Here is a 123,438-nt window from a genome sequence, read left to right as displayed (position 1 = left end):
GGGGAACGGAGGAGGGAGAGAGAGTTGGGGAGAGAGAGGGATGCAGAACTTGAGAGACTATTGAATGCTGAGAATGAACTGAGGGTTGAGGGGGAAGGGGGAGGGGGGAAAAGAGGTGGTGGTGATGGTGGAGGGCACTTAAGGGGAAGAGCACTGGGTGTTGTATGGAAAACAATTTGACAATAAAATATTATGGAGAGAAAAAAAAAAAGAACATGGTCTGGGAGACAAGTCACAGGACTCATTTCTAAGTGAGCCTGTCTTATGATGGAATCCCAGCTCTAACACTAAATGCAGAGCATTCCTGTCACATAAAAATCCCAGTGCTTTTGCTCTAAGTTTAACATTAGGTTCTCTGGTATTTTTCTAAATGTCAATGGATGAAAAAACAAACATTCATAAGCATCCAAAGGCTTGAAATGGATAATTTTTTAAAGGTTTGCAAATCTGGTTAAAAAAAAAAAACCCAAACCAATCATTCTTCAGTTGAAAAGAATGCTTCAGTGCTTTACTGAAGGAAATGGGGGGTGGGGGGGTGTCCACACATCTCGCCAATGTGAGATGAGCAGTACATCTCTACACGAGATCTCTATTTTGATCTTCCAAGATAAGGTGGGAATAAAACATGAATAAAACCAACGCACTGTGAAAATGCTGTGCAAAACCTCCTACTCTCATCAGTAAGTAGTAAGTTTTCTCCATAATTATTTTAAAGGAAATAACATCTTAAAGGGACAAGAGCTGTGAACATTTTTTTTTTTCTCTCCATGAAAACCACTTTATACACATTCGAGGACTTTGACTCTAGGATTGCTTTCTGGGTCTAGGCCAGAGAAATGCCTCAGAAGAAACAAAAGTTCTTTTTGGTTCCTCAGTCTTTAACTCCCTTCATATAAAGGCCAACATGTGTCTTATACAGAAATACACTCTACAGAACACTGTAGACTGGGTCCAACATATCTACCTTCAGTCAAGCCTCCAACAGTCCTGCTGACAATTCACAATGGCTCCTTTCATATAAATGCATCCTTCAGGACTCCAATACAATACAGCAAAATCAGCACCTAGAACTACATACATGTTTTTAAAAGTCTACTGCCATTAACAAAGTCTCTGTCCCGAAATCCCTCTCAAAACATGTGACGCTAGTGAAATGCCAGCCCGGGTCGCTTTTCTGCCTATCTACCTTCTGCCTTATTTGGAGAGCACATTTGACTGCGGAGCATAAAAAGAGAAACTTAAATGGTGCCCATTACAAAGATTTAAGATCAGCATCCCTATTATTGAATCCTCATTTTTTGATTCTCAATAGGAAAGTCATGTTGAATTACATGAATCAAGCAATCGTTCAAACAAAAAGACTAAAAATAATCTGAAATATTATCAAGTTACAAAGTATTGCTTTTCATAAACAAAGCTGCACATGAAATTCAAACTATTATAAATTCACAATTATGAAGAGCTATTTAAAAAGCATGGAAATTTTTACTTCAAAACCTTACAAAGTGTAAGAGTGTGTGGTCTTTTAAAAATATGCCATGGTAAATGTATCACGCTGTGGTAAACACATTAAATGTATCTCCGTGGTTATGTTATCTTTTCAGATGTTGAACATCTTTAAAATGTGAAAATTTTCAGTGCATTTCCATCGGATTCTTTCCAATTTCTGTCCTACAGCTATCATGATAAACTTCTTTTTTAGAGTGTTGCACTACTTATACAAGCTGATCTGCAAGAAGCTCTGTCTTTTCAAGCAGAGGACTATTCAGTGCACTTACAGAAGATTTCAAAGCAGACTCAATACAGCTCACAGTAGATCTCTGTCAACCCAGTGTTCTTCCAACTCAGAGTGACCCCTAGGTTTATTGGCCACTACAAGGATGTAAATGGGTGGACAGGAGGGAAAGGTGGTTTAAAAGTAAAACCCAGGCATCTCCAGAAGGCCTTCTCTTCAATGCATCAGGAGCACTGCACAACTAAAACTCATGTTCACCACCAACTACTGGAATGACTGGAAAGGCAGTAACTTGCCAACTGTGCCTCCATTTTTTCACACCACTGAGCCAATACACTTTGCGTCTAATGAAATCCAATTGGGAAATTGCGTGTTTAAAATTTTGTTTTCCAAAACAGTAAGAACCGATCTTCAACTGTATTTTTCTTTCTGTTGAGTCACCTGTTTATAAACAAAATACAGTGTATTAAAACATGATGACTTATTCAGTACAGTGTGTGTGTGTGTGTGTGTGTGTGTGTGTGTGTGTGTGTATATAAATAATGTTCCCACACAACTTCCACAATATCCGGATGACCACTGATGGTTTCTTCTTATAAACACCCATTTGTAGAGATAGTATACAGGAAACACTTAAAAAAAAAAAACACATTTGTTTGTAAAGCAAAAATGAAAAAATAATTTGAACATGGATTTTATCGCATATAAGGTTGTATGGTAGATTCACTTGTATTTAACATTTTATGTTAAAACTCAATAGTAAAAAGGAAAATACAATCTAAAATATTGGCCTCAACTGCCAGTGGACTAAGAATCATTAAATGGTTTTTAAAAAATTCACTAGAAAGTACATTTTGTTATATTGGCATTTAGAGGACAGGATTAGTACTGGTCTTTAAAAGGATGCTGTGGCAGGACTTTATAGGTTCAGAATAGTCGTGTTTGAGATCCAGGGCGTATACATGACAGGAGTGCTTATATGAAAGGCCTGCTTGTCAGATAAAGCAGACATGCGTTATTAGTTCTATGTTATTTAATACTGTAGCTACATGTGGCTTTTGAGAGCTTGAAATGTGGCTAGTCTGACAAAATGAATGTGATTTAAATTAAAATCTGAAGCAGCATAAAATATTTGTTCATTAAATATAATTTTATTGTTTTGGTAGGACATTTCAACTCTCACCACTGAATACGTAGCATCCAAATTGAGATGTGCTACTAATAAGTGTAAAATACACACTGGATTTTGAAAATTCAGTACAAAACAATGTGACCTACACCTGGTGAATTTTTTATAGTATAACACTGAAACATGATTTTGGATACATCATATAAAACAAGTATTGGTGAAATCAACCTCACGTGTTTCTTTTTATCTTTTTAATGTGACTTTGAGAACTATCTGAATTCCATCCGTCCCTCGTACTGTATTTGTATCAGATAGTATCCTCATAGTTACTTACTTCATAGCTTTATGAAGGAACCCACAGAAAACAAATTAGAAAATAAAAAGCCTAGATATGTATTTCCTTATGTTCAGAAATTTCCTTCAAAGACGCTATTACCTCTGGCTATGCCAAGAAGTTTTATTTTTTTAATCTTTTAATGTTTTATTTATTTTTGAGAGAGAGAGAGGGAGACACAAAATCCGAACAAGCTCCAGGTGGCTGCATCTGGGTGGCTTGACCAGTTAAGCGTCCGACTCTTGGTTTCAGCTCAAGTCATAATCTTAGTTTGTGAGTTCGAGCCCTGCCATTGGGCACTGCATTGACAGTGTGGAGCCTGTTCAGGATTGATTCTCCATCTCCCTGTCTCTCTACCTCTCCCCTGCTCTCTCTCTCTGAAAAATGAACTTTCAAAAAATATTTAAAATCTACAAGAAACTGATTAGTAATGGGAAATACAAAGTATAGCCTTTTTAGCCATCTGTAGAGAAACCATCTAAAAGTTGTCTTTAAAAATGATTTCCTAAGACCAAAACACAAGGCAGTGAGAATAGCTCCTTTATTGTGACCTGATCAAACTGGTGGGGATTACAACTAGTCTATGGCTCGCTTCTGGTCTAGGATATGTCAGAGCTCAGATATCTGAGCTCATATGTTTTCTGGGGTCATTTCATGGTTTCTCTTAACATGCTAACACATGCAACAGTCATAAACAATCAACCAAAAAAAAGAATTTTTAGGCAATTTTCAAAGTGCTATTCATCCTCGGCATATTCTTAACATCTGCTATAAGGGTAAATTAGCAGCCCAAAGCTATAAATCACCATGCAGGCACTGGAATATATGAAATGCTGCTGTGATGTCTATGCCTTGGGTAGGACGTGGTGAGATGGGAGAAAACAGAGATGATGGGCTGACCTGAACAACAGCTGGTGGGTCACATACCCCGACTGGGCCACTGTAGGCAGCTGCAGGACTAAACACTCATTATGTGAAGGCCCAACTGTGGGGTTAACCAGTCAGTGCTAAGATAGCAGTTCTAGGCATAGGCTCAGCAGCTCACTGCGAAGCCCTAAGTAGGAGACAAAGCAATAGGTAACAAGCACTGCCAACTGGGAGAGAATCTACAACTATCCAGTGTGAAAAAGACTGGTCAGGCACCCTGAGTCTCTAGACATGTTCACACACTGAGTCTACACAATAATGTATCTGTGATCTTCTAAAAGCACAGTGTACATATGTTGAGCATAAATGGTTTGGAATTATTTTGGGATCCCAAAATACTGAATCATACAAAATGATAATTAGGGCCTTTATAAATAACAGGGAAAAAGGATACCAACAGTCCAATACCCATGGCAGAACATTGGTGCTATCAGTTGTTGTCTGAAGCACACCCACTTATTGAGAGGAACGGGATTCTTCACCCCTGTGTTGTTAGAGCTGCTGACAGAGCAGTTGCTGGAGGGGAGAGGTGCGGACGGGAGTATACAACAGGAGCATCTAAATTTTCCTGAGGGACCCATGCCCAAACGGAACAAGACTGCTTTTAGTAGTATTTTATTTGATATATCCAAAACAGTGTCATTCAGCATGTAATGAATAAAAAAAAGAAATGACACAGTTTACCTTTTCTGTATGAAGTCTTCAAAATCCACATATATGCTTGCATATACCTCGGATCTACTCAGAATGCATCAGAGTGAAAGCCAGGACTCTGCATTTTTAGTAAGCTCCCAGGTAATTCTTACCATCAGGCATGTTTTAGAATCACTGTGCTAACTACTAAGTTTATTATTATTACCTGTTCCCTCTCCAGGACTAGGAGTCTTTCCTGGCTTGATGAATGTGTGAAGCCCACAGAAACACAGTCCATCAAGAAAGCAATTAAGATGCTTAACAGAATATATCTGCATAGTTGCATTACAATTTGCAATTATAATTTCAGTTATGACTACTATCAATTCTCTAGATACTATTTATAGCATATGTTATCTTACTATTTTCACCAGAATTTATGCCACAGTACTATGAAATTAGCTTACTAAAATGTGGTAGAGTAACAACTATAACTTTAGGAGAATGTCCAACATGTGACCAATACCACAGATGTGCTCAGTAAGATATGCATATACTTATTACAGTGAGCTGCAATTTTATCTGGAAAATGCAGTAGCTATGATAAGCCTTAAAATGATAAACCTTAATTTTAAAGGCTTAGAAAGCTAAGTAACCAGACAATGAAATAATTTTCCCAGAAAGATCTCAGATAATTCCTTTCTGGGCCGCTAAGAAGATTATCAAAATTCAAGGGGGCACCTGGGTGGATCAGTACGTCGGGTGTTTGACTTTGGCTCAGGTCATGATCTTATGGTTTGGGAGTCTGAGCCCGTGTTGGGCTCTGTGCTGACATCTCAGAGACTGGAGCCTCCTTGGGATTCTGTGTCTCCCTCTCACTCAGCCCCTCCCTTGCTCATATTCTGTGTCTCTCAAAAATGAACATTTTTTAAAAATTAAAAGAAGAAATCAAAATTCAATATACATAACAGATTGTAGCCGGAATACTTAAGTTAGGAAAGAAAGACCTTTTGTTTTTTGTTTTTTAAATAAGAATAAGACTGTCACTTTACTGGAATCAGACTATTTTGAGCTGTACTGTAGAAATTTTAATGACCAGGATATGAACCTGGAATTTACATACCAGTATCTCTGAAAAGTGCTTTACTGTTTGTTAGGTTTCTAGAAACTACACAAAACTGGAAGTTTATAGATCTATGGTTGATGCTATAGGTGAACTATATATGATAAATAAACCTCATCAATAAAAAATAACAGACTCATCATCCACTTTTAGTGAATGCTACTAAAGAAATGAAGACCATTTACTTGCTAGTTTTCCCAGTCTGTGCAGGGTAAAACTTCCTCTTCATCCTCTGACTCAGGGGACGCTTCTTTGATTCTTCTAAGAGCTTCATGGATGCTCCGTGTTAGAGGGTCTGTATCAGGCAGAAGTGTGAAGGATTCTCTCAAAACTTCCTTCTGTACCTTCTTCAATTTCACCCCCTTCCTTATTTGTGCCAAGATATTATTACTATCATCTTCATCAGGAAAAGGAGGCAGAGTTCGCTGTTCAACCTTTTTCAGATGAAAACTACCACGCTTCAAGGAAGCTAGCACCTCATCCATGGGTGAGCTCACTTTACAAAAGGAAAGAGAAGAATTACAGTGAGGATCACAATAAGAGTCAAAGTGGTAACCTCTAGACTTTAGGGCTATCACAATAGCCAAGGACACTGAAAACAAAATGGACCATGAACCATGGACAGGCTTGCCAATAACTCATGGGACACCAATAATGCTTGTTTTAAAACACACAAGCTGGGCGTGCCTAGATGGCTTAGTTGGTTAAGCGTCCAACTTCGACTCAGGTCATGATCTCACAGTTCATGAGTCCAGGACCCGAGTCAGGCTCTTTGCTGACAGCTCAGAACCTGGAACCTGCTTTGGATTCTACATCTCCCTCTCTCTCTGCCCCTCCCCACTGTCTCCCACACACACAAGCCAGACTCAACTTCCAAATTATTATTTCTAGCATTTCCCATGTGAAAGAAGTAAATAGATTGCGAGCTGAAAGGTGGTCTTTAGGAATTCCATGGGTAAGACTCCCAAAGGAGTCAGTACAATCTAAATTCAGAGAGCAATTTGAGTGACAAATGCAATTTTAAAGAACTATGTTTTGATACACTTTTTTTTTTTAATTTAAAGATTCTTTTTTTTTTTTTGGTAAGTAAACTCTACCTCCAATGTGGGGCTCAAATGCATGACATTGAGATCAAGAGTCACATGCTCTACCGACTAAGCCATCCAGGTGCTCCCACTATGGTCATCATTCTCTTTTACCATTTAGTTGTTTTACATATGAAATTCTACTCCAGTTATGGTAAGAAATATTTTACTGACCTCTCAAAGTAAAATGTAATAGGCAAATTGTTTAATATAATGTTCTCCCAATGAAAGCTGAGGACTGGGATTATTCTCTATTCTTTAAAAAAAAAAAAAAAGCTTCAGGTATATTGGACATGCAATAAATTGTGCAGGTTACTCTTTATCCTACCTTGCTTTTTTATACAAAGAGTATATCATGGCCCTGAATAAATACATGACCAAACATTGCACGGTCCTGCGAATCCCATCGTAGTGTGACAGCCCTGTCCAACTGTTTGTCTTTTTCTGGTTTGAATACTGTTCTTTTATTTCCTAGGTTTAAAATTAGATTTTTGGGGCATGTGGGTGGCTCAGTTGGTTAAGCATCTTGATTTTGACTCAAGTTGTGATCTCATGGTTGGTGAGATCGAGCCCCCATCAGGCTCCATGTTGACAGCACAGAGGCTGCTTGGGATTTTTCTCTCTCTGCCCCTCCCCTGCTTGTGTACATGCACAGTTTCTCTCAAAAATAAACATTTAACAAATTATAATAAAAAAATAAACTCAGATTTTCTTTTTAACACAAAAGGAGCCACTTACTATGTATTACCAGATAGATCAAGTATCACTTCAGATTATAATTTTTAAAACATCCTGAAGAGCTCAAGAAGGTACACATTTGTGTCTGCACATTTGTTGATGTGGTTGGTAGAATTCCGCCTGGCTGTGGCCTAGAAAACCTATTTGCTATCAAATAATGTCCAAAATAATGCTTTAGGCTTTGTTGGGTCCTATGAAATAAAAGGTCCTTTGATAATGCCTTACTTTACTCAACAGATCAAAAATATCTTTTTAACTTACCTCTCCTCCTCTGCAAGCCTTCAGCAATCTTTTTGAGCTTTTTCCTGGCACTGACCAGCTGGCTGCTGTCAAAGAGATGCGCTGAGGGGGCACTTGCAGACTTGGGGATCCTCTTCTCGTTTACCTCTGTTCTAGGCAGACCTTCCTCCAGTGTCTCTGGGGAGCTGTCTTTAGCAACAGGCAGAGGTGGTGGCGGTGGGGGAGGGGGAGGAGGTGGTGGGGGAGGCGGTGTTGGAGGAAGAGGTGGGGGGACTGGGTCTATGGTAACAGAACCTGGTTCAAGGTCAATGTTATTCAAAAGTGGAAGAGAAACAGGGGGAGGCAATTCAGAGGTAACACCACTGAGAGGTAATGAAGTGGCTTCAAGTTGTGCTAATGAAGTATCTTCAAGTTGTGCGAGACTTTGGGCTTCTGTGTTCTGTGATGACCCAAGCTTGCCTATTCCTTCTTCTACCTTTCCCTTTTTCTCTTCTACCTGTAGCGGTCCTGGCGGAGAGTCACACTGGTCATCACAGGGCACAGGACTGGCTGTGCTTCTCCTTCTTGCATGAGCCAGTCGCAATCTGGTTGATTTAAGTATAACTTGGCCAGGGTACCTCTACAAAATGAGAAGTAATTATAACTAGTCAAATTCCTTTATCAAGGCCCTGTTCCTTCTTATCTGTTTAAGAAGTCAACTATTCAAAAAAAGATCTTTAATGACTGAAATTACTAACTTAAGAGGAAAAATAATAGCAATATAAAATATCAATCTTAAAAGCTATTGATGCACTTGGGTGGCCCAGTAGGTTAAGCATCTGACTTTGGCTCAGATCTTGAGGCCACCATGATCTCGTGGTCTGTGAGTTCGAGCCCTGCTCCTGGCTCTGTTCTGACACCTAGGAGCCTTAAGCCTACTTAAATTCTGTGTCTCCCTCTCTCTCTGTCCCTCCCCTGTTTGCACTGTTTCTCTCTCAACATTAAACATTAAAAAAAATTTTTTTACATAAATGCTATTAGTATATACAAAGCTATGGAACTATTAGTTTCTTATGTATATTTTCAAATGCTTACAAATTAAAAAATTAATCTTTTTAAAAAGTTTCTGGGCATATAAAAAACTAAAAACAATATGTACACTTTATGATGGAAGGAGAGGGAACAAAATTTTTCAAGTACAAATATACACAATTCTCATCCTTTTACTATAATAAAACCTAGCATTAATGGATTTGGTGAACAACATTTACTTAACACAAGGTTTATACTATCCACAACCCCCATACACTCTTCACTATAATACTAGGAAGATTTCATCAAAAGCTTCCTTCACCTATAAGGTGATACCTCAGCACAGAAAATGGAAGTAAGACTCCTGAGCACTCAGAACAACTGCCAAACCATTTCTGATGTAAGGTGATCCATCCTCAATTCTGCCACGGGTCACTGCCATAGATTACCGCCATGTTACTGAATGTGGTACTGTTAACAAGTTCATGCCGGAATGGATAGTCAGTTGTGAACTAATGTTATAAAACTCAAGGAGAATTCCGGTTCACCAGAGGCCCTGACCACTCCTCCTACACTACTAAAGTGCCAGGCCAATGGCACAAGAATACTAATTCTGGATACAACTGGAAGAAAGCCCTATCATCAAGCATTAGTTTAAAATACTTTTATTTTCTAAATAATAAAAGGGAAAACCAAGTTTTTCTCATAATCTTCTAATAGGGGTGTTTATGAAGTTCTGTTTAAAAAGCAATGAAAAACAACAGATTGGCCATACTTCTATTACCTGTTTAAAAGTTCGTAGTCTATCCAGTGTTCTTTGTCTCTCTTGGCTAACCCAGGCACTTTTTCTTTCTTCTTCATCATGTAATTTTTCTCTCTTCTGATAAAAAATTAATAGTAATTCCATCATTATGTGTCCCATTCATTTTTATTATTATTAATAGGGGGAAAGGGGGAGCTCTCCCAGTAAATAAAATGGCTAACTCAATGTATATGACATGAAACTACCAGTTTTAAATGGAAATCGTAATTTTAAACTCCAGAATGATATGCTGACAAAAACAATACTGTTTCATTTTTGTATTTACCCACAATTAAAGATGTTTACTCAAATGAAATCAAATCTTCTCTGAATTAAAAAATGTTCCTTTGGGGTTGTGTCTTAAATAATGTAAGTGTAAGATACTTGTAAGCTGCTATATTCTGCTAAACTAAATAACTGACCTTAAGAGAAAATCAGCAACCAGGAATTTAGATACTCCACATCCAGCATAACCAGCAGTTAGAAAAAGTATCTCTCGCATTATATATGAATCAATTGGTTCAATTATTACCCCTTAAAGTTGGAAGTTATCTGCACAAAAATTTAAAAATTTTCCCATGTTAATGCTAACTAGGGCAGCATCTGTGGAAAACACTATGGAGGCACCTCAAAAACTTAAAAGCAGGGACTCCTGGATGCTCAGTCCAATGAGCATCCGACTCTTAGTTTCAGCTCCTCTGCCTGCTTCCACATTTTCCCTAATATAAAAAAAAATTTAATTAAAAATAGAACTAGTGTATTGTCCAATAATTAATTCTACTACTAGGAATTTTGCCAGGAAGAATACAAAAACATTAATTCAAAAAGATGTATCCACCCTTTTGTTTATTGCAGTATTATTTATAATAACCACATTATAAAAGCGGCCCAAGTGTCCATTAATGGATAAGGAAGATGTGTTATATATACATGCAAAGGAGTATTATTCAGGCATAAAAATAATGAAAACTTATCATCTGCAACAACATGGGTGAAGCTACAGAGTATAATGCAAAGTGAAAAACTCAGAGAAAGACAAATACCATATGATACCATTCATCTTTGGAATTGAAGAAATTTAAAAAATGGGCAAAGGGAAAAAAATCAAGAAAGACTCTTAACTACAGAGAACAGATGGTTATTAGAGTGGAGGTGGGGGTGGTAGATGAAATAGGTGACGGGGATTAAGAGTATATTTATCACGATGAGCACTGAGTAAACTAAAAAACTGGTGAATCACTATACGGTACACCAAACAGAACAGTGATCTTAACTATATGAGAAAAAAATTATACTGCTGCATTAACTAAACTAAATCTAATGAAATCTCATTTTGCAGAATATTAAATAAAAGGCTATCGAGCTAATGCAAACAGGTTATAGTTTTAATTCCTGCTTTGTTTTAAAAACTTGAAGATACATCCTACAAGGCCAGTTAATTTTGTGTGCAGAGGACAGTGGTCTATAGTGTGTCATTAACTTGTCTCTCTTCCCATTCATCCTATTCAAATTCAGTCTTCCATTATTCTCTTACTCTGTTTTCTCTTCATTCCCACCAGCTTTCCTCTGGATGACTTCTAGTAAGATTTACTGCTTCATCTGTCGTGGATGATTATATTGAAATCTAAAGAATGACTTGAATCTTCAGGCAGGAAGTGAACATCGTGTTTCAGCAAACTCTGTTGCACACTGATCACCTGGTAAAGTCACTAGCCTTCCACAATAAAGAAAAGACTGAATATTCAGGCAGAAGGTGGGTAGAGGGAGGGGAGACCTCCGGCATCTCCACAGAAACATTCAATGCTACAAAAAGTGTATAATGTCTCCAAAAGTTTGAGAGAAAGAAAATATGACACTGTGACCTACACAAACCGTTTCTTACTTAGAAAGGACATAGACAGGCATTCCCCAAAGATGCCAGAAGATGGTATAGTAACCATGAAGCGTTCCTGAAATAGTACCTTCATGAAAGTTAACTCCAAAATAAATCAAAATAAACTCAGGAATAGAAAAGTTATGATAATCTATTTTGGTACTGATATTCTTCTTCTGACTTTTTCCTGACTTGATTTAATCCTCCATAATGATGATGTAGGTCTCTTTATAAACACAATAAGGTTTCTTTTAAAAAAACAAAGGAATGGTTGAGAAGCATTTTCGCAAGCCACTCATTAGAACTGCTCATAGGAACAGCTGGGTGGCTCAGTCAGTTGAGCGTTCGACTTCAGCTCAGGTCATGATCTCGCGGTTCATGAGTTCGAGCCACGCATCAGGCTCTGTGCTAACAGCTTGGAGCCTGGAGCCTGCTTTGAATTCTGTGTCTCCTCCTCTCTCTGCCCCTGTCTCTCAAAAATAAATAAACGTTTAAAAAAATTAAAAAAAAAAAAACCTCATAATACAAGGATTTTTAAAGTAGCAGTAAGGAGATGTAGAATTTTTTTTTAAAACAGCAAGATAATTATGAAAAAATTCACCTTGTTTAGCTAATAGGACAACATTATAAAATAAAGTAAAAAGCAAGAAAACTTTAAAATCACAGAGTAAAAAAGATAGCATGTTAAAATACCATCTAAGAGAGAAGCACCTGGTTCCCTCAGTCAGTTAGGTGTCTGACTCCTGATTTCGGCTCATCTCATGAACTCGCAAGTTCATGGGATCGAGTCCTGCACCAGACTCTGCTGACAGTGCAAATCTGCTTGGCATTCTCTTTCCCTCTCTGCTCCTCCCCTACTTGGACTCTCTCTCTCAAAATCTTTAAAAATATACCATTTAAGAGAGTAATATAGTGGGAAGGAAATTCCAATCTTCTATGAAATGCTTACTATTTATCTGTCAGTCAGGCCCTATATTAACCCTACAAGAGCAACAGGGATGTGTAAGTGGTGGTGAGGTTTGCCTGCCAAGCATCAAGGAAGAAACTGATGCTACTGGAGGAGGGGGAGGGAAAAGGAGGATAGTTTTCAGGAGACAGCACAGGCAGTAATCTCTTGGACACTGGTCTTAGCAACACTTTTCTACATTGGTCTCCTAAGGCAAAGGAAACAAAAGCAAAAATAAATGATTGGGGCTATGCCAATACAAAAACTTCTGGCACAACCATCAAAAGAAGAGGCATCCTACTGAATGGAAGAATGTACTTGCAAATGGTATTTCCAATAAGGAGTTAATATCCAAAATATATAAAGAACTTCTACAACTTAACACCAAAGAATAGAATAATAATCTGCTTTAAAAATGGGCAGAGTACGTGCAAATGGCCAACAGACACATGAAAACATGCTCAATGTCACTAATCATCAGGGAAATACAAACCAAAACCACAATGACATATTGCCTCACACCTGTCAGAACGGCTAGAATAAAAAAGACAAGAAATAACAAGTGGTGACAAGGATGTGGAGAAAAGGAACCCTTCTATACTATTGGTGGGACTGTAAAATGGTGCAGTCATTGTGGAAAATAATATGGAGGTTCCCCAAAAAACTAAAAATAGAAATATCCCAGGGTGCCTGGCGACTCAGTCGATTGAACATCCAATTTTGGCTCAGGTCATGATCTCATGGTTCGAGAGTTCAAGCCCACACAGGGTTCTATGCTGTAGTGCAGAGCCTGCTTGGGTTTCTCTGACCCTGTCTTTCCCCCCGCCTGCTTCATATTCTGTTCTCCCACTCTCTCTGCCCCTCACCCATTCATGCTCTGTCTCTGTCTCTCAAAAATGAATAAATGCTATAAAAAATACTTAAAAAAAGATTAAGATTTTACCATCTGTAGTAACATGGACCTAGAGGTTATGATTTCAATTATAGTGTGGAATTTAAAAAACAAACAAAAAAGGCATAAAAAGACCCATTAATACAAATAACAAACTAGAAACTGGTGGTTTCCAGAGGGGAGGGAGGTGAGTGGGTGGGCAAAAGGGGTGAAGGGCAATGGGAGGTACAGGCATCTGTTACGACATGAATAACTCATGGGGATAAAAGGTACAGCACAGGGAATACTGTCCACAGTACTGTAATAGTGTTGTGTGGTGACAAATGGTAGCTACAGGTTGCAGGATACAACGTTGACAATATACAAGTCAACTGCTTTCTAATATACCAGCCAGGACAGCTAGAGTTTGATATTAAAAATTATTTCTGTTACCATCAAAAAGGATTTAGGCTTAAATCTAATAATTTAGGTATAAATCTAATAAAATATATGTAAGACCTAAATAAGGCAAACTACAAAACTTAAAGAAATCAAAGATCTAGGGGCACCTTGGTAGCTCAGTAGGTTAAGGATTCGACTTCAGCTCAGGTCATGATCTCACTGTCTGTGGGTTCGAGCCTCACGTCGGGCTCTGTGCTGACAGCTCAGAGCCTTGAGCTTGCTTCAGATTCAGGGTCTCCCTCTTTGTCCCTCCCCTGCTCACTCTCTCTCTCTCAAAATAAAATAAAGACATTTAAAAAAACCCCAAGAAATCAAAGATCTAAAATATTTGGGGAGCTATTCCTTTTCTACAGATAGGAAGTCTCAATACTGTGAAAAGTATCAATTATTCCCAAACCTGACCTATAGATTTGACATAATCCTAATCAAAATTTCAGTTGCTTATTTTCTGGATATTGACAAGCTGATTCTAAGATAACAGAACACAGAGCAAAAGAGACTCAAACAAATTCAATCAACTGATCTTTTAAAAAGGAGCAAAGGCAATCCAACGAACAGAGATGACAGCTTTTTAAACAAAGTGTGTTGGAACTACTAGACATTCACATTAAAAAAATTTAGCTACAGACTTTATACCCTTTCATGTACATTAATTCAAAACAGATCACAGACCTAAATGTAACATGTAAAACTGTAAAGCTCTGGTGACATAACACAGGAGGAAATACAGAAGACCTTGGGTTTGGTGAGGACTTTTTAGATACAGGACCAAAAGTATAACTCATGAAAGAAAAAACTGACAAGTTGGACTACATTAACATTAAAATTAAAATCCTCTGTCCTATACGAGATGTTAAAAGAATGAAAACACAAGCCAGAAATTGGAAGAAAATACTTGCAAAGTCCCAAATATACAAAGAGTCCTTAAAACTCAACAATGAGAAAACAGCCTAATTAAAAACTGAGCAAAAGATCTGTACATAACCTCAGCAAAGAAGACAGATGACAAAGAAGCATTATGAAAAGACGCTCAGTATCATATGCCACTAGGAAACTGCAAACTAAAATAACCATCACATACCACACGCCTATTAATGGCTAAAATAGAAAGCAGTGACAATACCAAATGCTGGTAGGGATGTGGAGCAATAGGAACTCTCTCATTCATTGCTGGAAGCAATGCAAAATGGCACAGCCACTGTGGAAGACAGTTTGGCAGTTTCCTACAAAATTAAATAAACTGATAACGCTATGATTCAGCAATAGTGCTCCTCAGTATTTACCCAAAAGATGAAAACTTATGTGCACACAAAAGCCTGTATCGATGTTTAAATCACCTTTATTCATAACTGTCAAAACTTGGGAACCACCAACATGTCTCAGTGGGCGAATTGATAAATTGTGGTACTGGAGTCACCTGGCTGGCTCAGTTAATTCAGCTGTGCCTCTTCATTTCCAGCCCTGAGTTCAAGGCCTACACTGGGTTTGGAGCCTACATAAAACAAATTTTAAATAAGGTAAACCCATCTAAAAAGGCTACATCCTGTAGGGTTCCAATTAAACATTCTGGAGAAGGCAAAACTGGAGACAGTAAAAAAGATCAGTGGTTGCCAGTGGTGTGAAGAGAAAGGGAGATGACAAGATGGAACACAGGACATTTTGAGAGCAGTAAAAATATTTTGTATCATATTACAATGGAAAATTCTTATCATTACACAGTTGTCAAAAACAATAGAACATACAGCAGGAAGAATGACCTCTAACGTAAACTATGGACTTTTTGGTGGTAACAATGTATCCATGTTGGTTCACTGACTGTAACAAATGTACTACTCTGTGGTTGGTAGGGAAAGCTGTGAGTGTGTGGAGGTATATGGGAACTGTTATCTTCTACTCAGCATGTCTAAAACGCTCTTAATAATGTGTGTGTGTGGGTGTATGCATATGTACTGAACTGCCTATGTACATACATATATATGGAATTAATGCGAATATCTAGTTATTTGTATTTTCTTATTCTCTATATTTTATCCACTGTGAGACATGTAAAAAATCAGTTTTGTTCTAAGTATCCCTGAGTCCAAACTTACTAGTTGTACTGTGTGATGAGTCTTGTATTCATCTTCACTCCGAAGGCGTTGTTGGAACTTTTCATTGTGTTTTGCAATACAAATTTCCTATAAATACATAAGATGTACTTTAAGTGAAACCTGAAAGACTCAAAACACCATACCAGGGCTTATTTCATTGGGTTTAATTTTTTTAATCTTAACATATATCTACAGAGGAAAACACCAAGTAATAAGCCACCTCTGATTGCTCATCTGGCATACTGAAGCAACATGAGCCAAATCATCAGGATCTTTAAAACAAACAAACAAACAAACAAACAAACAAAAAAACCTCTCCCTCTCTCTTTAGGGGGAGAGATGGGGCAAGACAGATTGGAAGACGGTGTCCTTAGATAGTCCCAGGTCTTTTTTAGTTCTGAAGTCTGTGACCAAAAGATTCTAAGTCTTATTGTAGATTTTATTGTTTTTAGGTAATCTCTACACAAGTGTGGCTCAAACTCAACCCCAAGATCAAGAGTCGCATGCTTTAATCCCCTGAGCCAGCAAGGCACCTTTTATTGCAGTTTTTAAACTATGCTGGGCAAAATAAGGATTTACAACTTTTGGCTTAAAGTCTGTATTCTCTTAAACTCTGCTGTTTAAGAATCAGAATTTGCATGGAGTGCTTTAAATAGTATCATGAAATCTCTATCTTATGATTAGAGAATTAAGAACGAAAAGAGACTGTCCAGTTAAGCATCCAAATTGTCACATTGGCTCAAGTCATGATCTCATGGTAGGTGGGATCAATCCCCACATCAGTCTCTGTGCTGAAGAGCAGAGCCTGCTTGGGATTCTCCCCACCCCTCCCCTGCACATGGTCTCTCTCAAAGTAAATAAAGATTTAAAAAAGAAAGAGGGGAGCCTGGTAGCTCATTCAGTTAAGCATCCAACTCTTGATTTTGGCTCTGGTCATGACCTCGCATGGTTCTTGAGATTGAGCCCCACATCTTCAGATTCTCTCTCCGTTCCTCACCTGCTAGCACGCTCTCTCTTTCTCTCTCTCAAAATAAATAAAACCATAACAATAAACTAGGAAACAATGCACCATTATCTGGAAACTTTTTAGTAGCACCATGTTAAGTCTTCATTTTCCCTGGGTCTTCCTGAAGAAGTCCTATAGGTAAAAAGGTGGTCATTGGTTTCCAACACTCTCAAAGTGATATAATGAATGATTTTTTAAGCCGGCGAACTACAGTTTAAAGCAACTGTTTTTTTTTAAATTTTTTTTATGTTTTAATTTATTATTGAGACAGAGAGAAACAGAGTATGAGTGTGGGAGGGGTAGACAGAGAGGGAGACACAGAATCTGAAGCAGGCTCCAGGCTCTGAGCTGTCAGCACAGAGCCTGACGTGGGGCTCCAACCCATGAACCGTGAGATCATGACCTGAACCAAAGTTGGACGCTTAACCAACTGAGCCACCCAGGTGCCCTGAAAGCAACTGTATTGTATTTTTCACCCACACTGGGTTGATTCTGTCATCTAACCAGTAAGAATGGTGAAATTAACCTGTTTGGGGGCAGACTCCAGGGGATAACAAAGGTAATATTATATATAAGTAACAAGATACAGGGATACAATGACTCAGGCTTTATGTCACTCAGACCTAAGATAGCATCCTACCTTTGCCCCATATTAGCTGCTTTTCCTCAGATGATTTAACTACCAGTAGCATTGATTCCCTTGATTATAAAATGAGGATAGAGGTCCATAGTCTTATTTTCAGATTTTTAAAAAGATGGTACGTTGCATATACATTACCCAGTAATTCCAGCAAGGTGTGAAGGTGCACCCCATAAGACTAAGACTAACAGGGGTGCCTGGGTGGCTCAGTTGGTTGAGCCGGTCCGGCTTCAGCTCAGGTCATGATCTCACGGTTTGTGTGTCCAAGCCCCGCATCGAGCTTTGTGCTGACAGCCCAAAGCCTGGAGCCTGCTTCACATTCTGTGTCTCCTTCTCTCTCTGACCCTCCCCTACTCATGCTGTCTCTGTCTCTCAAAAATAAATAAAAAACATTAAAAAAAAAAAAGACTAAGACTAACATTGTTGCAGTGAAACATATGACAAGTCAAAGTAAGAGAGACTATCAAATAGCTTCCTCTCAGCTCTGGGGTTTGTCACCAAATCCAGTATGAGAATGTTCCAGTATGAGTTTGATTTTTGGAGCTTTCTCAACTTAAGGCAAAAGGATATTAAATCATTTGACTACTGATATCATTAAAGAAGATAAAAATGCATAAAGAATATTCTTCTTTAAAAGTGTATTCACAGTGGTGCCTGGGTGGCTCAGTCAGTTAAATATCCAACTTGATTTTGGCTCAGGTCATGATCTCACAGCTTTGAGACTGAGACTCAAGTCTGGCTCTGCAATAGGCATGTAGCCTTCTTAAGATTCTTTCTCTCCCTCTGCTCCTCCCCTAATCACTCTTTAAAAAAATTTTAAAAAGTAAGAAAAATCTAATCAAAGTGTAGACTTCAAGTCCTCATGATAGCCAGAGACCATAATTCTTCAAGAGGAAGGGCAGAGCATGACTTACAGTCACAAGTACTCCCCTTGGTATGAAATCCTACGCTGGGTAAACCAAACACCCTGAGACTGTGAATATGCTGACATGCAGACAAGGAATTTAGACCGATGTTACATGGAAAGGCATATTTTCATTTTTTTATATCATATAGTTATCTTCCCGTTATCCTTCTTTTTAGGACTTAGTGTTTCTACTTTCCTGTTTCCAGACATCTTTTATCACTCCTTTTACCCCCTGTAGTTCTCCCACCTCAGGTGGTGGGGGAGGGCTGGGGGTGAGTACAAGGGAAGGGCAAAGCCCGTTTAGGGCCCCTGACCCTGTGTGATGTGATGGTTGCAGGAAGTCTGAGGCTGCTGGTGGAAACAGGCAGATTCTCCAGGAGTGAACTTTCCTACCTCAGATTTAGATAATATAAGAGTAAAGAGTGTAGAATGTGGATTAAATTTTTTATATATAAAATTCATTCAAGACTGAAGTCAGAACCAAGACATAACTATAAGTACAGCACTGGCCTCCTTAAATGATCAGGAGCCAGGAACTGCGTTACATGGGATCCTGCAACCCTGTCCGTTAGCAGAGTCACTTTCAGGGTGCATGGCATAAAAAGTACATCATCACTGGCTGTTCTAATGTGTTTAACAGGGCAGTTCTCAGAAAACTCAGTAATGAATGGCCTGACATTGAGAAGAGGTAACTCTCACTTAGGTCTAAAACAGGCAAGTGCTAGTGACAAACCAGGTTACAATTATTAGATATGGGTCAAGGATCAAGTGATAACTAATGACAAGTCTTAAAATTAAGGCTACACAACTGATAAATAACCTAAGCTAGTATACCTTCTTATTTCTGAGGTAGGCTTTCTTGGCTGAAACTCGGCCCCGTCTGGCTTCCAGCTGGCGTGCTTTCTGCTGAAGTTTCTGCAGCTCTTCTCTCTGTAAGTGCACAGATGCCGCCAGCTCTTCCTTCTCCAGCATGGCCTCCATGCTTTCATAAGTGTCATAATATACCACCTCATCTCTCTTTTCTGTAACAAAACAGCAGTGAGGGGAAGTGGTTAAGAGCAGGAACTCATGGAGCCAGAAGAGAGCTCTAAGCCACTTATTAGCTCTGTGACCTCAGGCAAAGCCATTACCTCTTGAGCTTCTTTGTGAAATAGCGATCATCAGGAAACACACCTCTCGGGTAAGTATATATACAAGGTGCTCAGCAGTGTGTGGCACAGTTATGTGCTCCACACCTGTTAAGTATCATCCCCCAAAATGAAAATTTTTTCTGGCTAAAACAACCTGAAGAAATGAGTATATTACAAAGGTAATAACATGGTTGTGCTACTGAGTCTACTAAGTAACTTGAGTTTAGAGCTCCATTAAAAAGTTTTACATGAAGACTGTCTTAGTCTCAACCAGAGAACCAGCCCACGACCATGTGTATTTCCCCTATGTATTCGTCGTTTTCTGGGTTTATGTGGTTGAATGCAAACCATACCCGATATAAGTCTTTTGATGCTTTCCAGTTGTGCGGTCAAGAGTAACTCTTCACACTTCAGGATTTCAAACTGTACTTCATACAACTGAAGTTGCAGGTCATAATAATCAGCTTCTAACTGATCCAATCGGGCTATTGCTTCTGTGCCACCTTGCAAACTCTGCATCTGTATTGAAAATAAGAACATTTCTAATTGCTTGGGACAAGAAAGATAAATGAAGTTAGGATTAGAAATGAATACTAATCATAAAGCAAAAATCCATGAAGCAACTGTTCCAAGAAAGAAACCTATAAGAAGTGAAGTTTTTTTTAAAGACAGAAAAAAGCAGCAATCAAAACATACAGTGTTGGAAATAACCAGGCAAACATGGTAGAAATAACATTTTAATTAAAATTTATTCTATCACAGCTCCTATCTAGGATAATTTATTATTCTAATTATTCTGACATAGTGTTTTTTCCTCACAAAGGTGGATGCACTAACCTATGCAGTTATCCCTTCCACATACAAGATTATATATGAAAGAATAGGATATGTAAGTAAGATTCAGCCATACTCAGTTACAAGTAGAAGTCTAGTTACCCTACACATCCAGAGCTGTGTTTTGGTCCATTGACACAGCCTTGCTGGCTTCTATAGAGGATCTGGTCAGTGGGGAAAAGGTGAGTGGGTATGAACAGAACAGCAGGACAGAAATGATTGTGTGAAAATCCCTGCAAACTACTGACAATGACAACTATTAGTATCTTCATGTAAATGCAGTTAGGATCCTACATCCAACTTATGAGGACATTCAAAGGTTTCTAGGAATGTGTCATGAAGTGGTCAGTGTTCTCGCATGAAGTTTGCTTGGTTCATTGATTAGTTTTTGGTCCAGAAGAGAGGGAGATTTTGCCAAGCATCAGAAGGAAATAACTATGAGCAAAGTATGCTTCAGATACTAGTCCCCAACCCCAGTATTTCCATGGATTCCTACTTGGGTCTGTCAAGAAAGATGGCTGTGAGGAGGAGCTGACAGAATGGCTTTTCTGGAGTCTGTGAAGGACAGGCATGTGAGTGAGTAAAGCATTCTCGTCAGAACATTTCTTCTAAGAATACGGCGCTACCACTTTAGCAGTTTAAATGTTCATGCTTAGAAACCCCAGGCGAATATGGTCACAGGTATCAGTGTGCTCTGCAGCACTGGGGAGGAGGCCCTGGCCTTAAGTGGCATCGCAGTGAATGACTACCAAAGGGGGTGGAGGAAGAACAGAGAACAGGGAGGGAAACGTTTGTGAACTCCTTTGAGAGGTGACCTAGGGCTCCCGGAGTACCAAGGAGATACCTGGCTGGTACTCCTGGGATAGGTTTGGCAGCAAAGACAGTAAATTCTTATTATTGCAAAATGCTCCTTTCTGTCTGGTGAGGTTGGTGAATTATTTTAGCACAGAAAGAGTATGTTTAGACAGGAGTCCAGCCAGGAGCACCTGGATGGCTCAGTTAAGTGTCTGCCTTTGGCTCAAGTCATGATCTCACGGTTTGCGATGTCAAGTCCTGAGCTGGCTGGCTCTCTGCTGTCAGTGCAGAACCCGCTTCAAATCCGCTGTTCCCTCTGTCTCTGCACCTCCCCCACTCACTCTCTTCAAAAAATAAACCATAAAAGAGAGAGAGAGATTATACAAGAGTCCAGCCTTTCCTTTAAATTTTAGATATGCAACAAAGTCTTATCTGAAGACTAGAATATTTAAAGGTTTATTTATTTTGAGAAAGGGGGAGAGAGAGAGAGAGAGAGAGAGAGAGAGGGAGAGAATGAGAATAAATGAATGAAACCCAAACAGGCTCCATGCTGTCAGCGCAGAGCCCGGTGCAGGGTTCAATCCCACAAACTGATCCTATAAACTGTGAGATCATAACCAGAGTTGAAATCAAGAGTTGGATGCTTAACCAACTTAGCCACCCAGGTGCCCCTCAAGTTCCTTGTAAACTGCAAAGTAACACTTAGCCTGTGATCCAAATGTGCAATGGTATGCACTTAAAAATAATCAGGTTAATTACGTACAGTGTTCTTTAATAACTGTTATAACAGGAGTGCCTGGGTGGCTCAGTTGGTTAAGCGTCCGGCTTCGGCTCAGGTCATGATCTCACGGTTCGAGGGTTCGAGCCCCACGTTGGGCTCTGTGCTGACAGCTAGCTCAGAGCCTGGAGCCTGCTTCAGATTCTGTGTCTCCCTCTCTCTCTGACCCTCCCCTGCTTGCGCTGTCTCTCTCTGTCTCTCAAAAATAAAAAAAAAATAAATTTTTTTAAATTAAAAAAAACTTATAACAAACAGTATAAACAAACTATATAACACAAACTGTTATATACTGTTTGTTTTATATACAAACTGTATAAACCAAGTTTACATTAAATATTTAATGAATTGTAGGCCAATGATCCTGCTGCATTAGGTAATATTTTGAGTGACCAACAGTAAATATGGAATAAACCACAAAGGGTTCCATTACAGTGGTTCATGGAGGAGAATACTGACAAAATGAAGAAAACCTAATCTCGTAATCCATTTTGTAGGAAGCTATCAGAAATTATGTGAATTCTGACATTCCATTTAATTTAAGTATGTTTCATTAATGGAATAGCAACTTGTCTGGAAGTTCTATGTCCTAATCTAAAATCTGAAAAACTCAGAATTCTAATAAAACATATCTGGCCTTAGAGGTTTCAGAGCTGGCTTATAGGCTTGTAGCACAAAGGATTTGTTTGAGATTTAAGAGATTATACATAAAACACTAAAGATAGGGCCGGAAACATTTAAAACTTTACTATTTATTTTTTGTAATCAATATCAAAATATAATTAAGATGACCAAAACAGAATATCATAAGTAATATAAATTAAAACTTTAGAGTAGAACCTAGCTACTTGTACTTGAAGACTTTGACATTTCTACCATGCAGATACAGAACAGACTATCTACGTGTTTGTTATTAAGTTAAAAACAAACAAGCAAACAAACACCCCAGCTTCCCTGCCTGGACCAGCACTCTAGTTGCCCTGGTTCTGTTCAGACGGTGTCCAACACACGAAAGCTTCTTGCTGTTGAAACTTTTTGATAAGATCTATTTGAAATGCAACTGTCTGAAGCATGGCAATTAGATTTTTTCCATCTTTGTATTCCCTTCCTTGATACTTGCATAATACCTTTCACAGATTAATCATGTCTAAAATTTACCAAGTTCTTACTCTATGCGCCAGTCATTATGCTAAATACCTTATATACATTAACCAATGTAACTTTCCTAAAAGGTATCCACTAATCATATTTTATAGAGCGGTTAAGTACTTCACCCAAGTTTGTGTAAGTAATAATTTTACAGAATCAGTACCTACATGATTATTCTATCCAAATATGGTAGCCAGAAGCTGCATGTGGCTATTTAAATATAGATTAATTAAAATTCTGTTCCTGTCACATAAATCACTTTTCAAGAGCTCAATAGATATCTGGGTAGTAGGTATACTACTAGAAAGTGCAAATATAAAACCTATCCATTGCTGTAGGTGGTTCTACTAGATAGCAGTGTCTAGACCATAAGCTTATGTCTCCTAAGGTATACTGTAAATGGTCAATAAATACCTGAGGGTTTTTTTTTTTTAATGTTTTATTTACTTTTGAGAGAGAAAGAGAGACAGCATGAGCAGGGGAGGATCAGAGACAGAGGGAGACACAAAATCTGAAGACAGGCTCCAGGCTCTGAGCTGTCAGCACAGAGCCTGTTGTGGGGTTCAAACCCATGAACTGTGAGATCATGACCTGAGCCAAAGTCAGATGCTCAACTGACTGAGTCACCCAGGCACCCCGAAATACTTGGGATTTTAAAGAAAAGGGATATGGGGCAATATAACCTTAAAAACATTTTAGCTGTATGATTTTAGGAGAAAACCAAAATCATGGGTTGTGAGGATGTAGCCTCGGTATTGGTATATATTCAGGTCAATATTCTGGCAGTTTATGTAGATTCATAGAGAGGGCCTCAAGAAGTCAGTTTCTAAAAAAAAAAAAAAAAATGTATGGGGAATGGTTAGAATTTTCTGCCAAGACAAGAAAGCACACTGATACCTTTTTAGAACATTCAACATGGATCATTTCCAAAGAGTTTTCTGGTTAATTCCATTAAGCAGAGAATATAGTTAACCAGAAGATAATAGGAAACATACTAAACGAGATGTGATTGTATTTTCTGATGTTTCATCCCAGCATCTTGATTTTGATATCTCATATTTCAATTAATAATTACAGAATCCTCTTATTTCATTAAAATCCTTATTTTAATAATGCTCTACATATACATTACTCTTACCCTGTGTGGTTATATGTATTTTTGTCTTGTTCTGTGGCTATGACTAATTAAACTCACCCTGGGTTCTTTCAAATATTGAGCCAAAGAGACATCAATGTTTTTAGGAGTTTTTGATGGGAAAATTTGAACACCAGGTGCAATCTGGTTTCAAAGGTTCAAATACAGATGATTTGCCAACCTGTTAAAATTGTCTGCAGAACTGTGTATATATGCATATTTCTCTCAGTACAGAGTTCCTAGCTTTCAAATTCTATTTTTTTATTTTAGAGAGAGAGAGCAGGTGGGCACACATGTATGCAAGTGGGAGAGCAGGGCAAAGGGAAAGAGAGAGAGAATTGCAAGCTGGCTCCATGTTCAGAGCAGAGCCCGACAGGGGCTCAATCCCATTACCCTGTGATCATGACCTCAACAGAAATCAACAGTCAGACGTTCAACCAACTGAGCCACCCAGGCACACAGCCACCCCCCCAACTTTCAAATTCTTAATAGGGCGGGAATCTGGGACCTAAAAAGGGTAAGAATGACTAAAATCAAGATCCAGAAACATTTATAAAAGAGAGAGATTAAAAGGAATAGTATGTACTCCTAAAGCATATTTAAAGGAGTTAAAGAATTTAAATGTCAAATATAATTTTGCTTATGTAGGTATAATATTTAAGAATTAATTTATGGGCACCTGGGTGGCTCAGTGGGTTAAGCATCCAACTTTGGCTCAGGTCATGATTTCACAATCTGTGCGTTTGAGCCCCATGTCAGGCTCTGTACTGACAGTTCAGAGCCTGGAGCCTGCTTCAGATTCTGTGTCTCCCTCTCTCTCTGCTCCTCCCCAACTCACACCTTGTTTTTCAAAAATATTAAAAAAATAAAAAAAATTAACTTACAAGTTCAGCACTATACTCATGTCAAGCATTACTACATAGTTTTTAAACTGGATAAATTGGATAAATAATTAGCCAATAAGCAAATGATTTAAATTTTTAAAGTACTTTATATTATCATATCAGGGAGAAGTTTTCTCCTAAAAAAAATCCAAGACACAATATACTGTATTTTTTTAAACAACAAAAGTCTCCCTATAGTTTAAATAACAGAGTGGTGCTGTATTATAAAATCTTCAATGGCAAACCATTTGTTTGAGATGGGCTTAATGATTCATATTTGCTGTTTCTCAAGAGTAATGTGGTCACCTTAAATTAATGCTAATAAAACTGGTGTAGTGCATCATAGATATACATAAAAACACGATGTGTACATTATATATCCTCAAGAATAAACTTGGCAAGAATGACTGGTAGGTTTGCCAAACCCTTTGAAGAATTCAAACACAATCCAGAACATTAAGGAGACCATTAACATAATGGAGTGGCCCCAGGGAAAATGACCCCACAGATAATTATCTTAGACTCTAGGGACCCATTTTAGCCCAGCCCTTCCTGTACAACCCTAGACCAACTCAATGAGAACAATGTTCTTACAAGAGCAAATGGTCAGAAATCTTACCCTAAGCAGCTCTTTTAGGCACTCTATAATTCACTGTCAGCCTGGTTAGAACAAAAAAGCTAGAACATGTGATAAAGACAGACTGGTATTCAACTTCCCAGGCAATAAAATGCTAGGATTTAAAAACAAACAAACAAACAAACAAACAAAATACTAGGACTTTAAGTTTTTAAAGTTCTGGAACTTAATATTTCAGACAGCTTGTGACATAAATGAGAAAGCTTACTAGGAAAAGGAGACTGCAGTAGAAATGCTTCGGGGGAACACGAGTAGGCTTGAAATTGTTGCAAAGAATTTCACTATATGGTGAAATAGTTCCAGGACAAGACAAGTTACAACTTTACCTTTAACACTAGCAGTAAATAAAATATAAGGGGGGGTGGGAGGGACCATAATTTAACATCACTAACAAAAAGATTTCCATTATACATTATAAGCTATCCATACTACTTTTTAAACAAGAGTAGATAAGCATATGCACTTTTAAAATGTCAATAGAAACTGTTACAGGTTAGTAAAACAGTAAAAAATTGAAAATCATTAACTTGCTGTTTTGGCTTCTGTAAATTGCTTTGCAAATTTATCTCTCTGTTCACTGTTCTGACTGACTACATGGTGACCGCTATGTGGTTCTCTGTTGGAATGATCAGAAAGTGCTAACCTTGCCTGTAAATTCGCCTATTTTCTAAACAGACAACTTAGATCATAAAATTGCACTCCCACCCCTGTTTGAAGCTGACCAGATAGGTGAATACGTGTGGGAAGTCACATATTCACAATCTCACAGAACCTGGAATGCCTAACTATAATTGGTCATTTCAAGACCCTCTTAAGACACAGAACTTTAAAACCTGTAGGGTCCCACCAGAACTACTGTCTGTAAAAATGTGACTGGGTGTCCTAAAACACTGAAAACTTTAACTGGTTAACTGAATGATGATGTTTTATACGTTGCTAAAGTCCGCATAAACTCACTGCTACCTTTGTTCGGGGCCATTCTCTGCTCCTTAACACCAGGGAGGTCAGGTTTGGCTGGGCCCTAAATAATACCTTGCCTCGCTTCTATTCGGGGTTTGGTGGTCTTTATCATCACCCTGTTCCAGAATCTATCTAAGCCAAAAAAATTCATACACCTGTGCTGATAAAAGCAGAAATGTTTTGTATTTCCTTAGAGACTAAAATATATTACTTTCACATATAGCCAATGTTCTAAAAACCAATATAGTCAATCCTTTGAATGGTAGCAAAATATTTTCAAATGACATATCTCATAAGACTTGCATATAGAATATATAAAGAACTCTTTCAACTTAGCAATAAAGAAAACCCCAACTTTAAAATTTAAGAGATATGAACAGACATTTCTCCCAAAGGAGATAAATAATTAGCCAATAAGCAAATGAAGAGATACTCAATATTAATACCATGAAAGAAATCAATCTTAAAACACAATGAGATACCACTTCACACTCAACCAAGATGCTATAATAAAGAAGACAAATTTTAAGTATTAATGATTATGTAGAGAAAGATGCACAGAAATTCTAACCATTGTATACTGCTCATGGGAACAGCTGCTTAGAAAAACAGTCTGACAGTTCCTCAAAAAGTTAAACAGCAGTTTTCTCCTAGGCATATAGCAAGATAAATGAAAATCCTGTACATGACTGTTCACAGCAACACAGCAACACGGTTCATAATAGCTCCAAATGCAGAAATAGCCGAAATATTCAACTGAGGAATGCACAAAATGTAGTATTAACAATATAAAGATCATTCTATCAAAAAACTAAATTAAGCATGCATGGTTTCCCAAACAAAAACTAAAGGAGTTTGTGACCACTGAATCAGCCCTACAAAAAAATTTAAGGGGGACCATTTGAGTGAAGAAAAGACAAAAAAAAAAAAAAAAAAACAAAAACAAAAAACAAAAAACAAAAGCAACAAAGACTAGAAATGAACAGAGAACATCACCAGAGACCCCAACTTTACACATAACAAAGACTCTAAATTCATATCTATCATATCAGTATCACTCCAAATGTAAATGGACTAAATGCTCCAATCAAAAGACACAGGGTATCAGAATGGATAAATAAAAACAACATCTGTTTATATGTTGCCTGTAAAAGACTCATTTTAGACCTAAATACACCAGTAGATTGTAAGTGAAGGGACAGAGAACCATCTAGCTTGTAAATGCACATTAAAAGAAAGCTAGAATAGCCATACTTATATCAGACAAACTACACTTTAAACAAAACACTGTAAAAAGAGATGAAAAGAGGCACTATATCATAATTTAGAAGTTTATCCATGAAAAAGATCTAACAACTGTAATTATTTATTCCTGCATTGTGGATACACCCAAATATATGAATCAATTAATAACAAAGAAATTGATAATAATAATACAATAGCAGCAGGGGACTTTGACATTCCAGTGTACAGCACACTGGACACATCACCTAAGCAGAAAATCAACAAGAAAGCAATTGCTTTTTTTTTTTTTTTAATAAAGTTTATTTATTTATTTTGAGAAAGAGAATGAATAGGGGAGGGACAGAACAGGACAGAGCATCCAAAACAGGCTAGGTGCTGCTAGCAAAGAGACCGAAGGGGAAGCTTAAACTCACAAACCAGGAGATCATGATCTGAGCCAAAGTCAGATGCTTAACTTAATGAGTCAGCCAGGTACCCGGAAACCATGGCTTTGAATAACACATTGGGCCAGATGGACTTAACAGGTACATCCAGAACATTCCATCCTAAAACAGCCAACTACACGTTCTTTTTGAGGGTACAAAGAACATCCTCCTTAAAGATCTCCTACTGGGTCACAAATAAGCCCTCAACAAATACAAAAAGATTGAGGCCATACAATGCATATTTTTAGATCATAATGGTATAAACTTGAAGTCAACCAGAAGAAAAAATTAATTGGAAAGACCACAGTTAACATGGAAGTTGAAGAATATATTAGTAGGGAATGAATGCAGGGCACCTGTGTGGCTCAGTCAGTTGAGTGTTGGACTTCGACTCAGGTCATGATCTCATAGTTCGTAAGTTTGAGCTCTGCACTGGGCTCTCTGCTATGAACAAAGAGCCTGCTTCGGATTCCCTGTCCTCCTCGCTCTCTGCTGCTCACCCACTTGCGTACTCTCTCTCTCAAAAAGTAAATAAAAAATGTTAAAGAATATATATATATATATTTCATGTATGGCCTTATGGCAAAAAGAAAGCGACTTCATGTTTTTCCAAAAATGGTTTAATGAAATAATATATGATACAATGCATTGCTGAAAGCCTGCTTTCTCTCTCTCTCTGCCCTTTCCCTGCTTGTGCTCTCTCAAAATAAACAAACATTTAAACAAAAGTGGGGGTGGGGGGTGGGGGCACAAACTGAACAGTTATGCCTAAACCATGAAGTCTCACTATATACCATTTAGAACACCCTCTTAGATTTATCCCTAACATGAGCTTTAATCATCATTCACTTTTTAAAACAAAACCCTTGAACAAAATGGGAATCCCTAACATGAGCTTTAATCATCATTCACTTTTTAAAACAAAACCCTTGAACAAAATGGAAATTTGCTTCTTCTAATAGTTAGGAAAACTATCAGCAAATAACTAATGTAGATACTTGAATACCCTTTTATAAGAAGCCATCTGTCCCTGATGAACATGGATACAAAAATCCTCAACAAGATATTAGTCAACGAAAATCAACAATACATTAAAAGAATTATTCACCACAAGCAAGTGGGAGTTATACCTGGAATGCAGGACTGGTTCAATATCTGTAAAACAGTCACCATGATTCATCACACATCAATAAAAGAAAGGACAAGAACCACATGATAGTCTCAATATACGTAGAGAAAGCATTTGACAAAATATAGCATACTTTCTTAATAAAAACACTCATGAAAGTAGGATAGAAGAATCAAAGGATCATACACTTCAAGATCATAAAAGCCATATATGAAAGACCCATCACTAATATCCTCACTGGGGAAAAACTGAGAGGTTTCCCCATAAGGTCAGGAACAAGACAGGGATGTCTACTCTCACCACTGTTATTCAACATAGTATATTGGAAGTCTTAGCCTTAGCAGTCAGACAACACAAAGAAATAAAGGGCATCCAGATCATCCAAGAGGAGGTCAAACTTTCACTCTTCGCAGATGACATGATACTCTATATGGAAAACCAAAAAGATTACACCAAAAAAAAAAAAAAAAAAAAAAAAAAAAACAACTGCTGGAACTAATCCATGAATTCAGCAAAGTCACAGGATACAAAATCAATGCACAGAAATGAGTTGCATTCTCACACACCAACAATGAAGCAACAGAAAGAGAAATCAAGGAATTGATCTCCATTTACAACTGCATCAAAAACTATAAAATAACGGAATAAATCTAACCAGAGGTGAACAATTAATACACTGAAAACTACAGAAAGCTTACAGAAGAAAGTGAAGAAGACACAAAAAAATGGGAAAAAGTATTCCATGCTCCTGGATACGAAGAACAAATATTATTAAAATGTTAATACTACCCAAAGCAATCTACATATTCAATGAAAAATCTATCAAAATAATATCAACATTCTTCAAAGAGCTAGAACAAACAACCTTAATATTAGTATGGAACCAGAAAAGAGAGTGAATAGCCAAAGCAATCTTGAAAAAGAAAACTAAGGCTGGAGGCATCCAGCTTTAATCCCAGACATCAAGCTGTATTACAAAGCTGTAATCATCAAGACAGTATGAGACTGGGACAAAAACAGACTCTCAGATCACTGAAACAGAATAGAGAACCCAGAAATAGACCCACAAACGCATGACCAACTAATCTTTGACAAAGCAAGAAAAGAATATTCAATGGAATAAAGACAGTCTCTTCAGTAAGTGGTGCTGGGACAACTGGACAGCAACATGCAGAAAAATTAAACTGGAACACTTTATTATACCATAAACAAAATAAAACCCAAAATGGATGAAAGATCTAAACGAAAGACAGGAAGCCATCCAAACCTTCCAGTAAAAGCAAGCAAAAACCTCTGACCTCAGCAGCAGCAACTTCTTACTCAACATGTCTCTGGAGGCAATGGAAACAAAAACAAAATGAACTATTGGTACCTCATCAAAATAAAAAGCTTCTGTATAGCAAAAGAAACAATCAGCAAAAGTAAAAGAACCAACAGAATGGGAGAAGATATTAGCAAACGACATATCAGATAAAGGGTTAGGTTAGTATCCAAAATCGATAAAGAACTTATCAAACCTAACACCCTCCCCACAAAAAATAATCCAGTGAAGAAATGGGCAGAAGACATGAAGAGATACTTCTCCAAGGAAGACATCCAGATGGCCAACCAACACATGAGAAAACACTCAACATCGATCATCATCAGGGAAATAAAACCACAATGAGCTACCACCTCACACCTATCAGAATGGCTAACATTAACAACTCAAGCAACAGCAGACATTGGTGAGGATGCAGAGAAAGAGGATCTGTTTTGCACCGCTGGTGGGAATGCAAACTGGTGCAATCACTGAGGAAAACAGTATGGAGCTTCCTCAAAAAATTAAACATAGAACGACCCTACAACCTAGCAATTGCACTACTACATATTTATCCAAGGGATACAGGTGTGCTGTTTCAAAGGGGCACATGCACCACAATGTTTATAGCAGTACTATTGACAAGAGCTGAAGTATAGATAGAGTCCAAACATCCATTGATGGATGACTGGATAAAGAAGATGTGGTCTGTATATACCATGGAGTATTATTCAGGAATCAAAAAGAATGAAATCTTGCCAGTTGCAACTATGCGGATGGAACTAGAGGGTGTTATGCTAAGCAAAATTCGTCAGTCAGAGAAAGACAAATATCCTATGACTTCACTCATATGAGGACTTTAAAGATACAAAACAGATGAACATGAAGTAAAGCAAAAATCATATAAAAACAGGGAGAGGGACAAAAACATAAGAGACTCTTAAATATAGAAAACAAACAGAGGGTTGCTGGAGGAGTTGTGGGAGGGGGGATGGGCTAAATAGGTAAGGGGAATTAAGGAACCTACTTCTGAAATCATTATTGCACCATATGCTAACTGGATGTAAATTAAGAAATAAAAACATTAATAAAGAAGAAGCCAATTGTTCTGGTCCAATTTAATAATAAAACAAAGTATTTAATACTGTTTAAAAATAATGGTCTTGGAGGTGATAAAAAAAACAGTATAATTAATGGTTTCAATATTTTCAAGCAACACTTGGGTGTTATTCCACACTGCACTGGACAGTATGAGGATATGAAAATCACTCATGAACGGGATGATGATGAAAAAGAGTAGTTAATTTTGAAAAGATCAGTTAGACAAATTTAAAATTTATCTATCAGCAAACTTTTCAAGGATATGTAAAACTATTCTTTGGGGGAGGGGGGTGGAGGAGATTCATGAAGACGCCTTCACAGTCAAGAAAACTGGACCTCTGTTGACCCTGTTTTGTGTTCCAGTAAGAATAAAATGGGAAGCTCCAAGAGGTAATGGTTTAAATATAATATATTCAAATAAAATTCTCCTGCCTTAGGATTTTTCTAGATTTCTCTGGGCAGTGAAACTTTTTAAATATTTGTCAGAGCTTTAAGGGGCACCTGGAGAGCTCAGTCAGTAAAGTATCCAGCTCTTGGTTTCGGGTCAGGTCATGATTTCATGGTTTCATGAGTTCAAGCCCCCGTGTTGGGCTGTGTGCCAGCAGCACTGAGCCTCCTCAGGATTCTCAGTCTCCTATCTCTGCCCCTCCCTCCATCGCAAGGTCTCTGTCTCTCTAAACAAACAAACAAAACTTTTTTAAAAAATTAAAGAAGTAACCTTCAGAGCTCTGAACCTTATAGTACAAAACATTTAAAAGGCAACAATGAAATTCTAATGTCAACTCTTTAAATAGTGTGCTATTGCCAACAATCACACCATGACGCTTATGAGAATGAATACCTTACATGTCTAACTCTTCTACTACTGGCAAGTCAAATCAGAGGACCATTGTTCAGTATTATCTCATGGAAACACGCAAAATTAACTGCTTACAGAGTCAGGAAATGCCAGTCCTGTACAAATTTAAAAATCAAATAGCAAATCTTATTTTAAGTCTTATGTATTTTCTGATAGTTTTTGTTACCTCTTCTTTTAGCGCATGTTTCCTCTGTTCCAAACAGATCTCTTTTGCTCTCATCATCTGCAAAGTCTCCTTAGAAACTGCATACTGGAGTTTTTCCATTCGTTCTGCAGCTGCTGCCCATGATGCTTTACCAAATTTCTTCTGATCTGCTCGCATTCGATCGTACACAGCTATTAATAATAATTTTTAAAAGAGACATTGAGACATTCTTAAGACAACTTGATACTAAAGAATTTGAAACTTTTAGATCTTACTAACCATACACTTTAAAGATAAAGACACAAATCCTACTCCCTTAGGTTTCCTTATAGCAGCTCTAAAAACAAACTCAACAGTATCTAACATCCTAATATCTTCATTAATAATTCTTTTTTTTTTAATGTTTATTTATTTATTTTTGAGAGACAGAGAGAGACAGCGTGAGCAAGGGAGGGTCAGAGAGAGAAAGGGAGACACAGAATCCGAAGCAGGCTCCAGGCTCTGAGCTAGCTGTCAGCACAGAGCCCGACATGGGGCTTGAACCCATGAACTGTGAGATCATGACCTGAGCCGAAGCCAGACACTTAACCGACTGAGCCACCCAGGCGCCCCTTCACTAATAATTCTAAAGAATCATCCTCAGAAATTTGTGAAGATAAAACTAATGTCAGAATTTAAAACCTTTTTTAAAAAATAATTTGTTTTGAGAGAGAGTAAGCACACAAAAGGAGGGGAGAGGTAGAAAAGTGCAGAGAGAGAGGTAGAGAGGTAGGGAGAGAGAATCCCAAGCAGGCACTGCACTGTCAGCAGGGAGCTAGACATGGGACTCGATCCCATGAACTATTGAGATCATGACACGAGTGGAAATCAAAATCAAGAGTCAGAGTTGGATGCTTAACCGAATGAGCCACTCAGGGATACTGATTTTCAAGTTTTTAAAAATATTCTTCTACAGGTTCTGTGTTATTAAATTCTAACTCTTTATATTACAAAGGTTTATACTTTTTCCTGGGTATGCTAATTGAAATCAGTCATAACTATTTGAGATTATTTGAAATTATTTAAGTTCATGTGTTAAATTATCATTGAGTCCTCCAAAAAATACTATAATGATCTGATAGAGCAAAAAATAAATCCTAGATGGAATTATTCAGAGGTTAGAGTTGGAACGGCACAACCAAACCCCAAGGAAAATCTCTAGTTTCATCTTCCACCCTCCTCTAAAATAAAAAAGAACTTATTTGCCGCAAGAGAGTCCTACTTTAAGAGATACTTCTTGACAATCAAACAGCTAGTATCTTCTAATTAAAGAAGTTTATTACTGACAGTATAGTACAGTAATGGCTTATCCTGGGCCCTTACATAATAAAACCAACCATTCTTATGAGAGACAAACTCATCATAAAAGAGGTAAGCAATCTGATCAGTACTGAACATCTTTAAGTCAGTACACATTCACTAATAATATCTTTTACGTGTCCAGAGAGAAGTGAAAATTTTGTGCTGCCACTGTGTCCTAACCATCTTGTGCAAGGAAGTACATCTCAGTAATCTTTGCCTCAGAGTTTTATGAAATCTTAAAATTTTTTTTACAGTAACCCAAGTATATAGTAAAATTTAAAACCGTAGAGGCGGGCTTGTAACTAAAAAGAGCAGTTTCTCAGGCTCAGCTCTTCCCCATCCCTTAGTCTCAATGCCAATGCCCAACTGCTTTTAATTGTTTCTGGTGGTTACTTCAATACAAAAATACTGCTGTTTCTCAATTTACAATTTTAAAAACTATCTTTTGAGTTCCTATTGTAACACAGGAAATTTTGCTGACTTACAATCTTCTCTTTTGTGCCTTCAAGTACTTCAATTCTATTACCTTCCAGCACTAACACGAAAGGGTTAATTTTTTAATGCATAACCTTGCTCTGAATCTCAATTTTAGGCTAACTAGTAAAATCTATTCATTTTGGTTGAACAAAGGATTCTGCAATTTTAAATTTCTTCCTATCTTTTAAAACTGTATTTTAATATTTCTGCAACTGTAAGATCAATATAGCAATACAATATAGGGGGAAAAAACAAAAGACTGAAGTAAAATAATTTTGAGTTGAATTTCCAATTCTACCTATAATTGACATGTAACTTTTGGCAAGAAACTTAAAATTCCCTTGAGTGAAAAAGGAAATATAGTTCCTAGTCTAAAAGGCTTCGTGGGAATTAAGTGAGAATGACAGTTACTAAAATGTCTCCTCCACTTCAAAGGCACATTTACTTCCTGGCTCTCTACTTCAGTCTGAGGGGATAGCTCCCATCCTGATTGTCTCATGTTGTTATCTACCACAAGAGCTAGTCAATATTTAGTCTTCCAATACCTTGGATAGAACATATTCTTACATTTTACTGTTAACTCACTTTACTTGGAATTATTTTCCAACAGCTCAAAATAGGACAATAAAGAAAATTGTGAGTGTGTAATGTTTGGAATACCCCTAGACCAGTATAAGGATATTTCTACAATAGATTCTTTTCTCCCTCTGACGGCAAGAATAAAGATTCTTGCTAAGCATTTACATTATCAGGATAACAACTCCATAATAAAAGTCTATGATGATCAATGTTTTTTTTTTTTTAAAAAAAAAAAAAAAGCTCTGAAGGCAGTGCAGTTCTGGTGTTCACAAAGTATCATGTTAAAAAAAAAAGTTTAATGTGTTAACATGTACACTTGTCAGAAATGAGCCAATTTAAGGTGTTTTTAAAAGCTAAGCAATAATTAGGGTGCCTGGTAGCTCAGTCAGTCAAGCATCCAACTTTGGCTCAAGTCATGATCTCACAGTCTGTGGATTCATGCCCCGTATCGGGTTCTGTGCAGACAGCTCAGAGCCTGAAGACCTGCTTCGGATCCTATGTCTCCCTCTCTCTCTGGCCCTCCTCCACTTGGGCTCTGTCTCTCACTCAAAAAAAAAAAAAAAAAAAAGTAATCAATAGTATATCAAAATTAGGATACATCTGGCTCTGTAAAAGAAAGAAATAAGAAGGGGCTGTTTAACTCTTCCTCTAAAAAAGAGAAATTAGAAGGTTACTATTCTGATGGAAACCTAAAGGAGGGTTTTTGCTCTCAGCAGCATAAAGCAAAAGAGAGATCTTTATTCCGTTTCTCTAACACGGGGGGAAGGAAACATACTCAACAAAGGAAAATTAAAAGGCCAAGCAAATATCTGTTTGAGTTCAAGGGCTTCCTGCTAGGATAAAGTCACCAGAAGTGAGGTATATACAAGTAAGTCTATAGTGACTCTGATGAATTATTTGGAACCCTAGAATGATGTTAATCATATATAGAAAATGTTTCGATTAAAACCTGAGAAACAAATTATAAAATAAAAACAATCATCAAAACTGTAAAGAACCAGAACCAACAAACTATAGGGCATATGAGAACACATAACCATTGCAATTATGTAACAAGCCAAATTTTAAAAAACTGATAGGCACACAAAGTGGCTGCATAGACAGTAGAATTACAGATGTGTTTGTGTGTGTGTGGGTCCCTCTAATACCCTAAGTTTTCCGTAATGGTTATATATTTTTAATCATAATGCAAACTTTTTAAAATATTATAAACTGCATCTAGAAAGCAAACTCTAAACCAAATAGTTTACGTTACGTTTACAGTAGGAAATGACATATTTAAACATTCAAAGGAACCACTGTCAACATTTTAATGTCTTGTCTCTTAATTTTGTAAAATTAAAATTTAATTTTAGTTTTTAAATTATCCTAATGCTTTAAGGTAAACACTCAGGAGCGGGATAACTGGGTCACTTGATAAGCATATCTTAAACTTACCTAAGAAACTGCATTCATTTTGCAGATTGCCTGTACAATTTTGCGTTATCACCAGCAGTAAGGTAAGGGTTCTTGTTACTCTGCATCCTTGTCTGGCCTTGGTATTGTTACTACTTTTTATTTTAGCCATTCTAATAAGCATGTCTTGGTATCTCACTGTGGTTTAAAATTGCATTATACTAATGACTAAAAAGTCTCAACATCTTTTTAAGTGTTCATTTGCCATCTTTATCCTCAGTTCAAGTCTGTTTTCTTATTGTTTCATTTTTTAAGAGTTCTTTATTTAGTCTGGATACAAGTCCTTATTCAGATTTTATTTGCAAATATTTTCTCTCAAATACTCTGTAGTACCTGCCAGAGTAAGGGTTCCTAACTTTGGTGAAATTCATTTCATCAATTTTTCTTTTACGGTTCAAACTCTTCATCACTTTTAAACTTGTAGTGTCACTGCTACAAACTCTGCCTAACTCTCTAGGTTAAGGATTTTTCTCTTACTATTCTTCTGGAAATTTCATAGTTTCCATTCAGATCTATTTTGAGTTCTTTTTTACACAAGGTGTGAGGTCTTAGTCAAGGTTCATTTTTCTACAAACGGATGGCCAAGTGTTCCAATAGCACTTATTATTCTCCCCTGATTTGCTTTACAAAGAGCAAATGGCCATGTATTGTGAATTTATTTCTTATTCTTCATTCTACTCCATTGATTTGCATGTCTGTCTCTTCCACTAATGCCATGCCACGGTTGCTCTATAATTTGTCAAGTCAGGTAATCTGATTCTGCTTGTGGGTTTTGTTTTTCCTAAACTGCTTTAGGTATTTTAGTTCCTCTGCACTGCCATGTACATCAGAATCAACCCGTTTTTGTTTATAAAAGAAAGTCCTGCTGGTATTTCCATAGGTACTATAGGTGTCTATAGATTACTCTAGGGAGAACGGAGATCATTACTATGTTGGATATTCCAATGTGTGAACACACAAGTCTAACCATTTACTTATGATAAAGAAATCACAGACCTGTTATGTAATTGCACCCTGGAATGCCATTGAAAATAAGGTTTTCTTTTCTTTTAAAGTTTTTTACTTATTTTTGAGAGACAGAGATTTAGCACAAGCAGGGGAGGGTTGTGTTTTCAACACATGCAAGATGTATTTTGTCAAATGCTCAAATGCTTTTTCAGCATCTATTGTTATGACTGACCATGCAATTTTTTTGAAAAGACTAAAGCTTTGCAACCTCAACACTTTGACATTGTGTGCCAAAATATTCTGTATAAGATAGATGTTTAACAAAATCCATGGCCTCTGCTAGATACTAGTTAATACCCTCTGTTGCTGTGACAACCAAAAAGGTCTCCAGAGACTGCTAAATATCCTTTTGTGACACAATGATTGCTAGTTAAAAACCACTGCTTTAGCCTTCAATTTGGTGGATTACATTGATTGATGTTCAAATACTGAATTAAAAAAAAAAATCCTATTTGGTCAGTTGTTAATTTTTTAAAAACTTTTTACAAATACTTAAAATTTGCCAATATGTATGTATGCAGAATAGTGATCTGTAGGGTTTTTTAAATACTGTCTTTATGTAGTATAGGATTTAGGATATTGCTGATTTCAGTAATATAAATTTGAAGTATTCCTTCCTCTTCTGTATTTTTGGAAGAGCTAGTGTAAAGCTGGTGCTACTATTCCAATGTTTGGTAAAATTTGCCAGTGAACTTCTTTAGGCCTAGAAAATTCTTTTTTATAAAAGTTTTAACTACATATCCAATTTCTTTAGTTCAGGTTATTGATTTCATCTTGAGTGGGTCTTATTTTTCTTCAAAAAACTGCTGCACTGGCGTGGGGTGGGGGCCGGGCCTAGTGGCTCAGTCCATTAAGCACCTGACTTTGGCTCAGGTCATGATCTCTTGGTTTGTGGGCTCAAGCCCTGTGTCAGGTTCTGTGCTGACAGCTCAGAGCCTGGAGCCTGCTTCTGATTCTGTGTCTCCCTCTCTCTCTGCCCTCCCCTGCTGTGCTCTGTGTCTCGCAAAAATAAATGAACATTAAAAAAAATTGTTGCATTGAATCAAGATTGCTGGATTTGCATGCAGAGTTGTCTAAAGTATTCCCTTTTTATCTTTTTGGGTAAGGAGCGCCTGGGTGGCTCAGTCAGTTGAGCATCCAGCTTCAGCTCAGGTCTTGATCTTGCTGTTTATGAGTTTGAGCCCAGTGTTGGGCTCTGTGCTGACAGCTCAGAGCCTGGATTCTGTTTCAAAGTCTGTGTCTCCCTCTCTATGCCATTTTCCTGTTAGCGCGCATGCTCTCTCTCTCAAAAATAAACATTAAAAAAAATTTTTTTAAACAAAACCCCCAGAAGTGAGCCGAGAATTGTGTAGAATCTACATTTAAAAAAAAAAATCTACAAAACTTTCTTGAAGAAAACAAACGATGTAAATAAAGTGGCAAGATATACAAACTATACAATTTTTTCCCATTATATTAGCATAGAAATAAACAAAGCATTAACTCTTCTCATTAATATTAAAATCCTCTGGTCAAAATCTACAATATTGCTGTTCTTATCACAATTACATCAATGGAGGGGGGGGTGCGCCTGGGTGGTTCAGTCGGTTTATTACCCAAGCCTTGATTTCAGTTGTCATGATCTCACAATTTGTGAGATGGAGTCCTGCCAACTTAGAATTCTCTCTCTCTATGCTCCTCCCCCACTCGTGTGCTCTCTCTCTCTCTCAAATTAAGTTTTAAAACATTAAAAAAATAAAATAGGGGTACCTATGTTGCTCAGTCCATTAAACCTCCGACTTTGGCTCAGGTCATGATCTCAAAGTTTGTGGTTTCAAGCCATGCGTTGGGCTCTGTGCTGACAGCTCAGAGCCTGGAACCTGCTTCAGATTCTGTGTCTCCCTCTCTCTCTGACCCTCCCCTGCTCGTGCTCGGTCTCTCTCAAAAATAAATAAATGTTAAAAAAATTATAAATTAGTAAATAAAAGCTGGTGGTTTTTACAAATAAAATGTGCATAATAAAGTTAAAATTTAGGAATAGATACTTAACAGATGTCTTAAAAGTTAACATATAGTAAAAACATCATCAAATATAAGTTCTTATTCAGTAGGAAAAAAACACCACACAAATATAGGCAAAAAGTATTATTAATTAGTAATAATAAATATGAAAATGCCATTTATTACATGAAAACAAAAAAGGTCAACTCAGTAATTACCAAGGAAATGCAAAGTTTAAAAACACGATACTATTTTTCACCTATCAAACTGTTGTGTGTGTACACGCGTGTGTGTGTGTCTATCTATGTTTTAATGACAATGTCAAATGATGCTGATCAAAGAAAGAATTCTCCTTTGGCACACTAGTATTCTCAAGGAATAAACTGCTTCAAATAAACCTTTTAAGGAAATGCACATTTGTGGAAGGAATAACCTAGAAGCTAAACTATGTTGATGCCAAGTAAAAAAGTAAAACAACAAATAGTAGTGATTTTAAATTGCTGTGGAAGGATTTCTGTGGCCCATGGAAGCACAGAAAGAAATGGACCTACTTCACAGATCTTGCCCTATTTATCTCTTCATTTGGCTTGTTTTCATTTGTATCCTTTAAAAAACTGTAATCGTTTATGCTTTCTTGAGTTCTGTGAGTCACTGTCATTGTAGTAAATTACCAAACCTAAAAAGGCTATATGAACCCCCAAATTTGTAGCAGTTGATAAGAAGTGCAGATGACCTGGAGAATCCTCTGAAATTCCAAGTTGTGACTTAAACGTGGGTAGTCTTATTGGGAACTCTGCCTTTAAGCTGTGGGGTCTGAAACTGGTTAGTCAGAATTGAATTATGCTATACCAACACCCCATTACTATTTTTTCATGTGGAGTATATGTAAACACATGCCCAGAAAAGAATGAAAAGATATACCTAAACTTGCTGGTAGTGATCTTTTTCAACTGCTAGGACTATGAGTGGTCTTGATACGTTTTTCTATAAACCTGCTACAAACATAAAATATTTAAACCGCTCTTTTTCAAAAATATCTAACAAGGATAACTTTACTAGGAAACTCACCTTTTTGTGCTTTAGCTGTTATTTCAAAATATTTGACAGTAAGATCCTGAATAGACAGCACAGCCATGTGAGCTTTCCGCTGCCAATCAGCATCTTCTTTTTGTAGACTTTCAATTCGTCGGGGACCCAGATAGTCATTCTCCATGGAAATCTTCAGAGAAATAAAAAAAAGAAACATTAAGAAGTCTCTTTCTTTATTCACTCCTTAATCATTTACTGAAATTTAGGTATCAGGCACTGTGCCTGGTGCTAAAACAAGAATACTTATTTTCTTGCTCTAGAGTACAAGTTATTAATTTACAAAACAAATTAACCATGTTAAAGATATTTTTTTTAATGTTTATTTTATTTATTTTGAGAGAGAGACAGAGAGAGAGCAGGGGAGAGGCTGAGAAAGAATCTGAAGCAGGGTGTGCACTGTTACCACAGAGCCTTGATGTGGGGCTTGAATCCATGGACCATCAGATCATGACCTGAGCTGAAACTAAGAGTTGGATGCTTAACAGACCAAGCCACCCAGGACCCCTAAAGATATTTAACACAAACATTTGTTTCCCATTCTTCGTCTTCTTTTTCATCCTTCTGCTCCTCCAAATATAGGCAAAGGACATACAGCAAAATGTTAAGATGTTATTTTGGGGTGTTGAGATAACAAGAAATGCATTTCCTCCTTTAGGATAGTTACATTTTCAGGTTAAGAATTATTTGCGCCACTAGAGGCGCCTGAGTGGCTCAGCTGCTTAAGCATCTACTTCAGCTCAGGTCATGACCTCATGGTTCATAGGTTCAAGCCCCTGTGTCAGTTCTGTGCTGACAGCTCAGAACCTGGAGCCTGTTTCCCTTTCTGTCCCTACCCCATTCATGCTCACTCGCTCCCTCGGTCTCTCTCTGTCTCTCAAAGGTGAATAAATGTTTAAAAAAATGTGTTTTAATAAGAATTATCTGTGCCACTAAAATACTTGTAACTGACATATATAAATAAAATAATTGAAAACTCCAAGTTGTTAAGACTGATAATAAACAAATCAATCCATCTATCTATTAACAGTCTCTGGTCAGAAGCAACAGACAAAAATTAATTACTGCTTGCAAGAGTTAAACCTAAAACAAAAGGACAAAGGAGAGTTGAAAACTGAATTATGGACATGGAGATAACTGGTGAACGCTAAAAAGTAAAACCACAGAAGTGACGGTATTAATATTAAAATACTATAAAGGTGTGTTTAACATGGAAGAAAGGTGAAATCCAGCAAGAATACCAATGGAGTCTTTGTGCTCTTCATCCTGCTTTATCAGATAGTGAGAAAAGAGTCCTTTAAAAAAATGGGAGGCAGGTAGTAAGGGTGACCACATTGGCTCAGTTGGTTAAGCATTGGACTTCAGCTCAAGTCATATCTCACAGTTTGTGGGTTCAGGCCCCACACTGGGCTGTGCACTGACCGAGTGGTACCTGCTTAAGATTCTCTTTCTCTCTCTGCAGCCCCTCCCCGCCAAATAAACTTTAAAAAATTAATTACGAAACTAATGAACACCTTATTAGATGAAGAAAAACAAGAGAAAGCTATAAACCCATCCTTGGCACAAGTCTGAAAAACTAACCAATTATTGTGAGCCACCAAAAACATTTGTAAAAAAAATTCAGAAGTAGAATAACACAAGCAGTATTCTCTAAATGGTGCAATAAACAAATTAAAAGAATAGCCTAAAGCCAAAATAAAAGTTTAAACAGCAGGAAATTTAACCTAGAGGAAGGTTAACATTTGGTTTTACTCTTGAATAGAGGGGGAAATACGTGAAAGAACACGTAGTATAGAGTCCAGCACATACTAAGTAATTTATTAGCAGTGTTGTAAATGGACAATGGCAAGACATAAGGAGGGCTCAAGAATGACTAGGAAAAAAATCTCTCTGTGGAACTGCCACTTCCTCAAAAAGTGAACAATGGAGGACTGGCTGGTTTCAAAGGGGAGCAGATGAAGGGTTTCATTTTATGTATATTAAGTTTGATTTTACAAAGGTCATGGCTAGAGATATAAATTTGACAGATGATATTTATATCCATAAGAGTGGATGAGGTTATCCAAGCTAGTTTGAAGAAAAATACTCATGGTTGAGCCCTGAGGATTTCCAACACCGTGAAGCTGGGTGAACAGCCTATAGAAACCAAACCAGAGGAACACCAGGCAAGTGTGGAAACAAGGAGCAAGCAAGATTCAAAGTAAGAGAAATTAACCCCATCCAACACGGCTTAGGGGTCAAGTAGGATGACAACTTAGAGGTCAAGTAGTATCCCAGATCTAACAGCATTAAGATCATTGAACTGAGCAACACAGATATGGAGCATAGACAAACTTCCTTTGCCTATTAACTCCCATCACATCCTCAGATCTCAATTCAATTACTAAGTTCATGGAAGTTTTCCCTGACTCCCTGTTATAACCTCTTCAGTGCAACACATTTAACTTTCCTTCTTAGCACTTCCATAATCCCACTTTATATAATTTTGGGAACTTTAAATATTTTATTTATTATTTTTAAATGTTTATTTATTTTTCAAAAAGAGAGAGTGCAAGGCAGGGAGGGTCAAAAAGAGAGGGAGACGCAGAATCTGAAGCAGGCTCCAGGCTCTAAGCTGTCAGCATAGAGTTCGATGAGGGGCTCGAACTCATAAACTGCGAGATCATGACCTGAGCCTAACTCGGATGCTGAGCCACAGTCACCCCTTGTGAATCTTAAATATTAACTGCCTTCTCCTTTAAAAGTTCCATGAGGGCAGAGAATATATAGTTTTTTGTATAGGTGTATGGTTTACGACGATTTTTTTGTGTGTTTGTATTTTTTGCTTTTCACTAGCACACAGCCTGGCACAAACCAGGCAATCAAATGAATGAGTAGATTAAAAATTCACTCTACACTTGTGTTTTTTTTTTGATGACAAAGATGTAGACTTGTGTATAAATAAATACTCTTTTGACAGATTTGTCTGAGTAAACAGAAAAAAGGGTGGTGCTAGAAGAGGACAAAACTTACAAGGTAGACCCTTTGCTTTTTGTTTTTTTCTAATGAGAGATCATGGAGCAGGATGGGTAGTGATATGAAGTATCCAGCAGGGGGAAAACATAAGGATGTTTTGGGGCTATTATAGACAATGGGAAGAAATAGGATTCAGAGTGCTGGTGAAGTGATTTGCTCTTGGTAAATGTAGGAATAATTCCTCAATGGACGTAAAGTAAGGCGGGTTTTGAATTTGGTAGAAGGATGAATTTTCCCCTGTGAAGAAAGAATCTAGATAAGAATAGGTTCGTACAGGAGAGGAGAGGAGAGAAGACACAACAGGTGGCTTTTAGACATTAGGATGACAAACCATTTAGAAAGACTAAATATTTTTTACAAAGCGGCATGGGTTAGCGTGGTCATGGTGAAACAGTCACAAACTCACATACTGCTGGAAGAACCATAAATTCATGAAAAACTTTTCTGGAAAGTATTTTATGATACCATACTCTTAGACTGTATTTTTTAAAATACCTTTTTCTTACCTATTTAAGAAAATATCTTAAAAGAATAATAACCAAAAATGTTAACTGCAATGCTGTTCAAAATAAAGAAAATGTAGTCCAAAGATCTAAGAATAGAGAGTGTTACTTATTATACATCTATAAAATACATGTCTATACAAATATAATGCTTATGAAGTTTTTAATAAAGGAAAATGAATTATTATAATATTGGGACATCAAATCATGGACATAATTTCAGCCAAATAAAATAATGTCAAGGAAAAAAAGTAAAATATGTAGAATGTATTACTGATGTTATCTTTTGTCTGATTATGGGTGACTATTTTTCTTCCTGTTTAAAATTTGTACTTTCCAAATCTTTATTGTGTATGTGTGTTGCTTTTATAATCGTAAACTTTAAAAATGCTGTATCTCTTCTCAGGTTCAAAAACCATACCAACTAGACAAGCTGAAGACACATTATCCCAGAGGTTTCCTGTTTCTAGTCAAGCAAACAATGAGCTCTTGTTTTCACATATGAGGACCAGCAAGAGGCAAATTATTAGACTTACCTCTTTTTTCCAGTGTGTGTGGGAGGGAGGGGAAGTGGAGATATGACCAGAACCTAAATGTCTTCCTTAATAGTAGGAAAACAGAATTAATTATGTGAGCTCCATTTCTGGAACTATAAAAGTAGTACCAAGTAAAGACAATTAACTCAGGAGCAGAAATTTAGATTCTTGATATTGGATTCCCTACTCACCTGGAGTAAAAAAATTTTTTTTTTAATTCTCAGAAGACAATTATTCTATCTAATCACATACTGTAAGAATTAAACTTATATGATACTGCTGGATATGGTTGCTTTTTTCTCCTTTTTAGACTTTACCATGGATAATATTTGGATTCATTTAATTATATAATTTGAATAAAAAACCCAGTGTACTGGGTACGTCAGGGGATATACTGTAAGGCAGACAATATAATTGGACGGTGGGGCAAGCAAAGATATCTGTGATTTAGAAATCTGTCTTCAAATTAGGAGACCTGGCTCTGCTACTTATTAAGTAGGAGACCTTTAACAAAATCACTTAACATTCAATTATTCATTCAAGATGAAGACGTACTATTTTCTCAGTGACAGCATAGTACTAGGCACGTAGGATAGCAATGTATTCAGCCTAGCAGAAGGGACAGGTACCACAATAAAGAATGACAACAAAGTATGAACACATATCATGATAAAATATACCTAAGATACCATGGGTAGTTCCAGCTGTGGATATTACAGTACTGACTCTGGGAAGCAATTTTCTAAAGGAAACGATGAGTAAGTAAATTCTTAAAAGGTAAGTAGCTTTGTATCCAAGTATGTAAAATGGTGAAGGGTGTATCTGTGTAAAAAGAATAAAGGTATTTTTAAGACCTTTAAGAAAAATCAAAGCTTTGGAAGGAAGGAGAGGACTCATTTAGCTGCTGCCAACAGGATATGCATTACTGAGGTTCGAAACCACAGAGGGCTTTTTGAAAGAGTGGTATGATTTTGACAGATACATATGGAATATACATAGGGAAGGAGAACCACCCAAAAGGACTGCTGGAGGCAAGAATTAACCTCAGCCAAAGCCTACGGGTAGCTGAAGTTCAGTGTGTGGTAAGAGACAGTCCAGCATGGCTGGAGTTTAGGTAAAATAAAGGTAATAGGAAATAAGACTAATGAAGAAGGTTGTGATCACTATCAGGAGGCCTTTAAATATCAGGCAAAGGAGGGGTATAGGTAGTTTGACAGGTAACAGGAAACCACTGTGAGATTGTTAGCAGTAAGTAGCATACTGACACATTAGCTCACATAATCAGCCCCTGAAAGGGGCACCTGGGGAGCTTGGTAGGTTTAAGTGTCCAACTCTTGGTTTTGGCTCAGGTCACGATTCCATAGTTCATGGGATCAAGCCCTGCATCAGGCTCTCAGCTAATGGCACAGCCTGTTGGGATTCTCTCTGTCCCTCCCCCACTGGCATGGGGGCATGCACACACTCCTCAAAAAGAATTAAAAAAAATTTTTTTTAATATTTTATTTATTTTTGAGAGACAGAGAGAGACAGCACAAGCAGGGGAGGGGCAGAGAGAGGGAGACACAGAATCCGAAGCAGGCTCCAGGCTCTGAGCTAGCTGTCAGCACAGAGCCCGACGGGGGGCTCAAACCCACGAACCATGAGATCATGACCTGAGCCGAAGCCAGAAGCCAGATGCTTAACTGGCTGAGCCACCCAGGCACTCCTCCCTCAAAAATAATTTAAATAAATTAATTTTAAAATGGGGTGGGGGGAGAACCCAGAAGACTTATTTGGTATCTAACAAAACCATCAAGGTTTGTGCTTTATGATTACCTGATTTTAAAACAGATTAACATTCACAAGATTGGAATAGAGATTTAATATATTGAATACAGCATGCAGCCAAATTTTTAACTTACTCAGCACATTACATTGGAAGTCATTTTCTTTCTTTTTAGAAAAAATGTTTTTGATGTTTATTTTTGAGAGAGTGAGAAAAGGAGGGAGGGAGGGTGACCAGGGAAGGGTAGAGAGAGGGGGAGACATAGAATCTGAAAGGCTCCAGGCTCTGAGCTGTCAGCACAGAGCCTGACATTGGGCTCGAACTCAGAAACCTGTGAGATCATGAGCCAAGCCGAAGTTGGATGCTTAACCAACTGAGCCACTAGAAATTCTCTTCAATGACATAATTAAGTTTTGTATCCTTTAAAGGACTTGGTTTATTGTTCCTAAGGCCATAAGCTAGATTGTTAGATTGGTTTTTTTTCCCCTAACTTTGAAAGTTTGAAGATATATTAAATTCTTGTCTATCAGTTCCAAGTTCATCCTTACTGCCTTTATCATGCTGAGGTTAGGGCTCTGCAAACCACATTTAGGCCTTGTCAATATAAAGGGTTGAAGGAGGGAGAAGACATATGCTTCTTCCTATGTGTATCACCTAACTTTCTTGTATGCTATTCTCCTGAGCATCACCACTGACTCACTTCTTCATTCCAACATCTGCAATTAGTTCCTGAAGCAGTTAAAAGAATCCAGTTTATAGTTTTTCAACCTTAGTAGAACTAGCCTCACTGTTTGGCCCATAAGGCCATCTAGCACCAGCCTGCCCTATTCTTAGAAATCTGGGTCTCGCCACTGAGCTCTGATACCTGAGCACTTGACAAGTAACGCTGCCTCCCTCAGACTACAACTCCACACAGCCCATCCTCCACGCTAACTTTTAAAAACTACCATCTCTTTCCTGTGTGCCACCAAAGCCACGAGTAGTGGTGGTTTTTGCAACTGTTAGCTCTCATATCTTAAGAGTTGCCTTAACTATCTGGTTAACAGCTTCATACCAAGTTAACAATTATTTCTATTAAGTTCCCTCTGGTGAAATAACTGGTATACTCTTCCAATCAAACCCCTCAAGACATTTAAATAAACAGAACAGTGTTCAAAATTTTACAATCTAGGATTAAATAGAAACCCTTTTTACTTTCATAACTAAATACTGTAAAGAAGTGAGGAAACTTATATTATGGCTTCTTAAAGAGAAAAAATTTAAAATCCTGGTGGTAATTATTTAAACACAGCTCATACTTTGATGTTAAATTATCTTTACCTTTACTATTCCGGTATACTCAAATACACACAACACAAACATGCTTACTATGCTTCTTTAATGCTGTTTAAATGACTTCTGAAACTCAGTAGTTAACACTGCAGCCAACTTCATATAATTATAGTTTATCGTACTGAAGACATTATGCCAGGATACTAAGTTCTTTTCCTAACTTGCCAAGTTTGAAAATGTACAGCATTTGGTCAGCTGGATCATGTGCTAAAAACAATGACATCTCTGTTTTCAATTTCAGGGCTAGAAAGAAAACAGTGCCTGTTTTTAAAATGGAAAACAAAAAAGGTATGTGTCTGTTTAGGTAGCTATAGTGAGATACTTATAAATACAAATTTCTTGGTATCAATTACTCATTATGAAGTACATCACTTCCTTGGATACTGGATTTTACATGATAAATTTAAGTGTTATTCCTGTCTACTGTTGAGTTAGTGACTGAAGAGGTCAAAAAGAAAACAAAACCTCCAATTCTCAGATGCCAAGATCAATCTGTGTAAATACTGATGTAATAGTACCTTAAACAAATTTTCCAGGCCCAGGAATCATGTGAAAGTGACTAAGATTAACAAAATGAGGGAACCTGGGTGGCTTAGTCAGTTAAGTGTCCAACTTTAGCTCAGGTCATGGGTCTGAGCTCCACATCAGGCTCTGTAATAGCAGCTCAGAAGCTGGAGCCTGCTTTGGATTCTAGATCTCCCTCTTTCTCTGTCCCTCTCCTGTTCATGCTCTGTCTCTTCCTCTCTCAAAAATAAACAAACACAAAAGGTCTTTTAATTTAAAAAAAAAAATTAACAAAATGAGACGATCAGATTTGGAAGTAACTGCTCATGCATTTTTATATTCATAGTAAATGTAAATGTAATATTCTCAAGGAAAAGTATGAAATGATACTTTTTTTTAATGTTTGTTTATTTTTGAGAGACAGAGAGAGAGCGCGCGCAAGCAGGGGAGGGTCAGAGAGAGAGAGAGAGAGAGAGAGAGAGAGAGAGTGAGTTAGGGAGATACAGAATCCAAAGCAGGCTCCAGGCTCTGAGCTACCTGTCAGCACACAGCCCGACAGGGGGCTCGAACCCACGAAACGTGAGATCATGACCTGAGTCGAAGCTGGACGCTTAACCAACTGAGCCACCCAGGCGCCCCTGAAATAATTTTAAAATGAGAGAAATTTAAAGGGAAAAGAACCCAAAGGAAAAAAGTTCAGGTAAGAGATAAGTACCCTAATGTATACTGATGCCACTATATAGTTTAGAGTTGGCATGCTTACAGTATACAATTGTCCAATAGTATAAAAAACTGCACCCTGCACAAAAAGCACCCAGTCAAGGGGGCAGAGAGTGGAGACTCAATAAACAGCCCATCTTTTTGCAAAGCCATGTATACTGCTGCATATAACCATAAAAGGGCACTTTTCTAATTTGTCTGCTAGAATAGGGGCTGGGGAATGTGTGTCTATTTTACATGAAAACACCTACAGAAGATCTGGTTCCTCGGGGGGGCGGGCACAGTTAAATTCCAAGTAGGAGTTAACTGGCCAAACAAGGTGCCTGGCTACAAAGTAGAGAGAAACACGGAGGATGCTTTCAAGATCCTAGTTTATTTACTTTCAGCAAGTATTAAAAGTAAGTTGGCCAAGGGGCACCTGAGTAGCTCAATTGGTTGAGCGTCTGAATCAAGTCATGAATCAAATCATGATCTTACTTCTTTTAAGTTAGAGCCCTATCAGGCTCTGTGCTGACAGCTCATAGCTAGGAGCCTGGAGCTTGCTTCAGATTCTGTGTCTGTCTCTCTGCCCTCCCCCGCTAGCTCCTGCATGCTGGCATGCTTACTCTTGCTCTCTCAAATATAAACATCAAAAAAAATTTTAAATAAAAAAATATAAAAATAAAAGTTGGCCAATGTGTTTAAAGTGCTTTTAGCCAACTCAGTAACTGACCGTGACTCATTATTATGCGTGGTTTAAAAATCTATATAAGTCATCTAGTTTGAATTTCACTCTGCAGGTGTGGAAAAACTAAGGTCCAGAGAGATTTTAACTTTGAGTTCAATGTGTTCCTTCCCTTAGCTGTTTAAAATTCCTTTAAACTTACATGTTTCTCAAACTTCAGTATGTATTTTAATCACCTGGAAGGCTTGTTGAAGACTGTTGAGCCCTTTGGTAGAGTTTCAGTAGAGATCTTACCTGAGAACAGGCATCTGTATTTGTAACAAGGTTCCAGGTTGATGCAACTAGTCTAGGGGTTACATTTTTGAAAACCAATGCTTTTAAGTTTATTCATTTTGTGAGAGAAAGACAGGGAGAGAACTAGAGAAGGGCAGAGAGAGGGGGAGAGAGACAGAATGACAATTCCAAGCATGTTCTGCACTTACAGGACAGAGCCAAATGTAGGGCTCAAACTCTGGAACTATGAGATCAAAATCTGCTTAACCAACTGAGCCACCCTGGTGCTCCAAATCCTATTTATAGAGTATGTTTCATGCATATGTTCTAGACGCTTTGTGGAGTAAGAGGATTAGTGAAACATCGCTATTAACTGCCATTTATGTAAATACAATTAAAACTATACCGTTAAAGTATATTTAACATAAAATACATAACTACTGTTAGAAGATACTAAACAAAAATATATAAATGCATTATACATTCAGGGTGCCAAGTTAATTTCTTTTCTATCATATTTTAATATCTAAGTTAATAGAAGCACTGGAAATTACATTCTTTCTAAAGAATCTGGGGGTGGGGGGCCTGGGTGGCTCAGTCAGTTAAGCAATTCAGCTCAAGTGGTGATCTCACAGGGAGTCCAAGCCCCACATCAGGCTCTCTGCTGCCAGCACAGAACCCACTTTGGATCCTCTCTCTTCTTCTCTGCCCCTCTCCTGCTTGTGTGCTCTCTCTGTCTCAGAGATAAACATTAAGAAATATGTTTTTTCAATGTGGAGGTTCCTCAAAAAAATATCAGTAGCACTCCCCTATGACCCAGCAATAGCACTGCTAGGGATTTACCCAAGGGATACAGAAGTGCTGAGGCATAGGGGCACATGTACCCCAATGTTCATAGTGGCACTGTCAACAATAGCCAAATCATGGAAAGAGCCTAAATGTCCATCAACTGATGAATGGATCAAGAAGATGTGGTGTATATATATATATATATAATGGACTACTACGTGGCAATGAGAAAGAATGAAATCTGGCCATTTGTAGCAAAATGGATGGACCTGGAGAGAGTCATGCTAAGTGAAATAAGTCAGGCAGAGAAGGACAGATACCATATGTTGTCACTCATAGGTCTAACAGGAGAAATCTAATAGGAGACCATGGGAAGGGAAAAGGGGTGGGGGGAAGAGTTGGGGAGAGGGAGTGAAGCAAATCCTGAGAGACTTTTGAATCCTGAGCACAAACTGAGGGCTGAAGAGGGAGGGAGGAACGGGAAGGGAGGCGATGGTCATGGAGAGGGGCACTTGTGGGGAAGAGCACTGGGTGTTATATGGAAACCAACTTGGTAATAAACTATAAAAAAATAAACAAATAAAACTGATTATGGGGATGGCTGCACAACTCTGAATGTTACTGAATTGGACACTTCAACTGTATGGAATATTAATTATATCTCAATAAAGCTTTTATTTAAAAAATGTGTTTTTAATAATCTAGAGGGCAAAGGTCAAACTCCACAGGATCCTTTAGTGTTCTAGCCCCTGACCACCTGTCCTCTAATTTCCTGCAAATCTTTAGACCCAAGACAGCAAACAATTTACACCCTGTGGTGTAACTACAACAGCATGCTTTGCAGTCAAACAGACATGTGTCTCGATCTCAGCTGTACTATTTACTGGCATCCACCAATGATGCCAGGTGGTAGTGAAGCTTTGGTAATTTGTTCAATAATTCATTTCGACTAAAAGTATAAACATGCCTATTCACACTGTACCACTCCTGTTTTTATCTGGAATAGTCTCTATTCCAATCTCCAACGCATAAATATGTACCTCCTTCTTATTGAATTCCTATTTATTCCTCAATGGTGAAGTTCTCAATAATCTTTTTCATTATATATTTAGGTAGTGTTGATCACTCCAAGTTTGTATGCCTCTACAACTTTTACACAGTGCTCATTCATTTTCCTATTTAAAAAATCACCTTTATTAAGTTATAATTTATATACAACAAAATGTTCCTGACTTAAGTGTAAATTTTGATGAATTTTGACAAGTCTATATATCCATGGAACCACTATGGATGGTTTAGAGCCTATCAATCACCCAAAGGATGCTATTCTACCGTTTCCTCTCAATCTCCATTGCCCCAACCCAGGCAACAAATGTTAAGCTTTCTGTTGATAAAGATCAAAACCATCATCTCCCAAATGGAATGTAAATGGATTTATACAATTTACACTGTGTCTTCTGTTCAGCATAATTCTGTCAACTATTTTATTAAGGTTTAATTTACATACAAATGACTCCATTTAAAAAAGGGTTCAATTTGATGAGTTTTCTATACACCCAACAACCACCATAATTGAGATAAAAAACATTTCTATCACCTCTCAAAGATTGCCCATACCCCTTTGCCATGCATCCCTTCACACAAGTATATACTCCTTTGAATTTGGCTTCTGTGACTTAGCAAGATCTTCGATTTATCCATGTTGTTGTGCCTATCAATAGTTAATTCATTTGCGTTGCTAAGTATTATTCTTTAATATGGAAAAAAATCACATGTTGTTTATCCATTCACGTTGATGATTCTCTGGACTTGTTCCTTAGAGGCTGTGACAAAAGGTGGCATGAGTATTAATGTATAACCCTTCTTTGTAAACAGAGGTTTTCCTTTCTCTTGTATAAATAATTAGTATTTGAACAGTGAGTAGTAAGGTATGTATATATTTAACTTTTAAGCAAACAGCCAAACTGTTTACCAAAGTAGTTATAACAACATAAAATGTGCTAGCAATTTAAGAATTCCAGTTACTCTACATCCTCTACAGCCCTTTTCAAAATGTTTGAGAGAGAGGCAGCCCCCACCACCCTGTGGGGTGGGGGTTGGGGGCAGGGAGTCACACAGAGCCAGGAGAAAATTCCAACCTGACTCAGCGCTGATAGCAGTGCTCTACACAGGGCTCGATCTCATGAACTGTGAGATTATGACCTGAGCCAAAATCAAGAGTCAGACACTTGACTGAGTCAACCCAGACACCCCAGAATTTTTAATTGTTATTTATTCTAAAGGATGTCTAACTCATTATGGCTTTCACTTGAATTTCCATGATGATAATTTTAAGCTTCCCTGGGTGTACTTATCAGCTACTCTTTGAGTGTCTTTTTTTTAATAAGTAACTTGATAAGTAAATCAAGTTTTTAAAAAAATATATATATATATTTATTTTGAGAGACAAATACAGCACAAGTGAAGGAGGGGTGGAAGGGTAGGGAGAGAGAGAATCACAAGCACAGAGCCCAATAACAGGCTCAACATCAGGAACCTAGAGATAATGACCCTGAGCCAAAATCAAAAAGTCGGATACTTAACCGACTGAGCCATTCAGGTGCCCATCTTTAAGTGTCCTTTAATTATTTATCCCAGTCTGTGGCTTGTCTTTTCATTTTCTTAACAATCTTCCAAAAAGTAGATATCTTTAATTTTGGTGAAGTCCAATTTATCAATTTTTAGTTTATGGTTCAAGTTTTCTGCATCCCATCTAAATAAACTTTTACCTTTCCTTCCTCCAAATTGTGAAATTCTCTTCTGTTTTCTATATAAGTTTAAGAACATGAGATTTTATGTTAAGGTCTACAATGGCTTTCAAGTTAATTTTTGTATATGGTATAAGAATTGAGACTGATTTATATATATGGGTATGCAGTTGTTCTAGTCACCATTTGTTGGAAAGAGGATTCTTTCCCTGCCCTCCCAAACTGCTCTCTCACCTTGAGAGAAAATGTATTATGTAACTATGCCTCTATTTCTGGATTCTATTCTATTCTGTTGGTTTACATTTCTATCCTAAGCCAATACTACAAGGTCTGGAATTCTCTAGCTTTTTATTTTAATTTAATTGTTTAGAGTTTGCAATTCCCTAGCTTTCCGCTAAGTGTTGAAATCAGGTAATAGAGGTTCCTGGATGGCTCAGTGGGCTAAGCATCCAATTCTTAGTTTCCGCTCAGGTCATGATCTTGCATTTCATAAGCTAAAGCCCCGCCACACGGGCTCCATGCTAGAAGTGCAGAACCTGCTTGGATTCTCTCCCCCTCTTCTCTGCTCATTCTGTCTCTCTCAAAACAAATACTTTTTTTTTTTTAATTTTTTTTAAAAAGAAAATTAGGAGTGCCTGGGTAGCTGAGCTGGTTAGGCATCTGACTTCAGCTCAGGTCAGGATCTCATGGCTGGTGAGTTCAAGCCCCAGGTTGGGCTCTGTACTAACTCTCTTTGCCCCACCCCCACTCAGTTCTGCCTGCCTCTCTCTCTCTCTCTCTCAAAAACAAACAAACATTAAAAAGAAATAAAAAGAGGGCATCTGCATGGCTTAATTGTTTAAGTGACTTCGGGCCAGGTCATGACCTCAGTGCTGAGTTCAAGCCCCATGTCAGGCTGTGTGCTGACAGCTCAGAGCCTGGGGCCTGCTTTGGATTCTGTGTCTCCCTTTCTCTCTCTGCTCCTCCCTTGCTCATGCTCTTTCTCAAAAATAAATGTTGAAAAATAATAGAAAAAATAAAAAAAACTTTCTAAACAAAATCATGCAACATACGGTCCTCCAATTTTATCTTTTTCAAAATTGTTAGTGCTATTCTAGTTCCTTTGCCTTTCCATAAAAATTTTATAATTAGCTAGTGAGTTTCTGTAAAAAACCAAAAACCTACTATATTTTAGCTTGAATGTATACATTAACTAAAAACTGACATCTAAACATTACAATCTTTCAAACCATTATCTGGATCTCCCCATTTCTTTAAGTATACTTCATGTTTCTCAGCAAAGTTTTTAATTCTTAGTATAAAGAACTGTCACATATTTTGTAAAATTTCTCCTAAATATTTCATGTTCAAAGAAGCTAATAATGGTATTTTAAATTTTTCAGATTCATTTCAAGAACATAGAAAATGTGGTTGAACTTTTAATACTGACCTTGTAACCAAATTTACAAATTATTTGCAACAGCTTTGGGTTTTTTTAGGCACGGGGTGTTTATATACATAAATATGTAACTTATAAGTATAGAATGCTTTATTTTGCCCACCCAACTTATATATGCCTTTTATTTTTTTCTGGCTACAAACTTCAGAAAAATACCGAATAAAAGTGGTGAGAGTAAACAATCTTACCTTGTTCCCAATCACAGGGTAATAAAACTTAGTCACTCACCAGCATGTATGATGTCAGGTATGCTTTTGGAACATACCATTAGGTTGAGAAAATTCATTTCCTCCTATAGTGCTGAGTTTTTATCATGAATAGGCACTAACTTTTATTAAAGGCTTTTCTAAAACTTTTTTTTTAATGTTTTATTTATTTTTGATACAGAGAGAGACAGAGCATGAGAGGGGGAGGGGCAGAGAGAGAAGGAGACACAGAATCTGAAGCAGGCTCCAGGCTCTGAGCTGGCTGTCAGCACAGAGCCTGACGCGGGGCTCGAACCCACAAACGTGAGATCTGACCTGAGCCGAAGCCGGAGGCTTAACCGACTGAGCCACCCAGGCGCCCCTAAAGGCTTTTCTGTATCCATAGATATATATTGATTTTCCCCCTTTACTCTAATGTGGTAACTTACACTGATTAATTTAAAAAAATTTTTAAGCTGTTTATTTATTTATTAAGATAGAGTGAGAGACACAGAATCCAAAGCAGTCTCCTGGCTTTGAGCCATCAGCACAGATCCCAACGTGGGGCTCGGACTCACAAACTCTGATATCATGACCTGAGCCAAATTTAGACACTTAACCAACTGAGCCACCCAGGTGCCCCTGGTTTACTTATGTTTTAAAATATGTATTTATGGAAGATAAATGGAAGGAGAGGGAAAGGAAGACAGAGAGGGAGAGAGAGACAAGAGAGAGGCACAAGCAAGCAAGCATGGAAGGGGCAGAGAGAGGATCCCAAGCAGGCTCTACAGTGCCAGCTCAGGGCCCAAAACCTATGAGCCATGAGATCATTACCAGAGCAAAAACCAACAGTCAGATGCTCAACCTATTAAGTCACCCAGGTGCCTCCACACTGGTTTATTTTTTATGTTAAGCCAACCTTGCATTTAAGATAAGCCCTACACATACATACTGTATCATCTTTATAGATTTTAAAGTTTACTTTGAGAATGAGAGAGTGCATGCACTCATGCACACACAAGGCATATGGGGTGGGGTGGGAGAGAGATTCCCAACCAAGCTCCTTGTTGGCATGGAACTCAATCTTGAAGTCACGACCTGATGCTTAACCCACTGAGCCGCCCACAAACATTCCTTTTTGTAATGTCATTTGCATTTAATATCAGGATAATGCTGTCCTAAAAAATAAGATGGGATGTATTCCTTCCTTTGTTTTCTTAGTTTGTGAAGAACTGGCATCATTTCTTCCTTAAATAATGTTTGATAAATCTCAAATGATGTCATCTGGACCTTTAGATTTCTTTGCAAGGTTTAAAGAAAATTTTTTTAATGTTTTTATTTATTTTTGAGAGAGAGAGAGAGAGAGAGAGAGAGAAAGAGAGAGAGAGACAGCATGAGGGTCAGAGAGAGAAGGAGTCACAGGATCTGAAGACAGGCTCCAGGCTCTGAGCTAGTGGTCAGCACAGAGCCTGACGCGGGGCTCGAACCCAGGAACCGTGAGATCATGACCTGAGCTGAAGTCAGACAGTTAACCAACTGAGCTACCCAGGCGCCTCTGCAAGAAGGTTTTAAATTATGACTTCAACTGTTAATATAGGACTATCAATAGTTTTCTGTTTCTCCTTGAATTCATTTTGATGATTTGTATTTTGTTCTAAGAAATGTAACGTCAGTTCTGTAACTTATTGGTAACAATTTGTTCCTATTTCTGTACCAACTTTAATATCTATAGAACTGGAGCAATGACTTAACAGATGTGTGTGCGTGTTTTTAAATGTTTATTTAGAGAGAGACAGAGGGCTCACATATGCCTAAGAGCAGTGAGCAGCAAACAGGGTAAGAAAGAATCCCTAGCAGGCTCCCAGGTGTGGTCAGCACAGAGCCTGATGATGCAGGACTCGAATCCAGGAACCATGAGATCACAACCCGAGTTGAAACCAACAGATGCTTAACTAACTGAGCCACCCAGGTGTCTCGATATGTGGTTCTTCTTTTAAAAAATCAATTCACCTAGATTTATAAAATATATGGGAATTCTTTTTCCCCAAATGATCAGGTTTTGGTTTCACTGATTTTTTTCTCATCTATTATTTGCTTCTTTTTTCACTGACCCCCATTCAATTTAATTTTTGGGGTTTAACTTCTTTTCTTTTGCTAGCTTCTTTTCTAAAAAAAACTTTTAATGTTTATTTTTGAGAGAGAGAGAGAGAGAAACAGAGAGACACAGCATGAGCACAGGAGTTAGTAGAGAGAAAGGGAGACACAGAATTCAAAACAAGCTCCAAGATCTGAGCTGTCAGCACAGAAACTGATGCAGGGCTCAAACTCATGAACTGTGAGATCATGACTTGAACCTAAGTTGGACACTTAATCAGCTGAGCTAGCCAGGTGCCTGGGTTTTGCTAGCTTTTTAAGGTAAAAGTTTAGATGACTGATTTTAGATCTACCTACTTCTCCAACAACCATAAATTTCTCTATAAATATAGCTTTAGCTTCACTAGTTGATATCTTGCCAAGGGATCAGGATGAAATTTTATGTACCTAAGTTAAGTTGTTCATTTCCCAGAAAGACATAGAAAGGGAGTAGCCAAAAGAACATCATAAAAAGAAAATATTCATGGGGTGCCTTAGTGGCCCCATTGGTTAAGTGTTCAACTTTGGCTCAGGTCATGATCTCTCAGTTGGAGAGTTCAAGCCCTGCATTGGGCTCTGTACTGACAGCTCAGAGCCTGGAGCCTGCTTCAGATTCTGTGTCTCCCTCTCTCTGCCCCTCCCCTGCTCATGCTGTCTCTCTCTCAAAAATAAACATTAAAAAAATGAGAGAGAAGAACTTTAGCAACACTTCCCTCAAAAAATGTAATGCATACATCACCTACAAAAATTAAATGTCATTAATTTTAAAGTTCTAACATTAAATCCTTTTCATTTTCAAAATAAGGTCTTCCCAAAGGTGCCTGGGTGGCTCAGTTGCTTGAGTATCCAACTTTCTGTTTGTCATTTTTTTAAATGTTTATTTATTTTTGAGACAGAGACAGAGTGCGAACAGAGAAAGAGGGAGACACAGAATCTGAAAAAGGCTTCAGGCTCTGAGCTGTCAGCAGAGCCTGACGTGGGGCTCAAACCCACAAAGTGCGAGATCATGACCTGAGCCAAAGTCAGATGCCCAGCCAATTGAGCCACCCAGGTGCCCCTATAATTTTTTTAATGTTTATTAATTATTATTTTGTTTATTTAATTATTGAGAGAGAGAGAGAAAGAGACAGTCAGTCAGTCACTCAGACAGACAGCATGAGCAGGGGAAGGGCAGAAAGATAGGGAGATCTAGGATCTGAAGCAGGCTCCAGGCTCTGAGCTGTCAGTACAGAACCCGACATAGGGCTCCAACTCACGAGATCCTGACCTGAGCCAAAGTCGGACAATCAACCAACTTAGCAACCCAGATACCCCTTGAGTGTCCAAGTCCTGATTTCAGCTCAGATCATGATCTCACAGATCATGTGTTCCAGCCCTGCACTGGGGTCTGTGCTGACATTGGGGAGCATGCTTAGAATTCTTTCTCTCCCTCTGCCTCAGCTTCTTCCTCTCTCTCTCAAAATAAATAAATAAAAACTAACTAGCTACCTAACATCTTCCCAGAAAAATTTTTTCCAAAACTTCTGGTAAGGAAGCCTAGGGCTACACAATCCCGAAAATATCAAACAGGAGGAATAGAAGAAGAAAAGTACAAGAAAATGGGGCAAAGACCTTATCTACAACATTACTTTCTAGACTCTTCTCATCCCTGGCTATTCACCAGAATCGCCTTTGAGATACTTTAAAATGAGGTGCTCGGGCTGTATATAACCTAAATCTAGCAAAATAGAATCTTTGGGGGAAAAGTACCGCCTGTCAGCATTTTTGAAAAGCTCTTCTTGTAATTAAGACATATGGCCAGTGAAGCTGAGACTATAAAACAGGCAGGCTACTATATAGGTTAAAAATAAAAATACCTTGATCTGCTGTCTCCGTAGCATGGCAAGTTCTCTCATGTCTCGGAACGGCTGTAGTAAATACTGATATAGTTCAGTTGTGGCTTCTGCAAGGCTGCTATATGCTTCGTCCTCCATTTGATACAAGTCCAGAAGCTCAACCATGCTTTCTGTATTCTTGTGCTTATCCAACAGCTGTGTAACAAGAAGAGTTGTTTATATATTTATTTATTTACAAAGAAATCTGATTATAATAACCCAAAAATATTTGCTTTTAACTCCCTCTCTTATCTCATGACCTTGGAATACTGAAACACAGATGGAAAGTAAGGGACTAAATGCTTTTCATAACTCATCACCATGCCTCAGATGTCTTACTACTCAAGACCATGGACTCATTCAGCCTTTCAAACTGCTCTCATTGTATTATTCCTGTTGGGTGGATTTTCTGGTACTCTATATACCTATTTGCCTAGCCTTAGGTCCTTAAAATCCACCCCCCACCCCACCAAAACATCTCACAGGTTTCTCTGTATTTATATAAAACTCAGTCAAGTGTCCAACTTTGGCTCAGGTCATGATCTTATAGTTGGTGAGTTTGAGCCCTGCATCATACTCTCTGCTGTCAGCACAGCGCCTGCTTGAGATCCTCTGTCTTCTGCTCTCTGCCCATCCCCCACTTGCACGCAGGCCTGCGCGCGCTCTCTCTCTCTCTCTCAAAACTAAATTAAAATTTTTTTTCCCACTGCTAATATACACAGTAGTTATCAACTCCTGGCAATATTATTTACTAATTTCCCCAAATCTTCTTGCCACTCCTCCCAATTTGGAACACTCCCAAATTAACTTTCAACTAGTGTCTACCACTTCCTTCACAAATCTAGTTTAATAAAAACTTCAACTGTACTGAAGAGGTTAAAACTATGATAGATTCTTTAACTCTTACTTAGCATTCCTTCATACATATGTGTGTACCTCAACAAATACAGACTGAGCATCTAACACATTAGACACTAGGCTTAAGAGCTGGGCATACATAAACATGGTCACTCTCTTTATGCAGCTTACAGTATAATAAACAATCAGATACTAAAGTTTTTTTTTTTTAAGTACCAATTGTGATGTAATGAAATTAATTTTTTTTAAGTTTTAAGAAGTAAAAGTAATACAGTGAAACAATGAATCCCATGAGAATGAATAAGAGGTAGGGAGACAGTGTTAAGCTGTGTGACTATGAATAGAAAAGGTAGCGAAGATAGGCAAATCTTTTTCCAAAGACCCAAGGAAGCTTGCGCTAAAATTTAAAGAACCTATGAAATGAGCACCTGGGTGGCTTTTGGCTTGGATCATGATCTCATGGTTCCTGAGTTGGAGCTCTGCATTGGGTGGAGACAGGAAAACACTAAGTGAGTTTTTATTCATGGCATTTGGCCTGAGGGTAGGCCCCAATGGCTACCATAGGAGAAGTTTGGCTAAAACAGAAAACTAGAGCCTTGGTGCTTGAAGAGCCAGAGGACAGACTTCTAAAATACCACAGTGCCTAGAAAAGAGGGAGAAATGTGAAAAGGAGAAGGCCAAAGGAGGACATCTCAAATTGGTATATAAATTCTACTCAAATTTCAGGCTCATCACTGGAACCATGTATGACATGGTTTGACACTATCAAAATAGTAGCTAACAACAAAAACTTTTTTAGCTGCTCTCTCTGCAAGAAAGACAGCTTGTAGTTGAACCAATCAAGTTTATGGTTTCTGCTAAAACAAAATTGTAAAAAAAAAAAACTAATAAGAAAAAAGACATTCTCTGGGGGAATATAACACAATAGAGACTCTGCAAGGTATCGTTTATAATGTCCAGTATACAGTCCAAACTTAGAAGACCTATAAGGAAACAGGAAAACAAAACTCAATACTCAAATAGAAACCCATTATAAGATGAAATACATTTCAATTTAGCAAGGATTTGAAAGTTATTATTATAACAATGCTGACAGACACAAAGGAAATATGCTCATGAAGAGTAAGCATATAAAATCTAAAAGGAGGGAGGAGAAAACATGGTGGAGCAGCATGGAGACCCTTAGGTCGCCTTGTCCCTGAAATGAAGCTAGATCAGCACCAAACCATTTCGCACACCTAGGAAACTTGAGCCACAAAACTTGGCAGGTATGCAGTACAGAGAGGTGAACTGGTGGATAAAAAGCCACAAAGGGTAGGGAGCTCATTTTGTGGAGAAGTCAAAGAAAGGAGGAGAGTGCAAGAAAAATACTCACCCGAAAGTAGCTGGAGAGAAAGAGAGGCAAAAAGTGAAAACATCTGCAGGGGACTGAACAAGAAATATGTTTCCCCAACCCATTGGTGGGAAGAAAGGAGAGTTTTTAAATAAGACCAGGATTCAATAAACAGTGAAGCACAGAGTCTGAAGTTCCAGGGCTTTGTGTCTGACAGTGCCCTAGTGAGGAAACAGAGTGAATCCCGGGAAGCAGGCTGTGGGGTCTGTGGGATCCATGTACCACTCATAAAGAAGCGGTTCTCCTGCTTGGAAAGCATTTGGAGGAGGGCATACAGCCTCCCTACAGGTAAAGGTCCCAGCAGAACCGGGAGAGTAGCCAAGTTTGCTGTATTGGGACAAAAATGACAGAGTATGATTTAAAAAAAAAAAAAAGGTGCTGGCTGTGTTGTTACTTGCCACAATCTCTGAACCTCTGACACCACACAAATGTTTTTTGGGGCAAGCTAGCACCAAGCCTTTGCTCAGCAAGACCCTCCCCCAGAGAGTCAGTCCAAGCAGCAAGGGTCTCTGAAGTACTGGGGTTTTGAAACACAATCCAACCTGAGATATAATGCTGGAAGGAGATGCCACGTAGCAGGTGGAAGGCTAGGACATGTACAAGGTACAGGCGGGGAGCGGGCAGAGACGTGAAAAAGGAGGGGTGCTTGAATGAGGGTGGGTAAGAACCCTAAGTTCCTGAACCAGAGACTAGGAAGCTGGGTGAAGCCATTTCCACCTCTCCACCCAGGCACATGCTTACCACACTGATCCACCCCAGTAAGCTAAGCTGTGCCACCTGGTGGAGAACCAAGCACTGCCCAACTGTGCTCTCCAAGCACATTCCCTAGGAGACCAGCACAAGTCCCTTCACCTGCTTTGTGAAAAGATTATAGAGTGTTTCATAGTTTGAGTTCAAGGGGAAACTGGATATAACTTCATTCAGGTTGCATTTTGTTTGTTGGTTCATTTATTAGTTTGGTCTTTTTTTTTTTTTTTTGCTTCTGTTTTTGTTTAAATTGTGTTTGTTGGGTTTTTCCCCCCTTTCTTTTACTTTTTTCCTTTAAAAAAAATTTTACTGAAGCTCTTCAAAATGGCATACAAAAAGATGGCATCTGAGCGTGAAGGCTCTGGAAGCTCTGGCACTGGGGAACAAAAGGAAGATCAGGAGGAGAAACAGTAATACCAATAAACTTTGGAGTCAAAATATGACTCTTGGAAGTGAAGAAACTTCGTGAGCAGAAATGGGAAAATTTCAGTCTTTTACTGTGTTTTTGCATTATTCTATATATAATTTCCTTAATATATAAATTCAGTAACCATTAGCTAATTATCATTTAATGAGAATTCCAACCAAAGTTCACAGTACCCTGTCCCTAGTTATTTTTCATCTGCATGTAAAGGGAGGGGAAGATGATCTATTGATCATTATAAAAACAATATTGTTTTGTGCTTTGGTAGCCATATTTTCAAGAGGTGAAACCATTTCAAAAAAGAAGGTATTCAGCCTTAAGTCTGAAATGTCCCCTCAGATCATATGGGGATGAGATTCTTCCAATCGACTGAAACTGCTAAACCAGCCCATGTGTACATGGGATTCTTCAACTGAGGCCTTTGCAAGGCAAGCCAATGTTGGAAAGGAAGGCAGGAGAAGCTAGATCAATGGGAAATTAGCTGTTAGGTACAGCTTTTAAAAAGGTAGTAATAGGGCTCCGTAACTTAATTAAGGCATACTTTTCTAGCTGCCTTCTGGTCTGTGTCTGGCACCTGTATCCTTAATTGCTTTTTTTGATCCAGTCTGGAGTTTTAAAACAATAATAAATGAAAAGCATCTTGGAAAAAAATTTTTTTTTAATTTTTTATTAAATTTAAAAATATTTTAACATTTATTTATTTTTGAGAGAGAGGGACAAAGTGTGGGAAAGGGGGGTGCAGAGAGACCAACATGCAGAATGCAAAGTAGGCTGCAGGCTCTGAACTGTCACCAGAGAGCCTGACACAGGGCTTGAACTCATGGACTGTGAATCATGACCTAAGCTGAAGTCAAACACTTAACCGAATGAGCCACCCAGGCACTCCTATTTTAAAAAATTTTTTGTATTCTATTTTGTTTTCTTTATTTCATTTTATTTTAATTTTTAAATATTTTCAAAGAGAAAAAATTTTTTCCCTTTTTTTTTTTTTTAATTTTTTCTATATGGGGCACCTGGGTGGCTCAGTCGGTTGAGCGCCTGGCTTCAGCTCAGGTCATGATTTCACGGTTGGTGGGTTCGGGCCCTGTATCAGGCTCTGTGCTAACAGCTAGCTCAGAGCCTGGAGCCTGTCTTCGGATTCTGTGTCTCCCTCTCTCTCTCACCCTCCCCTGCTCACAACTTATCTCCCTCTCTCAAAAATAAAAATAAAACATTTAAAAAATTTAAAAATTTTTTTTCTATTTTATTTCCTTTTATTTTGTTTTAAATTTTTTCTTACTTTTTTTTTCTTCTTTCCCTTATTACTGTATTCCATTCAGCTTCTTTCAACAAGCAGACTAAAGCACACCTAGAATTTAGCTTCCTTTATTTGATCTTGTGGGTTTTTAAAAAATTTGTTTAATGTTTATTTATATTTGAGAGAGAGAGAGAGAGAGAGAGAGAGAGAATGGACATACAAGCAGGGGAGGGGCAAAGACATGCAAAAACAGAATCTGAAGCAGGCTCCAGGCTCTGAACTGTCAGTGCAAGGCCTGACATAGGGTTGAACTCATGAACCATGAGATCATGGCCTGAGCCGAAGTTGGATGCATAACCAACTAAGCCATCAAGGCGCCCGTGCTTTTTTATTTTTTATGTTTTCTTTTTCCCCTCCAAAATAACAAAACGAAGGAATTCACTCCAAGAGAAAGAAGAAATGACAGCCAGAAACTTAATCAACACAGATATAAGCAAGATCTCTGAACTAGAATTTAGAACCACAATATTAAGAATACTTGCTGGGGTTGAAAAAAACATAGAATACCTTTCTGCAGAGATAAAAGAAGTAAAATCTAGTTAGGACTAAATTAAAAATGCTATAACCGAGATACAATCTTGAATGGATGCCACGATGACAAGGATATACAGAGCAGAGCTGCCAGTCAGCAATATCAAAGACAAAAGTATGGAGAATGATGAAGCTGAAAAAAGAAGGCAAGAAAGGCAAAAGAATACAAGACTTAGAGAACTCCATGACTTATTAAAAAGGAATAACATCTGAATCATAGGAGTCCCAGAAGATGAAGAAAGAGAAAAGAGGACAGAAGGCTTATGTGAGGAAATTATACTAGAAAACTTTCCCAATCTGGGGAAGGACACAGACATTAAAATCCAAGAAGTACAGACAACTCCCATTAGATTCAACAAAAACAGACTATAAATAAGGCATATCATAGTCAAATTCACAAAATCACAGACTAGGAAAAAATTATGAAAGCAGCAAGGGAAAAAAAGTCCTTAACCTGTAAGGAAAGATAGACCAGGTTTGCAGCAAACCTATCCACAGAAACTTGGCAGGCCAAAAAGAAGTGGCAGGATGTATCAGAAAAATATGCAGCCAAGAATTCTTAATCCAGCAAGACTTCTTGTCACTGAAAACAGATAAAAGTTTCCCAAACAAGAACCAAAAGAGTTTGCAACCACTAAGCCAGCCCTACAAGAAATTTTAAAGGAGACCCTTTGAGTGGAGAAAAGACAAAAAAAAACCCAAAAAAGACCAAAAGCAACAAAGACTAGAAAGGACCAGAGAACATCACAATGGCGCTAAATTCCTATCTTTTAGTACTCACCCTAAATGTCAATGGACTAAATAAATGCTCCAATGAAAAGACACACAGTATCAAAATGGATAAGCAAATAAGACCCATCTATATGCTGCTTATAAGAGACTCATTTTAAACCTAAAGACACTTGTAGATTAAAAGTAAGTGGAGAGAGAACCAGCTATCATGCTAATGGTGTCAAAAGAAGGCTGGTACAGCCATACTTAGACAAACTAGATTTTAAAATAAAGATGGTAACATGAGATTAAGAAGATCTAAAAATTATAAATATTTATGCTCCCAATGCAGAAGCACCCAAATACATAAATCGATTCATCACAAACAAAAGAAACTCATTGATAATAACACCGTAATAATAGGAGACTTCAACACTCCACTTAACAGCAATGGACAGATCATCTAAGCAAAAAATCAACAATGAAACAATGGCTTTGAAAGACACATTGGACCAGATAGACTTAACAGATACATTCAGAACATTTCATCCTAAAGCCGAATACACATTGAGTGCACATGAAACATTCTCCAGAATAGATCACTTACTGGGACGCAAATCAGCCCTTGACAAGCACAAAAAAAATCATGATCATACGTTGCATATTTTCAGACCACAACACCATGAAACATGAAATCAATCACAAGAAAAAATTTGGAAAAACCACAAATACTTGGGTATTAAAGAACATCCTACTAAAGAATAAATGGGTTAACCAAGAAATTAAAGTGCAAATTAAAAAGTACATGGAAGCCAATGAAAATGAAAACATCACAGCCCAGAATCTCCTGGATGCAGCAAAGGTTGGCATTAATAGGGAAGTATATGGCAGTCCAGGCCTTCTTGAAGAAAGACGGAAGAAAGGTCTCAAATATACAACATAACCTTACACTGAAAAGAACTGGAAAAAAGGAACAGTAAACAAAGCCAAAAACCAGCAGAAAAGGGGAAACAGTAAAGCTTAGAGCAGAAATCAACAGTATCCAAAACAAACAACAAAACAAAACAGTAGAGCAGATCAATGAAAACAAGAGCTGGTTCTATGAAGTTAATGAAATTGATAAACCCCTACCCAGTTTTATCAAACAGAAAAAGTAAAGGACCCAAATACATAAAATCACCATTGAAAGAGAAGAGATTACAAACAACACAGTAGAAATACAAATGATAATAAGAGAAGATTATGAGTAATTATATGCCAGCAAATTGGGCAATCTAAAAGAAATGGGCAAATATCTAGAAACATATAAACTACCAAAACTTAAACAGGAAGAAATAGAAAATTTGAACAGACCCATAACCAGTAAAGAAATTGAATCAGTAAATCTCCAAATAGTCCAGGCCCAGATGGCTTTCCAGGAGAATTCTACCAAAAATTTAGAGGAATTAACACCTATTCTTTCAAAGCTTTTCCAAAAATATTGAAATGGAAAGAAAGCTTCCAAACTTATTCTATGAGGCCAGCATTACCTTAATTGCAAAAGCAGACAAAGTCCCTACTAAAAAGGAGAACTACAGACCAACTTTCCTGATGACCATGGATGCAAAAATTCTCAACAAGATACTAGCAAACCTGACCCAACAATATATTAAAAGAATTATTCAGGTGTGGCTGGGTGGCTCATTCAGTTAAGCGTCTGACTTTGGCTCAGTCATGATCTCACAGTTCGTGAGCTCCAGCCCCATGTCAGGCTCTGTGCTGACAGCTCAGAGCCTGGAGCCTGCTTCAAATTCTGAGTCTCCCTCTCTCTCTGCCCCTCTCCTGCTCACACTCTGTCTCTTGCTGTCTCTCAAAAATAAATAAACATTAGAAAAAAATTTTTAAAGATTTATTCACCACGATCAAGTGGGATCTATTTCTGGAAGGCTGGGCTGGTTCATTATCTGCAAATCAATGTGATACATCACACTATTAAAGAAAGGATAAGAACCATATGATCCTCTCAACAGTTAGAGAGCGAGCATTTGACAAAACACAGCAAGTTTTCTTGACAATTTAGATAGGAAGATCATATCTCAAGATCGTAAAAGCTATATACGAAAGACCCATCGCTAAAATGATCCTGAATGGGGAAAAACAGAACCTTTCCCATAAAGTCAGCCACAGGACAGGGAAGTACACTCTTGCCACTGTTATATTCAACACAGTGTTGGAAGTCCTAGCCTCAACAATCAAACACAAAGAACTAAAAGGCATCCAAATCAGCAACTCTTGCATCCAAATCAGCAACTCTTGCAGGAGACATGATACTCTGTGAAAAACTCAAAAGTCCACCAAAAAGCTGCAAGAACTGACACATGAATTCAGCAAAGTAACAGGATGTAGTGTTGATTTTACCTCAACCTAGAGAAACTGGTTGCATTTCTAAACACCAATAATGAAGCAAGACAAAGAGAAATCAAAGAATTAATCCCATTTACCACTGCAGAGCCTCAGGCTACAAACACAGCCACCCAGACTATTCACTCCACAAAGACTCACCTCGGTGCAGAGTAAGTCAGATCACAAGGTAGTGGACTGTAGCAGAGAATCCTAACTTCAATTTCCAGGACTGGCACAGGCCCCTCTCTCACTCTCAATCATGCCTTTTTTACCCTTCCTCCTCTTCACTCCCTTTTATCTGCCTCAGCCTTCTTGGCATCACTCAGCACAGAAACTAAAGTTATTATAAGGACTAAAATTAGGCTTTGGAGGCATCTAGCTGACTGGGAGGAGCATGTGACTCCTGATCTCAGGGTCGTGGATTTGAGCACCATGTTGGGTGTAGAGATTACTTAAAAAAAATTTTTTTTTTATTTTTGAGAGAAACAGAGCATGAGCGGGAGAGGTACTGAGAGAGGTACAGAGAGAGAGAGAGACAGAGACAGAGACAGAGACAGAAACTGAAGCAGGCTCCAGGCTCTGTGCTGTCAGCACAGAGCCCGATGGGGGTGTTGAACTTGGGAATGGGGATATCATGACCTGAGCTGAAGTCCCATGACCTGAGCTGAAGTCAAATATTTAACAAATATTTAACCAACTGAGCCACCTAGGCGCCCCTACATCTTTTTTTTTTTTTTTTTTTTTTTTTGGTCTTACCTTCCTGAGGTCTAACAGATTCTCAGTGAAAATTGGCCCAAAACCTTGCGTTTCTGGCAGAGAATGAGTGATAAGGCCATTTTGCAATATGCTCGGGGATCATTCCATCTTCTTAATAAGACCTGCCTTCAAGAAAAACTATTTTACCAGAGCCTAACAAAAATACTAGGTTTCACCAGACCCTAAATGACCTAGGGAAAAGAAACACTCAACTTCTGTCTGACCTAAGGAGTGGATGTAGAGAAGTGGGATACTGTGGAGCAGTTGTAAAAGGTAATAGCCCCAGGGTACAGACACACTAAAAGAGTAAAAAGTAATCATGAGTCTGATTCGCACTTCCCCTAATTCCTTACCATTGCAGAGCTCCTGCATAAAAGAATGAAACCAAAAAAAAAATTTATACCTTAGATTTTATTTAAGAACTAACTAAAGGAGGAGCACCCGAGTAGCTCAGATCATCATCTCACGGTTTGTGGGTTTGAGCCCCTATTCAAGCTGTGTGCAGACAGCTCAGAGCCTGGAGCCTGCTTCAGATTCTGTGTCTCCCCATCTCTCGGCCCCTCACCTGCTCCTGCTCTGTGTCTCTCAAAAATAAACAAACATTAAAAAAAATTAGAAAAACAAAATTACAGGGCATATTAAGTACGGTTTGAATAGATAAAGCAAGCATTAGAACCACACTCAGGTACAGAGCAGAGATATGGGAATTATCAGACTGGGAATTTAAACTATGATTAATATGCTAAGAAATCTAATGGAAAAAGTAGACAATAGGCAAGAATGAACATATGTAATGTCAGCAGAGTTGGAAATACTATGAAAGAATCAGAAGGAAGTACTATAAATCAAAAACACTAAAATGAAAAAATGCGTTTGGGGTACCTAGGTAGCTCATTCAGTTAAGCATCCAACATTTTTTTTAAATGTTTATTTATTTATTTTGTGAGAGAGACATAGAGTGTGAGCAGGGGAGGGACAGAAAGAGAAAGTGAGAGAGAAAGACACACACACACACACACACACACACACACAGAATCCAAAACAGACTCCAGGCAAGTAATAGATTAATAGTTTGCTCAAGATAATAGCCATAATATATCCAGAAATTATACCTTATGCATTAAGGTATAATGACAATGACAGAAGTGTTAAAAGGGATAGGAGGGAAGAACTGGAAGCACCTTGTTATCAGGAACCTGCATTAGAATATGAAGTGGAACAGCATATGTGAAAGAAACTTGGTTAGTATCGCAAATATGTATCCCCAAAATGAATGCAAACACTTAACAAGTTTTAAAAAGTACCACAGATATACTAAATTGAGGATATATTATTTGAGAAAAAACAGAATCTAAAATGCTTAATACCAGAAGGCTGAAAGAGTGGAAGATGGATAAAAGAAAAAAAAAAAAGGCAATAAACAGAAAAGAGTAACAGATATGATAGGTATTACTGCAACTGTATCAATAATCAATTTAAACATCAATGGTTAAAATACACCAATTAAAAGACACTGTCAGGTGACTATAAAAACAAGATCCAACTACATGTTTGTGTAGAAGAAACTCACTTTAAACACACAGATGGGTTCAAGTGATAAAGACATACCGTGCTAACACTAATCAAAAGAAAGCTGCAGTAGCTGTATATTACTTTCAGTCAAAGCAGACCTTGGGGCAAAGAAAATTATCAGGAAAAAAGAGAGAGATGATGTAATAAAAGAGTTAATTCTCCAAGACAAAATAATCCTGAAAGAGTATATACTCAACAGAACACCAAAATACCAAGGAAAAAATGGATAGGTCTACAAGGAGAAAAATATCAGTTGGCTCTGATAGTTTGAGACTTCAAGACCCCGTTTATCAATAACGGACAATCCAACAGTCAGAAAATCCGTAAGGATATAGCTGAACTCAACAACACCATCAACCAGCTGGACATAATTGACACCTATCAACTACTTCATTCAAGAACATCAACAAACATTCTTTTTGAGCTCACACGAACACTTACCAAGATACATCACATTCTGAGCCTAAAACACACCATAACAAATTTGAAAGAAGTCACACAAAGTATGCTCTCAGACTAAAATGGAATTAAACTAGAAATCACTAACAGAAATATTGCTGGAAATCTCTAAAATACTTGGAAATTAAAGGACACAATTTTAAATAGCACATGGATACCAGAAAGTCAAGAGAGATTTTAAAATATTTTCAACTAAATGAAAATGGAGCAATTTATCAAAAATTCTGGGGAAAAAAAAATTCTGGGATGCAGTAAAAGTGCTTAGAGGAAAATTTATAGCACTAAATGCATATTACAAAAGTCTAAATGCAATTATCCAAATCTTCACCTTAGAAAATTAGAGAAGTAAATTAAAAATTTAAGAACGCATAAAAGAAAATTTAGAGTATAAATCAAATGAAATTTAAAAAGGGAAATCAACAGAGAACAATGAACAAAAAAACTCTGGTTCCTTGAAAACATCAATAAAGTTGATAACCTTGATCAAGGTTAACAAAGAAAGAGAGAAAAAACAATTGCTAGTATCTGAAATGAAAAAGGGACATCAATCCTGATATCATGAACATTAAAATGAATATTAAGAACATCTCTATCACCACAAATTCAACAACCTCGGTGAAACAGATGAATTCCTTAAAAGACACTCTAATAAAACTCACACCCAACAACAGATAATCAGAACAGGCCTATTACCTACTCAAGAAGTTGAAGTAACAATTAGTAAACTTCCAAATTAGAAAACACCAAGCCCAGATGGGTTCACGAGTGAATTCTACCAACAATTTAAGGAAGAATCTATACCGATTTTGTACAATCTCTCAAAAAAACAAACAGAGGGAATACTTCATAAATCATTAAGAAACCAGAATTTGCACACCACCAAAAATGAAAACATTACAAGAAAACTATAGATCAACGTCACTTGTGAATGTAAATGCAAAACCCCCCAACAAAATATTAGGGAAGTACATCTAACACTCTATAAAAAGAATATATAATACAACCAAGTGTGATTTATTCCAGATATGCAAGGCTGGTTCAACATTAAAAAACAAAACAAAACAAAAAACAAAAAACCAATGTAATCCATCCCATATACAGTCTAAAGAAAAAAAATTATGATGTCAATAGATGCAGGAAAAGTAGCGGGAAAAACCCAACACCATTCTTGAAAAACACTATCAGCATACTAGGAATATAGGAAAACTTCCTTAACTTGATAAAGAACAAAAAACCTAGAGCTATCATCATTTTTTAATTGGAAGAACCTAGACGCTTCCCCATAAGAAACAAGGCAAGGATGTCCCTGCTTATCATTCTTATTTAACACTGGTCTGAAGTCCTAGCTAACGCAATTAAGAAATAAAAGGCATATAGATTGGGCAGAAACAACTGTCTTTATGTGACACTGCTTGTAGAAAATCCAAAGGAAGAGACCAAAAAACAAAAATAAGAACAAAACAAACAAACAAACAAAAAACCTCCCAGAAAACACAAAACCCTCTACTTATATACGTTGGCACTCAAAAAAATGAAATACATATAAAACAATGCACAATATCTACATGCATAAAGTTACACAACTCTGATTAAAGAAATTAAAGATCAAAACAAATGGAGAAACATTCCACACATATAAATTAGAAGATTATTACTGTCAAGATGTCAGTTCTTTCCATCCTGATCTATAGACTAAACGCAATGCCAATCAAAACATCACCAACTTATTTTGTGGATATCAACACACCAATTCTATAGTTTATATGGAAAGGCAGAAGACGGAGAACAGCCAACACAATATTGAAAAACAAAGTCAGAGGACTGACACTGTACAACTTCATTAGTCACTAGAAAACTACAGTAATCAAGACAGGGTGGTACTGAAAACAGATCAACAGAATAGAGTGCAAAACAAACCCACACAAATGCAGTCCAGTAACCTTTCGACAAAGGAGCAAAGGCAGTTCAATGAATAGTTTTTTCAACAAATATTGCTGAAACTAATGGGCATGAATATGCAAAAGGGGAGGGGGTGAGACCATATACCTTGCATGAAAGTTAACTCAATATGGATCATGCAAAACTATAAAATTCCTGGACAATAACAAAGGAGAAAACCTTGTGGACCTTGGGTTTGACAGATGTTTAAGACATAACACTAAAAGCACAATCCATGAGGAAAAAAATTGTTAAGTTGGACTTCGTTACAATTAGTAACTTCTATAAAAGACATACAAAAGAATGAAAAGATGGGGCGCCTGGGTAGCTCAGTCAGTTAAGTGTCCAACATCAGGCTCAGGTCATGATCTCGCAGTTTATGAGTTCAAGCCCTTGCATTGGGCTCTGTGCTGACAGTTCAGAGCCCAGAGCCTCCTTCAGATTCTGTGTCTTTCCTTCTCTCATGCTCATGCTCTGTCTCTCAAAAATAAAAACATTAAAAAAAAAAAATGAAAAGGCACACTACAGACTGAAGAAAATGCTTGCAGAATACCCTTCTGATAAAACACTGTCATGTAAAATACACAAAAAATTTCCCAAACTCAACATTAAGAAAGCAACCCAATTTAAAAATGAGCAAAAGATCTGAAGACATCTCAGGGTGCCTGGTGGCTCAGTTGTTTAAGTGTCTGACACTTGGTTTTGGCTTAGGTCATGATCACACAGTTTCTGGGTACAAGTCCCATGTTGGCTCTGTGCTGACACTGCGGAGCTTGCTTGGGATTCTGTCTCCCCCCTCTGCCCCTCCCCTCCTCACACTGTCTCTGTCTCTCTCAAAATAAATAAACTAAAAAAAAAATTCCCAATTTTACTAAAAGAGTACTAAAAAAAAAAAAACCAATCCAAAGACATCTCATCAAGTAAGATATACAGATGTCAAGTAAGAATATGTGATGTTCAACATCATACTATCATTTGGGATGTGCAAATTAAAACAGTAAGATGCCACTACACACTTGGCAACATCAAGTGCTGGCAAGGGGGTGGAACAATCAGAATTCCCACTCATTGCTGGTGGTAATTATTCTTCCTATGTGTTTTTAGACACGTGCACAAGGATTTTTAGATCCTAGAGAATTAACTCTATTATTATAATTCTCTTTATCCTTGCTAATTTTCCTTGCTCCAAAGACTGATTTGTCTCAAAATAGCTACTTCAAATTAATATAGCTACTCTAGCTTTCCTTTGGTGTTAGCATGGTATTTCTTTCTTACAAAACTAAATATACTCTGACCATATAAACCAACAATCTTGTCCCTTGGTATTTACCCAAATGAGGTGAAAACCTAAATCCAAACAAAACCTGCACATAAATGTTATAGGAGCTTTATTAATAAATGGAAACTTGGAAGCAAGAGAGGTCTTCCAATAAGTAAGTGGATAAACTGTGATACATCCATACAATGGAATATTCATTTAGCAATTAAAAAAAGTGAGCTGTCAAATCACAAAAAGATAGGGAGAAACCTTAGATGCATATTGGTAAGTGAAAAGAAGCCAATTGAAAAGGTACATATTGTATGACTCCAATTACATGACATTCTGGAAAAAGCAAAACATGGAGACAGTAAAAAATAACATTAATAATAATAATCACTAGTTGCCAGGAGTTGGAGCTGTGGTGCACCCCCAATGAACAAGGGAAATATGGAATTTTTAGAGCAGCAAAACTGTTCTGTATAATACTATAATGGTGGGTACATTCTGCATTTGTCAGAACTGCACAACATACAGAATGAACCCTAATGTAAACTGTGCACTTTAATAATAAGGGAGACTGTGGGCAGGAGGGGAATGAGAACTCTACAAATTTTCTGCTCAATTTTTCTGTAAACCTAAAATTGATTTAAAACAAAGTCTATTAATTTTTAACTGATGATACAAACCCTTTTTTAAGAGGGAGCCAAAATCAAGTCAGATGCTCAACCAACCAAGCCATGAAGATACCCAAAAGACAATTTTATATTTCATCGTATGTGTGCTTATTTTTAAAGTACAACCAAAAAAAGATTAAAAATAAATTCATAATAACCAATTAACACTGATTTTCATCTCTGCTAAGTCCTATTATTTTATAAGGTGATCAGATCAATGTCTTTTTCTGCTTTGTTAACAAGTGGTTTTTGTTTGTTTGGTTTTGTTGGTTTAATAGAAATCAAATAGAACAAAAAGAAATCAACTCAAGTATCGGTGACTTTAAACTGGTAATGTAATATATATGGGGCGCCTGGGTGTTTGAATAAGTTAAGTGTCAGATTTTGGGTCAGGTCATGATCTCCTGGTTCATGAGTTCGAGCCCCACATCAGGCTTTGTGCTGACAGCTTCAGGGCCTGGAGCCTGCTTCGGATTCTGTGTCTCCATCTCTCTCTGTCCCATCCTGCCTCAAAAATAAACAAACATTTAAAAAATTAAACATTTGGTTAAAAGAAAACATTAGGAAATACTTTCCCAAGTAAAAGAATCTTATCTGTGCTCTGAATGATGAAAAAACATAAACTAGGCAAAGTGGGAAGGGAAGACTGGGTGAAAAAGATAGAGAAGCACGTCCATGGAAACTATAAAATACAGCAACAAACTGGAGAATAGAAGGTGGGGACCAAACCTGGCTGGCCTTAAGTTATACAACAGCGATGAGAAAATATTGAAAGGGGACACCAGTGTGCGTGCACAGATCAGTTCACAGGCTCCTGGGTGAGTCCATGAAAGGCGGTGGAAGCTTACATTTTGGGGTAGAGAAAAACAAGGATTCAAGAGCTTTGGAGATAGAATCAACAGTACTTGGTAAATGACTAGACTTTAGGATAGAATTAGGGATGACGCCTGGGCTTCTGACACTAATTGAGACAAAGAATAAAGGAAGAGAGACAAGTTTTTAGAGGCAATAATTAACGGATTCAGAGACACTATGTCCAAATTGTTTTTTTAGATAACCAAGAGGAGAGGTCATATAGGGGATGCACAATATCCAAGATAAACTAACTTCAAGAAGTCTAAAACCTAGGGATGCCTGAGTGGCTCACGTGGTTAAGCGTCCAACTTGGGTTCAGGTCATGATCTTACAGTTCGTGGGTTCAAACTCCCCAATGGGCTCTGTGCTTACAGTTCAGAGTCTGGAGCCTTCTACGGATTCTGTGTGTGTCTCTCTCCACCTGTCCCCTGCTTGTGCTCTGTTTCTCAAATATAAACGTTTAAAAAAAATTTTTTTTAAGTCAAAAATCTGGGGTGCCTGGGTGGCTCAGTTGGGTAAGTGTCCAACTTCTGCTCCAGTCATGATCTCACAGTTCGTGGGTTCGAGCCCGACATTGGGCTCTGTACTGACAGCTAGCTCAGAGCCTGGAGCCTAGCTTCGGATTCTGTGTCTCCCTAGCTCTCTGACCCTCCCCAGCTCACACACACTCTCTCTCTCTCAAAAATAAATAAAACATTAAATAAAATTAAAAAAAATAAAGTCAAAATTTTAACTAGGGAAGCAAACCAACAGATATCAAAGTAAAATACTGATTATTAAGACAGTAAAATTTTAGAGAAAAGATGGATTAGAGTAGGCTACAGCAGTTGGGAAGGGGGTTCTAAAGCTGGGATTTGAACTGGGTCTTCAAGGATGGGAACTGCTGGGTAGGTGAAGGAGAGCAAGCCAGACTTAAGAAATCACGTGAATAAAAGCATCTCAGATGCGAATTCTGGGTAGGAGGAATGGGGTAGCAGCACAGTTTTATGTTCCCTGAAGTCTCTCTAGAAGGTACATACTAGGGAAAAGAGCATCACATTGAGTCTGTAAATGCAGCACATTCTAATGAGCAGTGAAACCATTTATGGAATAGGAATAAAGAACGGTGTATGTGGTCAATCCGCCCTCTTTAATTTTTATTTGGCAGAGTTCAACTTAGCTAAATAATCCTATTTAATTGATGGTCATTTAGTACGTTGGGACTCAAAATATGGTCTGTGACTAGCAACACCAGCATAATGTGAGAGCTTTTTAGAAAAACAGAACCGCAGGGGCTACTTCAGATGCACAGTATCAGAATCTGCATTTTAGATTGCCATGTGTTGAGTATGCACATCAAAGTTTGAGAAATTGTTTCCATAACACCTTAATATGTCCATATTAACAACATGAGGCAGAAACAGAGTGAGTAGCAGGGCCGGCTGATGGTAACAGGGGTGAGAGGCTGTTCACAGAGGAAGATGAAGGTGAATGCCAGAGAAATTAGATCTCAGCTAAATAAGAGTATTCCAGTGACTCAGCTTTCCACAAGTGGACCTTTTTTTTTTTAATTTTTTTTAAATTTTTTTATGTTTTTATTTATTTTTGATACAGAGAGAGACAGAGCATGAGCGGGGGAGGGGCAGAGAGAGAAGGAGACACAGAACTGGAAGCAGGCTCCAGGCTCCGAGCTAGCTGTCAGCACAGAGCCTGACGCAGGGCTCGAACCCATGAACGTGAGATGTGTGACCTGAGCCGAAGCCGGAGGCTTAACCGACTGAGCCACCCAGGCGCCCCTAAGTGGACCTTTTGAAAGTCAAGATTATCTTCAAAAAGATCTTCCTTGTAAGAAAAACATATCCTCTTGAATTAAGAGAAAAAAATTTCCGGCTCAACCGAGATAAAATTAAGTTTTCCACACTCAAACATCCAGGGCCTATTTGCTCCACCAAAATTACAAATGGAATTCAAGGCAGAGCAGCAGGTTCAGGCTCTTGTATTTCTTCCAAGCTCAAACCTTTCACTGGCTACTTTGAGGGGTAATGATGAGACTACTGGATTTGAAGGTATTAATGATCCATCTCAAAGTGGACTAATGGGAGAATCACACTTAATGGTGGAATATAAACTCAATTAACTGTCATCTGTGGTGCTGTTCATGAAAATAGAGGGGCTGCATCTTGTTTATAGTCATCTTTTTATAATACTTTAATGTACACATTAAAAGTACTTAGACACATGAAAAAATGAGTAACAGCGCAAGGTTAAAAGTCTCTGTAGTTATACAGACTGTGGCAGATAACTTTTTTCTTTTCTTTTCTTTTTTTTTCTTTTTTTTTTTTTTTTGAAAGACAGAACATGAGCAGGAGAGGGGGAGAGAGAGGAGACAGAATCCAAAGCAGGCTGCAGGCTTAGACCTGTCAGCACAGAGCCTGACAGGGGGCTCAAACCCATGAATGCAGTATCATGACCTGAGCCGAAGGCAAGACACCCAATCAACTGATCCACCCACATGTCTGTAAAATTTCTTTACTCAACAATTTTCCAAGTTACTATTAGATCAATTAGCACTACAGGCATACCTCTTCTATTGTGCTTCGCTTACTGTACTTCAGATATTTTTGTTCTTAACAAATTCACGGTTGTGGCACTCCTGTATCATGCAAGTCTATCAGTGCCATTTTTACAACAGCATGTGCTTACTTCATGTCTGTTACATTTTTGGTGATTTTCACTTAGTTCCAGCTTTTTCATTATTATTATCTTTGTTAGGTGATTTGTAATCAGCACTCTCACATGTTGCTCCTGTAACAGTTTTAGGGCACCATGAACCATGCCCACACAAGATGGTGAACTTAACTAATAAATGTTATATATTCTGAGTGCTCTACCAACTAGCCAATCCCCCAACTTTCTGTGTCTCCTCAGGGCTCCCTATCCCCTGAGACATATCAATACAGAAATTAGCCCAATTAACAACCCTACCTTGGTTTCAAAGTGTTCAAGTGAAAGTTAGAGTCACATGTCTCTCACTTTGAATCAAATGCAAGAAATGATTAAGCTTAGTCAAGATGGCATGTTGAACACCAAGAGAGGTGTCTCAAAGTTAGCCAACTTGTGAATGTAAAGAAAGACACTTTTTTTTTTTTTTACATTTATTTATTTTTGAGAGACACAGTGAGACAGATTGTGAGTGGAGAGGGGCAGAGAGAGGAGGAGACAGAATCTGAAGCAGGCTCCAGGCAATGAGCAAGCGTTCAGCACAGAGCCTGATGCGACGCTCAAACCCACAAACCACGAGATCATGACCTGAGCTGAAAACGGATACTTAACCAACTGAGCCACCCAGGTGCCCCCAAGAAAGACTTCATAAAGGAAATTAAAAGTACTATTCCAGTGAACACACAAATGATAAGCAAAGTGGCCTTATTGATATACAGAAAACTTTTTTATTTTTTAAATGTTTATTTATTTTTCAGAGACAGAGAGAGACAGTGCGAGCAGGGGAGGGTCAGAGAGAGAGGGAGATATAGAATCCAAAGCAGGCTCCAGGCTCTGAGCTAGCTGTCAGCACAGAGCCCGACGCCAGGCTTGAATCAGCAAACTGTGAGATCATGACCTAAGCCAAAGCTGGATGCTTAACCAACTGAGCCACCCAGGCGCCCCGATATATAGAAAACTTTTAGTGGCTTAAGCAGATCAAGCCAGTCACAAAATTCCCTTAAGCCAAAGCCTAAATACAGACCAAAGCCCTAACTCTTTTCAAGTCTGTGAAGGCTTAGAGGGGTAAGGAAGCTGCAGAAGATAAAGTCTGAAGCTAGCGGAGGCTGGTTTTCAAGAGGTTTCAGGAGAGAAGCAGTCTCCATCATAATATAAAAGTGCAAGGTAAAGGAGAAAATATGGATATAGAATTAAGTTGTCCAGAAGATCCTGCTAAATAAAGTAATTCATGAAGGTGGCTACACTAAACAGATTCCCAATGCAGACAAAACAGTCTTAGATTGTTACATTCAAAGAAGCTGCCTTCTGGGACTTTCATGACTAGAGAAGACAACTTAGCGCCTGGCTTCAAAGTTTCAAAGGACAGACAGGCTACTCTCTTAAGGTTAATGCAGCTGGTTGAAGCTGATGCTCACTTACCATTCCCAAAATCCTAGGGCCCTTAGGAATTATGGTAAATCTACTCTGTGCAAATTCCAAAGGATAGCCTGGATGACAGCACATGTATTTACAGTATAGTTTACTGAATATTTTAACCTCACTGCTTAAAATATCTTCTGCTCAGAAAAAAATAATTCCTTTCAAACTATTGCACATGGACAATGCACCTGTCACCTATGAGTGGTCTTGGAGATGAACAGTGAGACTAATGTAGTTTTCATGCCTGCTAACACTACATCTATTCTGCAGCCCATGAATTTAGGAGTAATTCTGATTTTCAAGTCACTCCTTAAGAACTACATTTCATAAGACTACTGTGGCCATAGATAGTGATTCCTCAATGAATCTGGGCAAAATCAAGCGAAAAACCTCTGGAAAGGATTAACCATTCTAGATGCCATTAAGAACATTCACGATTCATGCAAAGAGATCAAAATATCAACATGCACAGGAGTTTGAAGAAGTTGATTCCAACCTCATGAATAATTGAGAGGTTCAAGACTTCAGTGGAGGAAGTAACTGCAGATGTGATGGAAATAGTAAGAGAACTAGAATTAGAAGTGCTGCCTAAAGATGTGACTGAATTGCTGCAATTTCATAACACTAACAGATGAGGAGTTGCATCTTATGGAGGAGTAAAGAAAATGGTTTCTTGAGACAGAAGATGCTGTGATGTTTGCTGAAATGACAACACTAGATTTAGTGTATTACTTACACTTAGTAGATGAAGCAGGAGCAGTATTGGAAAGAAGTAACTCCAAATATGCAACAAGTTTTAATGTGGGTAAAATGCTGTCAATCAGTATCACAAGGTATAGAGAAACTGTTCACGAAAGTAAGAGTCAGGTGATGCAGAATACTTCCCTTGTCTCATTTTCAGAAACAGCCACAGCCACCACAACCTTCAGCAACCATCACCCTGAGCAGTCAACAATCATCAATACTAAGGCAAGACCCAAGGTGCTGGGTGGCTCAGACTGTTAAGCATCTGATTCTTGATTTCAGCTCAGGTCAGGATCTCATGGTTCATGAGTTCAAGCCCTGTATTGGGTTCAGTACCTATAGTGTGGAGCCTTCTTGAGATTCTGTCTCTCTCTCTCTTTCTCTGACCCAACTGGGCACACTCATGTGCTCTCTTTCTCTCTCTCTCTTCCTCAAAATAAACTTAAATATATATATATGTATATATATATGTATTAATTAAAGCAAGACCCTCTGTCAGCAAAAAGATTACAACTCACTTCTGAAACCTCAGAAAGTGATTACCATTTTTCACCAATAAAGTACTTTTAAATTAAGGTACCTACATCATTTTTGTTTTTGTTTTAGATGTAATGCTATTACACACTTAACAGACTAAAGTAGAGTGGAAACAATGTTTATATGCACTGGAAAACCAAAATATTCATTTAACTTGCTTTATTGTGGTGGTTTAGAACCGAAACCACAGTGTATCTAAGGTATGCCCATGTTTAAATAAAATTCAGCCAAAATTCCCATTTCTCATGGCTCAGTTCCCTACTGCAACATTTTTAGGGAGACGGGGAAGAAAGAAAAAAACATTTTTAGCTATTCTTAAAATTAAAAAAGTTACTACTGAAGATAATCAAAGAAAGATCATTATTAAGATAGGTACCAAGTAACAAAATCAATCTGGTCTTTTCTGTAGCACTGGCCAGGATCTTATCTCCAGTATGTAAGCCATTCAATGAAGGTGGAAGTTTAAAGACAATGGCCACTGAATTTGAGAACATCAAATTAACTCTCTCCATTCTGATAACATACTTGCTGCTTTATTATTACGATTTAGCTTTTTACCCCTACCAAAAAAACACAATAAAATGATCATAAAGATATTCTGGTTCTGGGACACTTGGGAGGCTCAATCGGTAGATTTCAGCTCAGGTCATGATCTCACAGAAAGTTTGAGCCCCACACCGGGCTCTGTGCTACAGCCTGCTTGGGATTCTCTCCTTCTCTCAAGCTCGTGCTCATGCTCTCTCTCTCTCAAAATAAATAAACCTAAAAAAAAAAAAAAAAAAAAAAGATATTCTGGTTCTGTTGACAGAAATCTGCCCTATCAATTTAAAAACTGCAACTTAGGACCACTTGGGTGACTCAACTGGTTAAGCGTCCGACTTCGGCTCAGGTCACAATCTTGTGGTTCTATCTCAGCATCAGGCTCTGTGGTGACAGCTCAGAGCCTGGAACCTGCTTCAGATTCTGTGTCTCCCTCTCTGCCCCTCCCCCTGTTAGTATTCTCTCTCTCTCTCAATTCAACAAACATTTAAAAAATAAATAAACAAAATAAAAATTAAAACTGGCGATTTAAGGGGCACCTGGCTGGCTCAGTCAGTAGAGCATACAACTCTATACCTCAGGGTAATGTTAGATCCCCATATTGGATGCAGAGATTACAAAAAAATAAATAAAACCTAAAAAATATACAGGTGCTCAGTGGCTCAAAGGTACGATTCTTGGTTCTGGTTCGGGTCATGATCTCACAGTTCGTCAGCTTGTGGGAACCTGCTTGGGATTCTCTCTCCCTCTCTCTCAAAATAAATAAACTTTAAAAAACTTTTTACCTAAAATCAGCATAAATAATTCCAAGAGCACCTGGCTGGCTCAGTCGGTGGAGCGTGTAGTCTTGATCTTGGAGTTTTAAGCTCAGGCCCCACGATGGGTGTAGGGATTACTTAAAAAATATATATATATCTAGGGGCGCCTGGGTGGCCAGTCAGTTAAGTGTCCAGCTTTGGCTCAGGTCATGATCTCACAGTTTGTGGGTTCGAGCCCCACATCGGGCTCTGTGCTGACAGCTAGCTCAGAGCCTGGAGCCTGTCTTTAGATTCTCTGTCTCCCTCTCTCTCTGACCCTCCTCTGCTCGCACTCTCACTGTGTCAAAAAAAAAAAAAAGAAAAAAGTAAGGGATGTCTGTGTGATTCAGTCAGTTAAGCATCCAACTCTTGATTTCAGCTCAGGTCATGATCTCATGGTTTGTGACTTGGAGCTCTACAACAGGCTCTGCTCTGACAGGAGAGAGCCTGCTTAGTGGGTTTCTTGCTCTCTGCCCCTCCCCGACTCTCTTCTCAAATTAATAATCTTTTAAAAATATTAAAAAATGAAAGCTGGCAATTTTAGAATACAATTTAGAATAAACTGATAAATTGCAATAAAAACTATTCAATAAGCTTAGTTCTAATTTATATGCAGAAATCAATAGCCCTGGTATAGTAAAAACAGCTAGCAAGGATTCCATTTACAAGACAGCAACAAAAACAGAAAAATAGTAATAAACTTAAACATCTTAAGAACCATGTATATAAATTTATGACTAATAATAAAAATAACAATTCTTACTAAATTAATCTCTAATTTTCATTTGGTAGTAAAATAGCTTGGCTTTTTTATGGCCTAAGAGAAGGACAATTTTAAAGTTCACAGGTAAAATGAGAGGACAAAACAGCCAAAAAAATAAAATTATGAAGAGTAACTATGGAAAGGGGCAATGGCCTCATCAGGTATTATTTGATAAAAGCATCAAGTACAATGAAGTATTACAGAGTTCAGATATATGAAAGTTTACTACACAATAAATATGGTCATTCAAGAAATTGTGTGCTATCATTTATCAGGAAATAAAATAAGCTGGATACATATCTTATTCCCTACACCAAAACAAATCCCAGCTAGATCAAGAGTGTAAATGCAAATAATAAAATCATAAAACTAGAAGACAAATAGGGTTGTTTGTTCTTGCTTTAAATAATCTCATCATGAGGGACTTTTAAAGCATGACTCAAAATCCAGAAACTATCAAAACAGACTAATAAATTTTGCTGCAAAAATTTTAATCTGGCTACAAAGGCATACAAAATAAAATCAAGAGGCAAATTATAAAAGTAAAAATACTTTCAACACACAATTTCAACAAACAACACAAATATAGATAAAAAATGTAATGGATTCACAGAAATGACTCCTGAATAAAGACCAAAAAGCTTTTGAAAATATACTCTTGGGGTGCCTGGGTGGCTCAGTAGGTTAAGCATTTGACTATTTTTGGCTCAGGTCATGATCTCATAGTTCAGGAGTTTGAGTCCTGCATCATGCTTTGTGCTGATGGAGCTCAGCCTATTTCAATTCTGTCTTCCTCTCCCTCTGACCCTTCCCCCACCCCCGTTTGTGCATGTGTGCTCTCATAAATAAATATTTAAACATGTTTTAAAAAATGAAAATACAATTTTGTGTTGAAAAGGATATAGAAACAAAACCTCCTTTTGTTTGAGAGGGAGTAAACTGGTACACCTCTACAGAAAACAATTTTAATCAAAATGCATTCTCTTTGACCCAGAAATTCCCCCTTATAGAAATATATCTCACACATATACTAGCACATGCAGGAAAAGATACCCTATTTTAACAGCAACAGCAAAAGATCAGGAAAAAAATCCACTACGTATCAAAAAAAAAAAATCAACAATATTATTTAGCCATACAAGAAAATGCAGCCTGTTAAAAGAAAAAAAACCCCAAAATATATAACATAGTATATATAATATGCTACCATTTGAGTTGTTTAAAAGGTGGGAAGTATTTATGTCTTGTGTATCTTTGTGTATATGAGACACAAGAAATTTATGAGTGATTGCCTTTGAGAACGGGAACCACAGACAGGGAATCAGAGGTGACTGGGGAGTTGATTTACATTTACACTTCTTTCAGTCATGATCTATCAAATAAATACATATTGGTTTTTTTTTTGTTGTTGTTGTTGTTTTGAGAGAGAGTGAGCGAGCATGGGCAGGGAGGGGCAGAGAGAGAGGAAGACAGAATTCCAAGCAGGCTCCACACTGACAGTGTGTTGTGATGTGGGGCTGGAACCCATGAATCATTAGATCATGACCTGAGCCAAAAATCAAAAGTCAAACACTTAACTGATGGAGCCACCCAGGCACCCCTATAGTTTTTTGGGTTTTTTTGTTTTTTAAAGGAAGGGTTTATATTCTATTTCTTCTCCTCAATCCTCAACTCTAAGGTATTCTGGCTTATACATCAAAAAGTAGGAAAACCAAATTTTCTCCTTTGTCACAATATCCAAAACTACTTGCATAACTTTTCCTAAAGATGAGGCATGAGAAATATGAAAATGATACATGTTTCTCTTCCTGTTCCCACCCACCTACTATTCAGAAGTAGCTATGTGTTGAATCATCTGTTTTAAGCTACAATTAAAAAGTAGAATTATGAAAGTAACAACAGCTGATCAATTTCTAATCATATCACTCCAAGTCCCAGAAAATCAGTCGTAACTGGTGGCAAAGGTGGTCACCTCCACCATGGCTTACCACCTCCAGGCTGTGGCATATCAGAAATGTAACAATTGGATTAAGGAAGGGTAAGAAAACTAGGGGGAAAAGTGAGTTTGTAACAGCAACAAAAGAATGGATTAAAATGAATTTTTACAATGAATTAGAAACTATCCTTTCTTTTATAGTAAAGGCATTAATTCCCTTGTTGTCAGAAAATGTATATTCACAAGCTGTATCTTTTATGCCACTTGAATATGGATGACTTTCTTTGAGATAATAATTTTCTACCAAGTTTTAGGAAAGTTAAACTATTAAAAGAACGAGAAAACAAAACTATAGAACATCTCTCAATAATAAAGTTCCTGGAGTCATTTACCAGTGATCAAATGCCACCTTCAACAGTAAGACAATCCTCAGACACTAGGTTTCTTTGAGCTCTTCTTACAGAGACACTAAAGTAAATGTAATACACCAAACAGGTACTATTTTCTGCCAACACAAAAACGTTAAGTCATTATATCCTTATTAATTAAATCACAATACCACTCTATGGAGATATGCAATTGACAAGACAAAACTCAGTTAGTTATTGCATCCAAATGTTAATACACTTATATATTACTTGCAACATGCTTTTTATCCTCAAACAGAAAAGTACTTTACAAGGCTATTATACAGCAACTAAACTTAATACTCTTGCAGAAGCCCAAGGCATCTCACCTAACACTGCTAATTTATTAATTTGTTCTCTTTGCTATAAAGTTTCATGTTTTTCCAACATTAGATTACTTTAAAACCAATTATAGCTCCAATTAACAATCTATTTTAATCTAAATATCTGAAAATACTCGAAGTATATGCATTTGAGAACTTCAAAAGATGCAATTTACTAAGCATTAGACTTTAGTCTAAACCATTTCCTATAACCTATGATAAAAGAATTTAACGCATCAAAGAATGTAATCACTAACCTAAAACTATTATTTTGATAACCAAAACTCACCAAACTCTGGAAATAAATAAACTGAGCTGTAGACATTTCCAGGTTATAAACTGAGAAATGTGCAAAATGCTATAAATAATTAAAAAAAAAAAGAGTACCCAAGAAATTGGATAGACAGTTGGATTGTTTAGGATGAAGGATGTTTGCCATGTATAGGAAAGGCCTGAATTTAAAATATAGAAAATGCAGGTTTGCTAAATGAGAAAAGATTCACTGATGGACACAAACTAAGTCAGCAAGTTGACAGATCTGAATCAGAATCACAACATGTCTGACACAAGACTGAATGGTCTCAAGGGCAGCCAACATAGTAGAGATGCTTATAGTGGGATGCAGAGAAAAGAGGAGACAGCCAAATAAAGGGGCCTACAAACAGCAAGTTGAGCTGATTACTGCTTCAAGACCTGACACATCTCATGCAATTCTAAAAAGTTATTTTGTTCTATTGATATGCTAAAAAGAAATGAAGCACAACTGCATAAAGCATTAAATATATTAACCTAATAACACTTTTGTCTTTCCCTTCCTTCTAGCTTCCTGAGTGGATGCTTTATTTTTGCCTCTTTTGATCTAATCCTGATAAGAACTAGGCTCTTAACCCATGAGATCTCAATTATCCAGTATTTGAAATAAAACTCTGCTCTCTGCAAAATTTTTCTAGGGCAAGGGCTGAGAATTTTTATTGGGTTCTTAAAGGAGTCAGTGAAAACAGTTAAAATTTAGAGCCTCCCTATACTCACTGCGAAATAACCCTGCACCACTCCTTTCCCCAGTCCTATTCAACTTAGTTTCTTTGCCAGTGATCAATACCAGTAGAGGAGGAGAGAGGAAGAAGACACCGCCTATGTCTAACTATGGAGTCCCCACTCTGTACCTTACCAATCAGTTGGTTCAAGGGTTTTTTTTTTTCCCCCTGACTTCAGGATTATAGAACTGCTACTATCCTTGAAGACCATGGAATAATTTTTCAAGTTCTAGATATAAAATTTATAAGCTAAACTCCCCTGAATAGCTTCATAACTTTGTTTCCTACTCTCATGTGTCAAACCCAAGACTGTGAGTGCCTCCTTCTATTTTTTTCTTAATTAGAAAGATGTTTAAGAAGCAACATAATAAAATTTACAAATATCTTTGCTGTTAAATTATTGTCGAGACATGCAAATAATTACCAGCTCATGAAAAGGAGCGACTCAAGACTAGCGCTAGGGGGCTAGGACAGGAGAGGCCTAACCCAGTAATGAAACTGGATCTGTAGCCCTTGAAACTCCCCTTAGGTCTATCAAAACTGTTTCTTCAAGTGAAAAGTTCTTATTTTTTAAAAATTTTTATTTATTTATTTATTCATTAAAAATAAGTTCTAAAGCCAAACACTTTCTACATTCACAAAGCACACTGCTCAACTCTGTTGTTAAAACGTCTGAATCATTTTATGTTATACTGTATGTTAATCTATGATTATTAATAAGTGTTAAAGCTGAAACCCAGTGTTATAATGTTTAAGGGCTACTGACAGTAATTGCTCATTCTGGTATTTCCAACAATGATTTATAGACTCTTTACTCCAGAGAAGTGGTCAATTTGATTTTACTTGTGGGGAAACACACACCTTTAATCAAAATGTTAGCTACATACACATATGTCAAGTACAGAAGTCAATTTTTTGAAGATTAAAGAACATTTACTGAGTACCTCCTGTATACAGAGGCAATGAGGAATTTGAGGCATTAGAAAACATTAACAAGAAAATCCATCTTTGTCTCTTGGGAGCTTATAATGAACTTTAAAGGGTAGGAGTGGCTCCAGACAGAAAAACACAGGGCAACAGTTATCCTATGGAACATAAGGCTTCTCTGATCTCTGAATTTCTGATGGAAATTCCTGACAGTGGTCAGAAATGACTTGTTAGGAGGGGGCAGTTGATCTGGCCCTGGAAGGAAGGGTAGAATTTAGGCCAAAAAGGGAAGACATTAGGGGCTGGCAGGCTAACCAAAACATGGATGGATGGCTCTGAATGCCAGGAAGCTGGGCTTTGTCTACAGGGCAGAGGTAAGCAATGGGAAGAGTGCAATTTGTTCTCTGTGTGTAGTTTTGTTTTGTTTTGAGAGAGCGCGCAAGCAGGGGAGGGGCAGAGAAAGAGGGAGAGAATCTCAAGCAGGCTCCTCGCTCAGCTGAGAGACAGACACAAGGCTCAATCCCACCACTATGAAATTAGGACCTGAGCAGAAATCAAGAGTCCAACGCTTAGCCAAGCCACCCTGGTGCCCCCTGTGTGTTTTATTCTTTAATTCTAAAATTCATATTTAATATTTCTGAATCAAATGTATTTACAAATCAATGTGTACATAAAAGTGTTTCTTTTCCCCACACTGAAGAAAATCTGTCATAAAAATGAACATAGGTCATGATCAATGGCTTCTTAAAACCAACACCAGATTTGGAAGAACTAAGTAATGGTTCTGGGAACTGAATGGAATGTGGCATTACCACGGAAATAGCAAAGACTCAGATTAAAGGTGCTGCTCCACAGTGATCCACAGACCAAGTCAGGGATGGCAGGTGGAGGATGTGCCCTGGATAAATGGAAAATGAAAAGCAGCTCAGAAGAGCATCCAAATCAAGGGAAAAGCTGGAAATGTTAGACTTAGAACTCTAGGATGAGAGAGGTACCTGGGTGGCTCAGAATGTTGAACATCAGACTCCTGAATTCAGCTTAGGTCATGATCCCAGGATTGTGGGATCAAGCCCTATACTGGGTTCTGCACTGAGCATGGAGCCTGCTTAAGATTCTCTCTCTCACCCTCTGTCCCTCGCCCCTACTCATGCTCTCTTTCTAAAAAAATAAATAAATAGGAACTACTCTAGGATGAGAGATGACCATAGGGTAGAAAGAGAATAAAATTCCACTTATTTTAAGACTCCAGGGGCACACACACATATATAGACATTAAACACCAGTTTTAAAAATAACCGTTTCATACACTACATGAGAAACTGATAACGTAAAAGAAAATTATGAAAACTCAAAAACTTTATCTCCAAAAACCTTGACCTGTACCACAAGTGGTGTGCTGTAATCCTCCCTCTACCGATTTATTCCACTGCACTTAACAAGATGACTACTTGAGTCTAAAGGTATTATTGCAGTATATCCAGCCCTGCCGTATTTTTCAAGTCATTAAGCTAGAAAAGAGGCTTAGGACTATCTTGGGGTGGGGGAGTGGGGGTTACATATGCAAAATCAGTACTGTTCTTTTGTAATGACTGGGGTAAGGTTGATACATTATTTTCTATAATGGCTTCACATTTCAAAAAGTGAACATTATGAGACCGATATGGCTAACTTATGTATATACAATTCAAGGGCAAGATGAAGCAAAATCTATATTACCATCTAAACTCTGTATCCTAAATGCTTGACCTTGCTGTAATAATTACAAATTCTATTATTTGTAGAATAAAAGCACATATATATTTTATCATAAAGAAAAACACTAAAGGTAGACCCAGTTGTCCTAAACCACATTAATTTTCCACTCCTCAACCAAAAGTGAAAGGAAATTCTCAAATTGACTTGTTTAAAAAAAATAGTCAGGGCACCTGGGTGGTTCTGTCAGTTAAGCATCAAGACTTCAGCTCAGGTCATGATCTCACAGTTCGTGGGTTCTGGCCAAACACTAATCTTTGCACTGACAGGTCAGAGCCCGGAGCCTGCTTCAGATTCTGTGTCTCCTTCTATCTCTCTGTCCCTCCCCCACTTATACTATATAAATATCTTTAAAAATAAAAAATAGGGGGACTTGGGTGACTCAGTTTGTTAAGCATCCAACTTCAACTCAGGTCATAATCTTGCAGTTCGTGGATCGAGCCCTGTGTTGGGCTCTGTGCTGACAAATCAGAGCCTGAAACCTACTTCTGATTCTGTGTCTCCCTCTCTCTCCATTCCTCCCCTGCTCATGCTGTGTGTCACTCTCTCAAATATCAAGATTAAAAAAAAAACACATAAGATAAGTTCAATTAGAATGACAGGATTTGGGAGCATCTGGGTGGCTCAGTCAGTTAAGAGACCAACTATTGATTTTGGCTCAGGTCATAATCTCTAGGTTCATGAGATTGAGCCCACCCAGTATTGGGCTCTGTACTGACAGCACAGGGCCTGCTTGGGATTCTTCTCTACTCCTCTCCAACTCTCTCTCTCTCTCTCAAAATAAATAAAATTAAAAAAAAGAGAGAATGAAAGAATTTGTAGTGAAGCTTAAAGAAAGGGGCTGTGTCTTTGTTTTGTATGGTAAACCTACCACGTGGCACAAAAGGATAATATGCTAAATAGATGACAGTGAGATTTAATGACTGAAATGAAATTAATCTTTACTATCTTCTTTTAAAAATATTACTTATTTATTTTTGAGAGCGAGAGAGAGGGATGGAGGGAGGGAGCACAAATGAGAGAACGGCATAGAGAAGAGGGGAGACAGAATCCCATTCAGGCCCCATACTGTCACCACAGAGCCAGAAGCACGGCTCAAGCTCACCGGAAGTGGGGCTGGAGCTCAAGAACCATAAGATCATGACCTGAACAAAAGTTGGACACTTTATCAAGTGAGCCACACAGGCACTCCAATCCTTACTATTTTTTAAAATAATTATTTCAGTTAGAGTATCTACAAATCGATTGTGATCAGGGTTGTTGTCTTAGATGCTTACAAACAAAAGGGAAGGCAAATATGGAAGGAATAAAAAGGAAGAGCTATAGAAAAAGCTGACTTTTAAAAAGACCATCCTGTCCTGCAAAGTTGACCAAAATATTAATATTCACATGAACCAGCAACAAGGGGTTTGGGAACCATGTATTAGGAGTTTCTACTGGAAACACAATAAGAGGGTTAAAAACAAACTGTCACACTTTTCTTACCATTTTGATGTTGTTTTGGTTTGGAAATATATTTGGGTCTGAGAGGTATCCAGCCATCAATTATCAGTTTGCTTCAGGTGAAAGTCAAGAATTCTGATAAGAGCTGGTATTTAGTGAGGGTTTCTAGTACCAGGCACTGTGCTAGACACCTTATACACATCCTCCATTGTTCTTCCTAACAACCTTAAGATGTAGGTGTAATTATATCAGTAGCTTGCCTTAAGTTAGGTAGATCCTCAGCAACCTAACTCAAACTCTCAACCACTGCCCTTTATGACACTACTCACAGGGGAAAATGAAAAATACTAAGTGGGGAGTCAGGCAGTCAGACAAAATGAAAAGAAAATTGTAATGCAATTTTGGGATACCTTTCAGTTTTCTTTTAGCAACCTATAAACATGCTAAATACTTGAGCTAAGAAGTCTTGTCTTCCCTAATTCTGATTTATTCATGTAATCTCCACCAAGATACATAAAATAGTCTTATTTGAAATTCGAAAGGCACCATATATAAAATAAAACATGTTCAAAAGCCAACTTCAAAACCCTCTAAGGAGCCTAAGACTTTTAACACATGATTTACAAAAGCAAACATCTACAAAGGCTTCAACTGTGGGCTGGCATATAATTTCCTAAAATAAAATAATCCATTCCCACTAGGTTTTCAAGCTTAAATATTGCTAAAGTTAATTCTTGACCCTTTTCTCTGTTAATCCTTCATTTCTTTAATCCTACCATCATAACCTTTTCATTTTCATGTAGCAACCCTAATACCAAGATTCACATCACCTAATATAAAAGAAAAAAAACTTTCCATTACAAAAAAACAAGCACACAGACTTTTAATCATCAGCGAATGGGAGGCCACCTTTTGCTTTCAAATTCCCACTTCTCACAATATTCCACAGTCAATCAAAGGTCAAATAAAGCAGCAATGGAGAACACTGAGAGACTGATTAAAGTTACATGTGAAGATCTGGGGAATGAAGATCGCTAATTCAAACATAACAATTGTGTTTAACAAACCAAACCTCCCACTCACCTTCTCCCTTCTCTCTCTCCCCAAAAAAACACCCGTGGACTCACATTGCTCAAGTGTTTGTCAAAGCTGGCCTTGTTTTTAGCAAGGAAGAAACATGCCTGATTCCATGCCTGTGAAATATGTGGTGGACTGGGCATCATGTGATGTTAACAGCAAGTAGAAAAATGAAGTGAACATCAATCAGTTATCATGAAGGCTCCTGCTATCCTGCCACCAGCCTCCATGTTTCTGCGTTATAGATGCACTAACCTAAAAGCATATATTCATCTCTTTTCTATACTTTTCTCAATGATGTGAAAAATGGCCAAGTTTATTTGGGCACATGATTGAAGAAAATGATTAGTATCTAAGTGATGTTTTCATAGCCTCTACCATTCAAGTCTTTCAACATAACTTTCAAGAACCCCACAAAATTCACTTGGCTTCATTATTCCTCAGCACGGTTTACACTGTTTTTATGGGAATATACAAGCAGAACAGCTCTCCCCACTGCAACTACCTTATGTCCTTCCTGAGGCTACTTCTATTATTTATACCTAATCATGGGTCAAGGCACATTGGCCCAATGAAAGGCCAGTATTCTAAGGCTCTGAAAAGACTGTGATTTATCTACTATATATAGGTGAGATTTCAGTGTGGCTCTAGAGTTTTGTAATCTTAGTTTTTCAGAAAAATTAGGAAAGTCATAATTGGGAGAAGAGGTGGTAAGCATTCTTCCTAGAGCTCCTGTACCTTAACGTTAAAAAAGCTCACAAGTCAGGAGTCATCCATAGCTGAGTCATTTTAAAATAGAAAGGAAATAGCAACTGGGCACTCTTGTCTAACATAAACCCATCCTTACATCCCTAGGGAAACTCTTTCTTCTGTAACACAACATGGAGACTCTGCCCCACACATACCTATCAAAATTAACTTGAAATTAAACAAATCAGTTATTTAATTTAAAAGACATTAGTGAACTGACTAGTATTTTTAAATAGTACCACTCTCTCATTCTCAGGAGTAGAGACTTTTACTGTCTTCAAGGAAACAAGGCTGCAGAAAAAGTACATGTTTGGATTAAGACAAATCTAAGTTTGAATCTGAGTTTGATTACAACTTAGCTGTTTAAGGTTGGCCAAATCCAACATCTTTTTTTTTTTTATGCTTTTTTATTTTTGAGACAGAGAGAGCCAGTGCAAGCAGGGGAGGGTCAGAGAGCTAGCTGTCAGCACAAAGCCTGACACGCGGCTCGAACACATGAAGCACAAACTGTGAGAACATGACCTGAGCTGAAGCCAGCGCTTAACTGACTGAGCCACCCAGGTGCCCCTAAATCCAACATCTTTTAAGTCTCAACTTCAGCCTTGGTAAAATGTGTATAAAACATTTAAAAACACCATTTATCAAAAAAAAAAAAAAAAGTGGGGACAATGAAGAGACAGTAAATATGAAACTACAATACCTAAGTAGTTCCAATAAATACTAGTTACATTCCCTGAGGAAAATGTTGAGGTGAAACCTCTGGAGAATCCTTATTACAGCAAAAACAAACAAACAAACAAACAAACAAACAAAAAAACAAAACCCTGAAAGGACACAGGTCTGAACCAAACTGACTCCATGACAGGCTTCAAGTTTCCCTCTGACCTTGGAGGCCTAAGTGTTGGTTTCTCAGAACCATTAGACAATAAAAGGGCATAGATTGCTCAACCAGGGACCACCCTAGTAACACCCAATCAGAAGCTGGCCAGCTAAAATGCTTAACATTCCTAAGGGCAGGCCTAGAGATAGAAGCTATAGATATTCACTTATTGCTTAAGGCTAGTTACACCCTACTTGGGGGTCCAAGGCCCTCCTTGTAATTGGTTATTTTCAAATACACTCTAAATGTTGTGATTGGGTCCCCCCAAAAGTAACGAGGGCTCTAAACAAAAAGTATGGTTAAAGTTGCTGCCAATGATGTTATGCGATAATGATTGGATCACCGTACCTGTGTCACAATTTCTTGTAACTCCCCCTTCCCAAATCCCATAAAAACCCTGCTCAGCCCTTCTTTGGGGCTCTCAGCACGGATCCACTGCACTGGTGAAGTCTGTGAGACAGAGCTTACAGCTGCGAACTTAAGCCCGCAATAAAACACCCTTTGCTTTTGCATGCGTGACTTGGTCCCCATGGTGGTCTGGTTTTGGGGGACGATATTGCAATCTGGGCACAACAACCCTAACACTTCCTGAAGCCTTCTTTATACATGCCAGACACTTTAAGCATTTTTTCATAGTCATTTACTTAAATCTCAACATATCTTTTAAATACCTTCCCGTTTCCCCTGTTTTGATAAGTAAGCAGGTCACAGAAGTGGTGAGTCCTATTTGGACGCCATGTCCATCTGATTCTAAACACTGGAGGTAGGCTGTCTACAGCATGCCTTACATAGCTACTTATGAAAACACATGTAGCTCTCAGTGTTTTGTTTTTTACTAGAAATAAAATCAACTGGGAAGAAATTAACTGAACAATTTTATGAACATAGTATACTCCAAAGAGAACAATTATTATTAGTTCTTCATCAAGCCTACTATCGTGGTTAAAGTTTACTATCTTAAGGACAACCATTTCAACAATAGTTGTCCTTACATAGAAACCATTATTTACAAAATTCAGGTGATCACAGGTAAGCCATGGTATGGGCTACCCAAGCACATACACTATAATATGATCCTGAGCTCTGACCAACAACCTACACTACTGGTGAAACCATTCCAAGAGACCTTGGTGGCACTTCATTCATTCAAGGATTGCGTGCCTGCTATGTAAATAGCACTACTTCACTAAACCCTTAAAAAGTCCAAGACAAACCTACCATACAATAAATTTCAAATTTCATTTGTATTCAAGATTAAAGCTCTACGCAGTACAAAACCTTACAATTCTTATGTCACCTAAAAATGTTTCATTAGTACTGTGTAAACTGCAGCTCCTCAAGGATTATTTCTAGTCTACCAAACTTGTGAATCCTAACGCACCCCATTAAAGTCCATCTATAGCTCCTCTCAATTTATAGGTAATTTATCAATGCCAGATAAAGACCCCTTATTTACAAAGCTATTTTCCGTTTTAAAGTGTCCATTTCAAGATTTTTTTAATGTTTATTTATTATTGAGAGACAGAGCATGAGCAAGGGAGGGGCTGAAAAGAGGTGGAGACACAGAATGCAAAGCAGGCTCCAGGCTCTGAGCTGTCAGCACAGAGCCCAAGGCGAGGCTAGAACTCACAAACAGTGAGATCATGACCTGGGCGGAACATCGGAGGCTTAACCGACTGAGCCACCCAGGCGCCCCCGTTTTAAAAGATTTTACTCCCAGTTCTTGAATTGCACAGTCCCGTATGGAATTAACATTTGTCAAATCACAACTTTAAATCAAAAAGATCCTTCCTCCAAATCCTTTAAATTCTCATAGTACTAAAAAACTAAAAACAAAACAAAACAAAAAAAAACACCTCTCTTGTTCTTAGTCCACAAATATTAAGAGTGCTCACAAGATGTGTGGCCCTGAACTAAGGATGGCAAGGAGAATTCCAAGATACTGTCAAGGCTAGTGACCTTGCAAAGTTTACAATCTAGCAGTACAGTCTGTTCTACTTTAAACACACACACACACACACACACACACACACAAACTCCTTTCAACAATTTACTGACCACTTTGAACAAAAACAGGTGTGGTCTTTAAGCTGAAGCCTTTAAATGGATAGGAAAAGAAATACTGTAGAGGAAAAAAAAAAAAAGCAGAAAATAGATCTAGAGAAATTAAAAGGAAGAAAACCATAACCAAAGACTCAATTTTCTAACATATATCTAAGAATGGGTTTAATTTACCAGATATACCTGACTTGAACACCTGTAGCCACTTCCACAAATTAAGTCAACTTTGGAATTGGGAATAAAAAAAATCATTCGCTTAGAGGTAATTAATAAGCTTAACAGAATCATTAGTACAGTGACCAAATTTCCATAAATGTTTTACTTTCAAAAAGTCATTGCAAGCCATTAAAATGGCAAAAAAAATTTAAGGAGTTAGGGAACAACAAAAACAAGGCTGGTTTGCTCTTAAATTCTGATGATCAAGCCCACAGCAGACATCACTCATTAATCACATCACTTATTTTCCCCAGTGAGCTTCGTTTCTTTCAATATAAACTTCCAGTAGCTATCAGGGTGAGCATTATAACTGAATCTGTTTGTTGTCCTTGATATTTTTCAAATACTGTTCAAGTCTGCTAAATGAAGCACCAAAAATGTATGTACGTGTTTAACATCCAATAAATGTACAATAAACTTCATCTGAGTTGTTTTCCAGAACACAAAATACTCTTTAAAACTTTAAGTTTCTCTCCAGTAAGGGGAATTTAATATTATGACCAATATAACCTTAATTAGGAAAAAAAATATTCTTTTTGAAAAACGTAACGCTCCACCCCCATGGAAGAGTTCCAGTTAACTGCAATTAATTAATTATATATTTTGGCAACTCTCAATTTTACCCTATTTGAATTAAACCAGACAAAATTAACTTTTCCTGGATATCAACAAAATTAAAACTAGACCTGCCCAATCTTTAGAAATAAAAGAATTACAAAATTTAACAAAAAGTGTAAGAGAAAGAAGCATAAACTTGTCCTTGGAGTTTAATAAAAATACAGGTCAATATTAACAAAAAACTCTAAAGAGAATATGTGTGACTAAAATTTGTCACTTCCTTACAAAAAGAATTTAAGGGAGAACACAGACTCTAGAAGATGATAATGCGGAAAATAAAAAGAGATCCCTGGAACTCCAGGATCACATTACCAGGTAGGTGATGTTTAGCACAAAGTAAACTAACAGGAAGGAGTGAAAACCTGAATTCAGGAAGTTGTAAGAGAGCACTGTGGGATAAGAGAGTGAAAAAAATTATTTCCTAAGTCCCCAAGTCTAGCGATGAAAAATACGTACTACTCTAGGGTACCAGTAACCTGGAGACAGGAGCTTCCTAGCCTTAATAGCAGAATTTAAGTATTACATAAACACGGGCAGGGTTAACAGATGACAACACAATGTCAGGAATATAAACACCATAAAAAGGGGCATTTCCCCAGCCACCTCTAACCTCAATTGGTAATAATACTAAAAATAGTAGCTTTGAAGAATTACCTGTTACTGTCCATTAGTCAAAAGTAAAGTGTATCTTTTTTTTTTTTTTTAAGATGTTTTATTTTCAAGTAATCTCTACATTCAACTTGGGGCTCAAACTCAACCAGGAGATAGGAGTTGCACACTCTACGTACTGAACCAGAAAGGCCACCCGAAACTAAAATGTATTTTAGAATACTTTTTTAGGAAAGTTCCTTCAACAGAAGATCTGTAGGCAGGACCTCAAATTATGCATGTCTTACACACTTGTAGAGCTCCTCATGCATACCTGGGCAGACTTTTCCCATTATTCCTTGTATTTTAAGTGTAAAAAGTTTGAAAAAACTTGGTACTACTTTTACTCTTGGAAAGACAAAAAGTATGAACATTTCTGCCCAGGACCTTTTTTTCCTCCCTAAAACAGGAGTGAAACGTGAGCCAGCTATCAAGACTTGAGAGATTCCTAGAGTGTGTATAAACCTTTAAAGATACATTTGCATCCAATGGAGAGTGGTGCTTTTTCGTTTAGACAGGCCACTTATTTGGAGAAAAATGAATTTAAAATTTGCCCTAATTTGCCAAACTACATATGGAGATAAAAAAAAAAAAGACTGATTGTATTCCCTAAGACAAACTATTATGAGTAAATGAACAGGACCAGAAAAGCAGAGTTAATATCTGGGCAGTTATTGCTGGAAAAAAGGCAAGAGAGAAACACACACTCGATGTCTATTTACGGGACCCCTTTGGTCTTGAGTGGCTTTAATTTTATTTCTAGCACTGAGTAGTGAACCGAACCCCTATTGTATAGAACCTATTTGATAACAGAAGGAGAAAACCTAACGACTTAGATAAAAAAAAGTTCCTTCAGAGGGCCAATTAAAGCCACGGTTTTCCTACCACTGAAAGGAATTAAGGAGAAGATTGGTAAGGAACCCATCTTCTTCCTCTTCTCTTGTCCAGAAGAACAAGTCTCCCAAATGCTCACACTCCAGAGTGAGGCTTCAGCCTCCGGGAGTGAATAACCAAAAGCAAGGACTGGATCCCAGACTAGTTCTTACCTCCTGGATGCGCTTCCGGGCCCGCTGAAGCACTTCTTCGTAGCCCTTCTGCCGCAGCTCGCTAAGGCTTTCGTAATACTCCTCAGGGTCGTCGGTCTCAGTGAAAAGTACCTGGGAGAGGATCTTCCAGCCGCAGGTGTCCAGGCCGTGGCCCAGGTAGACCTGGAGCTGGTAACACAGAGCGTCGATCTCCTGCTCGGTCATCTCCGGGGCGCCCCCGAACAGCACGGTCCACATGCCAGAGGGCTCCTCGGGGAATACAGGCAGGCACTGCTCCAGCTGCGAGTTCACAGAACACAGCTGCTGGTGCACAGCACGCAAATCCTGGAAGGAGAAGAGCCCGGCCCAACTACACTCCTCCGCCGGGGACTCCAGCTCGGCGGTGGGCGGCGGCTGCTCCGCGTCCGAGACAGCCAGGGCCCCCGGGGCCACCTCGTCCTCCCTCACCATTTCCAGCACCTCGATCTCCTCGGAGACGGCCCCGCAGGCGCTCACTACACGCACGGAGGACACCGGGGCCTCTCGGGGCGCAGGAGGGGCGGCCCCTGCCACATCTCTGCCTTCAGACCCCTTTCGAACTGGGCTGGTCTTGGCCCGCCCTGGGCTCCTGAGCGGGCTCTCCGCCGCTTTGCCGGTCGGACTCCGCAGTAGCGGGTCCCCCCGAAGGCTGCGCGCGCTCCGCGGAGAGCCGCCCTCCGCCCAGGCCGGGCTCCTCCGGGGTCCTGGGCTCTTCCCCTGAATCGCAGAGGTAGTGGCCTCGGACCGGCCCTTGCCAGCTGGGCTGCCCGGCCCGCGGGTCCCGTCCGACGCGGATGCTCCGGGCTCCGCGCCCACTCGCGCCCCCGCCTGCTCCCGGGAGCCGCTCCTCTGCCTCTGGGCTGTCCGGTTATGGCAGGTTATGGCAAACTTGCCCTCAATCTCGTTCCAGGCCACAATGAAGACGAACTTGTGCTTCTCACGCTCGTCGAACACATGCGGTCGCACGGCCACCCAGTCCGACTCGAGCGTCTCCTCCAGCGCGAAAGACATGGTGGCTCGGGTGCCAGGCCGCGGGGGAGGCGCCGATGGCCCTGCCCGCCCGAAGACTCACCGGCTGGCTGCACCGCGCCCCCTGCTCACCCTCGCTGGGCGCCTTCGGCCATCTTAGCGCGCCAGCCGGCTCTCCCCGCTTGCTCGCCCGGCCCACAGCACTCGAACCCGCCGCGCTCCTTTGTGGCGAGGCTAGCGGGAAAGACAATACGCGTCCCCGGAGCAGGTAGTTCACATGGTCACGTGCGGCTGGATCTGTTTACAAGCCCAGCGCTGCTGCAGCGTCTAGCGTCCAACCCGGCCGCCCCCAGCGCGAGGCCGCGGTGCTGCGTTTTCGGCTCTCTGAAGGTGAGGCGCGGGTCCTGCGGGGCCAGGCAGGCGGGTAGGCGATCAGGGCCGGCGACTTCTGCGTCTCCGCCGCTCTCTCAGGCCGATCTCCCCGCCCCTCCTTCTTCTACTCCTCTTTCCGACCGCTCGGAGCCGGCCTGGAGGAGAGACGCGTCTCCTAAACTCTGAGCTTCAGAATCGCCACAATGTTGCCATTTGGCTGCTGACGTAGGCTGCTCCACGAGGGACGTAAACACGGGCACGTGCCGCACGCTGGTGACGCGGCGGCGGCGCGCACACCCCGCCCGCGCGCGCCGGCTCCGCCCCTCGGCGTCCCCCACCCTTGCCCGCCAGCGGCTGCGCGCACGATTCTTTCCATCTTTCCGCGCAGCCTCTTTCTCCCACGACTGGAGCAGGCAGTCGGCCGCAGGCTGCTGGCTCTGAAGATGGTGTAAGTGGCAGCTGTGCCTTACGGTACAGGTGGCTTCTGAGTCCTGAAAAAGGAACAAAGGTAGAGGAACTGAGATATTTCGAAGTCCAGTCATTCAAAGGGATCTTGAAATGTAAATGTGCTTCCTTTTGCCCCGGGGCAAGCCGGTAACAAGTCGAACTACGTGCCAAACTTTGCTGGGATACCCCAGATTGTTGGATTCTCCCCAACACTCTTGAGACGCCGTTTAGGATATGAAAAGGAAGTGTCTGAAAACAACCCAGTAGAACTCCAAAACAAAATTAATTAAATGAAAAGTCAGTCATGTCCTATGAGTACGAATGTTTATGTTTCAGTTCAGCCGTGTTTGATTGCTTCGGATTTCATCATTGGGTGCTGTTCTGTGAACCTCATTTTGAGGTCACTGGCTTAAGCCTTTTGAAGTTGAATTCAATTATCAGAGATCTCAGAATGCACATACAAAAAAAAATCATGTAAATCTGAAGGATTTTGCTACTTATACTGAATTATGAAATATATTTTTAAATTGCCTGGTGGATCTTATAATGTAGTTTATATTATCGGCATTCTTTTTCGTATTAACACTCAATTCATAGTGCAGGTATTCTGCATCCACAGTAAAATACCATGGAAATTATTATTTTAACGTATTTCATTTTTTAAAGTTTATTTATTTATTTTGAGAGAGTAGGGGAGAAACAGAATCCCAAGTAGGCTCCGTGCTGTCAGCTAGGAAGGAGCAGGACTGGAGACTCCAGCTCCTGAACTGTGAGATCATGACCTGCAGAAAACCAAGAGTCAGAGGCTTAACCAACTGAGCCACCCAGGCGCCCCATTTATGCAAAACCATTTGGATTAAAGGTGCGTCGTTATCTACATTGACTTCAGTACACTGACATCTGAATAAGCAGCCAAAAGTTTTAGCCCTATTACTCAGGTGGATGTTGTAGACCTGTAGATCTGCTTGGACCAAAAAAAAAAAAAAAAAAATTACTTTGGGCAAGGTGAACAAAAACAGAAAACGACAGATTTTTAAGTTTTTTTTTTTTTTTTACCATTCTTTATGTGGAACCACAAATTTTCAAGTCTTATAACTGGACTTATGCCAACTCTCAAATGCAAATCAGAGATAATTTTGAAAAGCAGGAAGACAGAAAACCCATTGCAAATATGTATCACCAGGTAAGCAGACAATAGCACATTATTTTCCTGACTTTTCTCCTAAAAGGATAACGCTAAAAGTTTTTCTGAAAAAAGGTGATGACATGATCACTAGCTCTCATCTTGTAGTGCATTACAGATTAAGTATGAATGAATATCAAGAATGAACACTAAAAGAATGTGTTTATAGGAAATCTTATTTTTATGTGTATTAAAACTGCAGTGTTTATCACAAATACTAAATTATGTCTGAGCACAATAGTGCTGGAGAAAATTGTTTCGTGGTCACGCAGGTATTAAGTATTTTCCCCAAATACTCTGATCACTGTTTGATCAAAAGGATTGTTTCAATGTTTCTCATTTCCTGGAAGTAATTGTTATCCTAGAAAAGAAAAGAAACAAACCAAAATTCCCATGGCAGGTTACTGTAGTACTCTAGATTTCTTTATTTCAGTATGCACCTGATTGTCAAGCACGATCTTTGAGTATATTAATTACTCCCTAAGAGTAAGTAACACCACAGAAAACCACATCACCTTACCAGCTTTGAAAGGCCTTGAATTTTTCTTTAACTATTGAGGATTGTTAGATAATCTAGGAAATGATTTAACTCTTTAGGCCTTTTGATAAAGACTGTAATCATTCACATAGCAATGTTCAAATTACATAGCATTTTCCTGCACACATTAATTTATCCTCACATCAATCATATAATATACTTATGAAAGGAATAAGTCTTTAGTTTAACATGTGAGAAAACAGCAGTTCCCTTACTTGGGTCACACATCCCAGGATTGGGAACAGGGAATGACTCGAGTTCAGAGGCCTAATGGATGCATCTGTCCCAGTTAGATTCTCGCAGAAGCAGATGCAAAAGTTTATGGCAAAGGTTGTGGGCAGGGGTGGTAACACCTGTAAAAGAAGAAGGGCAGAAGCAGGAGTAAGCAGGCTACTCCAACATGGAGCTCCAGAGCAAAGATTATTCTTTAAACTTCCCTCATTGAGTAGAAATGGTTAGGCCTTCTCAGTCATTGACTGGGGACCGCCCTGTGAAAAGCGGAGGATGGTAACCAGAACTTGACTCTGAAGACAAGAACAGCTGGAGACACTGTTAGCTAACCACATTCCTTGCAGCTGCAGAGTGAGTCCTTTCTTCAAGGACGACCTGATTGACACAACCCCACATCTGCCACAGTTTACCTTGTGTGATCCGTGGATCTACTTCATAACACATTTGGGGAGCAGCCCCTTCAGAGCCCTGGTTGGCCCCTCTTCCTGAGGGGAAACTTTGAAGAGGGAAGTAGAGACACACTATAGCCTCCATAGCAATGGTTGGTCTCACAGACAAAATTGGTACTCAGCATGTCCCCTCTCCACTGTCTGCTCTAAAGTCCCTCACTCTGTTGGCTTCAGTGGCTCATGTGGTGGTGTTTCCCAAACTCTCATTCCTGAGGGGGTCTGAGCTCCTGGTGACCTTGCCTGCGTTTACCTGACCTTACCTCCATTACATCATTATGCTTGTCACAGTTGGGCAAGAACACACCAAAAGGCACCCAGTCTCCTGAGTTCCATGCAGGTTCCTCCCCTTGCAAATCAAGTAACACAGCCCTGCCTCCTTCTGCTAATTAGTGTTAATCACCCCTAACAAGATGGTGATTTCTATTCTTGCCTGCTAGTTTCTGGCCCCACAGAACTGAAAGTGTCCTAGTGGCAGCTGTAGCTTATTGTTCAGTGAGATCTTTGCTATCTCATCACAAGAGCATACCCATTTTAAAGATCAGGATCGCTAACCTTGCAGAATTCAGAGCTGTAGGGCCCTCAGTTAGTCACTCAAAGTGATGGGGAGGCCACTCCTGCTCCCACCCCTTGGTTTCTGGACCCATGTAGTCTTCCTCTTGGGGACATAGTGTTATATAAAGTTCTGTAATTCAGTGTTTATACATGTCTTGGAGGATGGTTCCCCCCATCCTTGCGGAGTGTTGCCCACACAGCAGTACCTTGCCATGCCAATACTATTTAGCAGGTAGCTTCTAGATGACGCAGTATATGACATGATCACTGGATCTGTAAAATGTGTTCCCTGATTGGATCCTATGTTGTTTCATGTCTGGATCAGGCATTCTATACGTGGCTTGTTAGTGTGCAGGAAGGGCAAACTCATACCCTGATTAAGTTTTTAGTCCTATGAGAAAAACCACTCTCTCTTCCAGGACGAAAATCATCCCATGTAGCACATTTGCTACCAAGTGGCCAGTTAGTCTCCTTAAGGAATAGTGACTACCAAGTGGCTGTACTAGTGGCTCCGAAGTGGTGTCTGTTGCTGGCAGGTTGATCATTCAAAGCACACGATCACTAGATTGGCCTTCATAAGTGGAAGTTGTGTTTTTTGACCCATGCAAAGCCTCTCTTTCCCTGTGATCATGTCAGTTGTTTGACTATAATGCCATTGAGTGTCAACTAGTCAAGTTATTTTGTCTGCTTGGTCATTTGGGTCCCAGACCATGTGGGTGCTTTCTGATAGGTATTAAAATACAATATAATAATCTTCACACCTTGTTTCCACTCTCATATGTCTGTCTATATGTCTCTTTTCCACACCCCCTTATCTCTGATATTTGTATTTTTGCCGTTCCAGGCCCCTGACCATTTCCCATTGGCCAGAGCCCACATATGTTTTGACTCTAAGCCACTTTCCCTTTCACACAAAGTGAATGACCAGGTACATCTGAAGTTCTGCCTGTTGGGAAGATTTGTCTTTCACAAAGAGTCTCATCACCATTTTTCACAGCCACTTTGAATAAGTTATATAATGCAGGCAGCATCCACTTTTGGGTTTTGCATAATACTGAATCAACCCATCCATAAACTAAGTCGGGGTAGAGGGTTCATCTTCTTAAGTAGATTAATAGGTGATCCGTGTGGTCACTGGTCAGGACTCAGAAGGGACACTGCTACCTACTGGATGCCATGAGGTTCTGACCCACTGTTCATGCCCCGGCAGTGTCTTTTCTTCCTGCTCATACTCAGTCTTAAATGTACCATTTCTATCATATAATGGTTTGCTTACTTTATGACTTGTTCCCAACTGATGATGGACAGTTCCAGACCGTGGTTGCTTGGCATCCCAAAATTCTGCATTCCAGCTCTGTCAGGACCTGTTAGCATGCTAGGAGCTATTTTACAAAAGGTGCATAACCCTCTGCTGCAGGTGGTGTGACCTTACTCCATAACCTCACAAGCCTGAGTTGTGGCTGCTCCCTTGGGACTTGTCATAAACTTCTTGTCATGTCTTTTTGTACTATTAACATCTCAAATACCATGGAGTGTGTTGAAATCATCCTTCTAAATAGCAGGGCTACTTGCTGCCCTTACCTCTAAAGTCCAAGAAGGCTTCACGGTCATTGTATTTCTTTTTGGCAACAGAGGATGCATGATGTAGCGATTTACTCTTTGCTTTGAAGGGAATGTCTTGGCATGTTCCTGACTGTGGGATGTGCAGAAAGTTTACTGAGTTGCCAAGTACCTGAATTTTTGTAGAGTGTGTCTCTCTCCCCCTGGAGTACATACATGTGTCTTACCAATTCTCCAGCATTCTATTACCCTTTTACTAATCTGCCAGATTACCATAATGTCATCAATGTTGTGAATCAGTATGATGTTCTATGATACGTCCAGATGATCCAGATGTCTTCAGGCTACATTATGACAGATGGTGGGAGAGTTAACACAGCCCTGGAGCAAACCGTTCCTGATCATCTTTCCTGACTGGGATAGAAGTATACATTCACCAAACCAATGGTGCATACTACATACCATAATATCTGCCCTTGCAGAGAAACTACATCTGGCTGGATGGCTGCAATCAGGGCTCTTTCTTGGTCAAGCTAGCAGTATTCCTGAAGATCCATCTGGTTTCTGCAAGGATCAAACCAGCAAATTAAATAGAGGTATGCAAGGAATCAGCATGCCTGCATCTTTAAGGGTGGCACTAATCTGCCATCCCTCTGTAGGGTTACCCTGTTTCTGATTTGCTATCTTGATGGGAGGTAGGTAGTCTGAGAGGGCTCTGCTTGGCCTTCCCCACTATCTCACCAACAAGTCCTACGTGTAGGTGACTCCAATCACCACATATATCAATCCCAATTATATATTGGAGGGCTTGGGAAATGAGTACCAGGTGAGTCACAGACCAAGTGGACCCAGACTTTGGCTAAGACATTATTTATCACCTGGCCCTTCCTTGTATGTATGTCCTCATTATAATACAGAGCCTATTGTAAAGTTTTGGGTCTTTAGTATCAGTATAAACTTGGACCCTATGTCCAACAGTACCTGAAGTATCTGAAAGTTTTCCTTTTTGCAATGAACAGTCACCCAAGTAAATGGCCTAGATCCTTTGGAGAAGCACTGTGGAAATCTTTATGTATTACAGGGTCCTTCCCGCTGAGATCCAATCATCTCTTCAGTCATGGGGCACCAGGTCTGAAAATTGAGAAGTGGGTCAGATCCAGAACCTGGGCAAGAGACTTTTTTTGGGGAAACTTCCTTCAACCTCCTACTCATCCACTTTTGCTCTACTTTGACTATACATGTGAAGCAGTGTGTTTTGACTGCTCAACTATTTTGTGTTCTCTTAACTCCCCTGTAACTGTGGACACTGTGACCCTCTGGCTTCTGATGGTGAAATGCTACCACCAGCCTTTCTTGTTACAGGGCCTTTTCTCATCCTCACTGCTGTCAGTGAGTTAAATTCTGTGACTTCTCCTGCCATTAATGCTGTTCTCAGAAGAGAGCCACACTACACTTGATAGTGATGCTGACGCCCCATGTACCAGCTCGTTTCTAACACTCTTGGTGGATGGTGAATCCTCTGGGCCTTCCTGGGAGACGTATTCCTTCTCCTGGTCTCATGTTACATTTAAGTTGTCATCACTTACATCCTTGAGCTAAGTCCCTTTTTTTTTTTTTCCCAAAGTCCTAATCCTAAATATTTGTTTCCTAAATCTTTGAGCACATAATTATTTCTGTTCATTCTTAATGACCTATCTAAAGAACCCTTTGAATCCCATACACTTAACCACTGTGTTACTTAAGATCCTCCAAGCAGATTCCAAGATTAGTTGTTGGAAAGATTTTGGAGGGAAACACCTGTGAGGGAAAAATGGCTAGGAAGCCAGAGCCGGGGGGGGGGGGTGTTAGATTATGATGGAGAGAAGGAAGAAAGGAGGTTTCCATAGAAAGCATAATATAGTACAAAGCAGTTGAAAGTTTTTGCTAGGCCAATGGGGAGTTGTCAAGTCAAGGTCATCTGTCAGAGGAGTTTCCTCTCTCCCTGCCTCACTCAGTCATGGGCTAGGAGCAGCCTGTGGGAAGTATAGTAGATTCATAAAGTAGCAGCCCGGGCCATCAGTATTATGCTTGGAGATCTGAGAGGCACATTCTTATGGCTGCCACAAACACCATCTGTGCTTTAAAAAAGCTTGATACTATTTATTCACTGATTCATGACACATCTAGGGCACAAATATGAATACGAGGGAGTGCTCACATTCTAGCAATTGGCTTTGGTTTGAGTGGATTATCATGAATAATTTTCAGAAATTAGGAAAAGAAATAAACATATGTCCAGAATCTTCTGAGGCAGATCTTCAGGGTATGGCTTCATTCTTTTGTTTGAAATGATTTGACGTTCTAAAGTAAGTTCTAAGCTAAATACTCACAGGGGTTTGGGTTCTTCATCACTGCACCCAGGAAGCTACACAACTGTACTTAAAAATGTTGTTCCTTTAAAAAAGATATGTTTGGGGCACCTGGGTGGCTCAGTCAGTTAAGGGGGAGGGTCAGAGAGAGGGAGATACAGAATCGGAAGCAGGCTCCAGGCTCCGAGCTAGCTGTCAGCACAGAGCCCGACGTGGGGCTCGAACCCACGAACGTGAGATCTGACCTGAGCCAAAGCCGGAGGCTTAACCGACTGAGCCACCCAGGCGCCCCCAAATTTTTTTTAAATATATGGATTGGGGGCCTGGGTGGCTCATTTGGTTTAAGCATCCAACTTTGGCTCAGGTCATGATATCACAGTTTGTGGGTTCAAGCCTCGCATCGAGCTCTGTGCTGACAGAACAGAGCCTGGAGCCTGCTTCAGATTCTGTGTCTCCCTTTCTCTCTGCCCTTCCCCTGCTCATGCTCTGTTTCTCTCTCTCCCAAAAATAACTAAAAACCTTAAAAAAAATTTTTTTTTAAAGATCTAGATTAAAGGTGTCTGGGTGGCTCAGTCAGTTAAGCCTCCGACTTCAGCTCAGGTCAGATCGGGCTCTGTCCTGACAGCTCAGAGCCTGGAGCCTGTTTCTGGTTCTGTGTCTCCTTCTCTCTCTGCCCCTCCTCCTCTCATGCTCTGTGTCTCTCTGTGTCAAAAATAAATAAAACACTAAAAAAAAATTTTTTTAAAAGATCTAGATTAGTATGGCATTTTGGCACAATGCTAATATGATAAAAAATTTGGTCTTAAGTACATGACTGTTTATTACATTATTTTGTCTGTATTTTAAGGATAGTTCATAATAAAATTAATACTTAAAAATGCCATTCAGTCATTATAACATTAAGTACAGCTACACATATTAACAGGATATATTTCAAAAGCAACGTTAAATTAAAAAAATTGCAGCCATCTATATATGTTCTGATGCCATTTCAATTCTTTAAATAAGCAAAGTGATATTCTATATTATTTGCAGATCTATACTTAGGTGGTAAAAATATTTTAAAATGCAAGGGCAGAACACACACCAAGATCCAAATAGTTTTTCCTTAGAAGAGAGAGGAGTTGAATAAGATTGGGGAGGGATACAAAGAGAATTTCCACATGTTCACATTGGCTAAATCTGCGTATTGAGTACATGGGTGTTTATTATATTACACTCAGTACTTCTTGGTATGTTTAAGATAGTTCATATTTTGAAAGAACTTGAACATTTCATTCCAACGGGTCTTTCCTTTAGTTATAATGAAAGTGACCACATAACTGCATGCCATTGCTTGGTTGGTATGAAGAGAAAAGGACATCTATAAATCTGTACGTGCCATTTTCCCCCAATATATTCTTTGCTACCCCCATTTTTCAAAACACTGGCTTGATGTCACTAATTAAAAACTACTCCCCCAATGCTTATGTGCCCAATTATTTTTACGGGTGCTAACCTGCCTTGCTGGAGTGAGGGAGAAACACCAGAGTAGTCAGTCACAGAAAGTTAGAGAGTAACTCTCTGTGGTAGTTAATTCTGCTACAGATTCTGCCCCTTCTCTCCCACTAAAAATGCATATTTTAAACAATTTTATGGAAAAAGAATATTCAGTCATAACTATTTACTTCCCTTCCTATTCCTTACTCTCTGATCTTTATTAATTCACATATCTCTCTGTTTTGCATAGGTACCATCCATACATAGGGATTTTGTTGTTGTCTTTCTTTTTATTTAACTTTAGTTAACATTTCTGTGCGTCCACCTAATCAGTGTTCTGTAGTTTTCCAGCTTGATAATATACTTCAGTTTATTTAGCCTTAACGCTATTGTTCAATTTTTGAGATTTTTCCAACTTCCCAGTATTATAAATATTGTTTCTATGACTATCTTTGTACTTTTTTTTCTTTCTGGCCATTTCCTTGAGGTATAATTTTAAAGTGGAATTAGGCCAAGAGGTGTGAATAGTTCTACAACTGTAAGTTCATATGCCATTATTATATCACTTTACTGTAGTTACCTAATTAAAAATTCTTTCAGATGCTTTAAAATAATTTTTGGTCTCATTACTAAGAGCAATACTCTCTCACTGTGGAAAAAATGAAATCAAGCAAGTGAAAGTGCCCTCTAAACCTCTACCCCAGGGCATCTGGGTGGCTCAATGGATCTGACTTCGGCTCAAGTCATGATCTCACAGTTTGTGGGTTCGAGCCCCACATCTGGCTTGTGCTGACAGCTTGGAGCCTGGAGCCTGCTTCCGATTCTGTGTCTCCCTCCTCTTTTCCCCCTCCCCCACTCACTCCCTGTCTCTCTAATAAACATAAAAAATTTTTAATTTTTTTTCAACATTATTTTTGAGAGAGAGAGAGAGAGAGAGAGAGAGAGAGCGCGCGCGCGCGCATCAGTGGGGGAGGGGCAGACAGCAAGGGGGGACAGAATCCGAAGCTGGCTCCAAGCCTCTCGCTATCAGCAGAAGAGCCCAATGTGGGGCTTGAACCCACGAACTGAGAGATCATGACCTGAGCTAAAGTCAGACGCTTAACTGAGAGAGCCACCCAGGTGCCCCCCCAAATGTATTTAAATAAATAAATAAACAAACCTCCACCCCTAAAGGACTCCATGCTCCAATTTGGTTTACATTCTTTCATGTTATTTTATTTTATTTATTTTTTTAACATTTATTTATTTTTGAGAGACAGGGAATAACAGAGTAGGGGCAGGAGAGAGGGAGACAGAGAATCCGAAGCAGGCTCCAGGCTCTGAGCTGGGGCTCGAACCCATGAACTGTGAGATCATGCCCCAAGCCAAAGTCAGATGCTTAACCAGCTAAGCCACCCAGGCACACCCCCCTCCCAAATGTATTTAAATAAATAAATAAATAAACCTCCACCACTGAAGGACTCCATGCTCCAATTTGGTTTACATTCTTTCATGTCATTTTAAATGGACACAATAGTTTCATTCTTGAGACTTCAGACAATATTTGTAAATTCTTTAGAAACCCAGCCAACCAATCCATCATATGTGTTTGGTACTTTTCCCTCCTGACTTTGCTATTCTTTCAATTACTTCATTTCTCTTCAAATTTACAGCACTATTCTGTTCACCAGTTCTTTTCCTTCAAACTTCCAATAGAGGCCAATCTCCCCAAACCTTGATATTTCCTGACAGTGGACCTTGCAGCTACAGGCTTGTATTTATGCCTCACCGACTGTGGTTCTAATCCTAACCAGTATCTCAATGCATTGTCAAAAATGCCCCAGATGATTCTAAAATATATGCAGTGTTGGTGTCCCTCGGTGGTCAGCAGTGGCTCAGTCAACTGTCCTACTTCCACTGAGGTCATGATCTTGCAGTTTGTGGATTTGAGCCTTGCATCTCATTGTCTCATTAGGCTCTCTGCTGTCAGGGCAGGGCCTGCATTGGATCCTCTGTCTCTTTCTCTCTCTGCCCTCCTGCTCATGTTCCCTCTTCCTCCCTCCCTCTTTCTCTCTCTCTCAAAAATAAGCATTAAAAATAAATAAAATATATGCAGTGTTGAAAACTACTCTGTTGCTTTAATTTCTGGAACGATTATTCTACACTTGAATGTTTTTACTTTTCACTGATCACTTTCTCCTGAATTCTCTATAAACTAGTCTCGGAGTCTTCTGCTTTACTGAAACTCATAACTTCTTTTGATCAAATTCAACATCATTTAGTCACAAGAATAGGTGTCACGTCTAGAAATTGGCTTTTTTGCCCCCAGTATACTTTTCCTATCACTTTAGGAGTTTCATATTTGTTTATTTTGAAGTTTCATGTTTGTTAATACATGTTATCTATTGCTACATTGAAAATTGCCCCAAAGTTTAGTGGCTTACAACAAGAAAAATTGTGTCTTTGTTGTAATTCTGCAATGTGGGCAAGGCTAGGTGGGGATTGCTGGTCTCTGCTCCATGTGGCGTTGGCTAGGACAGCTTAACTGAGGCTTGAGGATCCAAGATGCTTGATTTGCATGTCTGGTACCTCAGCTGCCTTGTTTTCTCCAACAGAGAAGCCACACTTATTTTATATAGTGGCTCAGGGCCCTCAGGAGAGCAAAAGCTCAAGTTGCCAGGTTTCTGAAGACCCTGGCCTGTGACCAGAAGGGTGCCACTTGTGCCACAGTCTGTTGGTCAGAGCAAGCTACAGGCCAGCCAGATTGAAGGAGAGAGGAAATAGACTCGACTCTGGATGGAGACGAGCAGCATGTGTAAAACCGTGGGAGGTCTCAAGCTGGGGAAATATGCCAGACAATATCAATTGGAATCATCGAGTGAACAAACAAAAAAGGAATAAGTGAATGAATACAATAATAAAAGCCATAAGAAAAATATTTTAAAATATATAGGCAGTACATAAATAATTAAGTCTAATTTTATCTAAAGGGAAATGTATTCAGTGGTAGAAACTGATTGCTTTCAAATGTGCATCAAAAGAGAGGCTGAGAGAAGTGATGGATATTCTACATCAAGACAGACTGTGCCAGGTCAAGCCAGAGTACATTAGGCAAGAGTGACACACACTAAAAGGAGCCAGGACAACAGGAGACAAGATGCTGGGCATGAGTATAAGCATGGTGCTCAACCTAGCCAGTCTGGGGCCTAGGTCTGTAGGGACAAGCCTGCCACTGTGTTGGTCACGTTCTCTTTTCTATTTCCCTGCTGTATCATCTGTTCTCCCTAACAGTTCACACAAGAGGCAGCTTTTAGTATGAGCTGATATCAATAATTTTCGTAGAATTACTCAAAATGTAGTATGGTAGCCAGCCCCCAAGATGGCCTCCCACGATCCCCACCCTTGTCTAGTCAACTCCCATATTGTATGAGGATTGGTCTGCATGACCTATTGAGTATGGTAAAGGTAATGGTATGCCACTTCCAAGGTTAGGTTATTAGGTTATTAAAGACTGGGTTCTCTCTCTCCCCCCTCCCTTCTCTCGTTCTCTCTCTGTCTGGTCACTCACTCTTTGGGAAGCATGTTGTCATGATGTGAGGAGCCCTGTGGTTTGGCTCATGTGGTGAGTGACCTTCATTTTTATTTTTTTTATGAATATAACATCATCGAATAGGCTTACATGCAACACCCAGTGCTCATCCCAACAAGTGCCCTTCTCCATGCCCATCACCCATTTTCCCCTTTCCTCCAGCCTCCATCCACCCTCAGTTTATTCTTTGTACCTAAGAGTCTCTTATGGTTTATCCACATCCTCACCAGCATCGGTAGTCTCCTGATTTGTTCACCTGACTGGTGTGAGGTGGTACCTTGATTTGTATTTTGTATTTCCGTGATGATAAGTGACGCTGAGCATCATTTCATGTGTCTGTTGACCATCTGGATGTCCTCTTTGGAAAAGTATCTATTCATGTCTTCTGCCCATTTCTTCACTGGATTATTTGTTTTTCAGGTGTGGAGTTTGATAAGTTCTTTATAGATTTTGGATACTATCCCTTTATCTGATATGTCATTTGCAAATATCTTTTCCCATTCAGTCAGTTGCCTTTTGGTTTTGTTGACTGTTTCCTTTGCCTTGCAGAAACTTTTTATCTTGATGAGGTCCCAATGATTCATTTTTGCTTTTATTCCTCTGGCCTTTGGAGATGTGTCAAGTAAGAAGTTGCTGCAGCTGATGTCAAAGAGGTTGTTGCCTGCTTTCTCCTCTAGGGTTTTGATGGTTTCTTGTCTCACCTTTAGGTGTTTCATCCATTTTGAGTTTATTTTTGTGTATGGTATAAGAAAGTGGTCTAGTTTCATTCTTCTGCATGTTGCTGTCCAGTTTTTCCAGCACCATTTGCTAAAGAGACTGTCTTTTTTCCATTGGATACTCTTTCCTGCTTTGTCAAAGATTAGTTGACCATACATTTGTGGGTCCAGTTCTGGGTTCTCTATTCTATTTCATTAGTCTATGTGTCTGTTTTTGTGCCAATACCATTCTGTCTTGATAATGACAGCTTTGTAGTAGAAGCTGAAGTCTGGGATTGTGATGCCTCCCATTTTGGTTTTCTTTTTCAATATCACTTTGGCTACTTGGAATCTTTTGTGGTTCCATACAAATTTTAGGATTGTTCTAGCTTTGAGAAGAATGTTGGTGCAATTTTGATTGGGATTGCATTGAATGTGTAGATTGCTTTGGGTTGTATTGACATTTTAACAATATTTATTCTTCTAATCCATGAGCATGGAATGTTTTTCCATTTCTTTGTGTCTGCTTCTATTTCCGTCATAAGCTTTCTATAGTTTTTAGCACGCAGGCCTTTTAGATCTTTGGTTAGGTTTATTCCTAGGTATTTTATGGTTCTTGGTATAGTTAATAAATTGTTTGAGAGAGAGAGACAGTCTGTGAATGGGGAGGGGCAAAGAGATGGATACAGAATCTGAAGCAGGCTCCAAGCTCTGAGCTTTCAGCACAGAGCCTGACATGGGGCTCAAACTTAAGAACTGTGAGAACATGACTGGAGCCAAAGTCAGACGTGTAACTGACTGAGCTACCTAGGTGCTGCTAGAGAGATTATTTAACATGCAATTCCTAGGTCACATCTGAATGAAAATTCTTTGGAATAGGAGCCAGAAATCTATATTTTTAACAAGCTTCTGGGTGATTCTTATGTACTCAAATTTGAGAACTACTGGCTTATGCATCGAATCCATTAATATTACTTCTTTCAAATGAATTTGCATTTTAACCTAATTTCTAAGACTAGGCAATAGGTATTATTCACAGCTTAAACACTAAGCCTAGAGATTACTAATGATTTTGAGTTCAAGACACTATTTCACAAATATACTTTTGGTTGTGTGTTTGAACAGTTAAAGCACTGAATGAACACTAAGCAAGCCAGCAATGGTTATAACCAATGACTGCTACAGTATAGCCTTGTCCATGAAAGTATCCACACAAAATGTACTACTCTGCTGGCCATCCTTCAGCCCTAGGCTGCTCTTTGGATTGCACAATTTATTACTCTGACTGTGCTTACTCATAAACTCAAGAGGTCAAAATTTTCCATATTCCAGCAAAATCAAGTCAAGTTTTGTGCTAGATTTGTGTTGGGCCTCACCATTATATTTGCATTACCTTTTATGCCCTATCTTATATCCAACCCAATTCAATGTTGCACTGGTAAAAGATTCAAATCAGTTCAGAACCGTAGCCCACTCTTGATGACACCCAGCAATAGAAAAACTGAACATTCAAATTGTGGTAACTCAAGGAGTGTTTAATGACTGGAATAGGAGCAAAGGTGTGAAATGGGTGTAGGGAATTGACAAGGCATAGCACCTGGAGGCTAATAGCTGAGCCATCCCTGAGGACCAAGGAAGGGATTGGTTCTTGGAACTGGAAACACAGAGAGGGCTGTGCAGATCAGATAATGACCTTACGGGAGCTGAGCTGAGCAATTTTTTTTTTTCCTTTCACACATGCAAAAGCAAAGGGCGGTTTTATTATGGGCTTAGGCTGTGAGCCTAAGCTCGGGCTCACAGACTTTACCAACGCAGCGGTTCCATGCTGAGAGCCTGAGCTGAGCTCTTTGGTGGAGGGAGGAATCTATCCTCTACTGACTTCCATGTGAAAGGAGCAGAATAATGCTCTGACCACATCTCCCTTCCTCTTCTCTTTTGCTTGCCATTGGCCAGTAGTCACTTTGATGAACACTGCTCTAGATATGTTTTTCTTTAAAAATTTTTTATGTTCATTTATTATTGAGACAGAGATATAGCACGAGTAGGGGAGGGGCAGACTCTGAGCTGTCAGCACAGAGCCCGAGGCAGGGCTCAAACACAGGGACCGTGAGGTCATGACCTGAGCCGAAGTTGGACATCCAACTGACTGAGCCACTCAGGCGCCCTGTGTTTTTCTTCATAAGTATTATTTTTTGAAAATAGGCATAACAAACTGAGCAGGATATCTTTCATGTAACTAACCAGTTTATAAGTTCCTGTTTTGAGTTATAATTTCAGCTTTAGTAAAACAAAATCCTTCACACTGCTAATTGAGATAATTCTTTTTTTTTTTTTTTTTCCAGGAACCTCTATTGGTAGCCAGTCTCTATTTTGCGCTGCAGGCGGGGGATGAGGAACCATACATGATATTATATACTGGATGCTAACAGTTTTTTGAGCACTCACATTTTAGGAAAATATCCTGAATAAAACAATGTTCTGTTTTAAAAAGCACATTTTAGGGGCGCCTGGATGGCTCAGTTGGTTAAGCATCAGACTTTGGCTCAGGTCATGATCTTGTAGTTTGTGGGTTTGAGTCCCACATTGAGCTCTGTGCTGACTGCTCAGAGCCTGGCGCATGCTTCGGATTCTATGTCTCCCTCTCTCTCTCTGCCCCTCTCCTGCTCACGCTCTGTCTCTCTCTGTCTCAAAATTAAATAAATGTTAAAAAATATTTTTAAAATAAAATAAGCACACTTTATAGTTGATAGAAATAATAGGAATGTGGGAATTAATTTTTAAAATGCTGAATCAAGTGTTTGTATCATAATGCCAGGAAATTCTCTTTCCCTTTGTTTTAACTCTGAATACAGGTTGCAAGATTTTATCACTTACTTCCCGCTGATTTAAACTCAATTTGTTTAGGTTTCATATAGGCCTGTCTCTGTGGTCAGATGTAACATAAATACTGAACCAAGATCCCAAATGATAGACTACAGCTCCCAACTTCCCAAAAACTATGTTCCTTAGTTTACAGGTGTTATTTTTTTCCTTGCTCATTCCTTGTCTTGTTATTTCAACCTTAAAATGGTCAGGGAACTCCAGTTTAAGTTATTTTGTAAGTCAGTAGCACAAAATGGAACCTAGGAGTTCAAAATTGTTTAGCATTAAATGTTTCGAGGAAGAACAATGAGTTTTCATTTCCAAATCTGTCATGTTACAGAAGTTAGCTTGAACCTGTAAGACACCTAATAATCACACGCCCCTTTCATAATACCAAGGATTCAGTTCTTAGCAGAAAGAGTATGTCTTAATACTTCATATGCTTATATCTTCTTGATTTTGCCATTCCCGTTTAGACACTACATTGAAGTTGCTTGCTGGAGATAATAGAAAATACATGTGTTGCTCTCTGCCCCCAGTTCCTGGTGAAAGGCACCTGAAACTCCTATAATTTCCTAAGTGAAAAGAGTGCTATGAGCATCTCTTGTTCTAATATTTGTCTTGCACCCCATTTGTGATGCAAGGCCCCTAAAACTCTTAAATATTTTTAAGTGATAAGAGCACCAGGAATATCTTTTTTTGTTTGTTTTGTTTTGTTCTATTGAGGTGACTCTGGGTGGGCTCCTGGATGGGGGCTGGTCGCCAAAAAGACCAAACCATGATTAGAAGCTTGGAATTTTCATCCCCATCCCTCATTCTCCATCCTGGGTAGAGAGCTGGAAATGGAGTTGATAAATGACCATGCTTTTGTAATGAAGCCTCCATAAAACCCAAGAGTACGGTGTTCAGAGAGCTTCTGGGTGGGTGAATATATCCACCAGGAGGGGGATATACCCCAACTCCATAGGAACAGAAGCCCTGCACTTGGGACTTTCCCAGGCTTCACCCTGTTTTTTCTCCATCTGGCTGTTCATCTGCATCCTTTATCATGTCCTTTACTAAACTGGTAAACATAAGTGTTTCCCAGAGTTCTGTGAGCCATTCTGGCAAATTAATGGAACCTGAGAAGGTTGTAGCCAAATTGGACAGGAGTTGTGGGTAGCCTGGGGAGCTACCCCTTCCCTTTTTTTTAAGAGCAAGAGCAAGAGAAAGAGCAGGTGGGGAAAGAGGCAGAAGGAGAGACCAAATCTCAAGCGGGCTCCACACTCAGCACAGAACCTGACACAGTGCTGGATCCCATGACCCTGGAATCCTAACCTAAGCTGAAATCTAGAGTTTGATGCTAAGTCGACCAAGCCACCTAGATGCTCCAGGACCTACTACTCTTGATTGGCACTTGAAGTGGGGTCAGTCTTTGGGACTGAACTAACCTGTGGGATTTGGCATTATATCCAAGCAGGTAGTATTATAATTGAGTTAAATTATAGGATGCCCCATGGAAACAAACTTGGTAATAAACTATTTAATTTATTAAAAAATAATAATAATTAAAGAAAAAAACTCACACACACACACAAAATTATAGGATGCCCCACTGGATTGATGTCAGGAAAACCCCAATGCACATTTGCTTATGTCAGAAACTTCGGGGGTGCCTGGGTGGCTCAGTTGGTTAAGCGTCCAACTTCAGGTCAGATCATGATCTTGTGGCTCATGGGTTCAAGCCCTGCGTCAGACTCTGAGCTGTCAGCACAGAGCCTGAAACTGGCTTCAGATTCTGTCTTCCTCTCTCTCTGCCCCTCTCTCACTCACATTCTGTCTGTTCCTCTCTCAAAACTGAATGAACATTGAAAAAAAAAAAAAAGAAATATCAGATGTGGAGCATTCTGAGTCAGTAGTACAAGAGATACAAAGGAAAGAAAGATAGGAGGGAAAAGTGAGGTTTTCCCAAAAACTCTTCCCAATAATTATTTATTTATTTATTATCTCAATGTTTATTTATTTTTGAGAGAGAGAGAGACAGAGCGTGAGCAGGGGAAGGGCAGAGGGAGAGGGAGACACAGTATCCAAAGCAGGATCCAGGCTCTGAGCTGTCAGTACAGAGCCCAACACAGGGCTCAAACCCACAAACTGTGAGATCAGGACCTGAGCCAAAGTCGGATGCTACCACCTGAGGCACCCAGGTGCCCCTGACAACAATATTTATTGGGAGCATAGAAAAAAATGTCACATTAAAGGTTAAAAATGAGAGAAAATTCACAGAAGTACCCACTTATCATCATCAGAAAGGAACACTCACCGAGAGTCATGGAAAAGATGATTCCAGGTCCTCTGGAATACAGGCCACTGATGGCATTGCTTACATAACTTTAAGGCCATAACACCAACTGAGTCAGGAGTTCTAGAACTCTAGTCTTCACTAGCTGATGAGTTCTTGAGATTGCTAACCCAAGATTGAGCAGAACAGAACTAATTATATAGGACTGAATGAACTGAGGAAGGATGATTACGGGTTTTCTTTGTAATATTGTGGATCCTGTTCTGTGTTGTGGATATAATGAACCCCTTTCTCTTTTCTCTTTCCCTACCTGTAACTCATAACAAATTAATGAATAATGCTTTTGTAAACAGAAATGAAGCATTTATTTTTTCCCCCTTGCCTGAACTGTCCAGAATTTGGAAATTCTTATTTAGTATTCTTATTTTTATGGCAACATATTATTTGCATAGGTTAAATAAGAATCTTCGTCCTTTAACAGTGCATGATTGAAAATATTGGTTATACAGCTAAGGCTTTGACTGAAATATTATATTTGAGAATGAGAGTTACAGAATTAGATATGATCTAGCATTTATAGGAGCTAAGGCTCGTTTTATGGAACTAATGCCTACAAAACTTTCTTGGGAAAACCCAGGCTGGTAGCTGGCTTAAAGATTTCCTAGCCTTGCTTGAGAGTAAGAAGGTCACAACCTGCAGGCCCAGGAAACTGTTAATATTTTGGAGACCTTAAAAAAGAGAAGAATTCATCCAAATCTAAAGGTATCACAGGTAAAATCTGATGGTGAGTTTTTGTTTTCCCAGTCTTGCCAGACATTCCAATCTGAGGGGCACCTGTGCAGTTTGGTAGGCTAAGCAATGGATCTTGGTTTTGGCTCAGATCATGATCTTAGGGTTCGTGAGTTTGAGCCCCGCATCCATCTTCCACAGCAGGCAGTGAGGAGCCTGCTTGAGATTCTCTCTCTCCCTTTCTCTGTCCCTCTTTTGCTGGCACTATCTCTGTCTTTCTCAGAATAAATAAACTTAAAAAAATTTAATCTGAGGTTCCTTATAAAAACTTCTAGCAAAGCAAACTTAAAAAGGTCTATCATGGCAGGGCACCTGGGTGGCTCATTCGGTTGAGCACCCAGCTTCAGCTCAGGTCATGATCTCACGGTTTGTGGGTTTGAGCCCCACATCCAGCTCCATCCTGGAAGCTTAGAGCCTGGAATCTGCTTAGGATTCTGTGTCTCCGTCTCTCTCTGCCCTTCCTCTGCTCACACTGTCTCTCAAAAAATTTTTTCTTAAAAAAAAAAAAGTCTATCATTGTTAATTACCATTCTTGCTATACCTATGTATATAATCAAGCCAAATCTAGTGAGAACAGCCCTATCTTATGACGAAAAATAATCTTCCTTTGGGATTATCTTTGATCAAAGGGGGGTGGTAAGCCATTAGGAAAAATTTTATATCATTAGAAAACTATAACACTTTTGTGGGTCATCAAATTCATGTCCTATGTATCATCTTTGAGTTATAGTGTACCTTTTTATTAACTGGAGGTAATTGATGGGTAAGAAGAAATATATTTAAACATGTTACCTACCTGTAAATTGGACCTTTATGCCCAAGAAACCACCAGGGAGACCGCGTCACGCGTACAAAAGCAAAGGGCTTTATTACCAGTTTAGGCAGGCCAAGCCTAAGCTCAGGCTCACAGACTCTGCAGGCACAGTGAATCTGTGCTGAGAGCCCCGAACAAAGTGGAGGGTAGGGCCTTTATGGGTTTGGGAAGGGGGAGTTACAGGAAATTGTGACACAGGTATAGTGACCCAATCATTATTCTACAATATTATTGACAGCAGGTTTAACCATTTACATTGCCTAGAGTAATAGTTACTTTTGGCGGGACCCAATCACAACATTTAGAGTGTTACCCAATTACAGAGTAGACCCAGGACCCGGGACCCTCACGTAGGGTGTAGCTTCTATCTCTAGGCCTGCCCTTAGAAATGTTAAGGGTGTTAGCTGACCTTTCCTGATTGGGTGTTACAAGGGTGGTCCCTCCTGCCTTGGGCAATGTGTGCCCTTTTATTGTCTAATGATTAGAGTCAGTTTGGTTCAGACCTGCATCCTTACAGGACTAGATCTTGTCATCTTTCATTCATTGCCAACTTTTACCAAATTTCAGTTCTTCCATTTTTCTTCATTGGTCACAATTCTTTAAACTAATGTTTCAGAGTTTTTTCCCTCCTTTCGTGACTTAGGATTGACAATTAAAACCTTAGTACTAGTGGGCTCCTGGCTGGCTTAGTCATTAGAGTATGTGACTCTTGGTACTGGGGCTGAGTTGAAGCCCCACGTTGAGCCTAGAGCTCACTTAAAAAAAAAAAAGACCTGACTACTAAGGTGCTTATTGGGACTCTAGGTTGCCTTCTTTTTTAAAAAGATTTTATTTTGGGGGCACCTGAGTGGCCCAATCAGTTAAACACCCAACTTCAGCTCAGGTCATGACCTCACCGCTCGTGAATTCAACACCAGAGAGCCTGCTTCAGATTTTCTGTTCCCCTTTTTCTGCCTCCTTCTCTCTCTGCCTTAAAAATAAAGAATATATATTTATGTATATACATTTATATACACACAACGCATATATACATATATATATAAATTTTATTTTTAAGTCATCTTGACATCCAATGTTGGACTCGAATTTATAACCCCAAGATCAAGCGTTGCATGCTCTACAGACTGAGCCATCCAGGTGCCCCAACTCTAGGTTGCCTTATAGCTGGCCTTTTTTTTTAAAGTCTATAGAAGAATTGAGAATTAAAGCCTCACTGTGTCATATGTATTTGAAGGGACATCACTGTAGCAGTCTATGTATGGACTAGTTTTCTCTCTGGACAAGCCACTATCTGGCCCATTAAGGTTGTCTATCAAAATGCTCAAGTCATGGAAAGTAACTCTGGAGGCGCCTGGGTGTCTCAGTCAGTTAAGCATCTGACTTTGGCTCAGGTTAAGATGTGGTTTGTAGGTTTGAGCCCTGCGTCAGAGCTCTATACTGACAGCCCAGAGCCTGGGGCCTGCTTCAGAGTCTGTCTCCCTCTCTCTGTGCCTCTCCCCCACTCATGCTCTGTCTCTCTCAAAAATAAACATTAAAAAGAAAAAAAAGTAAGCCTGACTGGAAACAGCATTGCCAAGATATCTACATGTTAGCTTTAAGGAACTCAGTGAACACTGCTACGTAAATGAAAGATTTTCATCTACCAATCTTAGATTATAATATTTTATATTAATATTTGTTTTAAGTAGTAAATATATAGTAATATATAGTAGTAATATTAATAGTTACACAAAAGTAAGCAATGTAACCGAAGTCTATTATAATAGGGTAATATATTAGAACAGAATTGGTAGTTCTAGTAATAATATAAATACTTCTTCTTAAGGTTTATTCATTTTTGAGAGAGAGAGAGAGAGAGAGAGAGAGAGAGAGCACGAAGGCGAGCATGAAGGAGGGGCAGAGAAAGGGAGAGAGAATCCCAAGCAGGCTCTGTGCTGTCAGTACAAAGCCCACAGTGGGGCTTAAACTCAGGAACTGAAGGCAGGAACCATGAGATCTTCACCTGAGCTGAAATCAGGAATCAGACATTTAACCAGCTGAGCCTCCTAGGCACCCCAATTAAATTCTAGAATTTAATTCTTTTTCTAAAAAACTATCCTGGAAATAATTTAAAAAATTAAGTTGAAAACAATTTTGCATAGTATTAAGTGGGAAGCATATCATGATACATTTGTCAAAACCCATAAAACAGGGGCGCCTGGGTAAGTCAGTTGGTTAAGCCCCTGACTCTTGATTTCCACTCAGGTCATGATCTCATGAACCATGAGGTCCTGCCCCACTTTGGGCTCTGTGCTGACAGTGCCAAGCTCCGTTTGGGATTCTCTCCTTCCCTCCCTGCCCTGCAGACATGTATGCGCTCTCTTTCAAAAAAAAAAAAAAAAAAAAAAAAAAAAAAAAAATATATATATATATATATATATATATATATAAACCTGAAGGTGAAGGGGCTCCTAGGTGGCTCAGCTGATTGAACTCAGGTCATGGTCTTGATGTTCACAAGTTTGAGCCCTGCGTCAGGTTCTGTGCTCACAGTTCAGAGCCTGGAGCCTGCTTCTAATTGTGTCTCCCTCTCTCTCTTTCCCTTCCCCATTCACACACACCCACACACACTTTCTCTCTCTCTCTCTCAATAACTAAAAACATTAAAAATCTTTTTAATAAATTTAATTAAAAATAAAACATAAGATGTATCACCTTAGGCAATGCATTTTGGTTGATAATATTGGCTCATGAATTGTGTATAACAAATGTACTGGTTCAGGGTACTGATTTTGAGAAGGCTTTGGTGTCCAGTGGAGGGTACAGCATGGAAAGTACAGCATGGGAACGCTGTACTTTCAGTTTAATTTTGCGGTAAACCTAAAATTGGCCTAAAAAACAGTCTATTAATTTTTTAAAAACCTAGGAAAAAATCCAAAAAAATTCATTTCAATTGATTTTCAAATTATATAACAAGTTAATTTTATACTATCATATAAAAAAGATATCATGAAAAAGATAATTTATTAACTCTTGTTTGTGGTTGAGAGAGCACAAAAGCCTGCAACCTGGGGAGAAGCAGAGAGAGAGAAAGAGAGAAAGAATCCCTGACAACACAGCAGCACAGAGCCCAAGCTGGGGCTTGAGGCTCAGTCCCATGATCCTGGGATCGTTACCTGAGCCAGAATCAAGAGTTGGATGATCAAGTGACTGAGCCACCCATGAGCCCCATGAACTGAGTTTAAAAAATTGTTACTTAGGCAAAATAGATATACAAAGAAAGTCCCTTTTAAGGTTTAAAACTATAGACCATACCCCACTTAATCAACTGGAACCTATTCAAACTGAGAAAATTACATTGCTGTAATTTTAAGTACAATATTGTTTAAATGCAATCAGTCATTACATTAAACACTATAGATGACCTTTACATTTACCAGGTAAAATTTCTTTTTTTTTTTTTTAATGTTTTATTTATTTTTGAGACAGTGAGAGATAGAGCATGAGAGGGGGAGGGGCAGAGAGAGAAGGAGACACAGAACTGGAAGCAGGCTCCAGGCTCTGAGCTGGCTGTCAGCACAGAGCCTGACGCGGGGCTCGAACCCACGAACATGAGATCTGACCTGAGCCGAAGTCGGAGGCTTAACCGACTGAGCCACCCGGGCACCCTCAGGTAAGATTTCTGAAAAATGACAATTCTTTGTTTAAGAATTCAAACTTCTCAGGACACCTTGGTGGCTCAGTCGGTTAAGTGTCTGACTTCGGCTCAGGTCATGATCTGATAGATAATGAGTTAAAGCCCTGCATCAGGCTCTCTGCGGTCATTGCGGGGCCCACTTCAGATCCTCTGTCCCCCTCTTTCTCTGCCCCTCTCGTGCTCTCTCTCTTTTTCAAAATAAAAAAAAGAAAAGAAAGAAGTAAAAAAGAATTCAAACTTCTTGAATCATGTGATTTTTTAAATTTATGTTAGAAAACTGGTGAGGAGGGGCACCTGTGTGGCTCGGTTGGTTAAATGTCCAGCTCTTGATTTTGGCTCAGGTCATGATCTCACAGTTCTTGGGACTGAGCTCTTAGTCGGGCTCTGCGCTAAAAGCATGGAGCCTGCATGGGGTTCTTTCTCTCCTTCTCTCTCTGCCCTTTCCTACTTGTGTGCTTGCATTCTCACTATCTCAAGATAAATAAATAAATATTTTATAAAATTTTTAATTAAAAAGAAAAGAAAACTGGTGAGGAAAACCTGACATTAGTTGTACCTGAAAATACAAAGATGTACATGTGTATATATACATATATTTTTTCTCTTACTGAATTGACCCGTGAATTTACCAATGAATAAAGTACTTTTTACAATTTTCCTTATGAATAATTTCAA

General features: G+C 38.8%; 1 protein-coding gene across 2 annotated transcripts; it reads right to left on the bottom strand.

Annotated features, from left to right (window-relative positions):
- Positions 1-1,832: 1,832 nt before the first annotated feature.
- JMY (junction mediating and regulatory protein, p53 cofactor) lies at positions 1,833-99,510 on the bottom strand. 2 transcript variants are annotated; one of them, XM_029942487.1, is made up of 11 exons: positions 97,936-99,510; positions 59,442-59,615; positions 40,964-41,114; positions 33,077-33,246; positions 20,036-20,201; positions 19,387-19,574; positions 16,000-16,086; positions 9,740-9,835; positions 7,966-8,563; positions 6,067-6,377; positions 1,833-2,176 (listed from the first exon to the last, which is right to left on the bottom strand). In XM_029942487.1, the coding sequence occupies exons 1-10, from the start codon at positions 98,962-98,964 to the stop codon at positions 6,070-6,072; spliced, it is 2,967 nt and encodes a 988-aa protein (XP_029798347.1). In that variant the 5' UTR covers positions 98,965-99,510; the 3' UTR covers positions 1,833-2,176; positions 6,067-6,069. The 2 variants fall into 2 exon arrangements, with proteins under 2 accessions (XP_029798347.1, XP_029798346.1); XM_029942486.1 differs by lacking the exon at positions 1,833-2,176 and having other exon boundaries at positions 6,003-6,377.
- Between the last annotated feature and the right edge of the window lie 23,928 nt (positions 99,511-123,438).

Source organism: Suricata suricatta, chromosome 6, assembly GCF_006229205.1.
Source record: "Suricata suricatta isolate VVHF042 chromosome 6, meerkat_22Aug2017_6uvM2_HiC, whole genome shotgun sequence".
In the NCBI taxonomy this organism is placed as follows: Eukaryota; Metazoa; Chordata; class Mammalia; order Carnivora; family Herpestidae; genus Suricata; species Suricata suricatta.
The sequence above is the reverse complement of the archived record's forward strand: the minus strand, read 5'-3'. Positions and strand labels throughout refer to the sequence as shown.

Coding starts and splice junctions, on each gene's coding strand:
- JMY (XM_029942487.1), bottom strand. CDS start 98,964: ATGTCTTTCGCGCTGGAGGAGACGCTCGAGTCGGACTGGGTGGCCGTG. Junction 20,202..33,076: donor AACATGCGCTAAAAGAAGAG/GTAACAAAAACT, acceptor TTTTCAATACAG/ATGCAGAGTTTGCAAGGTGG. Junction 9,836..15,999: donor CTCATCACACAGTACAACTA/GTAAGTTTGGAC, acceptor ATTTTTTATCAG/AAGAGAGAAAAATTACATGA.